Source organism: Arvicanthis niloticus, chromosome 4, assembly GCF_011762505.2.
Source record: "Arvicanthis niloticus isolate mArvNil1 chromosome 4, mArvNil1.pat.X, whole genome shotgun sequence".
NCBI lineage: Eukaryota > Metazoa > Chordata > Mammalia > Rodentia > Muridae > Arvicanthis > Arvicanthis niloticus.
In genome coordinates this window covers 113,808,389-113,952,567 of record NC_047661.1, presented here as the reverse complement: position 1 = coordinate 113,952,567, position 144,179 = coordinate 113,808,389, and the positions used below count along the sequence as shown (strand labels likewise).

Below are 144,179 nucleotides of genomic sequence, written 5' to 3'. Positions count from 1 at the left end.
CGTAGGAGCTCAGTCGTGTGATACCTAATCCACTCCTGTGATAACTCATAAGGATTGTGCCCTCATGACCCAACCTCCTTTTCAAAAGTCTAATGCTCAGTGTTTTTTGCATTGGAGATTCATTTTCCACCTGATGAATTCTGGGAGCATATTCAAACTGCAGCAGCCCAAGGCTTTCAGAGGTGGCATGGGTGACACAGGAGCACTGACATGTACATGCTAATGTACTTTTGAAGGGGATTCTGTGGCCTTACTATTCACTGTGTGTTTCATGGGCACCGCATAGATAAGTTTCAAGTAGCACATAGTCTCAGGCCTCATCATTTTTTTTTTTTAAATCTTGATCATTGTCTCTTTATTAAAATAAATAATTCATTTCCAATGTAAAGACTAGAACAAGTGTTAACATGCATTTAGTGGTATTTGATCAACATAAAGCATTAAAAATAAAATGCCAGTTTATATAACCTTACTTATTCACATGTGTATGTTGTAGTTTGTGTTGAATTTTTTTTTTTTTTTTACTATATCTGAGATAGAGGCTATTGTGAAAGGAAAATCATTTTTTAAAAATTTTATTTTATTTACATTATATTTACATTTCAGATTTTATTCCCTTACCCCATTCCCCCTTCCACCCAGGAACCCCTTATCCCATCCCTCCTCCTCTTGCTTCTATGAGGGTGTGCCCCCACCTGCCCCCCACTCCCACCTCCCCACCCTCAAATTCCTCCCCGATTGGTGTTCAGCCTTCATGGGACCAAGGATCTCCTCTCCCACCTATGCCCGACAAGGCTCAGGCCTCATCATACGTGCACTGAAACAGAATCTGTTTTGAAACAAGATCCCAGATGATAGCCAAAGTTTAGGAAGTAGGTGGTTTTAGTTGAAAAGAATAATGAAACCGTTAAAGCTAGACTCACAAGACAATTTTTGGGCCAATTAATAAAAACATTATAAAGCATGTATCATATGAAAATGCAGCCCAGAGGGAAGGGAGATCAACGTTTGCCCAGTCATATGTTTGCCGAGTCTCTGTAATTTCAAGTCAGATGTAATGGCTCTAATGGATTTAATCTATCTTGTGTGGTTCCTAGCAATTGTGTTTGGCTCATAAAACTGCACGCAGCTCTGTGAGGTAGTCTGCTTGTCAGAAAGGACCATATTATATAAAAATTAAGCCCTATTTTTAATAAACCTGAGGCACTATAAAATCCTGAGTTATGTTCCAACTCAATGAATTAGAAAGCTACAAGGCAGTACCTGAAGAGACTTACATTGGAAAAATGTATTTAAAGGGTCCGTGGCAAGTTGTAATGTAAATAGCCAATTAGGAAGAAACGAATTAATACAGAAAGATATACACATCTTATTACTTCTGAATTTACTAGAGCGGGTAAATACCATTACACATGCTCATATTTCTTCTGCCGTAATTATATTTTATGAAATATCTTCTAGAGTGTTTGGGAGTTGAAATATGCTTGTGTCTGGGACTGTTTTATGGGTGATAGAGACTGTAGTGGTGGAGATAAATCACACAGGCTGAAGCTGCCTGGTAGATGCTAATGGGGCTCTAAGCGTACCGAAGACATTGGGTTATATAACATTATTGATCTATCTGAGCTGACCACTAATTGGTACTGAGGAAATTAACTCGTGGGATTGCATAAGTGCTGTTCAGTTGGCTCAGGCATCTGTATGCTAAAATTTTATGGGGCAGAGCTCATTTGAGTGAGTATAAGCAGTGCATCCTTTAGACTAACTCAGTCAGGTCTTTGGACTCCAGCTCTGCTGTAAGTGACATTAGCTTAAGTTCTTTGCACTGCAGTTTCTTCATTGGTCCTGGGAAAGACGAAGTGGCACAAGGTGCCATGAAGCTGGTACTGGCCAATGCAGTCAGAGGTGCTTGTTCTAAGTATGCCCAGCAGTGTGTTAGCTCACATGAATGCATAGAGTTCTACTGAAATAAAGGATCCACCAAAGCCTAGGGAGACCTTAGGAATGCAGCAGATTGCTTATCTTTGGAATGAATTCTTGTTATTTCTGAGGATCCCGTGGAACAACAAGAATTCTCAGGTGTGATGGGATGTTGAGGGCAAGGGTGGTGATCAGTTCATCTGCAGCCTTTGGGTGGCTAATGAGTAGAGCACAGTCTCCATCCCTGCCTGACTCCTGAGACCTAAGTATTGGTAGAATCTGGTTAAGCACTGGCTTCATCTGGTGCAGTAAGGCTGTTAACAGGGAAGGAGGGATGACATCTAATTTACATATTCCTCAGCCTGAACAAAAACCATGCATCAGAAAGTAAATAGCAAATAAAAAAGCAGCAGTATTGCTTCATTGCTCAACCATCTGTGAACTAAGATTGATAGTATTTACATCTATTCACAATCATAATACTTATGAAAAACAGACAGCAAATATCTTACTTCAAACCAGTTCCTAGTCTTAAAGCTGCTTCCTTAAAAGTTCTACTTTAAGGAAACCTAGAGTCAATTTAAAGTTTGCTTATAAATTGCGTTTTTTATTTTGTCTTTTGTTGAAAAAATCTGTTGTCTATGAAGAATAGTATATGAAATATTTTTCTAAAAGTGTTTTTAATGGTCACTGTGAAAAATTCATAAATCAGAAATACTTTTTGTATTTTCTGTATCAGGAAAATATTTTACATAGACACTAAAAAGGCACACACCTACACATACTTATAAGTGTGGAAACTAAGAAGTATAACAGTAAAATGCTTTAAGTGATGATTTTTATATTTTATATGCAAGCTGTTCAGAGGAGTCCAGAAAACTCAAAATGTAATAACAGAATTAGTAAATACATTGCTAAAACTGACCTCACCTGCATCTTCATAAGCCTATTAAAATCATGGCTAGTACAAAGTGAAATAGTTCACAGATGGTTTGCTGTTTGGCTCACATTAAGAAATATAGGACTATAGCAGCCCAGATCCTCCCTACTTGAGCCAAAAAGAATTATAGCTACTTTGTACACATATGAGGACTGGAAAATTCTCTTTTTTCTCTTGAGACAAAATCTTGTTGTGCATCTCAGCCCAGGGAGTGACACTATTAGAAGATGTGGCCCTGTTGGAGTAAGTGTGGCCTTGTTGCAGTAGGTGTGTCACTGTGGGCATGGGCTTTGAGACCCTCATCCTAGCTGTCTGGAAGCCAGGATTCTGCTAGCAGCCTTCAGATGAAGATGTAGAACTCTCAGCTCCTCCTGAACCATGCCTGTCTGGAGGCTAATATATTTTTGTCTTGATGATATTGGACTGAACCTCTGAATCTGTAAGCCAGCTCCAATTAAATGTCCTTGTAAGAGTTGCCTTGGTCATGGTGTTTGTTCATAGCAGTAAAACCCTAACTAAGACACTGTCTGTCTGTCTGTCTGTCTGTCTGTCTGTCTGTCTGTCTATCTGTCTATCCATTTATCTATCTGCCTATCTTCTACCATCTAGCTAGCTATCTGCATATGGAGACGTATAAGAGAGAATTAGCTCACTAGATTACAGAAGCTGAAAAGTCTCACAAAACACCATCTGGATCTTGGAGTACCAGAAAATCTGGTAGTGTATTTCACTGTGAACCTACTGTCCCAAGAATCACAGGGATTGATGTTGTAAGACTCAGATTGGGGCTAAAGGTGTAAGAATCTGGAATGGTGATGGGCAACAGCATTCAACTGCCCCAGCTCCATGAGTGAGAGGATTCATCTATCTTCTACCTTTTTATTCAGTTTTTATCCTATACATACTGTGTTACCACCGCTCCCATTAATGAGACTGGGTCTTTTTTTCTATCAATTCAAATGCTAATAGCCTCTGGATATAGATCCCACAATCATGTTTTACTAGCTATGTGAGAATTCCTTAGCTCATTCTAGTTAATATACTGTTGACATCATAGTGGCTTAATGCAACTCCACTGGAAAAATGATACCATAGAAAAACAGCAGCTCACGTCTTCAGTGATACACCCACTGTGACTTCTTTGGTAATACTAAAAAGTTATGTCAGTATAGAAGTATTAAGAGAGTCTAGCACAGTACCAGCCAGAGCAGGGAAGATTGACAAATAAATCATCACTTCATTGAGAAGCTGTTAGCATTTGAAGCTGTTAGTTGCCTGGAGAGGAGAGTCAGTATTCTTTCAGGATGGGATCCTTGGTAGTGTAGAGTGAAAAATTATAAGACCATTTTATGAAATATATGTAGACTTTTTCTTTGTCCTTAGACCTGAGCAGAAAAAGTGCAGGTTCCAGAACGCAAAACTGAATGTAAGATTTCAGGCCTTCACTGCCCCGGACACATTCCGGGTGGAGGACATTATCCCTGAATCAGAGGACACTTGCTGGATTAACATTCCTCAAGCCTCAGGGTGGGGAAAGCCCAAAGCAAGAAGACACATTCCTGACCACAGAGAAAGATTCAAGTCATCTAGGTGGGGCTATAGCCAGAACAAGTGAAAAATAGTTAACCTGAAATAGTTGGTAATGACAGGGTATGGCACAGTGACATGGTAAAACTACATTTTTGAAAAGAATGAGTGTGCAGAGTGATTTTCACATGACTCTAAATCATTTGGGGGTGGGTTCCTCTGAAATGTTCCACTATTTTTATGTTATGTATCCTTGACAACCCCTCACCCCCTTCCCACTCCCCTGGTTTGTGGTTTACTCCTTTAAAAACCCTCCTCAGACTGGCTGGCTTTGCCAAACTCTACTCCTGTGTGAGTGTGCACTTTGGCTGCTGGCTGCCAGCTCTCTTCCCTAATAAACCTCTGCTGATTGCATCCAGGTATGGTGTCTTGGAGTTTGTGGGTGGTTGCAACTTCCTGAGACTTAAGTAAGGGTCTCCCGAGTTTGGGGGTCTTCATTAGCAAACCCCATGCACAGGGAGACCCCAACCCTGACACGAACATAGCAATATACCCTGTAACAGAGGTCACCTTAGAGTTGGGTGGGTGGTTAAAGGGGTGGTAATTGGAACTGTTGAGCGGTGAATATGGCTAAAATATATTGTATAAAATTCTCAGAGAATTAATACAAATATCTTTTTTCAAAAGAGAGGTTCTTGCACAGAATTGGCCTATACTTTCAAGTATTTTGACAACAAATTGAACTTCACAGCTGAATACTTTCTGAGTGGAGTTAGGGACCTTAATTGATTAGCATTCTGGTTTACAGTGTCTCAAGGGTTTCTGTCTGGTGAAGAACTTCCAGAACAGATTTCTACCTATAAGTCAAGCAGAGTGAAGCCTGTATTTGTCCAATAGTAACACAAACCTGTTTTTGTTGGAAATTCTGTTCACATTATTGGAAATACAATTTATATAGATCAGGCACAAATGGCAGGAGCTGCTCAGGGTGGTGCAGCCAGTTGAGGCTCTGAGAAATGGCGTAAACTCTAATTCTATTTTGCTTTGGTGGCAACGTTTCTAAGATTGAATGACCTGATGTAGTTTGGAATTGCTTGGTTTTACTTCCTCTGGAAAAGAACATTTTAGGTGATGTTATTTATTAAATGGATACATTAGAAGATAAATTTTAATTTGTATATCTACCCTTTAAAAATAAGCATATTCAGGAAGTTTTGACTGGATGAGAGTTGCTTTGGGTTAGGTCAAAGAATTAACATAAGAGAAGCTTTTGGGAGGAAGATGTTTTGCCTTTGTGTTGGCTCACAGACATTCTCTGAATCCCTGACCTTTGGACTAGGAATGCAAAACCTTTGACATTTTGGTTTCTTGACTCATGTTTAAGGGGTATCTGCTATAGCTTCATTTTACTGTCAGCCTCCATGACCTAGAAAAAATGTTCAACTAACTTTCTGGAATTCTAGGTTATGGGTAAGGTTAAGCATAGGTAACGAGCAAAACAAATGGGGCCTTTCAGAATTCATCAAATCCCAGGGCGTGAGATAGGGCCAAGAGAGCGAGGCCAAGTTTGTGCCACCCGGGCTACCATGCTCATCCAGTTATACACTGGCGTTGACATTTAAAAACATTGAAAGGAATTATGAGGACAGTTAATGATCGACTACCTAATACAACTAATTGACGCAGTGATTAAGTAACCAATGGGAGTCATTTATGGAAGAAATCTAGCATTAGATAATTTTCCAAAGGTTTTTCTAAAACTTGACTTTGTAAAATTAGAACACCTCCCCTTATCTCACGGACTATGTCTCCTTTCTTAGAAGGAGAATTCTGGTCTACGTAGCACAGTTGGTCTTCTTACAGGCACAACGACCCCTTACGATGTCACAGACTCCCTTATTTTGTGGTCTGACTATGCAGCATCCTCACAAGCTCATGAGCTAGAGCCTTGGAGGAGCTGCTATTGGAGGAACTGGAAGCCTTAGGAGGTAGAGCCTCCCTAGAAAGAACAGGATACTGGAGCATGGCTTTAAAGGAATACCCTGTTCTGGGCTCCTTCTCCTCTCTGCATCTTGTCACCATAAGGTAGGCAATCTTGTCCTCTGCACTCTCTCATGATGTTCTTACCTGGGCACAGAGACACACAGCCATCTGACCATGGACTGACACTTTCAAACTATGAGCCCAGATAAATATTTCCTACTTTTTTTCTCAGATATTGCGGCAGAGCAACAATCAGCCTGATTTACAAACATTTCCTGATGCTGTTGTTGATGTGGGTTTACATCAGAATCCACTCTTGTGTGTTGACTCTCTTGCTTGCTCCATGGCAACCTGTTAAATGTGTTGTGTCTATACAAGGTAAAACCATAAAGGAAAAGGAATTTTAAACTTGTGATCTTCTATTTTTTTTTTAATGTAAACTTGGCACCGGCTCCTTCCTGGGCTGGCTTTCTAGGGCACTCAACCTGAAAGTCCCAGCTTCTCCTTGAGGAATGGCTGTCTCTCCAAGGGTTGTAGGCCTTGGTCCTTTTCCACACACTTCCATCCCTTTAAACAATGGCCGGCTTGATTTCAGACGTCAGTGCTCTTAAGTGTAGGTCAAAATGGGTGCTTACCATGCACCGTAGGTGTACTGTAACTCCTAACACATTAGATTGCTTTATTTATTTATTTTTTAAATCTAATTTGAAAGACCAATGGGTTAAATAAGAAGTTAGACCACCAACAAAAGAATCTCAGTGAACAAGGGCCTCCGAGCCCTTGATTTCACACGCCAATGCACACTCTGCAAACATCGCAACTCCACCGACTTTGCCTTTTTGTTTCTTTGTTTTGCCCTGAGACAGAGACTCATGGAGTCCAGACTGGCCACAAAATCTCTATGTAGACAGTCAAACTGACTTGGTCCTCTTGCAGCTATCTCCCAGGCTCTGAGATTCCAGGCGTGTGCCACCCTGCCTGGTTAATATGAACATGAACATTTCTGTTTCCTTCCCCTTAAGACATTTTGACAAGTTATTGTTTAAACACTATGGAGTTTACAAAATAAAGAATAGTGAAAAAGCAACACAGTAGTCCCTATTTTTTCTTGGGGAACACTTTCTAAGCTGTCTCTTGGTTGCCTGAAACCTTGGAAAGTCCCCATCCTGCATATACTATATTTTTCCTATACACAGACATATGTGATAGAATTTATCCATGAATTTAGAATAGGAACTCATCAACAATAGTAATAGCCAAATAGAATAAGTGAGAAACACACTAAAATAAATTTAATAAGGTTATCTCTCTCACATACATAGAGTTAAGACAAACATTAATGTTTTTTTTTCTTGACTTTGACAGAGAAAGAGTGGCCACTCGTTATTTGTGTCGCAGAGCTGTCTTCAGGGCTAGCTGTGTCCTAGGGGATTCTGCATGATTTGCCCATTAATATCAGTTGATTTTAAGATAAAAGAAAATCTAATTAGTTGAAAAGTCAGGACATAGAGGTCCCAGGGAAAGATATCTTTCCTAACGTTAGAAAGCTGGTGGTGAGAAGCATAGGAACCAGAGCCCAGTTTTCTATAGTTGGTAGGGTGCGTTTGATGTTTAATAAGTTCAACACCTTTAACTCTTTACTATAAACATGGGACCTAATTCCCACAGCTCCTCCATTTCCCCGTACCGCCTACTGCTCTAAATTGCTTCTACGGCTAAGTGAAAATTCACTTTCTTGCAGGAAAATGCACCACTGGTTTATTCAAAGTTTCTTCAGGCTCACATCTCAACAACCTGTGGGAAAATATTTCAGAACCCTTATCTTTAACACTGGCTGCTTACTAAAAGAGAAAAGGGTCATGTCTATATGGTTTGTCATATTTTCCTTCTTAAATATATAATGATCAGTTTGCATTCCCTGGCACCAGCAGATGCTCTGAGAGCACAGGTTACCAAATACTTTGGATTTCTCTCTTCCTCACATATTTTTTCTCTACCTGCTTTTTCGTGTACCCATTTAGACGGAACTAAAACTGTAGTGAAGTTTGTATTGTCTTTGGTGCCTATTGTAAGAGAGACAGCATCTTCTGGTCTCTGGTGGGTTTAAAAGACACCAGTAGTTTCTTTTACTTCTACTATATTCATGGCCAAAAATATGGAAGTGAAAGAGTTTTGGAAAACTGATTGTAAAGGTAGAAAAATCCCAGGGAGGTACAGAGTCTTTAAAAGGCATGTGGGAAACAGTATCCAATTTAGATCAACCTCCTGTCTCTGCTTTTTATATCCCTTCTGTGAATTCAGGAAAATGAGCTCCGAATTTAATTGTAGTGTGGGTGTGTGCCTGTTTAGATGAGAGATCTCCTAAAATTTGCATCAATATTTCTTACAGTATCTCAAAGGACTCAGCACTTCCTGGAACATCCCAACCTGCTTCTTGGAAGCTCACTTCTCCCTAGGGACACATGATTTGCCCTGATACTTACAGAGAATGGTGTGATCCCCTACTGGTGGTGCTTTAGGCACACAGTATGTTTATCTTGGTGGTAGTGTCATGACACATGATGACTGAAAGAGTTTAGAAGGTTGGGAAGCGTTTTAAAACATGCTTTGCTTTGGTAAACTCAAAATTGAAGGCTGCTCTGTCTTAATAACCTTGCTACCTCTTTGCTCTTCTGCTCGACCCTGATAAGGTATTCTGGTGCTTAAAGACAAGTCAACACAAATAATGTCCAGCATCTCTGTTGCCTTATACAGGCTGAGGGCTCTGAAAATGAAAGCCACATGGATTCCTGTTTCTGGATGAGGGGCTGTTTCTCCAGTTCTGAGATAAACAGACTGAGGGAGAAGATGCTCAGTCAAGAGCTCCTGGATCCTTTGCTTTCTTCCTCCTGTCAGGAAGGGTGGAAACGTCATAGAGTGTGCTCAGAATTAGGAAAAGGTGATCAAGATCAGTTAGACAAACCTGCTCCCCCCATTTATGGTTCAAAGAATGTGACTGATATAAATTCCCTCCTGATATAGCCAGTGAAGACACTGTGCTGACTGTTGGCCATCTCAGGAATAAGTTTATATCAGGGTACTGCAATGCTTGGCTTTATGTGGGTTCTGGAGATTCAAACCTAGACCCTCATGCTAGTACGGCAAGGGTTTTACACACCAAGGAATCTCTTCAGCCCATGAGGGTTTCATTGCTGTGGTTTGCTTCTTCCATTTCCTTAACTGAGATTCTGTGTAAGCACAAGTGCACACTTTTCGTTGTTAGGGAACATGCTTCACCCCTTTAATCTTCGTAGGTTATCAAGGTAAGACTTTCCACTAATCTTGCCAGCACAGAATTACTCCCAAAGGGAACATTTTAAATCACTCATTTACATTTTGAAAAGTATTTGAGGGCCTTCTGTTGTAGGGAACTGTTGTAGACTCCATGTGCATCCGTACATTATGAGCAAAACACAGACTTGCTGCAAAGTTTTTATACTAGCCAGGATTACAGCACACAGTAGATCTAATATATAAGTACATGATAGACTATGTTAAAAAAATGTTCAGCAATTTGAAAAGGATAGAAAGACAGAGAGAGCTGCAAAGGAGAAAACACAGACTTGCTGCAAAGTTTTTATACTAGCCAGGATTACAGCACACAGTAGATCTAATATATAAGTACATGATAGACTATGTTAAAAAAAAATGTTCAGCAATTTGAAAAGGATAGAAAGACAGAGAGAGCTGCAAAGGAGAAGCAGACATTGGAGGCGGCAGGCTGTGTGCACTGTGAGCCAGTTTCAAGGAAAGACCTCATGGACAGAGCTACACAGAGATGAATAGGCAGAGCCTCTGAGGATTCGAGTCCCTTTGCTTTCTTCCAAAATGTCTCTTCAATTTTTTGGTAAGAGGAGTCTCTGATGAAGCTGTGAGACTAATAATCCCATACACACTACGAAAATTTTCTTCCCAAGGAGGCTTGCCTTCTGGGTCAGTTTTAATACTGTTTTGCCAATCCAGTTTGTGAGCTGGTTCACTGGTCTTAAGGTTTAAAATGTAGGTCACCTGGAAGTTTAGCAGTTGGGTCATGGTTCAATAACTTTCTTAAGCCTCTGTTGTGGAACTGTAAATGAATGAAGGCTGCATTTCAAAAAATATAAAAAGAGTCTGTGTCCTTTATCATTCTGGCTATGCACACAGAGCACAGATAAAATGTCTTATGGTTTTAATCTATGTATTTCAAATTACTCATGGTAATAACATTTTTGAACACCTATATTGAGTAGAGACATACATGTACAAAGATTTGGAAGTCATAGACCTTAGAGAGAGTTCTTGTGTAGAACAGGTAGACACTGGTTATGTTTATACCTGGTGTGCAATTAAGTATGACCTGTAATTGAGACAGAAATTAAATGTCATTAAAGTAGGAGGGGCCAATGAAAATAAATGGACAGAATAAAGGTCCAGCAGAGACACCAGGAAGAAAACACAATGTTTAAAGGCAGCAGGTATATCTGCAGAAAGGACAGCTAGGAGCACATTCTCGGACTCCAAAAGAGGAGCAGAGGAGCAGGCATGAGAAGCTGCTGAGAAACACTGAGGTGACACTGAGATCAAGTGCTGTCGGAGAAGCATGTGCTGTTGTTCCCGAGGAGAGTTTCTGTAGCTCTTGGGAGCCAGAAATGCTTGTAGCACTTCTTTTGCACTCTACTGTCAATTCTGATAGGTAGGGTAGCCTAGAGAAAGGCTACCTTGTTATGTGGGAGAACTATTTATCAGCACAATATTCTTTTGAACTATATTTAAGCTCTTCACTTGAAGATTCTTGTTCTGTTCTTTACTGGCACGTGATCCCCTTCCCACTGTGCATTTCTGACCCATATTAAGATGAGAAAGTTTGTCAAGATGCATTGCCATCTACCCTCCCCAGCAGGAGGGCTTCCCTTCCCAGGCCTCCTTGATAATGGTACTGACATTATTGTCAATTTATTCTAGAATTGTGGTTGACTTTATTTTCTTTTTAATAAGTACTTCTAAAGCATTTTATACATTTTTAATTAAAATAGAATTATATCACCTTGTCCCTTCCCTTTCCTTTCTCTAGCCCTTTCCAGGTACTCTCTATCCAAACCTTCCTATAGCCTCTCTCAAATTGATAGCATATTTATGATTATTATTATTATCACACACACACACACACACAGAGAAACTTGTGAGTCTGTTTTTGTTGTTTGTGTGTACATGGTTTCAGAGCTCATCACTTTGTATTGGATAACCGAGTAGGAGGCTGGCTCCTGCCCAGAGAGTCTAATTGTTCAGCAGTAATCAGTTGCTTGTAGTCTCTCGCCAAGGGGTGCGACCCCATGAGACTTTCCTCTTACAGTGTTAACATGTCTATGATATTGCCATCACATAAGTCTTGTTTATGCAGCCATTTCTGCGAGAGACTGTTCCACAGCAGACTTCCTGGAATTTGCTTTCTATAATCCTTCTGTCACTTCTTTTATGTTGTTCTCTGAGCCATAGTTGTGGGAGCTGTGATGGAGATGTATTAATTGGGCTTGGCTCCCATGATCCATTGATGTCTGTGTCCTGTTCAGTTGTGGCTTTCTGTGATGGTCTGGGTTTGCTTCCTTGATGAGGGGTGGTAGCTTCACTTACCTGTGGGCCTAAGGACAAGATTTAAAATGCAGTAAACAATTATTCTGGTCTAACAAAGTGGTGGCAATAGATTTATTTCTCAAGGTCCATGGTGACCTACTTTCTTAGTGTTTAGCTTTATAGAAACTATTTTATAATTGTGGATGAATTGAAAAGATTCACAAGTATGGATCAATAGGCAATTAGCTAAAACTCAACTTTTTTTTATATCAAATTTAGAATCTAGCAATGTAGCCTTGAATATGTTTTCACTCAACAAATAATATTCTCAGTGTCCAATGAAATCCAATACATTTATTGCCTGTTCTATAAATGGCAATAAATCATTTGGGAAACCATGCATATCACATGGCTACAATCTGCGGGTACTCGATGATTTAATCATGGTAAGTATTTACTAGGTATTTCCTAAAGTCCCCTGGCACTTAAATGTACTAAGCTTAACTGTGTTATTTAATTTAGACAACAATAATGCAAGGCAGAGATTATTTAGAATTTGTGCATGTGTGTATGGTGTATGTATATTTCAGTTAGCGTGGGCTCACAGTATATAGGTACATGTTGAGGTTCAAAGTTGACCTCAGGCTTAACTCTCAATTGCTCTTCATTTTGCTGATTTTATTGAGTGAGGTAGTATCAATTGCCGAACCCAAGGCTCACCAGTTCTGACTAGGCTAGCTAGTCACCTGGCCCTGGGGATCGCCTGTCTCTCTGTCTCCAAAATGGTGAGATTGCAGGTGGCTCCCTTGTGGGTCCAGAAGAGCTAACCATGGTCTTTATGCTCGCATGGCAAATACTTTACCTACTGGGCCATCTTCTTAGCCTTATCACTCTTATTTTATTCTTATTTGTGTTAGAGAGCAAACCTAGGGCTTCCCACAGCTAGGCAAGCACCCAAACAGTTAACTACAACCCTGGGCTTTATTTTCCTATTTTCCTTTCTTTCTTATTTTTCTACTCTTGTCCCTTCTTCCCTTGTCTTCCCCTCCCCTGGCAATGCATATATATATGTAGGCATGTACACACATGTGTGTGTCTGTGTCTATGTGTCTGTGTATCCCTGTGTGGGTCCCCATGGGTGACAGAAGAGGATGTTATATCTCCTGGGGCTGGAGTGGGTGCTGGGAACTGGACTTAGGTCCTTTGGTAGGGAATCAAGGTCTCTCAGTCACTGAGTCATCCCTCCAGCCCTTGACTGCTATTATAGAAAGTAAGATAGACACATTTTATCAGAGTAAAATGTTTGATAAAGGTGATGAGCATCTGTTTCATCTTTCCCCTCATTTCCGTTATTGTTTTTTTCTAATCAAGTAAGTACTTGTGATACTGTAGGAAGAAAACAGCCTTATTTACTTTTCTGTTACTGTTGTAAGATACACTGACAAAGGCAACTTAAGGGAGAGAGGCCTTACTTTGGCTCACAGTTCAAGGTACAGTCCCTTATGGTGGGGGAGTCAAGCAGCTGGCGCTTGAGGCATCTGTCACCAGGTAGAGAACAATGGGTACTCACTGTCAGCTGGCTTTCTCCTTTGTGTGCAGTCCAGGAATTAAGCCCAGCCCATGATACTTTTAGTGGATCTTCCCATTTCAATTAACCCAATCAAGAAAATCCCTCAGAGGCTAAACTATTCCTCACACATATACCTGGAGACTTGTCTTTTAGGTGATCCCAGATTCTGTGATGTTGACAGTAGTAACCATCACAGTGTTTCCACTGTGCATTGTTGTGGATGCTTCTTTCTACACAGTCATTTTGATCACACTAACTAAAAAAAGAAGAAGATGCCAATACTGTATGAAGCCACATAAAACAATTTGAGGAAAGTGCAGTGTCTGGCTGCTATGGTGGCCCTGTCTCTTGATCCTGTTTCTTATTTCGCTGCACTATGGAATTACTCAGTTAACTTGTTTCGGGTAAGTGGTCCCAATTGTTAGTACCTTCCATTAAGGCTCTTTAGCTGATGATGCATTGATGATGAGTCTAGATCTGTGATGTTGGAATCTTGCTGTGAGCTAAGGGGCATGGACACTAGCTTGTCACAGAATCATGAGCTTACAACAGTGCTGCATAACGTTCAGTGGACAGCTCTGCATGCCAACATCTCTAGGGGAGTCACATTGTCCAGGTAATGAAACAGAAGAGTGGCAGCTTTGAAGTCAGCATAGACTAAAACTACCTTTTTTTTTTTTTCTTTCCTAATGGAAAAGTTTCTTTCTCTTAAACATCAATCCAAACCTATTCTGCATGAAAATGCACACAGATTCATGTATTTCTTGTAATCATTCCTTTAGGATTCTTATGGAACAATTTATGCCTGTTCTAGATAATGGGTAGTTTGGATGGAACTCATGAACAAGTGGTTCTTTACTGACACTGCAGAATTACACCTGATATAGACAGGGATCTTACAAAAATATGACTTTGTTAACTGTCTTCCAATACGGTTTTTTCTTTTCTCCAGCCAATTTGAATTTCAGGGAGAATAAATTTTGTTTGATCTTATTTACCCTTTTGCTTCTAACAAGGCACAAATTCTTAAATCAGGCAACTCGAGCTAATATACAGCAAAAGGCCATGTTCACAACAGTCAGCACGTCCTGTTCAAGGGCACACGCTCTTCAGCAGATCGCTTTATTGTTTGTTCAACAAATCTGTCTTCCTCAGTTGTGCAGTTTGTGAAAACAGTTCCAATTTCCTGACAGCTTTTTGATTATCCAGAGTGAAGCTGGGATGGAAGGCTCCGCCTTTCCTCCCTCTACCCTCATGAACTCTTCTGTGTATCAGCATAGACCAACCACTGCCACCCTGTTCCTGGTTCTGGCTTTTGGCGATATTAATGCTATGCACTTATGCACAGACTTAGAGGCTTTCTCTTTCCACACTAAAATGTCACCATCCATATGGGACAGCCACACCTTCACATTTACTAAGAGAAATATGCATTCTTCAAGGTTCAATCCAATGTACACCACTATAATGTAACCCTTTCCCATTTTCGTTTCCTTGGAATTTCTCAAGCGTCAAGGCTGATAGTGTTTCTAATGTAGCCAGGAGAGTCAAAAGTGCCAGAGTCACCACTGGAACGAATACGCTCACGCTCAGGGGGTCACAAAGGGAGGATGCTCATGCACAATTTACTGAATAATAGGAACTGGGAAGGATGTTTATTTAACTACAACCTTGCACCAAGGTGAGCACTGACATCTGTCCAGCCACTGCCTGGTCACCTGGGACTCTTAATCTTTGTAACCAAGGATTATTGTCTCAAAACAACTTATATAAGCATCCTCATTTTGCCTTTTCCTTTGCCTGTTTGGCTCCACCAGTGCTCTGTCACAATTCGTGGTGGCCCCTGTACTTAGATTTACACATCTTTTGCTTATTCTTACGCAAACTCATTTTTTATTTAGAGTCTCTCCTCATTTTTTATTCAGGTTGGCACAGCTATTTTCTTATTATTATTAGTAGAAGACTTGGTATACATTTTATTTTTTCCCATCAGTTTGTGGGATCCTGGAGGAAAAGCATGGTTTTGTACAGTCTAGAGAATATACTTCAACACCTGCTGAATATAGAAACCTAGTTATTTCTCATCTAATGCACAAATACTGAACTGGGGACTACATACTCATATTAGTTAATTGCATTCCCGTTGATTGACCTTAGAGTCTCTGTTTCTGACCTTTCCTTTCTGAGTTCAAGTTATACTTTGTCAACAAAGGCTGCAGTAAAAGAAAGCCATTTCATTTCATTAGCTATGACAACCTGAGACAACAAGCTTTGGTTTTCACAACGTGCTGTTTTTTGGTTTTAGGCCAACTCATAGAAATCAAATTCTTTCCTGTGCTTTATCTTTTTAAGATGTGTTTATATAAGAACTGAAGAGAATAAACCCTGCTTCTTTTATGTTTATGAAGATTTTTTACTGCATTATTGAGAAATTATCACTAGGTTTCATAAAGGAATAAAAATCTAAATTATTAGAGTATGAAATGTCCCTAAGCAACACTTTCCTACAATCTCATTAAATATAACTTCCTTAACTTCTAAACTCTAATTTGATTCACTGAAGGCAATGTACTCTTGTAACTACAAAAGTTTAAGACATTCAAAAGGATAATAATAATAATAAATGTTCAAGACTCAAGCCATTCATCCAAAGCAGCAAGTAATAAATGCAAAAGTTACTGCTGTCAAAAATGTACACAGAGGAATAAATCCAGGGAAATGGTGTGGGAAGACTGCTGTGTTGGAGATATTAGCCGGTTTAGTGGTAAACCTATAAAGTATGGGGTGTAGGGTATTTAATCACATTGCACTGGATCTCAGAGCAACTTCCTCCTGAGTGTTGGGGAGAGCAGCCTTCATTCTCCATCCTTTCATATACAGTATAGGACAGAAAACATTCTAGCTACAAAGAGAAATGTTATAGGCAAATGTTGCAAGGCCAGGCCAAGATAATAAAGCAGGCAGGCAGAGAGTGAAGGTGCATATTTGAGGCAGTAGTTTCCATGCAGTTTCATTAGACAGAGTGTGCCTAAGGAGACTTGGAGTAAATTTGAGAACAGATATGGTAAGGAAGGGCCCTGATAAAAGGCAGAAACATTACGGCCATGGGATAAAAAAAAAAAAAATTAGAGTATGTAGAGGAACAGGTGATATGCAAATAACGACTAGCCAGCCTGCAAGTAAGCCAAGGGTTACAATTCCAGGTCTGCCCTGATGCTTTTGAAGGTAAAACAGAAACAGAAGAGACCCAGTTTGTGTCCTTTGCATTATCTTCTGAGTTTAGATGTTTGTATAGATGTGTAACCAAGGCAACTGCATCATAAACTACATTTGGCTCTTGTTGTGTATGGATTCACTCTCCCCCCAACCCCCTTGGTAAATTTTGCTTCATACCGACAGTCTCAGCATAGGGAACCATTATGGGGGTGGAGCTGTTAAGCAATTTGCATCAAGAATTTTGTGAGTAAGCAAAACCAAGGATAGCGGCTTGCAACTACAATCTACTCACGATTAGAATGTACAGTAAAAACCCAGCTTCTTTATTACATCTAAACTAATTGGCTACCCTCTAGGATCCCTCTTTACTAATTAACAAGGAAAAAAGAATTCAATGTCCTATTAGGTTCATCAAGTCTAAGAATTTCAGTCTTCTATTTAGAAAATATTCTACCCTGTCATCAGGCTTCTTCCTTCTCCCCTGCTTTTCTTCCCAGCACATAGATAGGCAGCCTTGCAGGAACCTTTTAGCATCCTCAAGACCTTACTGACTCAGCATCATAATACACAGACCAAGTATGTACCCAATGTGACCCCATTTTGCTTGGGCTCTTACAGCCTTGGGGGATGAAGACGACTTGGTGTAATCTGTATCCTTTCTGGTTCTACAGTATGCTCTTTGATCTGGGAGAAAATTGTATTGGCATCTTCCCTTGAGGACCTGCAATTTTCTCTAGAACCCTTTGGGATGGATACTCACCTTGTAGTCAGGGATTGGAGTAATTCATCTCTTATGCCAGTCTAAACTGAGAGAGAGGACAACAGCCCCTTTCAGACCCTCAATGCCTCAGGACAAAGCTCATGAAACATGAATGATACATGTTATGCTATAAATGATACATGGTATGCCATGAATGATACATGTTATGCCACTTCAACTTCTCTGTGTTTCTCTCTTTTGGTAGTTTAAACTATTGCAATGACTGTAAAGGGGAGTATTTTTCTATTACTTTCCCTGTATCTTAGTGTTCCCTCTCGAATCTAGACAAAGGCTTGGTGGAGGTTATTGTCCTTGTGTCTGCAAAGACTGTGTCAACTGACTCTTCTTGGCTTGGTGACTGATTTATTCATGGAGTTTAGTATTTAGAAAAATCATCTCTGAAAGCTAGAGTGTGGATCTTGTTGCCTAATCCTCTCTAAATATCAAAACCTTTATATTTCTAATCACCAGTTACCTAACAACTACAAGGAAGTAGTTTATGTAATGCATCTAAAAAGAAAGTAGACCCTGGAGAGTGCCATTGGGGCTGGAGATATGGCTCAGTGGGTAAAAGTTCTTGCTGTGAAGGCAAAAGTTCCTGAGTTAAAATTCCTAGTACTCACATGTAAGCTAGGTGTATGCCTATAACTCCAGAATAGAGGTGGTAGAGACAGATGCTAGGCACTTGCTGGACAAGTGGCCTCAGTCTAGACACACCGTGAGCTTCCGGTTCAGTAAAGACTGTGTCTCAAAAATCAGGTGGAGATACATATAAGAAGACAGATGACATCAAGCTCAGACCTTCACACTCACACCACGCATATACAACACACACACACACACACACACACACACACACACACACACACACACACACACACAGAGAGAGAGAGAGAGAGAGAGAGAGAGAGAGAGAGAGAGAGAGAGAGAGAGAGAGACATTGATGCACACACTCTCAGGAAATGAATGAAACATATAAGGCATAGGAAGTAAACAAAACAAAACAAAACAAAACAAAAAATTCAGAAGTCTCAAGAAGCTCCTGAAACTTAGAAGATCCACATGGCATCTCCTCAAGATTATAATGGAAAATAAAAGTTACTGGGGATTTCTGGAGACAGGAGAGATTCTTATCAGCCCAGCTGTCTACTAGTGACATAGGCATCTCCAGGGATTCAGCTTTTATGATTCATCACCAGGGTTAGGACAGACTTTTTAATAGTATAGCTACTCTTGAATAGTCCACGCTCCTGTAAGTAATCCCAATTAACTGACCAGTTCACCAAGGTAGGCCCGAGTGTAATCATTTCTGTGGTCTGTCATTGGTGTCTAATCTAAGGAGCCATTTGTTGATATATCCCCATGAAAAGTCATGTAAAACATACTAATTTAAAAATACTACTTTATTTACAGAGCCTTATTTCCCCCTTTCATAATCCCCATAAAGTTATGTGTCTAAATCAGTTCAGCTGAAGGGAATCCTAGACTACAGAAGCCTGGACATTAACCACACTGCATAGTTGCTAGAGCCAAATGAATATTTTTTTGTTAAGAATGTGTAGCTTTGAGAAAATCTTTTCCAAAACACAAAGTAAATACACACACAAACACACACACACACACACACACACACACACACACACACCTAATTTTGTGTATACCCATGTGTGCATGTATGTCAGCACACATGTATATTTATATTTAATCTTGAACTGCACTTATTTTATAAGCGTAGTTGCTCTTGTTGCAAGGTAATTTCACCAGAGAACACAGATACTCCTGTCTGCATTGCCGGCCAGTGACTGCACAAGAAATGTATCCAAATTATGCAGCCCTGAACCTTATAGTTCTTTGCCCTTTATGCCTAAAAACTACATCCTGGTTGATACATTTTGGTTAGAAAGAGCAGTTAGGGAGAAGTGAAGCTACAGAAGCCAACGGGCAGAGTTAGAATATTTAGGGACTTTCCTAGATCCTAGAACTGTGGACTAGGTCCATGATGGATTAGTCTTCCCATTTTGCCAGGTATTGGGGCCTAACTGCTGGGTTCTAAGGCCCAAATGGTACCTCCAATGTGGCGTCAGTTTGCTAAAGTCTCAGGACCTGTAATACTTATAGACAGAAATGTAGTTGCTTTGATAGATGTAAAAGAAATGTGAGCTCTGAGAACTGTGTAAAAAGTAATCAATCTAAAAGGAATTTCACAATTCCAGGAATCCGACACAATATATTTTAAAATGCACATTGCTTTTCGAAAACTTGAGTTAAATTGTTTTGATACTTATCCTAGTATCTTCTACAAGTTGAATGCTTGCTTGTGATGATTAGTTTTGGTTGGCAACTTGACTAGATTTGGATCAACTAAAAGATACAGCATCAGGAGAAGTCTGTAAAGTGTTTTCTGAATGGTTAACTGGGAGGGTAAGTTCTTCCCTTGGAGTGGTACCTTCTTGTTCAGGCCCACATATTAGGGGACTGAGGGAGAAGATTTGCTTCTTTTCTCTTGTCCTCCCTGCCTTTATTGCTTGCAGGTCACTGCATCTACCCTTTTTTTCTGGACACTGGAGCCCACCTTCTTTGGCCTCCCGCCATGAACTGAAGACCCATGGCTCTTCAGGAATACTTCAGGTTTTCATCACTATATTAGAGCTGCTGGGGCATTCAGCTGTGTGCATCAGACAGCTAGTGGTTTCTCAGTATCTCCAGGGTGCAGACAGCCAACTGGAAACATCCTAGGCAATCTAATACATCCCTTTTATAATACATACTCAACTCTAGATTCTATCCTCCAGAGCAGCGGTTCTCAGCTTCCTAATGCTGCCACCCTTTAATACAGTTCCACATGTTGTGGTGACCCCAACCATACAATTATTCTTGTTGCTAACTCCTAGCTGTGATTTTGCTACTGTTATGAATCATAATGTAAATATCCGTGCTTTCCCATAGTCTTAGATGACCCCCGTAAAAGGGTCATTCAATTTCCTCAAAGGAGTCATGACCCACAGGTTGAGAACCACTGTTCTAGAGCCCCCTGACTAAGTGGCCGTTTAGTTCTAAGCACACAGAAGTAATAATAAGTCACGGAATACTATAAGAACCACTTTTTTTTGAGTGAAAAAAATCTAATTTTTAAAAATCTTAAGCACAATGTTTTGAACGATGAAACAAGCAGTATGTTTTAAAGCATATCTGTGTTCTCTGAAAAGTTGCCTCTGATGAAACTTGTACGAAGTTTTTTTTGGAGTTGAAATGCTACATCTGGTGATATTTACCCCAAATTCCAGCAATCTGCTGAAGAGTAAAATGTCCCTGGAATCCCTGCTGTTCAGTTTGGAAGGGATGGTGTAGCTGTGTGCTTTTCCAGAGGGAAGGCTCCACCCTGTTCTCATTCAAGTATATGTTAGTGTAATGGCAGCGTTTACTTAGGGGACTTGCCTTCCTCATTCTATCCGAGTTAGCTTGAACAGAAACGTTCCTTCTTACCACATCTAGCTTCTGACTTTAGCATTTAGCTTTTCCTGCTACCATTTCAATTTTTAATTGTGTTTTTATTAGGTGTAACTCTCTTCGTAATTTTGGCATGCCTTATCATTCTGAATTGTGGAGCTGGGGACATCTCAGGGGCTGAGAGCACTTGGTATACAAGTGCCAGGTCTTCTGTTTAAAGCCCGATATCTTTCTTTCTTTTTTTAAATTTTTTTTTTTTTTACTTATTCACTTTACATCCTACTCACTGACCCCTCCCAGGCATTCCCTCCCACAATCCTTTTCCCCTCCCCCTGTCCCTCACCTTCTCCTCTGTGCAGGTGGGGGAGGGTGTCAAAGCCTGTAATCTTAATATTGGAAGGAAGAGGATTGGAGGATCATAAAGGCTTGCTGGCCAGCCCACTAGTGACCCCAGATTCAATGCAAGACCCTGCCTCAAAAGAATAAAGGGGACAATAAACAATGATACCCAAGATATTCCCCAGGCTTTCATGTGTGAACCTTTGAACACATGGATTTGCATACATGTCTACCCTCCAACACTCCTCACAAATAAAAAAAAATCCTTCTGTTTAAGTGTGTGTGCGTGTGTGTAGATACCTCTACTGCCCACTTTCTCCAAAACTTACCACGATCCCGTGGGAAGACCAGCAATCTCAACTAGCCTGGACTCCCAAGATCTCTCAGACACTGAGCCACCAACCAGGCAGCCTACACCAGCTGGTTGGAGGACTGCCTGGTCTGGCCTCAGTGAGAGAAGATGGACCTAACTCTCAGAGACTTGAGGCCCCAGGGAGTGAGGAGGGTTGCTGGGGTGGGGGTGGGGTAGGAACATCCTCTTGAAGGGGGGTGGGGAGAGGAAGGAATGGGATGAGGAACTGTCTGAAGGGTGGACCAGGAGGGGGATAACAACTGGACTATAAAAAAAGATTAAAGATAATTTAAAATAAAATGAAAGAAAAAATAATTTAAATTTTATACTTGGATTCACATTATGACTCTGTTGACAAAGGATAGGCTAAAGTGGTTTGCCCAATTTCAACAGTTATATCAGTTGCATCTAGAAAACTGTATCACTCTTGTTTGCTCTCTTTCCCTCCAGACTCTTTCTCCTTCTTTCTTCTTGAGCATCGTCATAGTGCCTTTTGCTTTTCTTTTATGTCTTGCTCCTGTACAGACCTGGATAGTCGCAGAACATTGTGAAACTATGGTTTTAGCAGAAGTCTCCTTTGCACTCAGGAGAGGTATATGAAGAAGCGCGATGAATCACAAAATCTCTGCAGGCTGGTCTAAGCTTACAATGTTACTCAGTGGAAGTCAGAACATGCATGGAAGAGTCAGCTGAGACTGGGGCTAGGTCCTTCAGTGCACAGGTGGATTGCAGCACACTTAAACTTGGCTACTGCAGCAGTGACACAGCAGGACTTTTATCCTATCTGTTTCCCTGTAGGTACCAGCACCTACAGGTATTCCTAATTCTTTATGGGTTAGGAATATTAGAGATTATTAGAGACTTATTTGCCCCAAGTCATAGTCAGTTAGTGTAGATACAACCTGGTTTTTTTCTGATAGAAAGGTCTCACTCAAAACAAAAGTGGCCAGGGTGACTGGGGAAGTCACAGAAACTCCCGTTGGAGGATGAGAGGACTGGCAGCAGAGAAACTAAACTGAGTAAAAATAATTAAGGATTACAGGAAATGAGGTTGCATTTTTTTTATGGCTCCAAAGGAAATAAAAAAGATTACAAGATACAAGTCTCTCCGAACCACAGAGAGAAGGCCTTTCTAAGTCCCTCTGGTCTCGAGGATTGGGTTGGTTTTGGAGGAAGTCTGAGCCTGTCTCTTGGCATTAGATAAGCAGTTATCTTTAAAAATCCTTTCAAATACACAATACACGATTCCGCTTATTTTATAAGCTAGGAAACATGATCTGGAAGTCTGTGTCTTTTCATCTGATCTGTGCATAATGCTGTTTCCCTAGTAACCATGAGAACAAGCAGTGAACTCTGTTTTTCTGTTTCTTAAGTGTTCAGTGAGGTGGATTTATGAGACGACTGCTGTGGTGGTTGACATCTGTGATAGGAAAAAAGCTAACGCTTTCGTTTTTAGTTTTATTTTAAATTATGTGTGTATGTGTGTGTATGTGTGTATGTGTGTATGTGTGTGTATGTGTGTGTGTGTGTGTGTATGTGTGTATGTGTGTGTGTGTGTATGTGTGTGTATAACTCTATGCAGGTAACATAGGAGTGCAGCATGCCAGAGGAGGCCAGAAGAGGGTGTTGATTCCCCTGGAGGTGGAGTTACAGAGGATGATAAGCTACCTGACCTGGAACTGAACTTAAGTCCTCTGTAAAAGCAGTAGGTATGCTCTAAGCTGATGAGCCATTTCCAAGTCCCACGACTAATGCTTTCTGCTGAGTAAAAGCTGGCGCTTCAGTTTTAGGGCTACATGTCTACATGTAGTATCTACTGTGGCTGCTGTCAGAACAGAAACTGTGCTCATGCTCAGAGACAGTATAGTTACTGTTCATTATCTTTTCTTAAGTGAAACAGTCCCATGTCCAAAGACAGAAGAATGTGTCTACCCATCTATAGAACAACAAAAGCCTGATGTAACAGCAACAACTGCTGATGCTTCCTTTCTTTACCCAAATACTCTGGGGAAGCTGCACATCTTTTACATATCTTCAGTTGGGGATTCCCAACTGGTATGCATGCCATTTCACTTATGGATGACTGTATAAACCCAGAAACTATGGGACTTGCTTACCAGGCAACAGAGAATGATGACTTTTAATCTGTGGAACACATGGAGCTCGAGAAGACAGATGCAGAATTTCTCACCACCCAATCTTTTTTTCTTTTTCTCTTAAGGGTTGGGAAGGGAATTTTTTTTTGATATTTTATTTACATTTTAGATGCCATCCCCATTCCCCATTTCCCTTCCCTAGAAAATCCCTATCCCATGCTCCCTTCTCCTTTTTGCTTTTATACAATTTTTAAAATATTAATTTATTAAAATATTAATCAAAGGCTTTATAAGTTTGGTAATGCTCAATATCAATCAGAATTGTAACCCAATATCCAACCTAGATATATCAACTATCTTTGACTTGAGGAGGCACGTGAACATCTGACTCCATCTCTCTCTCTCTCTCTCTCTCTCTCTCTCTCTCTCATCACCTAGCTCCTCCTCTCCTTCTCTTCTCCTTACTCTTCTTCTCCGTACTCCTCCCATCTTAGATCCTCCTACATATCACCCTTCCTGTTAAAATAAAACTTTTCTCTCAAAATACAATTAGAGCATAACTATACCAATTTGTGTCAGTAAGGTACAAGATAGACCTAATACCCAGTCTGTCATTTTGTTGACTAACCGGAACCTCTGTCATCTCTCCTAACTAAAACACTTAGCTCTGAACCTGGCTTTCTTCTTGGCTTTAGAATGAATGTCAGCTGAAAACCATCCTCTCAAGTCTTTTCTCTCAAGGTAAATAGCCAGGATTGGCTATAAGACTATAAGTTTTCAATCCCGTCAGAATTCCAGAATGACTGAGTTAACTAAAATTATGGGAAGCACAAAGCATAGCTTCTAAAACTTAGCCAATTTATAGATACTGCTGAACACCTGGACACTCCCTCTACTACAAAACATTGGAGCATCCAATCTTCAGCCTTCTGGCCCAGGATCATCTGACAAACCTAGTGATGCAGAATTATTAAGGGCTTATTACTACTCTGTCTTGGCAGATATAGTCAGTCGACTGTTTTGCAAGTGTGTCCTTTTCTGGACAGTAATTTGTCTGTAGATGAAAAGAGGCAATTCCTGCCTAGTGGCTGTCTCACCAGAGTTGGAGTAACTCCAAAGATGCTCAATTTCTTTTTAGAATCCAATACAGGAAGCTGTCAGGAGCAGACAGGTCTCTAATCAAAATGAACATTAATACAGAAATGTTTGTCACGTCAATTCTGTGGACTTGTGATGTTTTGAAATCCAACTATCCATGTAAGGTAATCTGGACTGTTGTCTGTTAACTCCTCTCAGCTATTTCTAAATAAAATACAGAAAACACCTTAACAATAAACTCAAAGCCATGAATTTGCTATAAACCCTTAACTCATAGGCTAACCATCTCAAATCAGTTAAAAAAGTTAAAGAAGGACTGGGTCTAAGCCTTGTATTCCTAAATGTGTTATACAGGTACAATGCCTATGAAAGTAACAATATTCATCTCACTTTTATATCAATAAGAAGCTCATACCAATGAAAACCTTAAATTTGAAATTAAAGTAAATTTTGTATCATTTAAGAAATTATAACTTCATCTTAATAATAATTATACATATTTCTACCAATAGGTTATGGCTATGCAATAAATCCTAGTTAATCCTCCTGGTTCCAACAAAACCAGTACTTTTCCCGAGAAAGACAGTCCAATATTAACCACCTCAGTCCCCAAGCCCAGGGAATAGGGGTGCCGACTCTTCATTAACTTCTTCAAGCTGATTACAGGCATTGAGATATTAGAAGAGGGGCACGGGGAAGAGTAAATTAATAAGCCTATGATGTCTGTGTTTTCACTGTATCCAGCTGGAATTCCAGGACATCAGAGTCCGAGCAGGTCTGCTTAGCTTGCTTCATGAGTAGATACACCAAGGCTGTGTATTCTGCAACATACAATTCTCAAGACAAATTTTAGTATTAAGATACTTTTTTGTTTAATTTCTGGAATTTAGTCTTCTGGCAGCCTGCCTCTGTCATGTCTAATCCATATAATTATGGGAGTTGCTATGAGGGTGTGCTCCCACCATCCTTCCATTTCTGCCTCCCTGCTCTCAAATTCCCCAACACCAGGGAATTCAAACTTTCAGGCACCAAGGTCCTCCACTTCCACTGATGCCTGGCAAGGCCACCCTCAACTACCTATACAGGTAGAGCCATGAGTCCCTCCCTTTATGTTCTTGGGCTGGAGATTTTAGAATGGCTACTCCAGCTTGTTTCTTAGGACCATTTGCTTGAAAAATTGTTTTCCATCCTTTTACTCTAAGATAAAGTCTGTCTTTGTCACTGAGGTGGGTTTCCTGTATGCAGCAAAATGCTGGGTCCTGTTTATGTATCCAGTCCATTATCCTATGTCTTTTAATTGGGGAACTGAGTCCATTGATGTTAAGAGATATTAAGGAACAGTGATTGTTGTCTCCTGTTATTTTTGTTATTAGAGGTGAAGTTATCTTTGTGTGGCTATCTTCTTTTGGATTTGTTGGAAGAGGGTTACTTTCTTGCTCTTTCTAGGGTATAATTTCACTCCTTGTATTGGAGCTTTCCTGCTATTATCCTTTGTAATGCTGGGTTAGTGGAAAGATATTGTGTAAATTTGGTTTTGTTGTGGAATATCTTGGTTTCTCCATCTATGGTAATTGAGAGTTTTGCTGGGTATAGTAGCCTGGGCTGGCATTTTTGTTCTCTTAGGGTCTGTATGACTTCTGTCCAGCATCTTTTGGCTTTTATAATATCTGGTGAGAAGTCTGATGTAATTCTGATAGGTTTGCCTTTATATGTTACTTGGTCTTTTTCCTTTACTGCATTTAATATTCTTTTTTTGTTTTGTGCACTTGGTGTTCTGATTATTATGTGAAGGGAGGTATTTCTTTTCTGCTCTAGTCTATTTGGCATTCTATAGGCTTCTTGTATGTCTATGGGCATCTCGTTCTTTAGATTAGGGAAGTTTTCTTCTATAATTTTGTTGAAGATATTTATTTGCCCTTTAATTTGGGAATCTTCACTCTCATCTATACCTATTATCCTTAGGTTTGGTCTTATCATTGTGTCCTATATTTCCTGGATGTTTTGTGTTAAGAGCTTTTTGCATTTCACATTTTCTTTGACAGTTGTCTCAATATTTTCTATGGCATTTTCTGCACCTGAGATTCTCTCTTCTATCTCTTGTATTCTGTTGGTGATGATTGTGTCTATGACTCCTGATTTCTTTCCTAAGTTTTCTATCTCCAGGGTAGTCTCCTTTTGTGATTTCTTTATTGTTTCTACTTCCATTTTTATGTCCTGGATGGTTTTGTTCCTTCACCTGTTTGGTTGTGTTCTCTTGTAATTCTTTAAGGGATCTTTGTGCTTCCTCTTTAAGGGCTTTTACTTGTTTACCTGTGTTCTCCTCAAATTCTTTGAGAGTGTTGTTTATGTCCTTCTTAAAGTCCTCTATCAGCATCATCAGAAGTGATTTTAAATCTGAATCCTGCTGTCTTGGTGATATGGGGAATTGAGGACTTTCTTGTGTAGAAGAACTAGGTTGTAATGATGTCAAGTACCCTGGGTTGTTGATGCTTATGTTCTTGTACTTGCCTTTCACCATCTGGATCTCCTTAGTTCTACCTGCCATGTCTCTGACTGGAGCCTGTCTTTCCTATAATCTTGGTTGTATCAGAACTGTGTGGGATGGGTGTTACTACTGGGGTTAGAGCTGGGGCCCAAAATCTGCTTAGTGCTCAGGCACAGACAGGAAAGAACCAGTGCTCCAGGCCAGGAGTGACTTCCTGGGTCCTAGTGGGTCCCAGTTCCTCCCTGATTGGAGTAGGTGTTGCTGTCTGCTTACCTAAGATTCACCACCCAATCTTGTAACACTGCACAGTCATTTAATCAAAATACTCATGTAAAGTACAATAAAGTCACAGAAACCTACATGCTGCTTCTCAGTCACAATAGAAGAAAACCAAGAAGTTGCAGTACTTCCAGGTCAGGTCTAGTATTCTGGAACCTTCTGTGGATCAAGGTAAGGGTTTTGTAAAGATGATTTAGGGTAAGTGCCCAGCCTGCTTTAGACTCAGAAGGAAGAATGATAGCCTTATATAGTTGCTCCTTAAAGTGAGGCAAATGTCACTATTTTGTCCTTTTTCATTAACTTATTGTTACGTGTATGAGTGTTTTGACTGCATGCATTTATGTATACTATCTATGGCCTTGGTGTCCATGGAGATCAGAATAGCAGGGCACATACCCTTTAATTAGACTTATGAATGCTTTTAGGTCAGCATGTGGATGCTGGGAACCAAACCTAGGTCTTCTACAGGAGCAAAAACTTTTTCATGACTGTGGATCTGTCTCTCTAGCTTCTTTATTGTCTTCTTAAGGTTTAGTTATCAAAGGTTTTAAAAAAATTATTTGTTTACTTATCTATCTATCTATCTATCTATCTATTTATTTATTTTTGCAGGTATATGTGTCTATGTTGACATGCTTGTGCCATTGTGTGTGTATGCGTGTGTGTGTGTGTGTGTGTGTGTGTGTGTAGGTCAGAGGGCAGTTTGCAAGAGTTGGTTCTTTCCTCCTATCATGTGGATTTTGGGTATTAATCTCAGGTCATCAGGCTTGGCAGCAAAAGTCTATATCCACTGTCTTAGTCACTTGTCTATTGCTGTGACACCCCACCCAAAGCAACACTTATAAAAGAAACCACTTAAATGGCCCTGGCTTAAGTTTCCATACAGTCCTTTGTCATCGTGGCAGGGAGCGTGGGAACAGGCATGTTAGGTGCTGGAGCACTAACTTTGAGCTTTACATTCTGATCCATAGGGAGCAGGCAGAGGGATCTACTAAAGCCTGGCCTAGGCTTTTGAAGCCTTAAAGCCCAGTGACACACTTCCTATAATAAGGCCACATCTCCTAATCCCTTCAAACAGTTTATCAACTGAGGGCTGAGTGCACACAGATATAAGCTTATGTTAGGTATTCTTGTTCAAACCACCATAGCACTGTGCCATCCTGAGGGCTGAGCATACATAGATATAAACCTATGGGGGGCAATCTTGTTCAAAACTACCACACCCACTGAGCCATCTCACTGGCTCCTTTATGAGAGCTTTGAGTACACATTGTATTGTAAGTCAAGTAACATTGCCCAGTTTGCTTGACTCAACATCCTGATTTTTACCTCTCAGATGTAGTCACTTTTGACTTCTAAGTTATTGCTTCAACGTACACATTCCAAATGACATTCCTATGACACTGTATTACCATGTTTCTAAACTTCTTTGTTTTGGTGAGGTGCGATTGCCAGGGATCTTCTAAAGGGGGAGGAAAGAAATCAATTCTTTTGGGATTTGGACATCACAAAATATGCTTATTCATTTATAATATTTGGTTGATATTAATTTGGACTTGCCAAAGGTCTTCCTTTAGGGAAATATTCAAAGTGGCAGAGTTCACAGTTTGTTGACAAAACTGTACTTATATTTAGGAAGAGTGGTTGGGGGAAGACTCAGAGCTTGCAAACAGCAGCTCCTCTAAATGTTTTAGGGATGAAATGAATTTATTTTGACTGCTTGGAAACAACATTCAAAGCTTTGTGGTGTGGTGTCTCCTTGTCTGGTAGTGATGTATATTTATCTTTAGGTTATTTTTATTGTTACAAGGAAGGGGCCACACCATGCTATCATTCTGTGCGTGACCTAAATGGGAATAGGTACTGTCTCTCTATTGTAAAAAACACATACACTGGTAGAAAGATCGCATGTTCTCTATATATGAAATTATTGTTGTAAGTATTCTGTGTTGAGGCCTGCCCACCCCTAGTACAACTATAGCCATTTTGTTCCATGCCTGCCAGGTATTTCATATTGTTGCTGTAATATGAATGCCAGTCATTGACACAGAAAATAATTGACTGATTTCTTTTGAAAACTCACTTAATATAATTCCATGGGGTTAGGCTTATTAACTAACATATTGTGATCATGAAATATGTAATTAAAAATAATACTATATGTTTGGTATATGTATACATGTGATGTCATATGCCACAGTATAAGAGTAGAGGTCAGAGGACAACTTGCAGGATTCTACTTTTTCCTTTTTCCATGTGGCTCTCAGGGACTGACCTTGGGTAATCTGGCTTGGCATCGGTTTTCTTTATCCTTTAAGCCATCTTGTTAGCCCACCACCTTGTTAGCCCATAGTCTTATATTTTAATGACTAGTTACTTCTCATTTATTGCATGTGAATATTGTTCATTGTTTACAAAATAGTTTTACATATGACTTTATTTAGCCTCAAAGCAACCCAGAAAATCAACTTGTTTTTGTCTTTGTTTATAAATGAGAACCCAGGAAAATTCATAGCTCTAAGTGCTTACAAGAAGAAACTGGAGAGAGCATATACTAGGAGCTTGACAGCACACCTGAAAGCTCTAAAACAAAAGAAGCAAATGCACCCAAGAGGAGTAGATGGCAGGAAATAATCAAACTTAGAGCTGAAATCAACCAAGTAGAAACAAAAAGAACTCTACAAAGAATCAACAAAACCAGAAGGTGGTTCTTTGAGAAAATCAACAAGATAAACCCTTAGCCAAACTAAGCAGAAGGCACAGAGACAGTATCCAAATTAATAAAATAAGAACTGAGAAGGGAGACATAACAAAGAAACTGAGGAAATTTAAAATAAAAAATCATCAGATCCTACTACAAAAGCCTATAATCAACAAAACTGGAAAATCTGGACGAAATGGACAATTTCTTAGACAGATACCAGGTACCAAAGTTAAATCAGGATCACGTAAACCATCTAAATAGTCTTATAACTCCTAAAGAAATAGCAGCAGTCATTAAAAGTCTCCCTACCAAAAAGAGCCAGGGACCAAATGGTTTTAGTGCAGAATTCTATCAGACCTTCCAAGAAGACCCAATACCAATTCTCTATAAATTATTCCACAGAATAGAAACAGAAGGAACACTACCCAATTTTTTCTATGAAGTCACAATTATGCTCATACCTAAACCACACAAAGACCCAACAAAAAAAGAGAACTTGAGACCAATCTCCCGTATGAATATCGATGCAAAAATACTCAATAAAAATTTTCAAGCCAAATCCAAGAACACATCAAAACAATCGTCTACCATGATCAAGTAGGCTTTATCTCAGGAATGCAGGGATGGTTCAATGTACAGAAATCCATCAACGTAATCCACTATACAAACAAACTCAAAGAAAAAAACCACATGACCATCTCACTAGATGCTGAGAAAGCATTTGACAAAATTTAACATCCCTTCATGGTAAAAGTCTTGGAACGAACAGGAATCTAAACGTAGTAAAAGTAATATACAGCAAACCAGTATTCAAAGTAAATGGAGAGAAACCTGAAGCAATCCCATTAAAATCAGGGACTAGACAAGGCTATCCACTCTTTCCGTACCTATTCAATATAGTACTTGAAGTCCTAGCCAGAGCAATTAGAAAACAAAAGGAGATCAAACAAATACAAATGGGAAAGGAAGAAGTCAAAATATCACTATTTGCAGATGATATGATAGTATACTTAAGTGACCCTAAAACTTCTACCAGGGAACTCTTAAACCTGATAAACATTTTTAGCAAAGTGGTTGGATATAAAATAAGCTCAAACAAATGAGTAGCCTTCCTCTACTTAAAGGATAAGCAGACTGAGAAAGAAATTAGGGAAACAACACCCTTCACAGTAGTCACAAATAATATAAAATACCTCAGTGTGAATCTAACCAAGCAAGTGACAGATCTGTATGGCAAGAACTTCAAGATCCCGAAGAAAGAAATAGAAAAAGATCTCAGAAGATGGAAAGATTTCCCATGTTCATGGATTATCAGGATTAATATAGTAAAAATGGCCATCTTGCCAAAAGCAATCTACAGATTCAATGCAATCCCCATCAAAATTCCAAATCAATTCTTCACAGGGATAGAAAGAGCAATTCTGAAATTCATTTGAAATAACAAAAGATGCAGGATAGCGAAAACTATTCTCAACAAAAGAACTTCTGGGGGAATCACCATCCCTTGACCCGACCTGCGGGCCCTAGGTTATTCGTGAGGGACGAGGAGGATTGCAACCTGGAAGAACGGGCGAGAGAGAGAATGGACTCAAGGAAGCAAATGCTTGTCAAGAGTCATGTATTTGGGCACCAAGTGCTTATTTATAATACATTTTTCAAAGGGAGGGGTAAGAGGGATCCAGGTGATGGGAAAGTACAGAATCTTCTTGGCCTGTGCCCTGAAACAATGGCGGTCCAGGTGACGGGACAGTACAGAGTCTTCTCGGCCTGTGCCCTGAAACAATGGTGGTCCAACTGCCTACATCAAAAGATACGGTACACTGCTTTACATCTAAAAATCTATTTGTAACTATCAAGCAGAACCTTGTGGTTGCTAGGGAGATGAAGCTGCAGGAGACATTGTGCAGGTGGGGAGAAGTAGGGGGTGAGGGTAAGAGGCAAGGGTCCTGCCTTCTGACAATCCCTGATCTCAAGCTGTACTGCAGAGCAATAGTGATAAAAAACTGCATGGTATTGGTACAGAGCTAGGCAGGAAGATCAATGGAATAGAATTGAAGACCCAGAAATGAACCCACACACCTATGGTCACTTGATCTTTGACAAAGGAGCTAAAATCATCCAGTGGAAAAAGGACAGCATTTTCAAAAATGGTGCTGGTTGAACTGGTGGTCAGCATGTAGAAGAATGCAAATCAATCCATTCTTATCTCCTTGTGCAAAGCTCAAGTCCCAGTGGATAAAGGACCTTTATATAAAATTGGACACACTGAGACCAATAAAAGAGAAAGTGTGGAAAAGCCTCAAACACACGGGCCCAGGAGAAAAGTTCCTGAACAGGACACCAATGGCTTATGCTCTAAGATCAAGAATTGACAAATGAGGCCTCATAAAATTACAAAGCTTCTATAAGGCAAAGGAAACTGTCAATAAGACAAAAAGACAGATTGGGAAAAGATCTTTACCAATCCTATATCTGATAGAGGGCTAATATCCAAAATATACAAAGAACTCAGGAAATTAAGACTCCAGACAATCAAATAACCCTATTAAAATGGGGTACCAAGCTCAACAAAGAATTTTCAACTGAGGAATATTGAATGGCCAAGAAGCACCTAAAGAAATGTTCAACATCAGGAAAATGGAAATCAAAACAACCCTGAGATTCCACCTCACACCAGTCAGAATGGCTAAGATAAAAAACTCAGGTGATAGTAGATGCTGGTGAGGATGTGGAGAAAGAGGAACACTCCTCCATTGTTGGTGGGATTGTAAGCTCATACAACCACTCTGGAAATCAGTCTGGAGGTTCCTCAGAAAATTGAATATAGGATTACCTCAGGATCCAGTGATACCCCTCCTGGGCATATACCCAAAAAATGCTCAAACATATAATAAGAATATTTGCTCTACTATGTTCACAGCTGTCTTATTTATAATAACCAGAAGATGGAAAAAACCCAGATGTCCCTCAACAGAAAAATGGACACAGAAAATGTGGTACATTTACACAATGGAGTACTACTCAACTTTTAAAAAATAAATTCATGAAATTCTTAGGGAAATGGGTGGAAGTAGAAAATATTATCCTGAGTGAGGTAACCCAATTACAAAAGAACACACATGGTATACACTCATTGATAAATGGATATTAGCCCCAAATCTCACAATACCCAAGACATAACTCACAGACCCCATGAAGCCCAAGAAAAAGAAAGACCAAAGTGTGGGCACTTCGGTCCTTCTTAGAAGGAGTAACAAAATATTCACAGGAGCAAATATGAGACAATGTGTGGGGCAGAAACTGGAGGAGGGACTGTCAAGAGACTGGCCCACCTAGGGATCCATCCCAGGTGCAATCACTATATGCAAACTCTGTTGTTGATGTCCAGAAGTGCATGCTGGCAGGAGCCTGATATATCCTGTATCCTGAGAGGCACTGCCAGAGCCTGACATATACAGAGGCTGATGCTTGTAGCTAACCATCAAACTGATCACAGGGTCTCCAATGGAGGAGGAGTTAGAGAGAGAATACTGAAGGAGTTGAAGGGGCTTGCAGCCCCATGGGGAGAGCTACAATATCAACCAACCAGAGCTCCCAGGGTCTAAACAGCTAGCCTGGGAACACACATGGAGGAATCCATGTCTCCAGCTTTATCTGTAGAGGAGGATGGACTTGTTGGGCATCAGTTGGAGAGGAGGGCTTTGGCCCCTTGAAGGCTGGATGTACCAGTGAGGAGGAATTCGAAGGTGGCAAGAAGGAAGTGGGTGGATGGGTGGGGGCACACCCTCATAGAAATGGGAGGAGGGAGGATGGGATAAAGGGTTTCTGGGGGGATTGGGAAAGGGGATAACATCTGAAATGTAGATAAATAAAGTATCCAATAACACTAATAAAAAACAAAAACAAACAAAGAAACAAACAAAACCAGATAATGCAACTGGCTGTCACAGTCGAACATTTGAGACTTTTTGGCAGCAATTTAACATTACCCATATTACTGGGATTCATTATAATTGTCAAGGACAAGAGACTGTGGAAGGGGCCCATCGAACTTTAAAACAATATCACCATAAAATAAAAAAAGGGGGGAGAGATATTTCCCTTTACACCACAATTAATTTAAATCATGTTCTTTTCATTTGAAATTATTATTTTTTTTAAATTTGGATGCCAAGGGACTTTCTGCTAAGTGTCTATGGCACTCTACATCTAGGCATACTTATGCATAGATGAAAGGGAAGGATTCACTTACTGGCATAAGGCATGGCCCATATCAGGTATTTAATGTGGGAAAGAGGGCGTGTTTGTGTTTTTTCTGCAGGATGCTGAAGGAGCATGGTGGCTGCCAGAGCGATGGGTGAGACATGCTGATGCCAGGACAAAGAATGATGCTGACCTGTGAGCTTGCTGAGTGCCCTGACAATGGTGACTGGGAAGCTGTATTGGACATATATTCCCGACCACCATTATTTACCTATACCCCTGATGGGACAAGATGCCTTGCCTCAAGGTTTTAGACCTTGTAGAACAGAGAATCAAAAAGAGAAGTTATAATGATTCTTGCATTGTTCTTAAATGTGACCAGTTATTTGGACTCAATCATGGACTGGTCTAGAAATCAATCTAATATTAGAAATAACAGTCTTCATTTGGAAGTCTGGTGGTTCTGGACATTTTCTGAGACATATTTGGAAGTTAGCTGCAGTTCTCTATGATGTTATGTTAGCAAGAGATAAAGTTGGGACAGGATCTGGATAGGTGTTAGCACATGTGTTAAGGCTCCTTTAATTGTCAAGTTAAAATTACTTTTGTTCCTTCTACAGTATTTAATGTAAGTTGCATTGATTATACACCTAATTGTGTTAGTGTTTTGAAATCCAGCATGTCAGTTACGGAGATCTATCTACCAGCTTTTGTTTTATTGCCCTGAGTATCACAGAACTTTGGTATTCTAAAAATAGCTTTGTTTATAAATGAGAACCCAACACCAGGGATCTAAGAAGACTCACTGAGAAGTGCACACTCATAAACACAAGAAATGGAATGGGTGCCTTTGAATTCTGTCACAAACTCAGTTACTTTTCCATCATCCTGCAAGATCTGATGATCTCCACTGATCTTGATGTCTCTTAAGGTGAAAGTGAAACCTGAGTTTCTGAGGTGATGGTGAAACCTGAGCCAATGGTGCTGTCTTTAGTAGTTTGTAGCCTCATTCCACTCCCCTACTCCCTTGCCAGGCAGGGACAGGCTGTGAACATGTGGCTTCAGGACTGATGAGATGTGAGATCCTTGGGAATATAGATAGGCCCAGTTAGGCCTTTTGCATCAACTTTCCTCATTCTGGTTTAGATAGTTGTTGGAAGGAAAGACTTTACAGAGACTGTGAAGCAGGTGTGCCAGCAAAGATCCCCCTCGGAGGACTCAGTGTACGTTCTTCTTGTCAGTTATGTTGATTAACAAGGTTTTTGTTAAAATCATGACTCATCTAGATTTTATCCCAAGTGAAGTTAGCCTATGTAGATAATGGTTTTCATTTCCCTTATCTTTTTGGTGCCTGACTACATCCTAACAGGTGCAGGGTTTAAACTCCAGTCCTGTTTAGTCTGGGTCAGGATCAGGACATCTCAACACTACCGTGGATGTGTTGACAACCTTGATTTCAGCAGACTCTAAATAGGAGACCCTTATCAAAGAGATTTTGATATTTTCTGTGAAAACTGGAAACTATCCTTCTTGGATCCCATTCTGTTTGGTCTCAGGATAAGTCCCTACCTTGCCATTGGTGCCAATCTGCTTGTTTAGGGCATAACACATACCTAGACTGAGGAACTATTCTAGTGAGATCTCTCAGAGCCCACTCAAAAGAACCCCACTCAACTTTACATACAGGGTCCACAGCTTTGAATACTTGGGATACCAGTTTTCCTCAACTGAAATTTTCCTCACTCTGACCTCACAATTTTTTTCAGTACCGTCTTAGTTATAGTTTCTGTTGTGATGAAACAACATGACCAGTTGTGGAGGAAAGGGTTTATTTATTACGCTTACACTTCCACATTGTACTTCATTTACTGAACACCATTAATGGAAGTCAGGGCAGGAACTCAAGTAGGGCAGAAACCTGGAGGCAGGAGCTGCTGCAGAGGTCATAGAGGATTGCTACTAACTGGCTTGCTCTCCATGGCTTGCTCAGCCTGGTTTCTTATAGAGCATAGGACTACCAGCCAAGGATTAGCACTGCCCATGATGGAATGGACCACCCCTTATCAATTACTAATTAAGAAAATGCTCTATAGGCCTATATGCGTCCTAATCCTATGGTGACATTTTCTCAGTTAAAGTTCTATTAACTTCCACAACCTTCACTATTTCCTGTTTTGTATTGTCCTAAGGAGAGTGCTACTGGCTGTTTCTTGCTTTTTGTGTGGCTTTGATCATTTTGAAGCAAACCCCTTGAAGGATATCACCAAGCTCTGGGCAGCCTCTTCTTAGATTACCCTGCAAACTTGTACATGGAAGGGAACCACCTAAGGGAGTGTGCATAAAGAGTTAGAAAATTACTGGCCCTGATTCACTGGAAAAGAGAAAAGCAACTTTGTTCAAACACTACCACCTCTATCTTTGTGATTTCAGATGTTTGCATTTGTGGAGTGCAGGCACATTTCTTCAGTGTTCTACTTTCTGGAGAGATGGGGAGAGCAGCAGGCAGTGTGTGGAAGTAGCTTAGCAAGTGTTGAGGTATGTTGATTGACATGCTATCAACATGCTTTGCTATTATCCTTTAGCTCCTATTGTGGTTGTGAATTCTTTGAAGGCTAAAGAGAAATACTTGTACTTGACAACTGAAGAAACAGCTTGACCAGAGGAAAACAATGTTGAAGCCTGTCAGTGAGTGTAGCTAACATATGTTGTATTTATAGACAGGGAGAAAACAGAACTTAGCAGGTCTGGAAAATATGCAAGCTGTCTGACAGGTGCGACATTTCTGTGCAACAAGTAAGTGCTCTGCTGAGCAGGGACCGTGTCTGGTGAGACTTGATTGGTCACAGATGATGATTCCAGCTCACTGAAATGTTTCTTCCGTGTCTGCTGCAAGTAATATCAGAAGTCAGGTTAAGTCTGACTACCAACAATAAAGTCGGGCATACACTCAGCTAAATCAGCAAAAGATGGGTTGGTGAGAGGACTCAGTTTGTAAAGTGTTTGATGTACAAATATGAGGGCCCGTGTTTCATCCCTTAGAAATCTTGTAGAGGGAAAAGCCATGCATTGTAGCATGTGCCTGCAAGCTCAGAGCAGGAGAGTCAGAGACAAGACAATCTTGGTAGCTTGCTGGCATGCCAGCACAGCTGAATTGGTAAGTCCAGGTTGGGTGAGAGACTGGATCTCAAAAAATATGATTAAGAGCAATTGAGAAAGACATCTAGTATCTGGCCTTTATGCACGTGTGTGCACATGTGAACAGATGTGTGTGGGCGTGCACACACTCACACACATTCACCTTCAGACACAGCATGTATAAATGTACACACATGCACACAAACACATGTGCTCACACATACACATACACACACACATACACACACACACACACAGAGAGAGAGAGAGAGAGAGAGAGAGAGAGAGAGAGAGAGAGAGAGAGAGAACTCAACTTAAGCTGTTAGGTTCCAATGACAGAATTGAGCCCTCTAAGACATTTCTCAGGTATGCCTACTTCCTTGGAACACATTGAAATTAGTGTAAGAGGTGCGGCCACTGGTAGGTCAGCCATACTCCACTGTGTGACTTCACACCTCCTATGGTCATTTGAAGCACAAATGGGACTTCTTGGTGTGTTATTAAAGAAAAAACATGACATTGGGAAGGGTAGGGGAGGTGAGCATGGATCCAGGAGGAATTAGGAAGAGGAGAAGGGGTTGAATATGTTTAAATATACTATATGGAATTCTCTAAGAATTAATAACATATACTAAAGCCAAAGAGATATTCTTTGATTTTTTTTTTTTTTTTAGTGATGGCTGTATACATGTTGCTTACAAGTATGTAAGCATACACATACACAGGTATACGTGTACATCTTCTTGGGTTTGGTGACGGCAATAGCCAGAAATACATTATAACCACCAGAAATAAGAAAATATGTCTTGTGCTTGTTTTCTAAGGATGCTTTCTCAGGAGACTACTATGAAGATACTATTGAAGCCTTAGTTTGGTTTCTACCTTTCTTCTCCAGATATGGGTTCTTTAATGTTCCAAGCTGTCAGCTTACTATTGTTTCAATTCCTCAGAATTTTTTTTTGTGAATTTGGCACCTGATGATAAAATTAATTTTATCATTTTATTTCTAGCACTTTGAATCTGAGCTTTTTTTTTTAACAAAACAAGAAATGTTTGAATTGAATATTCATTTTTTTTGTTGTCTCCCAAACCCAGTTTGTGAGTTTCATCTATGTATATTTGTCATTATTAATTCCACAAAGACTTGAAATTACTTAGTAGAATGATATGAATAATAAAATAATACTGAAAAGTAAAGTTAAGGTTAAGTGACTAAGCCCACTCTGTTCCACCACTTACGCTACTCATCTTCTCATCTTCCTGTTGCTATGTCACTAGGTGCCAACATCTCCCCATCTTATAGATTGCCATGCTCCTCTAAGATCTTGCTTCTCAAGAATACCCACATTGCTAAGGCCCCTGATATCATACCAGCCTCACTTTTTTCTATCCCACAGACTGACCAGCTCTTGGATCTCACCTCCAGATAGGCCTATTTATCAAGTTGGGTCTGTGCTCCAGGTAGGCTTCATTCTGTCCCACTGAATAGGTCTCCTGCCTCCTCTAATCTCAAGTTCCTGTTCTGTTTAGACTCTTAACTTCACTCATAGCTCTTTCAGAATCTCACTTTCTCTGCACTTTCTGTGTTCCTCCAGTATCTCACATCCCTAGGACGAACACTATACTAATACTTTCCACTCCACAAACCTCCCAACTTCACACTTTGCTTCCTTGGGATCTCCTGAATTTCAACCTGTTGGTGACCATAGCTGACTCAAGGTAGGGCATCCAGGCATTGAGAGCCACAACAAAAAGTTGAGGACAAGTCCAGGAAGGGGTATGGGATATGCTGACTGTGGTGGTTTGAATGAGATCTCTCCCATAAGTCTTATTTTGAATACTTGATCCCCAGTGTCTAGCTGTTTGAAAGATTAGAAGGTATGGTCTTCATGGAAGAAATATGCGACTAGAGTAGAAGTTTCAACTCTTATGTCAATTTTAGTTCTTTTTTTCTGCTTCCTGTTTGGGGTTCAAGATGTGAGCTTTCAGTTGCTACTTCAGCTGTCTAGTGTTTCCTACTTCAACTCTGCCATCATGAACTCTTATCCCTCTGGAACCAGAAGCTCCAAAAAGCTCTTTTGTAAGTTACCTTGATCATAATAGTATGTCACAGCAATAGCAAAGCAGCTAATAGGCCCTTGGATACTAACTTAGTGCAGAAGTGGTAAACTCTTTAAAGAAGACCAAGCACAGAACCTGCAGCATGCAATACTGTTCCCACAGAGGAAAACAATGTCTTAACCCTCTTACAACTTAGTTTTCTCTTAAACACTTTACACAGATCCATTGAAAGAGAAAAAGTGATTTGAGTAAAAAGAAAGGCTCAACTAAGATGTACTAGTTTCCACGAAGAAACAAAAGTAACATGGGAACAAAACCAAGATAGCATTCACACACAGTTACTAACGCAATAAAATCTACCCCTCATTAGAATGACCTGGAAGAACTGGATGAAAAGTTTAGAAGGATGCTTATAAATATGCTTGAGCATCTCAATGAGGATATGGATATACTCCAGGAGCACAAACACAGTGATCTGAGTGAAATGAGAAAGTCAATTCAGGATATAAAAAGAAAATGCAACAGAGAAAAAAAATTGCTGAAGAAAACCTCAAATGAAATAATGCTCAAAATGAAAAACTCAATAATCCAGACAAAATCTGAGTATAAAGCCTCAATTACAGGAAGAATCATGTGGGGAAATGAGTTTTAGTTCTGGAAGACAAAGTAGAGAATTGGAGCCCTCAGGAAAAGGTCAATAATAAATTAAAAATAAAATGAATTGAACAAAAGAGAGACCTATAGAAAGTTCTCTTTTCTACACTATGAAAAGGTCCAAACTTCAAATTCTGGACAAAGCAGAAAGCAATAATACAATACCAAAGTCATGGAGAATATTTTCAATTAAATCATAGAGTAAAAATCATCAAACCTAAAAAAAGAGATACCAATTCAGGAACAAGAGGTCTACAGAAAACCAAATAGATTGGACCAGAAAAAAAAAAAAAAAAAAAAAAAAAAAACAACCACACCCCAGTGACATACTGAAGGTCGATCACTAGAAACTTGGAGTGAAGACTAAGTTCTGAAATCTACAAGAGAGGGTAGTCAAGTCAATTGTAGAGATAATCCATGAGAGCAACCTTATTATTTAGTAGAAACACTTAAGGCCAGAAATGTCTAAAAAGATGAATTCTAAGTTCTGAAAGATTATTTCTGTCAATTAAAGCTATTAAGCCCAATAAACTATAATTATTGAAGGAAAAATAAAAATATTTGATGATAAAATCACATTAACAGAGTTTATGATCACAAAGCCAGCTCTAAAGAAAATACTGGAAGTAATTCTCTGAAGAGAAGAATAAACACATTCATTTAAGGGGTCAAAAGAGATAAAAACCATGAGATCAGTTAACTAAAGACATCTAAGGAAACACTCCCAAATCAACAAAATGTCAGGATCAAGACATAACTTTTAATAATAACTCTGAATATAAATTGTCTCAATTTCATAATGAAAGCACACAGTCTAGCAGAAGAGATAGAAAACAGAATCCATCTTCCTGTTGATTCCAGGAAACATGTCTCAGTATCAAAGATAGACCTCACCTTAAGGAACAAGAATGAAAAACATATTCCAAGCAAATAGAACTAGGAAGCATGCATGTAGCTCACATAACATCTGACAAAACAAACTTATAACCAGTACTAGTCAAAAGACATAGGCAAGGGCACTACTTACTTATTTAAGAAAAAAAAAAAAAAAAACACTAAGAGGAGATTGCAATTCTCAACACAGAGTCTCCAAACACAGGAGGACTGAGTTTTGTAAAACACATGCTACAAGATGTAAAACCACAGATTAACCTCAACAGTGATGGTGACTTTAATACTCTGCTTTCATCAATGGGAAGATAAAAAGAGAATTGGAGTTCAATGCTATCAGAAATGAAATGGACTTAATAGACATTTACATAACATTCCACTCAAGCAATAAAGAAAATGCTAATGTTCTCATGAGCCCTTAGAAGTCTCTCCAAAAATCTGCTACATGTTAGGACACATGTAACTATTAGCAAATACAGAAAGGTTGAAGTAACTTATTGTATTCTGTCTGACCACAATGGAATATACCTGGATTATGAACAGCAATAGCAATCACAGAATGTATGCAAATTTGTTCTACTGACTAATTTTATATATTTAAAAAATTATTACCTTAAAAATTTGAGGTTAAACTCTAACTACAACATTTTTCACATTCTCTCTCCTCCTTCTAAACCATTCCACTTACCCCTCCCTACTCTTTCAAATTCATGATTTCTTTTTTAATTATTGTGTTTTATATATATATATATATATATATATATATATATATATATATATATATATATAATATGCAAAGGGTATATCTATATCTTTCTATATTCTATCTATCTATCTATCTATCTATCTATCTATCTATCTATCTATCATCTATCTATTCCTAAACACAACCTGATATCAGTCTATATATGTTACTTGTATGTATGTTTTCAGGGCATTTGGTGTGTTCCCCTTTAGGGAAAGCTAATTTCTCATTCTGAGCATTCCTTAGTTGCCTATAGTTCTTTGTGTAGGCTTGGGGCCTCCTGAACTTTCTCCTTTCTACTTTGGCATGTCTATTGGTGTTATTTTTGTTCAGGCCATGTTTAGGCAATCAGGTCAATTAGACTTTATGTATATAGCTTCTAACATTAGTACAAGACACAGTCTCATAGCAAACTCGCAGATTCTCTGGCTGTTATAATTCTTCTACCCCTTCTTCTGCAATGTTCTCTGAACCTTGGGTGTAGGAATTGTTTTGTAGATGTATCCATTGGGAATGGATTCTCTATCACTCTGCATTTTGATTGGTTGTGGTTTTCTGTAATGTTCTCCATTTGTTGCATAGGGAAGTTCTCGTGATGAAGAGTAAGGAGTACACTTAATTATAGGAATAAGGACAAATATTTAGAATGCAGTTAGGGATTATGTTGATTTTGTATTGGCTAGTTTTTATGCCAGCTTGATACAGGATAGATTCACATGGGAAGACAGATCCTTAGTTGGTCTATAGGATATTTTCTTTATTAGTGATTGATGTGGGAGAAGGAACAGTCCATTGTAGGTGGGTTCAGCCTTGAGCTGGTGGTTCCAGGATTTATAAGAAAGCAAGCTGGGTAAGTAAGCAAAGTCAGTAAAGCAGCACCCCTCCAAGGCCTCTGCTTCAGTTTCTATCTCTAGGTTCTTGCCTTGAGTTCCTGCCCTGACTCTCTTCAACGATGGCACATGACCTGAAAGTTGAAATAAACCTTTCCACGTTAAAATGCTTATAGTCATGGTGTTGATCATAGAAACCTTAATTAAGACACTCATGTAGACCAAACAGCATGGGCATGACTCTAAGTGATAATTGGGTTACCAAAGAAATTAAGAAAGAAAGAAATTGCTCCTAGAATATGCTAAATATTTGTTGTGTTATCTCATTTACTCTTTACAGAATTTGGTATGACAGTGTGTGGGGAGTCATCCATTCAGGCACGAGGCACTTGAGTGCCTACTAGTTGTGGGGTAATTTTTCTAGGCAGTAGATGAATAGTGAAGAAAGACAATTTTTTTTCTCTCCCATAAGATTCCTTTTTTTCTTTTTGAAAAGTCCCATGAGATTTCAAGTGGTTTGGGGGAGATATAAATTATAAAAATGTCTAAATCATGTAACTTACCAATAGGGATAAAGCTTACTCTAGCAATATTACTGGGAGCTATTCTCGACTAGGAAGTCATGGGATGCTGAGGTGGAATAAGTAAGCTTTTGTTCTGCCACTTTGGTTAACGAAGTCCGAAGTCGCCTCCTTTATAATGTAATTAGAGCATGAACAATTCTCTTTCCAAATATAAAAGGACATGCATAGGATCGTGTCACTGAGGGTCCCTCCGGAAAATCACCGAAAACTGCTTAAGCATACAACCTGACCTAGTTGTGTAAATCCAGACGGTTAAGAAAGGGGTAAATAAGAGAGATAATTCCTATGAAGAATGTTTAACATTGAATCTTTTGTATAAAGCTACCTACTTTTTTTTTTTGGAACAAAGGAAGCTTCTGTGTAAACATGTTTTTATTTGCCCCTGTGAAACATTTTTATAACACCGTGGTAGCATTATATTTATAAATACAATGTTAGAATTTGATAAGAAAAGGACTTGGGACTTGAGAGAAATAACATAGAATTGATCTTTTAAATTTAGTTATCTAAATTCTAATTAGTACAGAATAAGTCCACAAACAGATGGTGCTCCAGCAGGAAGCAGTACCTGTACTCTAGTAGGGCAGTTGCACGTCTATTAGACAAGTCACTCTTTGGTCTAACTTACAGCATATAAATAAAGTGTCCATTCCATAAGCATGGGCTGGCTTTATATTTTGACTGACTAACTTTACTTTCATCTTTCCAACTCATTGTACATATTTTATGCGGTAAGGATTTTTTGTTTGTTTGTTTTGGGACTTGATAGAATTTGTAAGCTTTCCTGATGGTAACTGGCCACATACAGTCAGGAAGATGGGATCAAGTATGTGTTTTAAGAACAATGATTATATTTTAAACCACAGAATACACAGTTTTCATATTTTCAGAGATTCGTAGTCTACTGTCAGTCACTTTTCAAATATTAAGGCATGATGTACACATCGCTTTGAATCAGATCTAAATTTGTAAAATGTGGGATCTTTTAAGTTTGTAGGACTTCGCCACAATCTGCCATGTTTCTAAGATGAGACCAGAATCTCTGTCATTGATTTTCAAATCTTTTGACCTTTTCACAGAAAACTTGCCAGACTCCACTGGGAAGAAATATGCTTAATCAGGGTTAGGGTTAGGGTTCAGAATAGCCTGAGCTTAGGTTTTTGTGGCTTTTGATTGCCTCTTAATTCATTCAAAATTTGAGAAATACAACCAGTATCATTTGCAATTTAGGCTGAGTATCAAGAACAAAAGCCTCTTACATCCATATGGATATGGTTTTTCTATATGGTTGAGGATAATGAAACAGTAGCTATGCTTTTCTTTGCCACATTATAAAAATTTAATGATTTGCTTAGGAAATTCTTATAGATGCCATTTTAATTAATAGAATAAGTTGGCTATCATGCTGAGTTTCAGGGTAGTCTTGGCTACAGTGTGAGATTCTGTCTCAAGACAAATATGCAAACAACAACAACAAAAGCACAAAACACAAACTAAAGAAACCAAATCATATTGTAATTTATAGGTATTATATATGTATATATAGGTAATTTATATGTATATATAGGAACATTTTGTAAGGTTAGCTCATATCTTCTGAACTTACAGTAAGAGTCAGTCTAGCCAATACAGAAAGGTATTATTTCACTGGGACATAATGATTTTGCTTCCCCATGGGTCAGTGGGGATGCTGTTTCCAAGACCATTCAAAATGGTCTGTTGCATATGGCAAAACTGTTTGTATATAGTTGGTAGAAGAAATGCCCTGAGCTATTAGTTTGAGAGAGTGGGGTGAGGAGGGCAGAACTATGTTCAAGCATTATTTGGTAATGAACAGGATATTGGGTAGCTTGGGGTGCCTAAAAAGAATGACCCATTGTCTTAGAGGTTGATGTGTAGGGGAGAAGGGGACATTGATTTGAGTTGGTGTCAAAGTCTAGGTCACTGAGCAGAAGTTTGAAACAGCATATCTGGGGGTGGCAAAAACAGTCAGACTTTTGGTCATCAGTTGGTCAGGCTGTGGAAGGGTAAGCAGATTGAAAAACTGTTTATCAAAAAAATAGCTACGAGAAATTACATGAAAATGAAAGCAGACACTTGAGGTCATTCTGCTGTAGAATGAAGTTGGAGCATGAACTCTCGGGGACACGATACTGACAGCCAAGGGACCTTAATTAAGCCTGGGTTGTTTGTGTGCACATGAGTCCTTGATGTTTTCACCCTGAGGAATTTTTCATCAAAGGCATCGCTGTCTATCTGAGTTATTTACTTTTTTATTGGATTTTGTGTAATTTGTCCAACTCACTTCTAGAATGACATTGTTGATGCAGTGGCTTCTAAGTATCCTTTCTGGCTTATGCTGTTATCTCATTGGTATTTAATTCAAACAAAAACTAGAAAAGAAAAAAAAAAAACAATGTTTGTAGACCAAATGTCTGAAACATCTAAGGTACTAAGTGTTAATACAATGGGAAATTCTTTGAGTTTTGTTAAATAAAATGGGAAATTCTTTGAGTTTTGTGGTCCAGGAATATCAAGAATATGAAATGCTTTTGGTGGAAGTATGCACTGTGGAAGAGGGGTGTATCTCAGCTGTTGGAGTGCTTGCCTACCACACATGTGCCCCCGGATTCAATGCCCGGCTTTGCATTATCTGGTTGTGGTAGGGCAAACCTGTAATCTCATCATTTCATAAATTCAAGGTCATCATGACATGTTCAAGACCATCCTGAGCCACATGAGATCCTATGTCAAAACCCAACTGAACAACCATACAAACAAACAAACAAACAAACAAAGCAAAAGCAAAAAGGAAGGAAGGAAGGAAGATAAAAAGAATTTAAAGCTTCATATTTGGGTATGCTCAATTGCAAGCATTTAACAAATGCCCAAGTAGATTCAAGGCAAGGTAGGTGTACAGTGAAAGATCTAAAAGGGTTCAGAAAAGACCCTTCTGAAGGTCCTAGGGCATGGGAGAGATTGACAAGAGAGAGAAAACCAGGAGCTGCAACCTGAAAGAGAAGCAAAGGTTCTGTTTTGAAACCATCCTTAGAAATGGCATAGGAGAACAGTCAGAGTAAGAAAGCAGACAAGGGACCTGAAAAGGGAAAGTCAACACACTAACCAGTGCCAATTCACGCCTTTTCAAAGCCCCAGGAGTCTTTCTCTGCACTTGAGGAGATGACAAGAATCCATGCTTGTTCTGCTTATTTTATTCTTCCTGCCCCAACTCAAAGCCTTTTCAACTTTTACATGGCTTTTGGTGACCATCTTGACTTCCTGCTTCCAGAAGCCTGTCTAATGGGGGATTCTGCTTGCTGTTAGACAGGAATCTAAGGTCCTTCTCTAACTGAAAGTCTCACATTGTCATAACTAGAGCCTGCTATACCCCATCTTCTGTTTTTTTCTCCCCTCTGCCTTTTTTTTAAGAGACATATTTTGTTCACATCTCACTTTTACTGACAGGATTCTTAGCCAGATTAAGCCCCAGCAAATAATCTGACCCTTAAGTATGGGGTTACTGTTATCTCTCTGTCTATCATTCATCTCTTCTTTATTGTGTAGATTCTTTTACACATTTTATCCTTTGCCTTTTCCATATTGCTGGGCATGATTGCTGAAACATATTGTTTGGGGGTGGATATCATTTAATTACAATTTCACAGACAATGGGAATTCACATGGAATCTGGGTCATTGATGACCTTAGTTAGGTTAACCTTTGTGGTCTTTTTAATGAGAATGATCCCTATGAGATCATATGTTTAAATAATTGGATCCTAATTGTTAGAACTGTTGGGGAAGAATTAGTAGGTGTGGCCTTGTTGCAGGGAAGTGTGTTACCATGGTTGGGCTTTAGGGATTAAAAAGCTTACACCATTTCCAGTCACATCTTACCCTTGCCCCCAACCTTATGTCTATGGATCAGGATGTAAGGTCTCAGTGAATGTTCCAGAGCCATGCCTGCTTGCCTGCTGTCATGTTCCCTACCACAATGAAAATGAACTTTAACCCTCTGGAACCATGAATCCCAATAAATATTTTCTTCTATAAGTTGCCTTGGTCATGGTGTTTTATCACGGCAATAGAAAAATAAGTAAGATAATCTTGAACTTCAAGCTCTGAAGTATCTACATTTGGACATCATTTATGTGTGAGAACAACAGATAATATGTTTAAGCTGTGCTCTGTCTTCTATTATTTGCATCTGAATTCAATCCCTGATATTTCATGCCTTATTTTACTTTGACTCTAGGTTCGTTTATTATGCAGTAATTTAGATAGGCCTCTTTCTTCACTCAGAAAGGAATCTTACAACAATGTCACTATAAGACCATAAGTCTTATGAGGTCAGGGATAAGACTATTCTGTTTAACAGTGTTTCCTTACCAATCACCTGGTACCCAGTAGCTCAGTAGCCCAATCACCTGGTACTCAGTAAATATTTGATATATGAATGAAAAGTTCTCTTTGGCCAAAGAAGCAACCAGTTGGGGGAGGAAGAACTCCAAAGAATAGGAAAGAATCTTTGTCAATTATATATCTGACAGAGAATTAAATATATATATAAATATAAATATAAATATAAATATAAATATAAATATATATCCCTTTCATATATATATCACATATACATATACATATACATATACATATACATATACATATACATATACATATATATATATATATATATATATATATATATATATATATATATAATTGATATGGAAGGGAGAAATACAGGGAACTGAAGAGCAGGGAAAGAGAGGTGGCAACAATGGTGAGAGAGTGGGTGGAACCGGGGGAATTAACCAATGTGAGATACCTGTGAAATTCTCATATGGGAACAGATTACTGTTTAAGCTAATAAAAAAGTAAAAACAAAACATTAAGATAAATGTGAGAATGACAAATCAACACGATTAAGGAAGAGGGCAGGGAAGGGAGAAGACAAATCATAGCTAAGGCTTAATAAACAAAAAGAAACAATAATTAATATAAAAAATAAATAAAACTAAAAACAAGGTGTTTCTAATACTGAGAAAATTCACAACAAAAATTAGATACCTTTAAGATCAGGAATGGATGTAAGCATAGAAACATTTTAGGGAAAATGTGTGTGAGCAAACACAACAAAATCACAGAACTAGACCACTCCATAGGTAGAAAAACAGTTTATTAGGGAGCAAACTGCAGGGCTGCCTCTCTTTCTCTCTCCCTCCCCCCAACACACACACACACACACACACACACACACACATACACACACACACACACACACAGAGAGAGAGAGAGAGAGAGAGAGAGAGAGAGAGAGAGAGAGAGAGAGAGAGAATTGAAGGGGAAGAAAAGTACTTGAAAAATACAACAAAGGAAAATGCTACTATGAGTCTACCAAGAAAGGAAATAGAATGAAACGATATGGAGGAATTAATGTTTTAATAGCTCCTTTTTGGGACTTTGAAGACTGAAGTCAGCCTCTATGTATGTAGGGAGGGGTCAGTTGAACTGCAGACTTTGATTTTTCCCATGATTTCCATAGGTGTGGAGCCTGTATTGGGCAAATGTCTGTTGTTGCAGTCTTCACTTTAATACTTCCTTTCTTTGTGTACCCGCAGCCTGTGGGAACTGCAGTGTTCTCCAGTTTTACAGTCCAGAGAGTTATGTCAGGGAGATGGTTGCAAAGGGTGACACACCCATTAACCTCAAGTTCAGAGCTAGTAATCTCCAGAGTTATTCTCAGTTGGGAGTCTGTACCCAGACACCAATGGGTGGAGTGATGTTTCCCTGTAAACCCTGGGGATGTGGCAGATTGTATTCAGTCTCCCTGACTCATGGTTGCTCATTGCTGTTGGGTCTTCTGAGTAGCTCAGGTTTATACAATGCTTTCTCTCTCAAGGTGGCACCCAGTCACAAATCTCGAAGACAGTCACTTTTCTTTCTGGCTAACACATTTTACCAGAACAGCTATTGTTTAAGAAGGCCTGAAGCTGGATTTGAAGCTTGTGAGAACTCAAGCCTTGGCCAGTGGTTTAGGCTACAGCTTTTGTCTTAGTTAGGGTTTCCATTGCTGTGAAGAGACACCATAATCACCACAACTTTTTATAAAGGAAAACATTTAATTGGGCCTGGCTTTTAGTTTCAGAAGGTTAGTCAATTATCGTCATGGCAAGAAGCATGGAGGTATGCAGGCAGACAGGATGCTAGAGAAGTAGCATCCTGAGAGTTCTACATCTTGATCCACAGCCATCAGGAGAGACCACAATGCCTGCTTCCACAGGGACACACCTACTAATAGTGCCACTCCCTATGGCCAATTGTTCAAACACTTGAATCAATGGGGCCATCTCTATTCAAACCAACATAGTCCTTTTTTCACAAGGGCTACCTGCCTTACCTTTTGGATGAGCCTTCTGCCTCCCTTCTCTTCTCCAGGGGCTTGAGTTGTGTTTGACTTGAATCAGAGTGTTATTGGATCCTGGACTGTGCAGTAAGGACAAAATACAGTAACTGAAATAGTTCACAGAGTAGGAGACACCTCCCATTCTATTTAGAAGTAGTTCAGAGTACAGAACACTTATTTTTTTGTCACAAGATGTAGGACATACGAAGTCTCTTAAAAATTCAAATGGAACAAGAAACAGTGAATTATACAATTCTTTGCATCGTTTCAATTTCCGTTTTTTTTCTCTTATTTATTTATTTTTTATGTAAAAGTCTTGCCTCCATTTCATCTGTTATTTGCTCCTCCTCTTTTCCTGTTAGCACCTTTTTGTAAACTATGAGGAGACTACATTTGAGGCATCTTTCTTCCTAAGAAATTTGTTTGTTTCCTTAGGATTGTTCTCGGTTTTCTTTGGATATCACAGCTCTGTTCTTCCCACTCTCAGTCCTTCATTTCTTTTCTTTATTCTCTTTCTTTTTTCTTGCCTTAAGATAACCACAGGATCTGCAGGAACTGTGGATGCAATTACATTCAACGCCATCTAAGGTGAAGGTCAAAGAGTCTCTTCATATCCTTTCTTGGGCTTCACAATGTCAGGGTTAGAGGCTTTGCCCTACATGACCCACTTTAGGCCAAGTGAAAAATCAGTACTTGGATATTTTAGAAAACTGCACATCCATTTCTAAAGGAGGACATAGTAGATCTGCATGGAGTCTGACCAGAGAGCACCAGGCAAATACTCCTAAATTTATACCCCTAGGCTGGTGGGGAAGGGCTGACGGGAGCCGCCATTCTACAACTGTGTTCTGCTGGTTTTCCGTCTTCTCATCTTTAATATCTTTGCCTCTCAGAAGATTCAGTGCTGCTCTACCAAGGCTGAACTCTAATCCTAACCTTCTGATTAGCTCCAGGCCCTCACTGTAACTGTCAAAGCTCTGCTTCCTATTTATTGATGGACTTACAAAATTCTATATTGAATCTCTAGAGATTTAATATAACATATTCTCCTGTGAATTTTCGGAAGGCCACAAAACTGAATGTGCAAGAAATTCTATTTTCCTGCTATTTGTTTACCAAAATCAGTAGCTGAAGTCCCCAATTCATCTTTAATTGCTTCCCCTTGTACAATCTCTCTACCTAATTGTTTTTTTTTGGGGGGGGGAGGCTGTTCAACCTTCACACTGACACCAAAATCACAGTAAATCTGCTCTGTTTCAAGGAGGTCTGAATATATTATTCTGTTACTAAAAATCCTTTGGTGATAGTCCTTGGGTTGCAGAACTGGGGAAATTTTAAAGTATGCCCGTCCTTTATGCCTTTGTGCTTTGTACATACTGAGCCTAGTAATGATCACTTCATATGTGTTAGCAGACTTAATAGAAGTGAGGGGCAAGGATGCTGCTATTTTCATCTTAGTAAGGAGAATACTGAAGAATTAAGTATATTCTTGGACCTGAAGTTAACAACCTGTATGATATTTTGACAGCAGAGGTGGTGCATGTAATCGCCTGTTAATCTATTAATCAAATCAATATTTTCATTAATCTATTGAATAGCTACCCTAAGCCAGACAGTGCAAAGCTCTGGGGGAGGGGAACAGCTCAGATCTCACATTAAAGAAGAGGCAATGGGAGGCAGCATGATAAACGCTCGATCGCTCAGTAAGTGCTCTTCCCGGTGACGTTAGGGAGGGGGAGGTGGTGGTGGCGCATGCTAGAGATGTTCAGGAGAAAATGACACAACACGCAACCACAGGAGTTGGCCACGTAGTAGTTGGGAGGATGATTTCCACACTGAGGGAGGAACATGTGAAAGATCCTGGCGATGAGGAAGCACTGCTGGGTCAGAAAACTGGAGACAACTGATGGGCCAGGGGCATAGCTCAGAGTAGACATAATAGACAGGCACGTGACTCTTGAGTACAGTAACTGTGACCAGGTAACTAAAGGGCTTTCTCTCTAATCCTAGGCCCCTCAAATGGTGTTCTGCAGATACTAAGGAGATAAAAAAGAGGGGACATAGTTATCTCTCTGTTTCAGTAAGAGAGTTCTGTTTATGGTCCAGAGAATAGCATAGAGTAGTATTTAAGACTTAGACAAAAGTGAGTAAATTAGTATCTTTCTGGACAGTATTAAATTTGTATTAATACAAATTAAAGTATTAGTACAAATTAATTCAAATAAAGCTGAGGAAGTATCCATTGTGAAACTCTAGACAGCTAGCCTCCTTTAGTTTCGAAAGTTGTACATATTCATGGTTTATATTTATTTAACCCAATATTTTATGGTCCAATATTTCAGATAGGATTAAATCTCTATTTTTCACTTGAGTAAAAAGGCACAGAAATGTAGCAATATGAGTTGTTAATATTGGCAAGATTAATTCAAAAGTAATGCCTGCAGATTGCACATATGTTCTGGTAATTTCAAAATTTAGGAACTTTGGATATGTTAAAATTTATTCCAAAACAAAAGGTGAAACTATGGGGGGATGCTGGGAGATGAAGAATTCCAACTATAGCTTTCATCTGTGGGACCAGAGTAGCACTTGGGTTACTATTTATTTTTATCTTTATGTATAAGGTCCAAAAGCAAGAGAAAACTAAGGCTGATTTGGTAGCAAAACCTGACTGAGCCGGAAACCTGTGGCCACAAAACTTGCCCCAGGTTGGCAGGAGGTAAGTTTTCAGTCTGAATGTCCACGCGGTGTGAATAGTTACACGATTTTCTGGAGAAACATGAGTGTGTTGGCACTGTTTAATGTTAAACGACATACCTCAAGTGCGCTTCCATGTTTCCGTATATTCATAGAGAACTGTAGACTCGCAAGGAGTTGTCAGAAGTGATAGAGATACAGCTTGTGGCTTCCGTCCAGTTTCCCCCTTGTTAACGTTTGCATGACTGTAGCACTGTTATCCTAAGCAGGAAATTGACACACTTCATTTACCTCGTCTGGATTTCACTAGTTTTATTCCCCGTCTCTATTGTGTTTCCCTGTATCTGTATATGTTTGGTCCTGCGCAGATTTGCCACTAATTCTAATGAAAGCGCCTCATGTTCTTAGTGACAGTCCTAACTAGTTCCCCGTGGCCCCCGCCTGCTTTCTAGCCCATGACAAACAGTAATTGGCTTTCCATCCATAATATCAGGTAAGTGGATTCATACATTATGTCACGTTTGCTGAATGGCATTGTTGTCTCAGCATAATTCCTTTAGAGAGCCATATAAGTTGCACATGCATGGATAGCTGAAACCTCTACTCCCAGCCCTACGCGCTCCAGAAGTTTTAGACAAGGGGCTCTAGAGCTGCTTGTTGCCAAGGAGCTGGGATGGCAAGAGCGGCTGCCCACGTGACATTTGCCCCGTTCTGCAGCCTCCGTCTTCAGCATTTGCAGCCATCTGCCTCGCTTGCTGTGCCTGGCTTATGCTTCGCCATGTTTTCCTTCTGGGCTTTCTAAATCTTAGCTCTAATTTGCAGTCTGATTTCCCCAGCGTTGGCAGTTTATTTCCCTGCGACTGCACCTGGCTCCCTGTATCACGTAACACTGACGCAGGTCAGCGTTCAGATATGAGACTCGGGGGTTCAGATTTCAGGCTGTGAGCACAGGAGTCCAGCAGACTTCTAGAACTGGATACAAGGTCTTCTTGGAAGAGCTTTTTGGTACGGATGCTCATTATCATTAGAGTAAATTTTGGTGTGAATAAAATAGAGCTGTAAATATAGTTCCTGTTAACACATTCTAAAGTAAGATCTGCCTTACTTGACATGAGCAGACATGCAGCTCAAAAGTAGTTGAGTAAATTGTATGGTGGGAAGTTTTCACTGAATTTAATAACAGCATATGCTTTTCTTGACATTTGGCAAAAGTACATCTCTAGAAATGTGTGTGTGTGTGTGTGTGTGTGTGTGTGTGTGCGTGTGTGTGTACATACATGCAAGATAGAGTTAGAGAGAGAGAGCCAAATGGTCAATGGGAAAGGAATAGAGAAACGTGATAACCATGGTTCGAGGGGTGACCTTTGTCTCATTTGTGCTTGCACCCCAATTCTGTTTTTATTCCAGATGCAAGACAGCAGAACAGCTGAAGTGATGCTACTGTCTCTCTTCATGACTAATTTACATCTCTCTCCTGGATGAAGCTAAACCCAAGTTGCTGTTTCTCATGAAGATTCGGCCTGCAGCTGCGCTACCAGGATTATAAAAACACTCTCAGATGGAACACAGAAACCATGTTTCTAATCATTCAAATACTTTATTCAGTTGAAATAATCGTCTAGGACAATTCCAGATGTTCAGATGTTTCACTTTCCCGTCTGGAGCTCCCATCCCATAGGGTGGCTTGTCATCGATCTGCATTGCTATACCGGCAATGACCAGCAGGGGTCTGCTCAGCGACCAGCAAGAGCCTCCACCGACACCCTGGAGAAGTCAAGGAGGAATCAAGAAAGATGAGAAGAAGGGCAGTTTCTAAGCCTAGTTTACTCTCTTGTCCTCTTCTCCAAGAGAACCAGTCAAGGAGGAGGGAAAATAAAGACAAAGTAAGCATATAGGGCAGGAGCTGGAGAGACTGCCTAGCAGTCAAGAGTGCTTGTTGTTGCTTTTGCAGAGGAAGGACCTGGATTCAGTTCCATCAGGTACACTACAACCTATAACACCAGTTCCAGGGGACCCGGTGCCCTTTTCTGAACTTCAAAGGCACCAATGGCACACATTGTGTACATGCACACATGTTGGTTTAAAAAAGACCTCACAGGTCAAATAGAATACATTCAATAAGATTTTAAAATATATAGGGTGACTTAAGCAATGTTTTAAACATTTGTATAAATTAAGTGGGAACCTGCTCTCTGGGTTTTATGGTGTAGTGTGTAAAGGATGAATGTCTCCTTTTAAACACTGTCTTGAAGTCCTTATGCCCTAGTGTTTTAAGAAATGTTATAGGTGAGTAAACACTGACTTGTTTTCTCTAATGGTCTTCTTCAACAATGCATTGACTTCCATCACTTTTTTACCCTTAATCAAAATCCCTCTTTCTTTTGAAAAGTGACTCAACTCTGAGGATTCAGCAAACTACTGCATAAAGAAGAATTCTACATGACAACCCTTACAGATGAATGAATAAGAAAGTACACAAAACATGAAAAAAAAAAATCAAGACAGTGCATGTGTCTGGTTGGTGACCTCCTGAAGTTGTGAGTCAGGGGAAAAAAACTAGGAAAAAGAAAGGTTGACAATCTGCTAGATTTTGACCTAAATTATAGATATACATATGTGTTGTTATAATCCTTTATCATATTACATATTCAAATCACAACTCCCAGGAGACCTTACAAACTTACTGTTGTTGGTGGCCCAGAACAGTGGCTGGCACCAAGGGTATTGAATACATATTTACTGACTAAACGCATGCATGAATGGGTATCTTTGTATTTACACTTTCAGTCATTAAAACTACCAAAGGACTGATCCAGAACCTTGACCAGAGCAGGTGCTAATTTTTATGTTTGGTACTAAATTTTAATTTATTTTATTAAATGTTGGAGGAATGCTTTGCTTGTGAATTTTAGTTGGACATAATACGATAGCAATCTTTTTTGTATTTGTGAAATTAAAACTTTTTTCCTATCTGGTTAATTATCTCATTAGAATTTAGTAAGCCAGGCAGAGGCTGACCCTTGGGGCTCATTAAGCCAAATTTCCACTTCAGGATTAAAACTGAGGCAAGAGAAGAAGATACATTTAGAGTCTGAGTTGGGAGCCTGCTTTACTGACTCCTTCAGTTGCTATGACACTATGAGACAGCTGCTTTTGGGCCAGGGGCAAGCAGGTATCTGGAGGATTCCTGAGTGCTTGGCACTAGCTATGTGGTATAGAAGAGAGCCACCTAGGATGCCTAGGAGCTAGGCCTCAGGGCATTGGAATTCTGAGGGCTAAAGAGCAGAGTCAGAAAGCTTAATGTTCTGAGCAGGCTGTCCTCAGCTTGTCTGGGGAAAGGGGCTCAGTTACAATTCCCTCTGGGTTGAAATCGGAGTTTTGATGGAACGCAAACTCTGTACTGCTGTGTTAGTGCTGGGAAATGTTTTAGTCTCTAGGGTATTGGGATCTAAATCTTTCTACCAACTTGAAAGTCTCCCAAGAGTTTATGGACTTGGAGAAGGAGTAAGAGGAGGAGGAAGAAGAGGAGGAGGAAGAGGAGGAGGAAGAAGAGGAGGAGGAAGAAGAGGAGGAAGAAGAGGAGGAGGAAGAAGAGGAGGAGGAAGAGGAGGAGGAAGAGGAGGGGGGAGGAAAAACAGCATAAAAAACCAGGAGGTTATTTTATTTGGATTCAACAATGACTTGTGCTAGTTTGAAAATAGAATTTATATTTAATAGAATTTATATTTATGCCTTATAAAGGGAACCTTAATCTGTGTATTTTTCATGGTTACTATTCTGTGAACTTTTTCTCAAGCAAACAGAAATACATTGCACCTAGATACAAAATGCCCCATGTCTTGATGGCATGGCAACATGCCACTCTCTCATGAAAGGCCAGCTCACCCACAGGGAGGTACATTTCCTAATCACAAAACCACTGACTTGTCATCATTTCTTGGCTCCAAAGACTGGATTTAAAAAATGCCTCAGTGACTTGTCATTTTGAAGTTTTTGACTGTATGGTGTGCAGCCATATGAGGAGTCATTTCATCCTTTAAAACTGTTCTGTTTACTCGGGCTCTCACTAAAAGTGCATCTCCATGGGAATTTACAGAGGCTTCCAGCCCCAGCCTGCTGCCCGGCTCTCAGCTTTGGCTTCTCTGCAAGTTCCTTTTATTGGTTTTTGGCAGGCTGCTGAGGGCATATGTTTTACACTTTGCTGCTCTGATTTGTGAGAATCTGCTGACATCCAAGAAAGTGCTACAAAAACCTGTTACTCCTATCCAGGGGTATGTGTTTTATGGCGAATCCACAGAGCTCAAGTTTCTTGACAGCACATCTTATTTATGGAGGAAAAAATGCAGGCAGTATTGTACGGGACCATGGTGCCATCCTCCTGAGAAGGACTTTTGGTTTTGTGTGTGTGTGTGTGTGTGTGTGTGTGTGTGTGTGTGTGTGTGTGTGTGAGCAGGGGTTTTGTTTGTCTGTATGTTGAATTTTGGATGAACGTCTTCTCTTTTATGTATGCTGGAGAAAGTGCTCTCATTGCTACAGCTGTCATTTACTGGCATACACCATATGCCAAAAACCATGCGTTGACTTTTTACTGGAAGATTGCAAGAGAAATGCTACTGCCTCCTGCTGAAGAGGAGAAAACTTAAGGTTTACTGCAGTTAAGCAACATTCGCAGCATTTTATGGACCAACAAAACCAAGGTGCAAAACTTGATGTGTTTTCCCTCTGAAGTTAATAATTTTATTCCCCATAAAAGGCAGAAGACTTTTCTTTCCTGTAATTTTCATACTATTTAAAAATAAATGATTAAACTTGCACAATGTCACAGAGATCCTATCATGATTAGACATCATTTATTTCCTCTATAAACATCAGAGTAGTCTATTTTCAATGAAGGGTGCCTTTGCTCCTTCAGGGAAGGCTTTTCCAAGGTCTGGAGCCATTTTTATTGACATGTTGAGTGAATGTAGAGCATGTGGCACCTATCAGGTAAGGATAGAGAAGGGAAGGACAGAGCTTCTGCTTAGCATTCTATAACATACAATGTAGAATTATACCTTGGCTGACAGTTTCTTTTCTTTGATTAATAAAGTATAAGAGTAGCTTAGGAAGCCATTGTGTAGTGTTAGCATCTTTCTTGTTCTTCTGTGTGCAGATCATGAGGCAGATAGAGTTGCCTTCACTTCATGTAAAGGCAACATGGAGGACAGAGCCAACCTACCCAGAAAGCATAGGTGTTATAACAAAGGCTGCACTTCTGTTAAAAGTCCCTGGGGTACTCGGATGGTTAAACACTGCAGCATAGTTTACAATATCTTTTGTTATTTCCAAAGACGAGGTTAAGTTTCAATTGTAGTGCAAGAGAAACCTGGAAGAAAAGATTGGAGTCAGTGTACACTAGAAGATAATACTGGGTTTAAATTTTTATGAATAGGAAGTTTGGTGAGGGTGAGAGAAAAGAGTGGTCAAGGATCAGAGGGGATAGCTACCTAGACATGGATAAATGTGGGATCCAGGGATCCCAGTCAGGCTTCGATAATAGTTTTAACAAGAGGGACAGGAGACTTTACATCATCAGGTCTATGTAAATAAAACCGTGTGAGCGTATGTGAGAAATGCACACAAACACACATATGAAGCCCATTGAAAGATAAGATCAAGAGTTTGAGAGGGGCTATCTTGGAAGATACTGCCGCATAAGAATATATTTTGGAATGAACAAGACCTGTTTCTCTAGGGTTGTTAAATGTGAGAACAGTTGGCCTATTGAGTGAGGGATACTCAGTGTGGCTGACCCTAAGGATCTGGAGAATGGGAATTGTGGTATGAATTTGAGCATTCTCTGTGTCAAGTGCCATGTGAATGTTATCCACAAAGGGTGACTAGAATGGAAAGAGAGAAATCAAAGACCAGGAAGTGGGAGTTTTAGTGAAGAGCAGAGAGGAAAAGCAGGTATTTCAGTGGAGAATGTTGACTTGGCTGGCTGGAAAAAAGGTATGCTTGGCACTTTGAGAGGTGCCTGTGAGGATGAGAAAGCCGGTGAATGTCCACTCGTTGGTTTACTGTAGGTAAGTGCGTGAATACCTTTGATGCTACTCCAAAACAGATAAGCCTTTGGTTTGGAAGTTTACATAGTTCACGGTTGTAAAGTCAGGGGTTTTAAAAACTCATGAACAGATGTGAGTTCTAAATTTTCCTCAGCATGAAAGGGAAAACCATTAGTTGGAAAAAAAAATCCTCTTGTATCTGTAAGTTCATAGTTTTAAACATTGTCGTGCTTTTGCTATTGCTACTAATTTGAAGTGAGCTTACTTCATTCTTCATTAGTTATAGTTTTAGTGTGAGTGCGAGTGTGCATGTGCATGCGTGTGCATGTGTGTGTGGTTATCTGTGTATGTACATTTGCGTGTGGGCAAACTCATTCATGTGGGTACCTGTGGAAGCCGACAGTTGACATTGGGATGTCTCCTACCTTTCTCCACCTTTGAGACAAGGTCTCTCACTGAACTTGAGTGGGAAGTTTTGGTTAGAGCAGCTAGTCTGCAGACCCTCATAATCCTCCTGTCCATAGTCCCTAGCTTTGGGGTTATAGAGAGGCATAGCCATAGCCACCTTTTTATGAGGATGGTAAGGATCTGACATCAGGCCCTCATGTTTGTGCTGTGCTTTACCCACTGAGGTGCCCTGAAGTTCCCCAAATGCTTTCAATGGATTTTTTTCCTATTAATTTTTCTTCCCACTTTCATATCTTAGGGACAACTCAACAGCAGATATTTACAATTTTAAGTGAAGAATTGTTTGTTCCTGTTTGTTCTCTTCTGCATCCCCTCAAAGTTCCATGTTTAATGAACTTGTTATGTAGCAGTTTTGCCAAGGGCTTCTTCTTGGATAAAACAGATTGGAGATACAAAACCTTCCCTATGAAGAACCCAGGAGCTGTCTCCTTTCTTTCTCTGGCCTCACTTCAGTAGAGAAGTCTCTTGGCATTCTGGCAGAGAAATGTGCATCTACTGACCCCTGCCAGCTTGCTGTTGACTGAGGAACTGCGTACACAGCACTGGGAGAAGTCACAGGAATACATGAGATTTCCTGGGGGGAGAGAGAGAGTATGAAACATGCTGGTGTAAAATACCACTAGTCTGAATGAAGACTAGCCTACCCCTCTTCAGAAGGTAGCCTTGATCTGAGCGAGTCCATCTGCAGATTTTCTTTCACTTCTCAACCAAAATGACTCATCCAGTTTGTGTAAGATCACAGGACTTCTCTGAAGCTTGGAGAGTTTAGAATATCACAGATTTTAAAGAATTTATGAACTTGTTAAGTAAACCTGCTTGCTAAGAAAAAAAAAAAAAAAAAAAACCAAAATCCAGAGAAGGTGGTTTGCTCTCTACTCTTTTCTTTTACAAAGCATTTTTTTTTTTTTTTTTTTTTTTTGGTAATTGGTAAAATACTTTTTCTAATCACACAGTCAGTTGCAATTATGGAATTCAATAATGAAGCTTTGTGTTTGTTTTTGGGTCTTAGATTAAAAGGTCTTCCAGGTTTCCTCTTCTCCTTTCTCTCCCATTCTCTTTCTCCTCTTCCCTCTTCAACCTTAATGAGATGAGGTCTTGTCCTGTCATCATGCTGCCTTTAAAGTCTTAGAAATCCTCCTGCTTCAACCTCCTTAGTGCTTCGTCTGCTAGCATGAAACCCCTACTGCTCGCAAGATTCTACCTTACCTTCTTTGACTGCCCTCCCCCAAATTTTGTGGGCATCAGATCTCACAATCCAGCAGCATCCTATATTTTCCTTCTTGTTCCCAATGTCTTCTTGCCATCCCTCAATGTAACATCCCAAGGATGTTAATGATCACATCCTCACATGGAGACTCACTGAGGGCTCACTGTCTAATCACCAAGCTTTATTTCTGTGTATGTCTCTCTCAAAAGAATTGGTTGGGTTGCAGGCCCTTGGAGGCATAAAACTCTCACCTAAAAATTTGCATCATTACTAGTGTAATGTTAGGCAAGTACAGATGCTTCTCAGAAACCTCTAAGTCTTTTAATTACCTCACACTAGTGATCAGCTCTCTTGCCTCTCCTGTGTGCATGTATGCAGATTGATAACTGAATGCCATTTTGATGGGACTAGACAGAGATTAAGCCATGGAACATTATTAATATTGTTTCATTCTTAATTGATGATGATGGCTACTTATATGAGTTAGCTTTAGGTAATTTCCAAGATTTACTCTTCCAAAAAATTCACATTACAAACACCCTGTTGAAAACACTGAGTTGTTCACAAGACTCAATTAAGACAGACCGCATAGCCCCACAGTATATCCTAATGAGGAATGCAGGGTCTTCAATCTTGCGATTGGCACCATCTCTCTCTCTCTCCACTGGCTGTGTAGAAAGAACATTATGCAAATTATCCTCTGAGTGGTGAGGTTGTGATAGGCTTAAGGTGCTTAGAATGCAACATGGGAAAGCAGAGGCAAGGGCATGAAGAACAGAGATGCAAATGGGATACACTTTCACATAAGTGTAATGTTTGAGAAGGAAACAGCAGTCAACAAGGACTAGAGAAGGGGCTGCTGAAAAGACAAACAGTCAAGACCAGAAGTGGGCTCAGACCAGAGCAGTGCTCCCTCAGTCTGTATTCCTGGCTGCTCCTATACAGGGGTGAAGCCCCACTCTTTGCCTTATGTTTCCCCCCATGTGCATGCATCCTTGCATTATCCAGGCCTTAGCAGCTTTGGGCCTCTAAGAGTTAGGGAACAAGCTCACATTTCCTTTCTTTCAGAGGCCAGAAATGTATGTGTGTGTGTGTCATGTATTATATGTATTATATGTGATATATATAATACATGACACACACACACACATACATACATATATATAATACATGATACCAGATATATATCAGATAGGGTTAGAGAGGCTCATTTAACTTGTTCACATTGATGAGATAATAGTTTAGCAATTTAGCTCCTACCTTTCAGTTGGTTTTTCTGTGCTACCTCTACTTCAAAATTTCACAAAATACCAATGCCAAGAATACTAAAATATAACTAGTGGTGTTCTTATGTATTGTCTCTTTTCCAAAGTCTACATGTGTCTTGGGTGTTTTTTTGTTTTTTTGTTTTTTTCTTGTCTACAGCTGGTAAGAATGCTAAGCCTAGAATTCCGCATAGAGGAAACGAAGCATTTTTCTGGGAGGCTGACAGAATTAACATTGGGAGAATTTGTATCTTGGGTTGGTAAATGAATCCATTGGTTGTTACACCCAAGAAAAAAACAAATGAGTACTCTCTGTACCACACTACCTAATCACTGGTGCATCTCAGTATCCCTTCTATCCAATTCTCGATTCTATAGGTGAGCATCTGCACCTTTAATTGTACCCAGTCTTTCCACTTGCTCACTAGACTACATGAGTCAAGGACATTACTTCAGCATTTCACATTCATGTTCAACACACAAGCATGACCGGCAAACTGTAATTGCTCTTATCTAACAAGCCTTCCTTTGGTTTCATTTCTTAACAGTTATTTCTCCTCCAATTTGACTTTGTCTCTGCCCATACTCCAGAGACCATGGTTGGTAAGGTAACAGATGACTTCTCTGGCACTAAGCATTGTGGTCAGCCCTCACTGCTTATTGTAGTGACCCTCTCAGAAGAGTGAAAGTTGATCACTCTTCCATCCTCGCACTTTCTTTACGTGGCTTCTGTGGCGTTACATAAGTGGTTTTCTGACACGTCGGGATCCCCTTTCTGTCTTGTAGACTCTCTTCTAGCAGAGTGTCACATGGCATCGCCTTGCTCTCTTCATGTCTGTCTGCATTCATTGCCTTGATGCTTTAACTCACTTGCATGCCTTGAAATGCCACCTACATTCCAGAGACTCCTGAATTTGTATCTAGAGCTCCATTTTGTTTCCTCTACTTGACCCTACCATTTGAAGGTCTAACAGAGACCTCCAGTTTGATCTGCCCCAATCTCAACTCTCCATGTCTCTCTCTCTCTCTGAAGCTGAGATCTTTGTACTCTTATTTCAACTAATGGCTGTGGCTTCAGCCTTCCCTGGCTCAGGCTGGGAACCTTAATTACCCTCAATGCTCCTTTGTTCCCAGCTCACATCCAGATGTCCAGGAAGTCTTGTTTGCTCTAACTTCCCACCTTCTCCACTCAGGTCTCAACTGTGGTGAGCTGTGTTATTGATCATGTGGATTGCTGCCATGGTCCTTTCTCACTCATAGGGTGACCTCCACCTAACTCTTCTGGAACCCAACTTTCCCACAGAAGCTACAGCGATCTTTCTACAGTGCAAGTTAGATCATGTTCCTCCTCCATTCAAACCTCCAGGTGATGCCCATCATAATTAGAGTAGAAGCTGAAGCCCTTCTGTGCTCAATTATTTTTCTGAGCTCATTCCCTACCATCCACTTTTCTTCCCTCTCTGGCACACAATACACTGGCTTTTGCCTGTAATGTTTTTCTCTCATTACTCATGCGAGCAGCTCTTTCAATTGTGCTCTAGTCTGACTCTGGAGCATCTTCTGAAGGCCAGTGTGGTAAAATCTTGGTCCTCCGGTTGGTGTTCTTGGGTGATGGGAGCATCTTTAAATGACGGAACCTATAGGAGGTCATTTGGACCATGTCTTCAAAGTGAGTAATGGAACTGCAGCCTCTTCTGCTTATTTGGACTCTAGTTTTATTTTTGGATTTATTTATTTATTTATTTATTTATTTAATATGCATACACTGTCACTGTCTTCAGACACACCAGAAGAAGGCATTGGATCCCATTACAGATGGTTGTGAGCCATCATGTGGTTGCTGGGAATTGAACTCAGAACCTCTGGAAGAGCAGTCAGTGCTTTTAACCACTGAGCTATCTTATTTGGACTCCTGAGGTAAGAAGTATGGCTTTTCCATATGTTCCCATTTCACATGGTGTGATGCCTCAGCACAGGCCCAGAAGCAATGGGAATATTCACCTGTAGCTGCTGGAAGATCTAAACCTGTCTTATTTAAAGTAAACTTACTTTTCTGGATAAGCTGACCATCTCAGGTATTTGTGATCACATGGGGGAGGGGTTATTGACTCATGTCTCCTTTAAGACTTTATTTGAATGCTTTCTTTCTTGAGATTTGCATTGATAATAACACTTACAATTGCCAATCCCTCCCCCGACCCAGTATCTCGAAGTCCCTTTTTACTGTTCTCTTTCTCCCCCTTCCCCATCACACGTGTCAACTTTTAATATGCCATAAAATTGGCTCATTTATACTGTCTGTTGTTTGTTTTCTCTTTTCTAGAACATCGACTACATAATGGTTCTTGTGTTTGCTGTTGCTCAAAATGCTTAGAAAACGTGTCAGAGTTTAGGTGATCAATAAAATGTTTGGTAAATGAATCAATAACATCTTTTACCAGAGAGAGAGAGAGCAATCATGGGGTAGAAACCTGAAAAGATCAAAGTATAAGTGATGTGGAATGAAGACCATAGGCAAGTATCAACACAGAATTGTGAGCAATTTTTAAATAGGAATTTTAGTTTTGGGGGAGGGGATAAAGTCTTGCCATATCATGCAGGCTGTCCTCAAATTCAGCCTTGATCCCCCTCCTGAACTTTCAGCTTGCTGGGATGATAGTACTGTGTCAACTGTCCAGGTCTAGGGCTTTCTATGTGAAGTGTGGTGGGCCTAACTAATGGAGCTACCTGTGTGGCACCATGTGGCTTTATAGCATCTCTCTGACCTTGCTTTTTCCTCTTGGTCAAATTCAAGCTCAAGATTCAGGCACACTCAGACTTACCCATTGCATTAGTATGGAGGAGCATCACTTGTCTTTGTCTCATCTACACGCTCAGCAGTGCAGTAAAAAAGACTGTTAACTTCCCAGGGTTCAAAGATGCGTGACTCATATGGAGCCTGCTGACAGCCAAACCACAGGCCCATTTTGCTCATTTTTTTTTTCCACACAAACCACGCTTAAATGAAATCTGCCCAGTACTGTTACTTTAACCTGAATGTATGGATTTTATATTTTCCCTATTAAAATGTATTTTATTTAGGTCCAGTATTCATGTCACTATCCCAGTTCGGTATTTTAGTAAAGCCTTATGATTTTTTTTTTTTTTATTGTCTGGAAACTGACAACTAAAAACAAAAATCATTAAGGTATTGATAAAATGTCATCCTGGTCAAGGCCCAAGACTAGACTAAACCTGTGCCAGAATATTACAAACCTTCTTTCCCACAAGAACAGGATCTACTTAAGCCAGCTATTTCTTAATCTTGCCCACAAAATTGTTACTGAATAACTTCCAAATGCATTGCTGAAGCTGAAGTGAGCTACAACGCCAGGATGTCACTCATTTCCCAGCCTATCATTTGACCCATAAAAAAAAAAAGCCAGTCTGGTCTCATTCTGTTAGATCAAGCACTGCTGCCTCCCAGGAGTCATTTCTATGAGTTCACAAACCATCTTTTATGAAGCCTGCTTTAAGGTCAGGTTTACTACCTGCAGTTTGAAGCTTTGGTTTTCTTTAGACTAGTGACATCATATCTATATTATTTTATGACTTAAACTTGGAAGGAATTGTTTATATACTACTGGGTGGGTGGTCTCTGTCATTTAGGGATATAAAATATATTATTTTATGTGAGTATAGTTATGAAATCTTATCATGCAATTTTTGTGTCATTTTTTTGTTTCCTTTTTAAAGTTGGTTTTCTTCTTTTGCTTCTATGTACTTTAGCTATCCCCTCTTTCACAGGTATTTCTGTCTTAGTATCTAATCAGGGTGTAAGCAATGAACATTCTGTGCAACATTCCAGTCTCCCTCTAGACTCTGGTAGCAGGCCAGAACTGGATCTGTCATATAAGGAAAAATAAGATGAGTGTAGCAAAAGTTCAAAACCAGTTTTTTTTTTTTTGGTTTGTCTCTCTCTCTCTCTCTCTCTCTCTCTCTCTCTCTCTCTCTCTCTCTCTTTCTCTCTCTCTTTGAATACATGACAGGGAGAGTTCCTCCCTGGCAAGGGCCTCATTTCAGTCTATTTCAGTTAGATTAGTCTTTACAAAACACCAAAGTAGAACAGTATGAAGCTTTTCCTAAAACCCTCAATTTCGAACAGATATTTGAACCACCTATGATATGCTTTCTGTTGTAGTTTTGGTGTCTGTTGCTGTGATAAAACACCATAACCAAGAGCAATTGGAAAAAGAAAGGGTTTATTTGGGCTTTCAGTTCAACATCACAGCCCATCACCAAGAGGAATCAGGGCAGGAAGTACGAACCTGGAGCAGGACATGATGCAGAGGACATAGAGGAGTATTGATTATTGGCTTGGTCCTCATCATTGTTACATCCTGCTTCCTTATAGCAGCCAGAAGCACCAGGCCGCTATAGCACCCCCTGCAATGATTTGAGCCATCTCACATTGGTCACCAATCATGAAAATGCACCACAGGCTTCCCCAGAGGCCAGTGTGGTGACAGCGCTTTCTCAGTTGTCGTTCCTTCTTCTCAAATGACCTTGGCTCATGTCAAATTGATACAAAACTAGCCAGCACACCTTCCACATGTATTTTGTGGTTGTCCTACACTTTGTGTGCTTTTCTTGTCCTACAAGATGTTCTTTGTATTTTCCAACTTCTTTGTCAGACCCCATGTCCATCCTGACCTGTCTTCTACAGCACTTAGTCATCATCACGTGTTCACTATGTGTGCTCTTTATTTGCCTTCCGGACAGTTAGTCATCATCATGTGTGTTCTGACAGTCGTCACTGTGGTGCTCTGACAATCATTGGATGTGCTCTGACAGCTAGTCTTCATTGTGTGTGCTCTGGCAGGAAGTCATCCTTGTATAAGATGACGTACTTGGGGATGGATGGCGGGGATGGATGGCGGGGAGGGATGGCGGGGATGGATGGCAGGGATTGCAGCCCCTGTTTGAATCTATTTCTATGGCATCTCCAGTGCTTGACATTGCATATGCTCCAAAGCACCTGCTAAGTACTATAGATTTCAATAGAATATATAAGAAGTTTTCCATTGTCTATTTCTAGAAATCTGTCAGGAATGGAGTGGAAAGAATCGAGAAGAGGTGAGTATTGAAGAACAGCCACTGGGCTTCTAAATGCCACCTGGTCTGTCCTCCAGTCATCCCTTGGCATTTACATTAGTGATTCCCTTCTTCTGGTTCTGAGACTGGGGGCAGGGTAGGGGGAGCAGGCAGAGCCTGCTGGCTGAGAATCACAGAACCCCCACCATCGAATGGATTTTGCTTCTGATCTCTGTAACACAAGTTTTATAGTTAAGTATTCATGTGCTATTTGAGCTTGTTGTACATACACGGGGGGGGGGGAGGGGGGGGCGGGGCGCGGAGAGGGGAGGTGAGGAGGCAGCCCCTTAACCCAGAGCCAGCATAGTTATTTCAGTTGAGAGAAGAACAAATAGCTAAGGGTATTACTGACATCATGCCCTTGAGAATGGTTGGAAGGCAAATTCTTTCCAACAGAAGTTACTGCTCTTGATCTTACAATGTAAATACTATTATGCATTGGGGATGAGAAGCTGAAGCTCATCCATGGAAACAGCTCTACTCTCCTGGAGACTCGGTCTGGAATTTTAGCTCGACAGTTTCAACAGGGCTTACTGTCCAGTTATTTCTGTTGGGTGTTGTGTCTGATTTCATTAAATGTCACTATCTATTGGCTGCTGATAAGTGTTCTTTTACTTCTGCTTGATATGAAAAAAAATATATATACATATATTTGTGAAATATATATGTGAATATATATACATACATATATAGATACATATACATACATATATACATATATATACATACATATATATGTATATATATGTGTGTATGAATTGAATATATATATATATTCACTCATCCAAAGCCCAAAGTACAGCTATGCTAGTTCATTATTCACTTGGATCAATCCCCCTTAACTTTACTTGTCTTGTTTCCAGAATCAACCATGAACAGTGGATGGCTTAACATATGAACTGAGTTCAGGGATCTATGTATAGAGAACAAGAGTGTTGCTTATGAGAAAGTCTTTTAAGTAATAGGGTTTTGTTGCTGTTGTTATTATTAATTTTGTTTTATTTTGGTCAAAAGTAAGAACAAAGATAGGTGGAATAAATTCAAAATTGTGACAAGCCATTTTTTTTCTCTCTCTCCCCTCCCTCCTCTCTCTCTCTCTCTCTTTTTCTTTTTATTTGTGATGGGGTCTCTCTTTGAAAATGGAGTTCACCAATTAGCCAGTGATGGGTTTACCTGTCTCTGATTCTCAAGAACTGAGATCACAGACTTGTTTTTGTTTCTGGATTTTTTTTTTTTTTTTTAACATGGGTGCTGGGGATCCAAACCCAGCTCCTTCTGCTTGTGCAGGAAGCATTTTTGTCACTCAGCTGCCCCCCTCAACCACAGTGAGTTATTTTTAAAAGCATACAGAGTGCAATGCTCCAATACTAAAATTGAAGTATTTTTTTTTCTTTTTTTCCCCTAAACTAATGGATAACCTTGTCTAGGACATTGACTGAAAGCATCCATGGAGATTACCATTCTATTTGCCTGAATTTTCCTTCAGCATTCTGCCTGGACATTTTCTGTATCCTTTACATAAGGACAAACTCAGAAGGCAAAGAGGTTAGGTGGAATAAGTCTTAGCCTTTAAACTCATGTTTAGTCTTCAAGGCCAAGAGTCTCAGGGCCACATGCAGAAAGCCCAAGCCAGGACCTGGGATCAGGCTGTGGAGAAAAAGCCAAGGAACAAGAAAGGAAATGACCAGAGTAAGGCAGCGTAGTCCCCAGAGAGCCAGCCTCCTTGGCCTTCTTAGAGGAGTTCCCAAACATTTTCCCCCAGAAATCTTCCACTCTGTTCTCTGTTTTTTTTTTCTTCCACAGAAGCCTTTGCCTCCCAGCTGGGACTCATTTGGTTTGGGTTTTCATCTATAAATTGCTGTCAGCAAGGATCCTTGGGAGCTAATTGGTGAAAGTGACCTGAAAAGGGTCCTCCAGAGGGACTGCAGTGCTCAGCATCTTCCCCGACTCTCTCTTCCCCAAGAAGTTGCCTTCCCAGTTGCTGAGAAAAATATCATCTTTGAAGCCTGAGTAAGTTTTTCTTTAAAACCCGAAACACTCCTTAGATGAGACACCATCGAGCAAGAGTGTGCCTTGGTCCGGAGAGTGTGTGGGGCAACTTTCGCTTGTGCCTTACAGTCTCATTTGGACACACTTCAAAGAAGTACTGCAGGCAGAACTACCAAAAGCAGAACAGCAGGACACAGGATTCCCAGTGGCTGGGGCCTCTGTTCAGTGTCTGCATCACAGGAGAATCGCCTTTGCCTTCCTTCTCATCTTCTTTGCAGTCTTTCAAAGGGAGGCCAGCGCACAGCGGGACACACAGACTCACAAGAATAGCAGGACATTTGTAACGATTTGACTTTCCTTTTGTAAAAAGAGATCTTTGCAGTGATGCTGGCACGGAACAGGAGGACAGAAATTTAAGCCTGGAATGAAGCCATTCAGCTCTGGCAGTGAAAAGGCAAACGTGGCATCGAAGAACCAGTAGTGGAGTGGGCTCAGCGGCCGTGAATCTCAGGGCACAAACTAAGCCTCATACAACGTTCCATGTTTATACAACAGCCAAAGTTTTAGACGCGTATTTTTAATAAGTCTGACAGTTTCACAGAATTCTGATAATATTCACTCCAACTCCCAGATCCACCTCAATTTGCTGGTCTCTCATTGTTTTTCATTTAATACATTATTAAATTAATTAAGCATGTAATTAATAACTAATTTGTGTTGTCTGTCTATTCATTGGTGTGGGACCATTCACTGGAGCATGATGGACCTACCAGGGGCCACACCCTTAAAGGAAATGGATCCCTACCAATGATCTGCAATGTGCAGGGGTTGTTTTGTAGAGTATCCGTTAGGACTGAACTCCAGACTGCCTTTTGATTGGTTGTGGTTTTCTATACTCGTCTCTGTGTGTTGCAATGGCTCGTGATACAGAGTAGAGCTGGGGAGGTAGGATTAAAAAAGAATTTTTGAAATAGGCCGAAAGTAATAATAATAACAGGGCCCTTTCCCTAACCTAAATAGTTAAAAGTGCCTGCCAGCAGGTTTGGCCCCATCTAATTAGTTACAGAGGAGGGGGAGTTACAAGACAAAGGCCTGTTAAGAACATCCCAGAAACTGACTGGCCAAGGGAGGGACTACACCCTGCCCCCATGGTACGGCCTGCTAGTGTTCAAAAAAGTAAAACAACCAATCCTGTGCGCCCGCGTGAAAGTTCACTTTTTCCCCACCCCGCCCATATATAAGCGCTAGACCCCTGAGCCACACCCCGCCCATATATAAGAGCTAGACCCCTGAGCCACAGGGTCAGTCCCTCTATCCCCTATGTGAGATATGGGGATATGGGCTGGCCCAGAGCTCTGATTTAATAAACCACCTCATGTGCTCTACAGCAAGACGGTCTCTCGTGTGTCCTTTGGGTGCGTGCTATCCTGTGACTCAAGTGGGCCCACCTTCTGGGGAGTCCTGGACCTTTCAGGATGAATGGATAAAGTGCTGACTGCAAGAATGAGAGCCTTTGGTCTTTATCACACATGTAAACAGACGGATATAGTGGTGCAGTGCTGCAGTGCTGCAGAGGCAGAGACAAGAGAATCTCTGGGCTCAGTGGACAGTCTTAGCACCGAGTTTGAGCTTCAGACACGGTAAAAACCCTGTCTCATAATAGGAAAAAAGAGAAAAGGTGGAGAGAAATTGAAGAGGACATCAGATGTTGACCTCCGAGTGCATATACACACAAGTACACACACACTCACACACACACACTCACTCACACACACACACTCACTCATACACACACTCACACAGTCTAAATACATAAATTAATGGCTAAGCAGTTTTAAGTATTTGCTGATTCAGCACACAGTACCATCCCATCCCATTGATAGTATTTACAACTCTTTCAAAAACATCCACAGAAAGGGTTGAGCGAGTTCATCATTACTCACTCTTGATGGCCAGTGGTTCTCCTTCCGCCATGTACCACAACAATGACTACCAGCTGCACTCAGAGTGACATACATTTATTTATTTGTTAGGTGTGCTGGCTAATTTTATATCAACTTGACACATCGGAGAGGAGGAAGCTCCAACGGAGAAAATGCCTCCATAAGGTTGGGCTGCAGGCAAGCCTGTATGTCATTTTCTTAAATAGTGACTGATGTGGGAAGGCCCAGAACATTATGGGGGAGGCCATTCCCAAGTTGGAGGTCCTGGATTCTATAAGAAAGCAGGCCGATTGAGCATTGCGGAACAAGCCAATAAGCAGTACTCCGTCACCGCCTTTGCATCAGCTTCTGCCTCCAGGTTCCTGCCTTGACTGGGTCCCTGTTCTAATTTCAGGGACGGGGCTACCATGTGGAAGTGTAAACAAAATAAATCCTTTCCTCCCAACTTGCTTTTGATTACTGTGTTTCACCATAGCAAAAGGATAAGACATTAGGTAATGCGTTAATGAGCTATAACTCAGCAGTGTATGATGGGGAGGGGAATGAAGATCCAGATCTAAGTTCCTGATACTCTAGGCATTTTCATACACAGCTGCTTTGTACCTTCCCTTCCAACAGGGTCACTTCCAACAGTAAACGTTCTTAGGGGTAAGAGTTGAGGGACTTTGTTTCTAAGGTTTCTCAGGTGAAAATATGCAAATGTTTCTTCAATTCCCTACACAATTTGTGTCTCGTTAACATTTGACTTGTCTTCAAAGATAACTTTATGTCTTTGGTGATCGATGGACATTCAATGGATACTTGCTTTCTCAAAAAAGAATAATGCTTAATCTGACCTTGGCCCCCAGTCTGGTAAGTGCTCTGTGAGAAGAATTAGAGGCAGATGTTAGGGGCAGGATTGATGGAGTAGTATTCCTGTGATGGCTTCTATCAATGACCAGCTGGACAGGACCTACAGACACCAAGGAAAGGAGGTTCTGGGCATGCCTGTGACATGTCATTTAGATCAAGTTCAGATATGGGGAGACCCATTCCCAATGTGGGCAGCACCATTTAATTGGTCTAGATCTTGGATTGAATAAAAAGGAAGAAGGGAGGTGAACAGCAGACTTCCCCTATCTGCATATTAACCATGAAAGTGTGCGACTATCCTCAAGGTCCTGCTGCCATGGCTTCTAGGCCATGATCACTGTCACTTCAAAACTGTGAGCCTAAATGATCCCCTTTACAGTTAGCTGCTTTTGTCAGAGCTTTTCCCCATAGCACCAGGAAAAGTGATTAAGAGACTTTCCCACAGATATCCTTGTGATCTGCACACTTTTTCCCTCCCCCCCCATACAGGGTGTGCTTCTTTGCAAATAATATATTCATTCTCAGTTTAGGGGCTTGTTTCTAGAGTATGAACCTGCAATGGGAGCCAGAACATCCCCTGTAAGCAGCGTATTAAATATAAACCACAATAAACCCCTAACCAACCAAGACACAAATATACTGGATTTTGTGACTTAAAAAAAAATGCAGGAGGCCAGGGTGTGGCAAGACAGGAAGATGGGCTCAGACGGGCAATTCAAAGGTAGTTCAGTGGGGAAGAGATTTCAACTGACCCTTCAACAAAGAATAACATTTCTGCAGGAAGATAAGAGGTTATTGCGGGGCTAATGGACATTCCAAGAAAACCCAGTGGTTTATCCTGGCTCCAAATCTCCAATTTAGAAGGCTTCCCAGAAGCCCAGCTGGGCCTAGGGTCAGCTTACAAATGGGAATACAACATGTGTGGTTTGGGTTTCTCTGAGGTTTGAATGTCTCAGGGCCAGCTTAGGTGTACCTCAAACAGCGCCAGAGCTCCAGATTAATTTCCGTGAACTTCTGATGTGCTGGAGCCACTCCTGACCACAAGGTCAGTCTCCAAGCAAGTGTGGAGGAGGCATTCAGAAAGCCCTCACAGACATCTCACCTCCTGGCTCCAGAGACCCCTGGAATGGCTCCTTGCCATCTGGAGTGTCATCACACTGCCTACTTAGTATACAGAGCAACTGCTCCTGCTCTGGGCCTTTTGGGAAGGGTATTTCTTTTATTCCATGTGCCCAGGTATCTCTAGAGCCAATACACCCCTAGCCTCTCTCTAGAAAACCATCCAATGAATTGAATGCAAATGAACATTTGTTATTCCCAGACCCAGTAGAACTCATGTAGGGAAACTACCTTTCATAAATGTTATGTGGAACTCACATAACTCTCCAATGTAAATTCTCTTTTATTACAATTTTATTCTTGTTTTGTTTCCCTTTTTCTATTGAGGTAAGAAAATGAAGACAGATTAAATCATTACAATTACAAGTGAATGCTATGTTCTGCCTTGTAGAATTAGTTTTAACTCACTGATTAGACAGGGAAACAATTCCTGAGTAGAGCTGGTGAAATCCACTCACCAAGTCCGTTACACGTGGGTCACATAACAATCGATATTAATTCAGATATGGCTTTATTTAGAATTTCACTCAGTTCAATACCATCTTTAGAAGTGCCCATATGAATACTATTTGTTTCCTGATGCCAGTGTGGTGCCCTTATTTTTTTATTTTAATGAGAGTAATAAACACTGTTTTCCAATGCTTTTACATGCTATTTTAGTTAACCTCCACAATAGCTTGATGAAAAGTCATGCATTTGTTGTCCTCATTTTTTCAGAATGAGGAAATCAATGATAGAGAGATAGATAGGTAGGTAGATAGATAGATAGGTAGATAGATAGAGGGTCAGTAAATGGATGGATAAATAGATGTATGGATAGATGAATGGATGGATGGATGGATAGATAGATGGATGGATAGATAGATGGATAGGATATGTAATTTCAAAGGAGCGACATGCTAAGAGGCAGCAGAACCAGTGTGCTGTCAGTCACTCACAATCTTATCAAGTGTGTCTTAGTCTCTTCTGTGCCTGATATGGCAATGCATGGACAGAAGGTGTGGGGATTTCTATTCTAGAAATAAACAACAGACCTGAGCCACAATAAAAACAATATAAATGAAACACTAAGAAAAATCAGGTCGAGGACTAGCTTAGACAACATCATCAAGGCAGGCCAGGTCACTTCAGATCACACAACTGTGAGGATGATGACAGTTGAACTGAGACCTGAAGAATAGACTGCCAGGATGGATCCAGGCACAGTTAGAAAAGAAATCATCTTCTCAGTCATATCTGACTGTGCTTTCATACTCTTAGAGGTGAGGAACTAGAAATCCAGGTAAGGGCCTCATTGTATATCCTTTGTAATTTGTTGAATATACTTATGCCTGTCTATATAGTAAAGCACACACACACACACACACACACACACACACACACACTCACAAGTTTATAAATGTGTATATATATTGCAATACATATTATTACATATATTATATATTAATATATACTTCACAAATGCACATATATACATTTATATACACACATAGTTACATTAAATTTAATATTTACATGCAATATATAATATTCAATATGGAATATATGTTATGTAATATATGATATATAATATAGAGTATGTAATATATGACATGTGGCATATGACATTGCATGCTATATGTTATATATTATATTACATATAATCATATATTATATATTATCATATATTATATACTATAAATTATGTATCATATAATATATTACATATATTATATACTATGAATTATATATCATATAATATATTACATATATTATATCATATATCATATCCCATACAATATGTATTACATATTAACTATATGTTATATATTATAATATATTATATATATTATATATTACATATTATAATATAGTATGTGTTAATTTGCTTTTGTCATATAATATCTTGTTTTTTCATCTCTCTCTATAAATATATATAAAATGTATATAATTATATATTATATATTAAATATATAAAACTATATTATATATTTATATACATATATTTAATATATTCTAGCTTAGTTCAATCTTTTAAAACTATTCTTACTAATTCCAATATAAAGCACATCTCCAGATATTTTTAGAGCCTTCCTGACTATTTTAGCTAAAGTTTTCTTCTTAGTTGGGTGGGAAGAACTAGTTAGTTGGCTCTCTCACAGGAATACTTTCTTAAGCAGGTTAATTCCCTCCTAGATATATTTCAAGTTTCATAAGAATCTAGAAAAATGAACTCTCATGAGCTGATACTAATTTGCAAAATGGAGAATGCTTCTAACCAAGCTTGAGGTACTAAGGTAGACGTTGCCTTGTCAAGAGGGATAAAAACCAATACATAGAACAACCAGCAATTCTGGAAAAAAGCCTTGTCGTCTGAGTGGGTTGTCTCAGATCCATCTGAGAGATGGCCAGAAACACAAACATACTGTTCACTGGGGGTCAGGGTGGGAGGGAGTTAAGGACAGTGTGGAGAATTCCTGTCTTCAGAGTCCCAGTCTTACTTGAGACTTATCCTTGATTTGGGTCAGATCTGTATCTCTTCGTGGTGGAACTGTTCTTATCCCCAGATTTGTGGAAAAGCATTAAACAATCCTATAGGCCCAAGTCACTAAAATGCTGAAGAACTCCAAAGAACTCCTCATCTGTGTGTGAGTTAATGTTTGCATATCATTTCCTGCATGTCATCTTACTGACTAGACACCTTGGTGTGAGCCACAAGCTGGAAGATTCATAGAGCAAGACTAGGGATTTGACAAATCTGCTACCTGCCCCACTGTGTAAGTGCAGGCCTTCTCCAGAGCATTAACAACAGCTCCGATAATGACAGTGTTGGAAAACTTATTTTCCATAGAAGATTCTATGTGGTTCGTGTTACATCACACCATTTATGTTGTCTTTACATGGTATTTATTTGTTTGACTATCTATGTGTCTCTAAGCTAGGACGAGAGCAATATAATTCATACTCTGTTAAATGAAGAAAAGTGAGACCCATGTCAGAGCCCATCAAGCATACTTATAAAACCACATGAACATTTAGATAGCATGCTCCTGCCAGTGTTAATGGGAAATGTGTCTCTGTAACCATGATCAAGAGGCATGGGTTAGTGGAGTGTGAGGCCTAAAGAGACACTAGCAGAGCTATGTTCATGTGTTTCTTGCCTTTTGATTCCTATTTGAGTTTAGAACACTCTCTTTAAGCAAAGCTTTTGAAGCTGCCCAGACACATGCAAAGGGTGTATAAAGGTTCCCAGCTGTCTGGACCTCCTCCGTGGAACCTCCTGTACAAAGCTGATATAAATTCATCAGGGTCATCCGCAGGGCTAACTGCCTTGTATTATCTCTAAGGAACCGATCAAACTCACCTAAGGACACATAAAGAGCTTCAAACTTGCTTCTACCTAGACATACCACACCACTAAGAAGGAATTGGGTTTTTTTTCTCATTGAAAGTTATGTGAAGGAAGGACTCTACATGGTTAGTGTTAATGTCGATTTGCTTGCTTAGATCCTTTTCACTTTCAAAAACGAAACTGCTTAGTACCAGTGAGCACAGATATTCCTCTCTCTGTCTTTCATCTTGCATTTGAGGGATCCATTTTGTTTAGAGGAAGGCATGAATTCTCACAGTTCTAACCCTAGTTGTCTTTGGGCATTGCTGACAACACTGTGACCTACGCAATGATGCGCCAATGTCTCAGCATGCTGCATAACCTCTTCTTTCCCACAGAATTCATGTGTCTTGGCTCCTTCTCCTCAATCTCCTCCTTCAGATGCTTCTCTCTTGCAGGTTTGCAACTAATATTCTGACACAGAGGTTCTTGACCTGTGGGTTGCCGGCCACCTAGGACCATCGGAAAACAGATATTTACACTGTGATTTATAAAAGTAGCAAAGTTACGGTTATGGAGTAGCAACAAAAATAATTTTTATGGTGGGGGGAGTCATCACAACATGAGAAAATGTATTAAAGGGTTGCAGCGTTAGGCATGTTGAGAACAACTGTTCTAACAGTTCACAACTCAGTCCCTTCTTAAGGCAGTTCAAAAGTCTTTCTTGGCTCTTCCCAGCCTTCCAACTTTTCTGTAGATGAGCTGGTACCGGAGATGGTACCAGCCAGTGTTTATCAGTATCTCTTTGATTCTCAGTTTTTGAACTTTGTGGAAAGCAGAAATAGTTTTACTTCCAAGTTTTGATTACCTGCGATGACAAATGCATGAAACAGGTGGCAGGTATTAAAAGTAATTAAAAATAAGTCACCTGAAATGTTGAGGATTCGAGGGTTATTGAGTTGTTCACCTGGCTTCTGCTCTCTATAAAATTCTTACGCTGTTTAAGATTCGTTTTGAAATACTGAATCTCAGTTGATGTGTTCATTATTAAAAAACTCTTTTAAAGATCCACTTTGAAAATAGATTGGTTTTCATTAACAGTATGAAGGATATCAAAAGTTAATTTATTTTATGCGTATGCACAGATACACAGCAAACGATTCATCACCTGTAACGCACTAGGCGGGTCAGTATTGGAAAGCTTTTCATTTGCTTCTTGCCCCATGAGAGACTTCCGTAGGATAGTTACTCATATTTTTGGTTCTTCTAGAACAATCTTTCAGAAGCTTCCCGTTTTCACAAGAGACCATGGGATACCACCCTTAGAAACATGGCTCTGTTTGAGTCAGTTTTACTATCACGTGCGTGAAACGGGGTGAATTCTTTTAACCCGGCTTCACGTTTCCGGCTTAGATATGAATAAAGACAATACTTCCTCAGGAAGAGTTGCAATGGCAGAGTGAGGTAATATTTAAAGTGTTTAGACCAGGACCTGGGGTATAATAAATACTATGCTTAGAATTCGTGGCTACCCTTGGGTCCCTTGCAGGTTTTTGTTTTATTTTGTTTCCATGTTATTAAGCATTAGTAATGCAACCCAGTTAAATAGGATAGACGGGAGTGTCCCGAGGCAGTTACTTCTGCAGAGGAGTGGCAATGGCTATCACTGACAGTGGAAAGGTTCTTGGGGCACTGCTATTAGTAAAAAGTTGTTAAAGGGCTGTGCTGCTGGTGGTGTGGGGGTGGGCGTGGCTGCTGCCGCTGCTGGTGTGGCTGCAGCAGGTGGTGCAGCAGCTGTGGTGGCTGATGGGAAGGAAGCCTGGGGCGGAGCCTGGTGCTGCTGCTGCCGCTCATAAAGGAGAGCAGAATGTGAGAAGTAACCAGTCATTTGGTTTTGAGTTTTCTCGGGCAATACTACACAGGTTTCTGCTGTGAGTCTTTTTCATCTTTATTGGAGCGTGACCAGAATTGCATGTCTTAAAAAAAAAAAAATCATTTGAGAGTGAGAGACTTGCTGGTGGAAAAAAAAAAAAGGCCAAGTATAGGCTCAGGATAAATGGCTCATCTGGGAAAGTGCCTGCCACCACAAGCCTGAGGACCTGAGTTTGGATCCCTAGTTCCCATGTAAGAAGCTGAGTTTGGCGCCGTGTGCATACAGCCAGGGGGAGAGCAGATGGAGACGGGGAGATCTCGGGTACTCAGCTGGTCTAGTCAATAGGTGAGTTCCAGGTTCAGGGATATGTCCAGTCTCAAAAGATAGGGTATCTTTGGCTTCCACACAAATGCAAGAGCATGCGCACACATGTCTAAATATATACGGTCAATCGCTGAATGGTGGGAAGAACTGTCTGATTTAGAATGCCCGTCAAACTGGCCATTGTTTATGGCCCTTAGGAAAAATACAAGGTCTCCGGAACACTCCGGCTGATTTTAATGATCTATTGCTTGCCTCCAGTCTGCATAATGAGATTAGCCTCTATGACCATTTTTCCTGCGTTCCGAAATTCTGCAGGTTTTTTTCATTACCATTCTGAAGCATGTAAGTCTAGCAGAGAAAGGCTCTGTATTGTGCTTGATTGTATACATAGATTTTTTTCCCACCTTGGTTTTAAACACTTTGTAGATTCATATGTCTGCAGAGGAAATGCTGCCTCTTGCCTTTCTGAATGCACTTTCACTGTAACTAGTTAATTCAGCACCCACTCAAAGATTTCTGGTCACCTTTTCCATGCTTGCTTATAAAGGCAAATCCCATGCCATAGGACTACATTCATATTTAATATATTAGCTCAGAAACAAAATTATTATTTTTTAAAAGCTAAAGCAGCAAGAAGGTAATAAGAAAAGAGACAGTAAATTTATGTATTATTTTGGACCATGAAACTCAGGATCAAGCTATGATCCTGGCCAGTAGTTGTGTGCAAGGGTTAGCTTAATACGAATATCTACATAAAAGAAGGCGTTTAGACAGCCTGACTACATTCCACTAGAGAGTTCAATATATGAAAATACCTGTATAAAATACAGAGGTTACTTTTATTTTAGGTTATGATCTGAATGTGATGTTGTTAAGAGGTATACCTGACTAGGTGTTTAAGTCAGTTATTGGAAATCTCTGACACTGTCTTCTTTTCTTTTTGTTTGTTTTTAACTAAATATTTTAGTTTTTTAGAATTTCACTCAATACTTTTTAATCACATTCACCCCCAAGCCTCCTCTTACCTCTTTTCAGATCCATCCCCACCTTCATACCCCTTCAATTTTATGACCTCCTTAAAAAAAATGTGATCACTCATGGACTTCAGTTTATACTGTCTATATACTTGTGGATGTGGGGCCATCGACTTGAGTAGAGGCAGCTCACCAGGAGCCATGTCCTTACATTAGTAGTTTCCAACCTTCCCTAAAGCTGCAACCCTTTAGTACAGTTCCTCATACTGCAGTGACCCCCAACCATAAAATTATTTCATTGCTACTTCATAACTACAATTTTGCTACTGTTATGAATCATAATGTAAATATCTGATGTGCAAGATATGTGATATGCAACCTGTAGAGGTCACGACCCCCAGCTTGAGAACCACTGCCTTAAAGAATTCTGACTTTCCCTCCAACTGTCCATGGCTCCTCAGTTAGGAGATAGAACTCCTTTCTATGCCAGAATGTTGGCTGATTTGTTCTTGTGCAGGCAATCAGAGCTGCTGTGAGCTTATGAGAGCAAGATCCTTGTCCTCTCTAGAAGACACTGCTTTGTTCTAGTCCTTCCTAATGTGTGACTCAAAAAAAAAAAAGAACAAAAACAAAAACAAACAAACAAACAAACAAAAAACAACCAAAACTTCCTCCCTCCATTCTCTCTTATCCCTAAACCTCAGTTATAGGGTATGACATTGAGGTCCCATTTAGCATTCTCACACCTTATTCTCTGTGCTTTGACCACTTGCAAATTTCTGCATTAACCATCATCCACCGTACAAAGAAACTTTCTTGATGAGGTTTGAGAGCTGCACAAATTTATCGTGTCTATTAGCAAAATAAAAGTAGTAGGTTTTTCTCTGGGGCATGTGAGCTTCTAACCATGGCTTCTTGGCCATATTAGTAGTACCAAGCATGTGTTTTCTCCTGTAGACTGGGCCTCACCAAACAGCTGGTTACCGTCATAACGTTTGTGTCACTATTGCACCTATGGGTGTATCTTCCCATGCTCGTTGTTATTGTAGTTCATAGTGTTTACAACTGGATAAGACTGTCTATGACTTCCCCTACTCCCTGCCCTGTAATACCCAGTACTGTGAGAGCTAGCCAGCAAGGACGAAGCTACCTGGTCAATATCAACTTCATTTCTCCATGTCCTATGAACAAAGTATGTGGTGTCTTCAGCAATAGGGTTTTAGCATCAAGTTCTGGTGGGTAACTGAGAGCAATGGCAATAGGTTATGTTGTTTCGGGGGCTGTTTCCTAGAGACTTCTGACCAATAAATCAAATAAAGGATTCCCACACTTGTAACCGTGCTTTTTGCTCCGCCACTAATGGCTTCCATAATAAGAATAATTCATCCTATATATTTAATTAATTAATATATTACATTATACATATTTGATTGGGTAATCCAATTAAAATTTTATATGCATACATAATATAAATATTTATATACACACATATTTAAGAAGTTTATACAATAGTAGGCTTTTTCAAGTATCTTTAGACTTACCTCTTCACAAGCTCCTTATTCTTTCCTATGTTCTCATACCTCTCCCACTTAGATATCCATCCTCATTCTTCCCCTTTTCCTTTCACATTGCCTGTGTTCTACTATCCCCTGCTCCCATAAGACATTTAGTCACACTCCTCACCAATGGTCCCTTCTTAGTTTCAAGGATTCTACTGATACCCCTGGTTAAACACACAAATCTAAAGATTCTACACTAATATTTTGATTTGCATATGAATGAGAGCATGTGATGTTTGTTTTTCTGAATCTGGGTTACCTCACTCTTTGTTTTCCAGGGTCATCCATTTATGAATTTCATAACTTTATTTTTCTTAACAGTTTAATATGCCATTGTGTAAAGGTACCACATTTCCATGGTCCATTCCTCAGTTGATAAATATCTTTGCTAGTTTCCTGTCTTAGCTATTGTGAAAGGAGCATCTATGAACACAAATGAGCATGTGACTCAGAGTCATTTGGGTATACACACACACACACACACACACACACACACACACATACACACATATATATCCACAATGATTGTACCAATTTGTACTTCCACTAACAGTGCATGAGGGTCTATTGAGTTATTTTAACACAATATTTAATATAAATAATTGTTCCATTGGTTCTAGACATGATACAAAAACAACTTGGGGAATCTAATTTTTTTTCCTAGAGAAAAGAAATCAAGGCAAATATTCTGTGGTATTATCTAGAGCAGTGGTCCTCAGCATATCAGCTCTCCTGCATACCAGATATTTATTCCGACTCATAACAGTAACAAAAATGTAGTTATGAAGTAGCAACAAAAGAATCTTATGGTTGGTGGTTTCACCACGACACGAGGACTGTATTAAAAGGTTGTAGCACTAGGAAGGCTACAACCACTGTCTAAAGTTACTACTAAGTCTGTCTCCGTGAATATTTCCTAGCTAAGTTGAACCTTGGTTCTTGTATAAATGATGCACATATAACCCCACCTGAGTTGCTATGAGAGTAAATATGGAAATCTGTGACTGTTCTAAGACCTGGTGAATGCAAGTGTTCAGCAGTGGTAGCTGTATGGTGGGATTCCTTATTGGGCTTTTGGGAAAAAATGTGAGGCGCTGTGGAGTAGCTGTATTTAATCATGTAATAGATGTGTCAATCACCTGATGCTTTTCTATCTCATTATTGAGTGAAGTTGGTTTTATTTTTTATTAACTAAATCCGAAGAGGCAATCTTTAAGAGTGCTTGACTAAAGGGGTTTCTCTGATGGGAAGTTCAAGTTAACAACTGACAGCCTTCTGTTAGTCTCTGCTGCCTGAAACAGTCCCTTTCTTGCTCCCCCATTCTCTGAAGGGAGGCAAAGTGCTTATAGGACAGGATAAAAAATGGTCATGAAAACAGCACTTACTACTGCATAATTTGCTTTCCAACTGGCCCAGGATTTTGAGGAATTTACAAAATTTCAATATTTCTTTTACTGCTAACTAACATTTAGGAGAAAAAAAAAAAAAACCCCGGCATTTCCAGATAAGTTACTGTGACATTAGAGATGAAGGCATAAAGAAAGGGGGTGGGATTATTAAGCACAATCTCTGAGATAAGGTGATGAAATGGTCCTGGTCTACAAATTGTGATGGGACCTAGAGGGCTGGTCTGGAAAAGCTGGAGCAGTAACTTCATTAGAATGGGCACAGGGTTATTTTAAGGGGAATAACAAGACAGGTTCTAAAATCTCTGAGGTGATGCCTGGATGCTGGTTCTCTCACAAGTTGAACCCTGAGCTTCTGCTAGTAGACGAAATGGTCACTGCTGGGTGAAGGGCATATTGGATTTGAATAAGATATGAACATATGGCGATGATGCATAATTTCAGCTTCGACGAGTATAAGTTCTGTGTGTACACATGCTAGAAAAGGAAAAGGAATGAGTTGCTCTGCAGAATATTTACCCCGTTCTTCCTGTAGACTAGGCTGGCCTCGAACTCAGAAATCCGCCTAGCCTCTGCCTCCCGAGTGCTGGGATCAAAGGCGTGCGCCACCACCGCCTGGCGAAAAAATAAACACTTCTGATCTTTCCTTTCTGTCTTTTCTCGGGCTTGGATTTGTGCTCATGCGCATTTGGGTGATTTGTTGTTAGTTCTTTGGTTTGGTTCATTTTTTTTTTTTTTTTCTGTGTGTGTGTTCATTGTACTGCACTAAAGGATTACTGTTTCTCTGTGAAGAAAACCTTGCATTTAATAATCAGCATTTCTGAGGAGAAAGGACAGAGGAGAAGTGTGTATTTGATCACCCTGACCCCATTTCATCAAGCTGCTTCATGGACTACCATTGACTTTAAGCAGCCAAACATCTAGCCATGGTGATGTCAGCTACCCGTGTATGACTTCATCTTCTAATTCGTTCTAAGACATTAAAAAAAGAGAAAGAGTTGTGTGTCTTACACAGTCACTCCTGCTGTAGCTGCTTTTAAAAGAGACTCTTCTTCTTATAAAGAATGAACACCACATCTTTACACATACATGTATGCTACTGGAAAACATTTTTCTCAGAATAATGGTGTCAAGTACAGCGTGTGAATTTAGATTTCAGCCTGCCTTGTTCAGGTTAGTATTTCTACCTGTAGGGCTGCGGCCTTCTGACTAACGTCTTGAAAAAAATAATCACGTGGTTCTATCATTAAAGGGGCAGAGGTGAGTGAACTGGATAGATACAAGAGGAGGAACCAGGAAGAGGATTATATTAGAGAGTCTATATACTTACCACTCATGGCTGATCACCATCTGTCCTCAAAGAAGGGTGTACAGCGCCTTGCAACAGAATGTCAAACCTCTATGCTAAGGAATTCAACCAGGCCAGGCTGACACGCACAGCTTACAGCTGCTGTTGAGGGGAGATGCAGGCGGCCTGATAGGTTAACTTGATACCCTTGATTTCAACATCATTGTTGGATAAAAGACAGGCTCAGCAAGGGTTCGGAATTCAGAGCTGCTATTGCTTAAAGAGCACTAGAGATGGGCACTAGAAAAGACTGTCAAAAAGAAACCCATCTGTGCAATGCATTGAGTTCACTAAATGCAAAGTTTAGCACAAAGACCATAAACATAAGGCTGCCTTCCTGCTGCTCTGTTTGTCTCTCTTTCATTGAACAGTAAGTCTCCCCAAATGATATAAACATGGAGAAGCTTGAGCCACTTTTGGAGAAGGGTAGAAAGAGACCTGGCTGAACCAGCTTCCTAAATGAGTGCATTATTTTACCCTGATGGTTTCAATTAGAGAAAAATAGCTGCATCAAGACCATCTGCATATTCATAATGCAGAGCATATGGCTGGCTCTCTGGATTTTGAGAAGGAAAATGCATTAATAACCATGCTTCTCTCCAGGCATTTTTCACATTCCAGGTTATTTCTTCGAGGAAGAATATATTTGAAAAATCTGTTTACTTTTTACAAGAGCCAAACGTCCTTATTTCTTTGGACTTTTCTGTGTTGTGTCTACCACTATTGTGTGTTTTAACAGCAAATGCTGAAAAGACAGTATGATTGTTTATTATGGGGAATGTCTCACAAGTAAATTTATGACAGTTTTGTAGGTGCATATTTATGCCAACACATTGTCTCTTATTAAGCATAAGTTCCTGGAGTGAAAATTTTTAGAGTGCATGATAAGAACTCAAAACTAAAGTGTGTGTGTGTATGTGTGTGTGTATGTGCACGTGTGCTTGTGCCTGGGCATGTACACATACATATCTGTGCATGTCTGTGTGCCTTCGGGTCCATGCATCACATAGACAGAACAATGCATCTTTAAGGTTTACTATACATAATAATTAGTAAATTAAAATGGTGAAATTATTGAGTACAGAGAAAATAGGTCAGGTATCCTGTTATTCTGGTCAAAGAGTAAGTAAGAGAATGAATTTTTTCAATTTTAAATTCTTAATGGAAGAAAAAGTAATCTCCAGTTATATTAGAAGAAAATAGAAAACTAATGGAACTTTTGCTTTTATGTCTGGCTTTTCAGGTACTCAGTGGATCAATAAATCCAATTCCCAATGTACAATAACAAACAAGAAACAGCCAGAGAAGAAGAATTGGTACCTCTGCCTTAATAATATAGCAGAAAAGTATGTGACATTGGGGCGAGGGAGATTAGGAAAGAAATGAAATTTTATTCCTCTGGGAACGAGGCACCATGTTTGTTGAGGAAGAGTAAAGGGGAACAAGGAAACAATGTTGATGGGGGATGTATGTGCTGTGCAGAACCAGCTCCCATGAGAGCTTTGGGAGCACTGGAGTCCAGCAGCCTCCACACATCTCAGTTGAGATGCTGTCAGAGCCCCATGAGCTCAGAGGGGGCCTTTCTTCTAGATATGCCAGAGGAGATTAGGAGCTTCAATGAAGTGGCTTCTATTTGTTGCTCAGTTTGCAGATTTAAAGATGGAAGGCTTTCAGCAAGCATTGTACATTAAAAGGAGAAGGGCTTAGATAAGAATTACACTTTGCATCAATAGTATCTATTTTGCAGAAGGGAACAATGTGGTACTACCATTTATTTAAGAAATATTATTTGGAGACTCACAGTATTTAATACAATTTACTGGGGTGACAGATTGAGAATGAGTCTGCTTTTAGGGACTTAGTTACTGAATGACGCTTATTCAAAGAATCCACTCAATCTGAATTAGTTCTCTTTGTTTTTGCCAACGCTTTCTTCAGTTGGTACACCACACCAGGAATTTTGTCAGATCTGGTTGCATCCTCTTTGTAATGCATGGTATTAGCTCAGTTCAATAATCTTAGCTCTTTTGAGTAGCAGAAAGGTTGATTCTCATATTTTACCTTTTAATATTTATCTACTAGAAATGACAGTACAAGGTTAATAGTTTTCTGAATGTGTGTTTTAAACTATGTTTCATATCTATAAATCCTTAAAATTCCCTTTAGTTTTTTTTATTTACTCAGAATAACAAATCATTTCATAATAGTTTTTCTTTTTCATATACTTATTTTGGATGTAAAATGTGTAGTCTAAATATTATTTTGGTTTTGCTCTCAAATTGTTTTATTCATTTTACTAATTACGCTCCCCCCCCCCCTTGTGAGTTTTATGGAGTTTGGAACTCAGTGCATCTGAAGACATTGTATCTTGTTCATTCAAGTGGTAGCATTGTGCTTAGATGCAACTGAGAGCTACATTTCATTATATCAGGAACAATTGATAGATCAATGTGAATTTTTTTATACATAAAGATTGGTATTTCCATAAATACTATGCATACTAAATATTTTGCAATTCAGTACTATGCATGCTAAGTACTATATGTCTAACAATTATTTTTGCTTGTGAGCCTAGCCTTTCATGGCTGAGCCATCTCTCCAGCCCCTAACAATTATTTTTAAAAGAGCCTCAATAAAATCAGCTATTCAATATGAACCGGTTAAGCATTCTAAAGTAAAATTTCCCTTTACACTAATTGGGATAAAATTTATTTCAAATAACAAAACTTACCATTTTCATCGTTTTAAGCATGGGACTACATCACCACTGTTGTATTTACTGTTGAGCAACTATTACCTCCTAAACTCCTGTCATCCCAATAAACTCTGTCTCCACTAAACAGCAACTCTGTACTGTATTATGCTTCCTGTTTCTATGCATTTATTTATGCTAGATACCTCTAGAGATGGTGGTATTTGATTCTTCATTTTATAGGAATTTTCTGTCTTTAGATGGCTACTGAAGCACTAGGACTTAGGCCTTGGGAGTTGTTCCTCTATCTCTGCTTCACTTTTTGACCAGCCCTTGAAATATGGTGGAGAGACTCATAATGGGGTTCTTGTCAGTCCCAGTGAGTATACACCATAATGACTGTCATCAAAAAGAGTTCATTTTACATCTATTCAGACTTGTAGAATGTAGCATATTAATTTGAGATTATTTTCAGTTAAACTAGATAGAGAAATACAAGTGCATAAGTATTGATGAGACCGAAAGGATTCTGTCTGTATGTTGTATGTGCACGGGAGTGGTATGCTAACAATGGAGAATTTCACAAATGACTTTCTCATAGGTATTTTTCCATCATGTAGTAGCTTCTGAATAGTAAGCTGTAGCCCGGTGTTTATGTTCTATGGCTCACTGAAGTCATCACACTTTCCCAAGACAAGTGAGTGGAGATGCTGGGCCTCAGGGCCATCTCAGTGTCTGGCTGTGCTTTGTTCCACTCTGGTGACCTGATGGGCAGATGTGTTGCCGTTCCTTTAATTTGACCTTCCAAGTACCCTTCTACTCTTTTCAACACTGGGCTCCCCTGCTAGGGACCAGACATTTGACCCATTCTTTGTGAGTTTCCACAAGGGTCATCAACTTCCCACGTCTGGCAAACAGCTTCCCGAAGCAGCTGCAGTTAAGAATCATGATCTCCCTTCTCATCAAAACTAGGTCATGTTGTGGATAGCGGAGAAGTAGTGCGGAACTAGCTCAGGGTGGCGGTTCACCAAGTTCTAATACTGGCAGTAAAAATGGAAAATGGCCTTGTGTCAAACTTCAACATGAAATTGCACATGATTGAAATAATAAAAAATGATGGCAATGATTACAAAACAGACTTTCCAAATGTAAGGAACGTGGTGTAGGACATATCCGTTTACTCTGTGATCCTTCTCCTACTTCTCTGTGAACAGGCTGTGGGGGAGATGCAGCCAAGGCACAGGGGACCAAGTGGAAACCTCAGCTCTGTGCTTTCTTGACTCTTGCAACCTCACATCCCAAGAGTATTGTCAGAGTGGTTTGATTTTTTTTTTCTCCTTAAATGTAGCTTGGCAGCACTGCAGAAGTGTTTTATTTTTTAAGCCCTTTCTGGACACGGCCATTGACAGACGAGTTCTTCTGGTGAGGAAGAGCGGCCAGGACAGGAAAATGAGTTATTCTGCGTGGATTCATCTCTCAGCTCCTTCTCGTTTGCTCCCATTTTCCAAGGCTCTTTGATCCTTTCTCATTTTCAACTCCAAATTGGTCCCTGTGTATTCTGTGCCAGTTGGCACAGTTCTATAAAGAAGTATTTTGCTAATAATATCCTTGCTCTTCTGAATCCTCCTCTATTGTCTCCTTTGCCCTATCTGGGTAGCAAGTAGATTCCCTCCAGATTCTACTACTGGGGATTGTGAGTGCAAGCTGGGCTGTTTAGATTTAATTTGAACTTTTATTTATAGATTCACCAAACATCTTTGTTCTCCCGGGTTCAAGTTTCTTCAGAAACAACTTCTCGTCAGACAACATTTCACGTTAGTGCTTTGACAAAAATAAGGGGTTGTAGAACCTAAAGTGTCTAGCATGTTAATAGTGCCTACTAGGCTTATGTATTTGAAATATAGTTTTCACTTTTTAAAAGTAAACCTTAAAAAGAGACAGGCTCTGTGCCTGTCTTCCTAACTGGCTCTGCTACACTGGACACACTGTTTTTTTGCCTTTCCTGATGGTTAAGTCTGTGGAAAAAAAAGAAAACGAATTGCATGAACATTCCACCTGCTTCTGAACATTAAAGCACCATAGTCTATGTATTTTTAAAATAAGGAGACAACTTGACATGCTGTCTGAGAACTGCTGGGTGTTGCCTTTCTGATACTGTGGCCTGTACTTCTGCAAATCAATTTCTTTTAAAATTTTTTGAAAATCTCCACTTCCCCAACTTTCCCTTTTCCCCACCCTTGTGAATGTGCATGTGTGTGTGTGTGTAAAGGTGCACATGCGCACATGTGTGCATATTTGTGTGCATGGGTCTACGTGTGCATGTATGGAAACCAGAGATCAACACTAAGCATCTTCCTCTATCGCTTTCTATCTTACTTTTTGAGACAGGTTTTCTCACTGCACATGGAGCTAGGTGTTTGCTCTAGGCTGGCTAGGCAGGCAACCAGCTCTCAGGATCTGTGTGTCTCTGTCACTTGAGTACTAGGGTTATAAATGCACACTGCTTGCACCCATTTTTTTATATATGTGCTGGAGATTTGGACTCAGACCCTGATAATTGTACACCAAGAACCTTATCCACAAAGCCATCTCCCCAGGCTTTAGATTATAATTTTGTCTCTGGATTTTTCTCTCTTTCTGCTCACTGCAGCTAAACGTATTTCTTTCTTGAAGCTAGCAGCTTCTTAGCAGTTTGCAACACAGCTGTATCAGATAGTGGAGTGTCCCCATGAAATCCCGAGTAAAGGGATTTTACAGAAGAGGACCTCTAAAGCAATGGCATCTTGTTTTTTGCTTTCTCATAAATATGACTTCTGTGCTGTTTGAATGGTGTGGCTTGGTGTGCATGAATATTTTATCACTGTGCATTAACTTCATCTGGGGCATGATTTTTTAAAGAGTTCTGTTTGAGTAGGAATGTTTCTATTATGCCCTGGGCCCCGTTTTTCTATGGAAATGTACTTTGAATGTTGTAACAGAACTCTACTAGAAACAGCATTAAAATGAGAGCACAACATTTGAAGAGCAACTTTCCTACAATGCTATGTGCAGTGCCCCAGTAAAGGTCTTTTATGGTTTTTAGGCTCTTAATATTTGATATAGTGATGGGACAACAATTTTATGTTTCATGGTGGTAGTGTATCTATATACTTAATAAAGGAAGATGTCTAGACTGTTAACAACCCTAGACTTATATAGCATCTATTTTCTGCTACCCTGCTTTAAGCTCTAGGCTGAGTGCACTACCAGCCCCAGCCCTGAGAATATTAGATCCTCAGATGAAACACACACACACACACACACACACACACACACACACACACACACACACACACACACACACACTGTTCAATTTCAACCTGTCTTCTTGGCTCAATTGCTGAACACTTCTAATCTACTGGGGCTAGCATGCTTTTCTGAAAACTCTTAGCTCAGCACCCTAAATCTGCCCTCAACTTAGCCTCCCACCTGGAGAAACAGCCTATGGTTGTTCCACCTGCGATCTCATATGGCTGGTTACATTTTCTCCCTCTGAAGCATGATAAAAAAACAAAACAAAACAAAACAAAAAAACCAAACCTCTCCTTTCCCTGAATCTCCTCTCCTCCCATCCCAGGACCCAGAAGTCCCACGTCTTTCCTTCTGCCCAGCAATCAACCCCTGGCATCTTTACTGATAGATCAAGAACCAATTGGGGAACAGGACCCTAGCATCAGAACTACTCCTACAGGCTTTAAACCTCAGCCTGCCTTCACTTACACAACCATAGATAAGTCATTTTCCCTCTTTGGGCCTCAAGTTTGCATGTATAAGGTGGAACAATGACCATTACTTTCTAGAGTGTGAGTGAAATACCACCTATCCTTCACCAGGCATTAAGCAAACAACCTAGCAAACAACTTTCTACAGAGAGAAAAGACTTCTGCTTTCCAGCCAGAAGGGGCCATTTATATTTTTTATTCTCAAGCGAAGTAAGACTACTCAGAAATGTGCAATTTAAGTTTAACTTAATAAATCTGCTTTTGAATGGTATCTACTGATTCCTCCTCTGATACATAAAAACAGCCTCTTAGCACATCCCACTCCTTCTTAAACATTTAAACTCCCAGCATCTCCAGTCAGTGATTCACTAGCCAATAGTAGAGCCCGTAAGAATATGAGCCCTTTTATACACATCAGTTTGCTGCTGCTAATCACAGTGATGTTTTTTTTTTCGATTTCCCCTCCTCTGTCTTTCTTCTAATCAACACATGTTTACTGTATCATTTTCTGGCAGATATAAATGAATGTGGAAAATGTTTTAGCAGTATGATTTTGTTAACATGAAAGAGAAAGAAGATATAAAAAGAAACAATAAAGCAAAGAGAATAGACGGGATTCTTTCTTTGAAAAATAGCCTTTATAGTTCCAGATGTATCATCAACCAATATGTCTGGCCTTCGAGTAACAGCGCTCTTGACTCCATTTTTGCCACTGTGATGAGAATATGACTCATGTTTGGGCAAACCTGGTACCTTATACTCTGAGGCACACAGAGCATTTCAGTGGAAGAGCTCTGACTCAAGACAAACTGAAATTTTTTTTTTTCAAAGACTGACAGGTAGATAGTAGAAGAAGACATCCTTTGGGCTGCAATTATAATACTAAAAGTCTCTTTGCAGTATAAAACCAAGAAAGGAACTTCCTTTTCCAGAGGGGGCAAGTAGAGCAAGAGATGAAGAGAGGTAGAGAGAAAGAGAGATAGATAGATAGATAGATAGATAGATAGATAGATAGATGATAGATAGATGATAGATGATAGATAGATGATAGATAGATAGATAGATAGATATATAGATAGATAGATGATAGATAGATAGATAGATAGATAGATAGATAATAGTGGTAGGTTCTGCAGTCTGTGTCCCCGTGGCTTTAAATCTGTGAGCAATCAAATAATGATTATCTAGCTGATTGGGTTAAAATTTTCATGTTTCTGTCTTAAAAATCTGGTTAGCTCAAAAGTTATGGGAGTAACCAATCACTTTTGGATGGATTTGAGGCCTTCTCCCTGAGATAGAATCCATACCTGACACTGCTAAATTGGCAAAGAGTCCAAGACTAGATAGATCATGGCCTTAGGGGAAAAACCCAATGTTATTCTGCTGTTCTAAAGGAATATAGCAATGGCTCATAACGATATGTTGCTCTACCCATAGACCGATGCCTCACTCAGCCTTATCAGAAAACCTTCTTCGGACAGTAGATGGGAAGTAACACATAGAACCACAACTGGAAAATGTGCAGAAAGTGGGAGACTTTGGAATACTCAGTCCTAAATGGAATGTCTCCATCAACCCTCCTGCCCCCAACACACACACACACACACACACACACACACACACACACACACACACACACACACAGAGTTTAGGGAACTGTGCATAAGGCCTGCATTGGTTCAAGCCACATGGGTCATCTCTGAGGTAGGGAAGTAAGTACAATAACATCTCACCTCAGCCAAGGATCTCTCAGCAACTGATACCCATTGGCAAAAGAAAGCCAGTTTTCTCTAATGGAGTGTCATTGGTATACCATCCACACTCCTGGCAGGCACCATGCCTAGAAGTATGGCCAGCATAAAATGAACTCTAATTATCTCCCGCTCTGTGGAATTTTTGTTTCATTTTGTGTTGTTTTGGCATTTTTTTTTTTTTTTTGTGTGTGTGTATCTTGGTTTCTTCATTTTCATTTTTGTGTTGTGAGGCTTTTTTGAAGGAGAGAGAGAGAGAGAGAGAGAGAGAGAGAGAGAGAGAGAGAATATAGGGTTGAATGAGTAGGGAAATGGGGAGAATTTTGGAGGAGGGGTTGAAAGAGGAGAAATGTAATCAAAACATATTATATGAAAAATTAAAAAGAAAGGCAGATATTTTAAAAATCTGTTTAATATATTAGGAGCATTTTAAGGAATCTTAAAGAACAATTGTCTCTGTTCTCTGGGGACACAAGATGAAACTAGTGTCCTTTGGTCGGTATGTCTGAATAACTTGTGTAGTTATTTCTTTCCACCTTGTGTTTATATCTATTTTTCTTCTTTAATCAGAAATTTTAAAACTTGCTGTTAAAATAATCATCCTTCCTAATGGATGAATCAATCCTTTTCTCTTCCCAGACCAGCTGCTATGCTGCAGAGAGGTAAAGTTATTAAAATTTAGGGATTCCACATCCATGCAATATGTTTTGAGGGAATTTTTTTTTCTAAATTGCTTTTAATTTTAAATATCCCTGAAACTGAAGGCTGAAATGATTGTTTTCTTGCCTACTAAGTGGCAAGACATGGACCACTTTCACGATACAGTTATCGACAGTAAGTGGTATCATTGGATGCTTGTAAATTGGGTAGAAGACAGAAACTGAAGGAGGGGCTGTCCAGAGACTGCTCCACCTGGGTGTCTATCCCTTGTGCAGTCACCAAAGGTAGACGTTGATGTGGATGCCAGGAAGTGCATGCTGACAGGAGCCTGATATAGCTGTCTCCTTAGAGGTCTGCCAGAACCTGAAATATACAGAGGCTCACAGCTAACCATTGAGCTGATCCCAGTGGAGGAGTGAGAGAGAAGACTGAAGAAGCTGAAAGGGTTTGCCGCCCCATCGGGAGAGCAACAATACCAACCAACCAGAGCTCCCGAGGTCTAAACCACCAGCCTGGGAGCACATAGGAAGGGACCCATGGCCCCAGCTGTATACATAGGGGACGGTGACATTGTCAGGCATAGGTGGGTGAAGAAGTCCTTGGTCCAGTGATGGCTGGATGCCCCAGTGTGGGGGAAATCGTGGGTGGGGGCATATCCTCATAGAAGCAGGAGGAGGGGGGATAGGATAGGGGGTTCCTGGTTAGGGGGGAAATGGGGTAAAGGGATTACATCTGAAACTTAAATAAAATATTCAATAAAAAAATTTTAAAAAGAAAAACAACACACAAAAAGAAAAAAACAACAACAACAAAAGAAGATGGAGTAATGCGTCTCAGAAGGTGAAGAAATCTTTCAATGACATTGATTATAATAACACCTTAAATTGAATTCTTACTAATAATTCAGTGTTTTTATATGCTCTATCTGGGAAAATAAAATGTGCCTACAACTAAAACATTTCCTGGGCTAGAATTATTAAATATATCAGATAAGAGCTCTCTCTATAGGCTTTGCTGAAATCTTAGTGGCCATTCCGTTAACCCATGGGGATGGGAACTAAACTTGAAAGCCTCTTCTAGATGTTTTTAATTATAATCTTGAGATTACTACCACATTCTTTTTCATGTGCTTTCTGCTTTAGCCACTGAAATATATTCACTGTGAGCTCCTGCATGCGCTGGTACAGCCAATTGGCAGGCAGTGCTAAATGCTCCAGGCTCAGTCCCACCCTTGTCCTGGCAGGTATCTAAGGAGCTTTGTTCTCCTGGGACAGGAATTACTCACCTTCTGTAAGCCTTGAAGCCTGGGTGGGCTCTTGGGTGCCAACATATTCATAGACACCTGTTTCCTCATACACTGTTGGGAAGCTGCCCTGTAATTTCCTACTGGACTCAGGCTAAGCCAAACTAAACCCTTTCTCTGCAGGCTCTGTCTCTGGTCTCTTGCTCTTGCTTCTTTTAACATAACATGCAAAGCTGCCTCATGAGTTGTCTGTACCATCTTCCTTGATTTCTTGAACAAAATCCATCTTCTGGCAAATGATAAATTTTTATTTATAAAAACATTTTTTGACCTCTATAGGTAATTTTACCCATTACAGTTTGATTTCTACTTCCTTCCTCCTTGTGAACTTTCTCTAACCACCTAAACCTAGATAAGTCTTTCTTACTTTGTATTTATAGTTTCCACCCTCCATGATGGCCTTTATTTTTTAATTGTCTTATCAGGCCTGTCTACAACTTTCTGTTTTCCCATTGAACTATAAGCTTCTCAAGCATAGATGGTTTTAGCTTGGGGAAGCTTGAGCTTACTCAGCATGAAGACAGTTCTGAGAGGCAGTGGGGAGGCAGTTAATATGTTCAGGTTAGGCAGACATCTGGGTTGAAAAATGTCTACAAGAGTTTAGCTACCTACAAAAGGCCTACACATTGCTTTATATCTTAGACACATGGAGGAGAAGTAGTTGGTGACAATGTTCAGATCAAACTGTGTGGAATGGAACAATGTAGACACAGTACAGACAGCAGGCTGGGTATTATCGCTCCTCTTAAAAGATAGACAGGTAGGTTGTGGAACAAGGGGTACTTGCTGGGTATGTAGCTTGTGCCTGCTGTAATTTCTGCACACAGTAAGGAGGAAGATTGTAAGTTCAATGATAGTTCAAAGTGAGTTCCAAGCTGGCCATGTTAGACAGAGACTCCATCTCAAAATGAAAAACAAACAAGGGAGGCTCTGGCAATATCTGGATGGACTGAGAGAGAATTTCCTCTAAGAAAATGGAGTCATAAATGTTTATCAACTTAAAGATTGTTAAGAGGTTGAAGGGAGAATGATGATAGGAGAAAGGAGAAAGAGAGGCAGAGATGGGGCAGACAGATGATGTGGAAGATAGAGAGGCCTGCAGCAAGAGGAGAAAAACCTCAAGAGGAGAAAGAGGAGAGGCGAGGAGAGAAGAGAAGAGGAGAGAAAAAAAGAGGAGAGGAGAGAAACTGGAATGAAGGAGAGGAGAGATGATATCAGACAAAACGTGAAAATATGGAGAAAGTAAAGACAGGAGTAGGAATTGGAGCCTCACGACAGTTTATACCTGCTGAAAATCTAAACCCTTTACCCTCAGAATGAACACAGAGCAGGTATATGGAGTCACCGTTACCCTCCTACTTCTTGTCAGCTCTTATCTCCCAAATTCACACCATGACATGGACAGTGGCATTTAATTTCAACTTTTCAAAGTATGACAAAAAGTAAAAGAAAATGATCATAAACAATTTGACATATATTATACATTCATGTATTTATTCTGTTATACAATTATACATCCATGTTTCATTAAACAGTGCAATATAATTGTTATACAATCACTGCTTCAAAACCAGATTCTGGACCTCCTACCTCAAACACGCCCCTACTCTTCATTCTAAATCTCTGCATGGAACTCTAGGACTTTCCGAGTTCTAGTTACCTAAGAAGTCGAGGCTACAACCTGGCCTCAGTTCCACTGAGCCATCCTGGCCTCTGTAGAATTGGGTCATCACTTAGGAAGGTTGGAGTAGTAAGTGGCTGAGAAGGTGGTTTGTGATCTAGCTACACAGGGTCATGCATCCCTGACACTTGAACTTACTAGCTATTTGTAGACTAATGTAAATAGACTGATGCCTTCATTTACCATGAGGCTGCTATGAAGATTTAGGCAAGTACTTAGAACAGTACCCAGCTGAAGGTCGTATTTAGTATCAGGTATTCTTTCCTGTGTTTTTCTTTATTCCTATTGGTTTTGTGCTTATATTTTAAATTGCAACAAGTTACTTAATTGTCCCAACAGGTCATCAGGTAGAACAAATGGCATAGCCCAACTTTGCTTGGTACTAAGCAAACCAAGCCTCTCCGTAGGCTATGCACAGATTTTTAGAGAGGAGCACAAGCCAGCATGTCTGGTTCAGTATAGTCTGCTCTCCTATGAGATACGATCAAGTCAGTGAGATGAACATGGTTACTTCTACACAGCTCAAAATAATATCTGATATATCCTGACAGCTCTCCAGTAAAACGATTTCACAGCTGTGTATTGCTCGATCCACTTAAAATTCTTTCTCACTTGCAGCTGAGACTTTTTCCTGTCCTCTTTCTCCATTATCTTTCAAAATGTGAAAGTAATACTCAAAATTTGAAGGCTAACAGGCCACTGGGAACAAGAGTTCAAAATAATACTGGCTTTCAAACTGCTCCTAGTTTTATTAGTGTGCATAAAGCTGACATTTGGTGGGGACTGTGTGTGGTGCTAAGGCGATCTTTTGTTGAAAGGAAAAAAACAAGGCAGTAAATCCAGGGCTGGAATTAGGACAGCCAATTTCTGACTTGCTCTGTGACTCTTGACAAGCCATTTAATATCCACAGCTTATTATCTTCCAATGCAAAGGGGACAAACACCAGGGCAGGACTGACAGGAAGCATTGTGATCAGCAACAGAGGGGAACAGAATACTTTCCCTTAGCTAATTTAACACAGTGTCAAACTGCCTTCTACTTATTTATGTTTATACCCATAGACAGAGGCCACTCAGCTTTCATACTGGAAAGCCTCTCTTTCCAGTATACAGTGGCAAATGCAGCATCTCGTGGCTACATAAGGTGCTGAGAATAACTGTTGGGTTGATGTCCAACCCTAAAGAAGAAATTTTTGCCATCCCTTCTAAAGTCCAGAGAACATTGTAGATGGACAGAAAGAATCTAAGAGCAGGAAAATAGGGAAAGGGACTATGAAATGCTATCTTCTTGGCAGGATACAATTGCCATCAAGCACTCATGTTGAAGATGCTTAAATTGGTATCTGCACAAAGATGGACCTGTCAGTCAGACATGTGTTGAAAAAGTCTCAGGGGGCTCTACCCTAACTGCTAAGCTATTTGCTACTGATAGATTCTTGAAAAGGGAAAGTGATTGCCTTCATGTGTGTTCTCACTGGTGACCTCAAGTTCTAGTTAGCATTAACTATCAAGTTGGCACAGCCTGGGATCACCTAAAAACAGTGTGTCATTTGAATAGTTATTGCCATCAAATTGGTCTGTGAATCTGTGAGGAGCTGCCTTGATTATTTACAAATGAAGAGGGCTCAGTCCACTATGGGTGATACCACCACTAGGCATGTTAGGCTGTCTTGGGTTGGATAAAAAAGTTAAAGAAGGAGAAGACAGAAAGCAAGCCTGAGAGAGATCTAGCAAGCAGTATTCCTCCAAGGTCTCTGCTTCTGGTTTCTGCTTTCAGTTCCTGTCCAATCCCCTCTGTGGGTGCCTTTGGCTTGGATATGTAAGCCAAATGAACAATTGTCTCCCTTAAGTTGATTTTGTTCAGAGTATTTTATCACAGCAATAGAAATGAAACTAGATTACTCCACCAAGCACCAATGGATAGAGCCAATCAAATACTGAAACAGATAGCCTTGGTTAAATTACATCTTAGGTCTTTACACGTGTACTTCTGAATATACTTCCAACATATACACACATATACCACACATTTATGCACATAGACACTCCTCCACAAACACATAAAATATGTAATAAATCAAAAGAGATTGTAGCTTTTATTATGTCCATGTTCTTGGTCAGTTATCTGTGAAACTTAGTAATCATAACCAATTACTTCATCTAGTCCACTGGTTCTCAACCTCCCTAAGGCTGTGACCCTTAAAATAGTTCATTATGTGGTAACCCCTAACAATAAAATTGTTTTTGTTGCTACTTCATTACTGTAATTTTGCTACTGTTATGAATTGTTATGTAAATATCTGATATGTAATGCCCAAAGGTATATTGACCCACAGGTTGAGAACAGCTGATTTAGCCAGTCCCACTGAGAACCAACCTAGTCTCTGGACATTCACCATTTTAAAGATACTCAGAATAATGAGAATATCATGAAATTTGCTCAGGGGCTACATTATATTTTTATTTACCACCCAGGTGACCATACCTACACCTGACTTTTAATACCAAATTCGTGCTGGATTTGACCTGGACATTGTTCTCCTGGACTCCAGACTATGCACCCACCTGCCATTTTGACAACTCACTTGGCTTTCCAGCTTTAAACCCAACAGGCTCAAAACTAGAACCATTTGTTTCTACCATTTGTTTCTTCTCCAACTCTGTCAATGGCAAAAACATTATGTTTTTTAACCTTTTTTTTTAAAAAAAATGTGTGTATGGGTGTACTGCCTCAATGTTTTTGTACCAGGTAGTGCCTTGGAGGCCAGAGGAGAGTACCACGTCCCCCAGGACAGATGGTATGTGTCATCAAGTGGGTGGTACGAATTGCCTGGGTTTTCTGGAAGAGTAGCCAGTACATTTAAATCCAGACCCATTGTTCCAAGCCCTAAAATGCTTAAGGCACTCAGTCTCCAAACGTTATTCTTCCTTGCTTCCTATCTCATAAACCAGACTCAGTTCCTTATCAGTCCCTAAAGGGTTTGGTTTTCCAAATGTGTCCACAACCTGACCACTTTGTAACCCTGCACCATCATCATGTACATTCAAGCCACCACTGTCTTTTCTTTGAACTGATTGCCAACTAGTTTAAAGAGAATTTTCAGTGACTCTTTTAGAATATAAAATAAAATATATCTTCTAGGATCTTCTAACCACATGACCTATAAGAATAAATATCTACAAGTCCTGTGGTACCTTCAACCATCCTTTTCTCACATTGCCCCCCCCCCACACCCCCACAACACTATTACTATTTTTTTTTATTTACCAGTTCTAGGTATTGGCTCACTTTTCTTTGTTGCCCAAGAGTCTGCACTCAGTGTTCCCTTCTCCTGGAACACTCTTACACTCGACGCCATAAAAATCACTGTCCGTACTTGTCTCTCAGCTTCTAGATTATGAAAATTGCTTGCTTTCTCTCATTGCCATCTTTGAAATATGGGTGATAGCAGCCTGAGATAATGTGCTGTCAGTTTGGATTTCCTCTGGATGCCATCTAATCCTTTTGTTTAGCTTCCCCTGAATCATTGTAATTTGAATGTATCCCAGTATCATTTCTTCTCTGCAGTAACCATGAATAATGCTGTCATTAGTATTGTATTAAAGATGTACTGGTACCAGAAGAGGCTGTGGAAAGCAGAACAACCAAATGAGATTCTGGAATAGTCTTTACCAAATTTGTGGAGTACAAAGACAGGCAGGATCTTGCATGAAAGTATGATCCTGATGGGCCTAGATTGTTTCGTTTCTTTGTTGATGACTCTGCTTTCTGCTACACGATGATGATGATGATGATGTGCTCTCTGGGACTGCTAAGGAAGAGGTAGCAAGGACTCCAGATGACGACTAAGATAGACATACTCTAGAGGGCTGGATAAAAAAGGTCTTGAAATATGAGTGGGCCAGAGAGTATAAACTGATACCCTGTCTGAGCTGCTACAACTTTCGTAATACTCAGGACTTAGAAAAAGGACATACTTAACATTAGCATTTTGAAGATCATGGGCATATTTCTATATGTACTCTTGTTTATTCATTCTTGATAATTCATAAAGTTAAAGATTTTATTCCATACCTCTGGGGATAATCAGCTCTATAGCTGGTCTTGGCTTGTAATGCAGGGAGATCTGCTTTCATAACATCTAGTACACCTATTAATAAAATAAGTATATGTGGCAGACGTAGAAGTTCTGCGAGTCCCTGGCAAACTGTGTTGGAAAATCAACAGTTCAGAGAGCCGTGGTTCTGGAGTAACTCCATGCCCTTCTTTACTGACAACCTACTTTCTATTTGCAAAGCAGACTCTGGCTTACACCAAGCTCTGGCAGATACTAAACACTCCATCCCAAGTTATAGAACAATTACATGACTTCAACTTTCCATTATCTTGAACTATTACCCAATCCACAGAATTTAAAGGGGGATATAAGCAGTAATATTTTACTAGAATATTGAAGTACTGTACATAAGTCTAGTTCTGAGCATGTCACCTACAGAAGCAGATGGGTCATGAGCACTGTGCCTCCTTCTCCTGCTCTGCTGTCTTTCTCTTATCCACAACTGTGACATCACAGGGTGTTCACAGTGGTTGCCATTGTGGAGACAAAAGCATAGGTCTGATTACAGGTAAATTCCTGTGCTCTGCTGAGACTGACTCAAGAACTATAGACACTGCACAACAGTGACATCCAGTAGTGACCTTGGAAGTTGGTACGAGGGAACTTATGCCACTCCATGATAATGCTAAAGCCAAGGATTCCATATGTCTCTCGGGATGAGAACATGTAGCCTTTTCCTGGAGCAGGGATGAGGGACAAGGGTGAAGAGAAAGACCACACTGAGTAACCTTCTCTTGAACTATCAGACAATTTTCACCCTATCACTCTGGATCTCTGCCCAAGGAAACAGACTTGTGTGAGTCACAAAAGAAGTATCTTTAAGCTTCATTTGTGTGGCCAGTGGACATCTAAGCAGGGGATTACTAGATTGAGGCAGGAAAGGTAGTTCTCCACTTCTCCTATGTGTTCACCTTAAGCTAGCTATCACCTTGGCTAGATAAAACATGGTTTTTGTTTTGTTTTATTTTGTTTTCCTCCAAGGTTACTTTTTCTTCATGAATCTTTTGTTCTATGTTCAGGTAACATTCCCCTGCCCTTGAGTGTTATTGGTAGTTATAGCCCTTTTCCAACCAACCCGATGGTTCCAGTTCATTCTGCCCACACCTTCATAAACAGAACCTAATTTAAACTATGTTTCCGAATTATCCAATTTGAGAGAACCATCTGTTTTCTATTCTGAAAAAATGCCTCACAAAGCCATCTTGACTCTGAAACTACACATTGTTTATTATTTAGAGTTCAGGGAACTGCAAGTGATATAAATATTCCAACCACCCTCGCTTAAGCTACAAAAGCATATGGATTTATTGGGCCACATCACTAGAAAGTCCAAGCAATAATTTTGTCCACAGGCATGGCTGAATCCAACAGCTCACGTGATGTTGGCAGGGCTCCCTCCTCCTGTTGGCTCTCATGTATGCTGCCTTCCTTTTCAGGCAAGCACTTTCTACTGAGTGACAAATAAGAGACACTGGCAGTTCTTGCCTTACAGCTGATACACAAATTACAGCCCAGAAAAAGATCCTGAGAGATGTCGTGTCCTAACACACATTGTGATATTATCCTTTGTGAACTGTAGAGTGTCATTAAGGTTGCTTCCCTGGATGTTCAGATATGTAGCCCAAGTTAACAAGTCCTCTGCAGGCTGGTTAAGGAATGGCTAAAAATAGAAAAGAGGGTTTCTCAGCGAGAGCACACTATCTTCTAGTTCTTTCTTTTTGAAGTACAGACTTGAAAACATGGAAGAAAATTGTTGAATGAATTGAACACCAGCTTCTTCTACTGTACATGGGATGCTCTTCTTCCTAGAGTACAGACTCACTTTTCCACCTGGATAAAAGCTAGTGTAGCAAATCCATTAGGCATGGTCTCTCAGCTTCATTCTAATTGGTAAATGCAATAATCGGCTGGAAGGGGGGGTTTGCTAGGGTCAACAGACAGGTAGATCTGCCCAGAAGACTGTGCCAATCTTGCATTTCTTCCTTGGCAATCAGTTTTGCAAATATGACTTGGAATAGACTGTATTGAGATCAGAAGGAACATTAAGGAGCCAGCTTGTCTGGGTTAGAGGGTGTAGAACAGCCTCTGTAATATGTAATAAGTAAAACAGCTGGCTATAGTAGGAGAGAGAACAGACAGGTAGGGCAGGCTGGGCTCCTCATGAGAAGTACCCATAGTTAGGCAATTAGTAGCGCCATGGGAAACCACAGGGAGCTCACATTAAGGTATACCATGAAAGTGGCAGGCGTGGAAAACAGCTTTGCCAATGGTATTAGGAGACTGCCAGGAAAGGAAGTTATAGTTCTTCAAGAAAAGAGAGCCTGGGGTCTAGACAAGGGAATTAACAGCTTACTATGGAGAAAGTAAGATAAAAAAGTAAGCGAATTCTTCAGGCTAAGAAAAATACATGTTAAGAAATGGTACATGGAAATTAATTGCTGACAAATTCTTGGTCTCATGCATCAAGTCAGAACTCAAAGTATATAGAATTTTATGTAGAATCTTTCAAGAATATATAGATTTTTTGACATACTTTTCACGTGATTCTCCTCAATGGATTTTCATTAAATTGTTTATTTCTTTGTGTTTAGGACCTACTATGAAGGGTAGTGCCATCAACGGGGTAAGGAGCATGGGTTCTGTGTCAGGTAAGATGGCTTTTGCACATCCACTCTGCCATTTAGTACATAAATATTTTGGAGTCGAATGACTGGACTTTATTTATAACAGTTGAACACAATCTCTACTCCATGGGATTTGCTGTAGATAATAATGTAGATGGTGTACCCTAAGTGACTGTCACAGTAACCACTGGGGAATGGTAGCAGATATTACTGACAATTCCCTAGCCAGAATGGATTCTCCAGAAGTGTCATTATCATGGGAAATTGATAATGATATTAACAGTTACTGTCTCTTCTTACCTCACTTTAGCTGAATTACCAGACTACACTAACTCTCAACACTTTTTTACGATTTGGTTCTGTTGGGCGAAAAAATTGTGACTCTCTTGTGGTTTGGCTTTGTTCCTGAGAGCAGAGATCAACAAGGCTGTATTCATTTACTCTGCTAGCCTGACTCATCCTGCGTCATGGGATCATGGATTATTTTTGATGAGATGTGGGGATCTAGCTGGGCTTTAACGTTTATAGTTAAACACTTGGACTCAACACTTTCTTTGTGATTTTTGATGCTGGTATATGGTATATAGCTAGACTGTTGAGCTCTTCAGCTGAGGTCTCTTCTGAAACAATTATGGTTTCCATATTGTCAGATAAGGGAGGCATAGTGAGCTCTGAAGACTGTAGCTCACCAACCAGGTATAATGTGCAAATTGAGGAACACTGTCTCTGAGTTTTTTGCACATTAACTGAAGACGATTAAAGAGTGATGTATCTACCTTGCTCTCATGAGCTTCGTGGTTGTTCTTGTTCATTAGAGGCATAGCTGGTGGAAGAGTGGATGTCAGTGGGTAGGACTGAATATGAAGAGATGCTTCTCTCATTGTTCTTACTGAGGGAAACTACAAAGTGTTATGCATGGATGTGTTCATTTAAAATCATAGATTTGCTTTCTGCTGATTCTAATATGAAACCTGCTATCCTGTATTTTGGTTCTTTAACCAGATTATACTGATGCATTCTTTCTTAGTTTCCTGGTAATAAAAGAGAATTTACCCTATAGGTATTAAAATGGGCACTTGTCTGTGTGAAGCAGAAGAATTTTGCCAAAGTTATCTTTTTTAAAAAAGTCAAGGGTGGGGCCATAGAGATGGCTCAGTGATGAAAACCTATGGCAACTCTCACAGAGGACCTGGGTTTAGCTCTCAGTCTCCACATTAGACTTGGCAAGCATCCATAACTTCCATTCCAGAGGATCTAACACTGTCTGGCCTCTAAGGACACCAGGTAAAAAATACTCATACATATAAAAATAAATACATCTTTAAAAAAACCTCCAAGATGATTGTGTAAAATTCAAATCTTTTAGTTTTAGTAAGCGTGTGTCTTTATTTTAAAACATCCCTGAGAAACATTTCCAGGTTGCAGTGACTATCCTCTCCATAATAAGGATGAACAAAGAGCTTAGAAATCTGTGAGTTAAATCTTTAGAAGGAGGTCGTCCACATGACAGAGCTCTTGGGTCTGAAACTGAAGAGAGGGCATTTGCTTAGCTTTGGTATATTTGTTTTGCCTCAAAGTCCATTGTTTGACTCTTAGTCACAGCTCTGTGTCCTAAGAACCATTTTTTGTGGCTAAAGATGTGGGTAGGAGTCTCTGCAAGGGAGCAGCTCCAGGTTGCAGTTATCCTGGAGGAAGAAACGGCAGTTGCTAGTTTTTGCACACACTGGTCAAGGTCAATCATTTCTAAACACTTGTACTTGGACCAGAAGAAGGCTTGGCCAATTTCCCTGTGTCTGGGGCATTCGACCATGTTAACAGTATACACTCATGCAGGACTTCATCCCCTCCTTATGCATCCACCCTCTTCAGCTCCCCTCATATCATTACCTCTCTCTTGCTATGAATTAAATTTGTGTTTCGTCTGGACAATTTTAAACACGTGTACAATATGTTCTCCTTACTCCCACTGTACCCTCTATTGGTAGGGAATGATCATGCCAAAGTGTAGTTTGTAATTTGAAATAAGAGAAGTCCAAAACTCTCAACAACTTAAAACCAACACCCCCTATCTCCCAAGCATAAGGCAGACATAGAAAATAAGTGTTGGGATGGATGCTGAGAAACAGTCCCTTTGCATTATTGGTGGGGATGTGGATAGCAGTGCAGTTGTTGCAGAGAACACTGTGGTGATTCCTCCAAGAACAGAACAGTGGGTCTGTGTGATGCAGGGCTTCTGGTGTACCTGAGTCCCAGTCATAGAAAATGAGGTCTCATTTACATGCACATTTATAGCTTAACTATTCACAACTGTCAGAATGGTAGAAGCCATTCTGATACCAGAATACACACCGATGCATGAGATGGCAAAATACTGTTTTTATTAATAAAATAGAATATTAATTATTCAGCATTTAAAGAGAAGGAAATTATGTCACATGCAATAATCAAAACGAACATTGAGATTATTGTGAGAGAGAAATGAGACAGCCACAAGAAGAAATATCATTTAACTGTGGTTCAGATGATAAATTCTAAGAATTTGTTATTGTTTTAAATCTTACATCTTTATAAACTTATTACACACACACACACACACACACACACACAGGCACATCTTTCATGATGTTTACACAGTATAGTGTTTCAGTGTGTTTTCTGTATCCAAGTTACTGAACCCCAAATTCTGCCTTTCCTTGTGACTCCTGAATGACCTTAGGCAACATGACTTTTCTGAGCTCCAGCCATTTAATTTATAAGTGAAGATATGAAAACTGTGTCATTAGGTTGTGGTAGGGATTAAAGAAATTCAACCAACCCTTGCAACAGTGCTCACCGGTTTCTGTGTGCTAGAGATACAGGAGCCCTGCCTGCCGTTTGTGAGTACATGAAGCTTCCTTAATGACCTCACCATTTCGGGGGCTAGTAATATAATAACTGCATATTCTTTCAGAATCAAACATAGTTTCTAATAGAACTTCTTGATAGATATTAGGTAAATGTAGAATAATAAAAACCCTTTGCTTTGTGGATATTATAGATTATTTTTTTCTTTTTGGTCAGAGTTAGTCACATCTAAACCCATACAGTTTCTTGCCAGGAAATCAGCATTATTCTGTGTTCCAGTTATTTTTGGTTCCATCACTCATTTAAAGAAAATATGTTCCTGCCTTTGAATATCTTTCTTTCTTGGCCTTAGCTTGTAGAGGCTTTTTGTTGCTTTGCTTGTTTGTTTTGCTTCTTTCGTTTATCAGTTACATTCAATTTGCATTTGCTGTTGAGTGATTTAGTGAGCTGTAAAACATGTTCATGTCCAATCTTGAAAGCCAGACTAGGATAGACAACAAGACATCATATTTACATAATGGTAAACAGAACAACCCAACTTGGACATTTTCCTGTGCGTAACAATGACATCCAGATTATTATGCTGGTTAGAATAGGGCAGCAAACTAACCCTGTCAGGTGTCTTGTTGTCAAATAACAACATGCTCCACTCTTTTTTTTTTCTAAGCAAATTTTATGAGGCTCCTACCTATTCATTTTTCATGCTTTAGCCATTTAGAGTATCTGACATAACTGTGGATATGTAGGTAGCACACTTATATCTTCTTACTGTTTTTCATGTTTTTGTTTTAACTTTATTTTAAATTTTATTTATATTTTCTTTTATTTTTAATATTATAATGACAACATTTCCCTTTCATTTTGCCCCTCCAAACCATTTTATATACCCTTACCTTTCCTTTTTAAAATTTATGACCTTGTTTTTTTATTAATTATTATTGTACACACATGTGTCTATACATTTATATTTCTCACATAACTTGCTAAGTCTGTGTAATGTTATTTATATGTATGCTTTCAAGGTTGACCATGGGCTAACCAACTGGTGTGCTCTTCACGGAGGAAGATTATTTCTTCTGCTCTCAGCATTCCTTAGTTGCCTGTAGTTCTTTGTGTAGAGTTGGGGCCTTGTGAACATTCTGCTTTCTACTTTAGCATGTCTACAGATGTCATCTTTGTTCAGGTCATGTTTAGGCAGCCATGTGGGTGAGTCTTTACAAGTGTAGCTTCTGACATTAGTAGAATGCGCAATATTACAGCAAACTTCTTGATCCTCTGGCTTTTACTATCTTTTCAACCCCTCTTCAGCAACATTTCCTAAACCTTAGGCGTGGGAGTTGTTTTATAGATGTATCCACTGAAACTGGGCTCTACAACTCTGCATTTGATTATTTTTATAATGGTCTTCATCTGTTCCAAGGGGTGATTTTCTTGGTGCTAAGTGAGAACTACACTTATCTGTGGATATAAGAACAAATATTTAAAAGGTAGTTGCATCCCTGTGGCTTGATGTAGATTCTCCTCTGAGAGTGATGACTTCACTAGCGCTGAATAGTTAGCCAGATTTTCAATGCCACATAGGACTTCCACCTTTTGGAGTGGATCTTAAGTCCAATTAGCTCTTGATTACTGCCAAGGCATGAGTGCCACTACATCACCCGTTGTGCTATTGTGTTGTTGTGCTATTCTGGTCATTGCATGGTTCATGAGCATCAGAGCTGGGTAGGACTGTTGGTTATTTCCTTCCTTTTCATAATGATTTCTAGTGCTATGAGAGCTAGTCCTCAAGGAGGAGGCGTTTGGGTTAGCTCCAGCTCAGGGGACTTTCATCCTTGTTTCTGAAGTACATGCTTTCTTCAGCATTAGGGACTTACTTACCGTCCAACTTGGAGGGTGGGGCAAGAGACAAATCCAGGGTAATAACAATAGCTTATAATGTTTGGAGAGTCTCTTGAACAACCCTGACCAACAACCCAAAAGGGGACTTTTCCTGCCTGGTGTTGGGGTTTTTGTTAAATTGTCTTTGGCCCTGGGAACAAGCATGGTCAGCTCATATGGAAAATTTTTTACTTAAACTATATATATATGCGTATGTACAGTTTCACATGCACTATAGATAGTTTTAGGTGGATAATTAGTAGTATGATTCCTCATGACTTTTTCCAGACATCCTTACTGTTTTTATAACATCCTTCCCTCTTTATTCTGTATTTGTCTCCCTTCTAATCATAGTGCCTGATGTTTCACATTTACCCCTTCAGACCACTTTCACCCTGTGTTCTCTTCTCTGTTGCCCCCAAATACTTCCAAATGGTCCCTGTTCACTTTCTTGTTTCTTCAGTACTCTCGTTATGTACTCACACATGAAAATTTGGAATTAGGAATGTTAAGAGAGAGAACATGAGACATTTGTTTTTCCAGTGTGTTTATGTTTTTATGTTTTTTATACAATCTCAGGTACTCTGAAATGTATGTTCTTTATACAATCTCAGGTACTCTGCTATAGCAGACAGAGCTGACGAAGACGGTATATTGTTCTATGTTAATAGAACTTTCCCTGCTGGACTATTGTCTTGATAAATTTGATCTTATTTTTATGTCTCTTTTTCTATATGGGATGCATGTGGTTTTTCTTCCTTTTGATGGGTTTAACTGCAATCTTTTGGCATTAAAAAACAGGAATCATCTAAAAAATGACTTAGGGCAGTAGATGTCTGGGCTCTAAATCAAATAAATTGTATTTAACTCGTGGTAGCTTTGGGCAGTGGCAGTGTTGTAAGCAGTGAGGTTTATTATCCAAGGCATGGTTACTGCAAATTGATAACTTTCTCAAGCACATGGGCCTCAGGAATCTATATTTCTGAGTCCCTTTCCAGGTAATGTTTTACCCATTGAAGTTTGAAAACCATCTTCCCATCTTATGACATTAGTAAATAAATTATATATATATATGTATATATATTCTTTTTACTTATAAAATGGTTGCAGAATTTATAATTATATTTTACTTTCACATTTAATCTATAGTTTGCTGCAAAAATGTTGAAATTTAAAACAAAAGCATAAGTCCTAATATTTTTTTTACCTGTACCCCAAGAGATTGTCTTTATGCCTTTATAATTTGTAGACCCCTCTTCTACACTTGGAGGAAATTGATAAGAGGGGTTTACTTTTTATTATTTTATTTCTTAAATGGAGCCAAATTAAATGTTCCAAATGGATTTGGTGTATTAATTCACAACCACGGTGATGGCTGTCCTCATATCAATCAAATGTGAATCACTTATTTGGGATTCAAGATTTCAAAAGTTCTTCATATGATCCCAATGTGCAAAAAAAGTTGCAAACCTTCCTATTAGGATAGCATTTCTTCACCTTGGCATGCATGAGAATTACCTGGAGAACTTGTTAAAGCAGGGATTCTTGGGGGCTTCTTACTGTTACACCACGGTTTTATTTTAACAAGCTCCCAGGTGAAGCTGGTATTACTGGTCCATGCTGTACTCAGCAGCTCTATTTCATGGATGAGACCTGTATCTATCTCTGAGAACAGAATATAAAGTTTGAGTGAAAAAAACTAGTCTGGGACCAAATTCTTCTTTAAAATGGTTTAAACTTATATATTTAAGAAAGCCCAATTATCATCCATTGTATACTGTGAATGATGTCTATCATAGACATTATGAAATCAATTTACAAGCTGGTCACATGATCTTGACCACATGATGACCAACAAGTTCTGTGGTTAATATTATATGTTCTTGATACAAGATGGGCTAGATTTTTACAGATGAAATTTCTTCCTGTTCCCAGATGTAGGTCTTCCTACATCTGGGACTAGGACATCTGTGGGACCACTTCTCAAATCTTGCTATGCATAAACCAAGCAGGAATAATGAGAGTTCCAGCCTGACACTATCTTTTGTTGTCTGTATATGTTCAAGAAAGGCATAACTAATTTTCTGGCCCTTGTTTTTCTCATTTCTAAAATAAGTTAGATAAAATGAATATTTTTAAGTCCCCTTCCACTTCTAAAATTGTTATCTTTTTCATTTTACAGAATCCCAGACTCTAAGCAAACAAGTTGTTTATTATGTAAAAGGGCTTGTGATGCTTCACTAACTCAGTACATTAAAAAAGATTGGCTCAAATGTCTGACTTTTGGGGGCTTTAGTATTTTAGCTTTCAGGAAAGAGCAAATCTGATTAAAATGGGTGTATTTCCATGGTGACTTTGCTTCATCCATCTGTGGCTGGGAAGCCTAGCCACAGATATCTTTGCAACTATTAAAACCACCCGTTTAAATCCTCTTCTGGCAAAAATAATAAAGGGATTCTATTTCCCTGGTAGAAAAATATATCTTTTTGTATTAAAAGTGTATGTGCCAAGATACAGAATTGAGAACATTATAGCCAGGTTCAGAAAAAAAAAATAGTAAAATTTTGTAAAGTTCCAATTGGTTCTTCTAATCTATTCTCCACACGCAGAGCTGTTAGGTAATTGCCAGTGACCCACTGTGAGGCAGAACTGAAAGGGCGGGATGGAGCTTATTACAGATTTTAAAGACTAACAACCTAGCAATACATATGTTTATAAACAACTCTAGAAGCTCTGAGATGTTTTTAAGGAAAAAAGTAGATTGTAAGGTCACTATCAACATCCTGGATACACTTTCTAAGGATTGATTATACATCGTAAAAGTTGTGCTCACGGTGACGTTGGGATGAATTCATATACACGTGCAATAAGAAAAGAGTGAAAACAGCCTACGTATATAATTAAACAATAATCATATAATTAATGGTAATTAATAAAATGTCTAATGAAAGTTACATCGATTATTCTAGTTGTAAAATTTTATAGAATGTAGCCACTAACATTATTACAAGAATGCTGACACACATGTGAAAGTAGTTACCAGTTGTGAAGTTATAGAATCTAGTGTGGAATCAGTGCTTTCACTGTCAACATTAGTAAGAGACCACACTATATTCAACAGAGTGAGAAGGTGATTTTTTTTTCCTTTGCTTTCCTAACGTTGCATAGCGTGTCTTTTCTAGCTTAGCACCATGTACTATGAACTACATGGTTTATCTGGAACAAACAATTGAGGGATAAACTTTTCAACCATCCTGCCAGTATGCAAAAATGATATACTTTGTATGACTTAGATAACTTGGGTAACTTCATACCCTCCCTTCTTAGCTTCAGTTTATGTAATGGAAATAATTTCTAGCAACTACTTTATAAGTTGTACTTGAATGAGTTGATGTATATATAAAACACAGCAGAGAATATGAGATAAAATAAGCAATGTCTATTTTCTATGTAGTGTTGTCTAAAATAATGGTATCAAATTTCTGTTAGTGTACCAAGTTAGAAGGAAAAAACATCTACTTTAGCTTACTACCTTGGAGGTCTCAGGCCTTGACTAGATAGTCCTGTTGCTTTAAGTTTGTGGCTGGATATCACATCATGGTGGAAGCACATGGAGAGAGATCTGTTCTCATGGCAAAGATCAAGAAGAGGCTGTGGTCCCATAATTCCCTTCAAGGGCACACCTTTATGACCTACAACTTCCCAACAGGCCCACCTCTTTTTCTTTTTCTTTTTCTTTTTCTCTTTCTTTTTATAAGGATCATAATATAAGCCATATGGTCTCAGGTTCAAGCTCTGATTAATTTTGTAAATATGTATTTATTTCTCTTTTCTTATAAATTAGAATTTATGTCTGTTGATTATTTGATGTAACAAGCTGACATTGATTGATGTTTAAATGTTAACTCAAATTTATCATAAACACAAGCCTGACTTGGCCAGAAAGTAGTTCTTTTCACGTATTACTGCCTTTTTAAATTGGATATTTTATTTATTTACATTTCAGAAGTCATCCCCTTTCCCCATTTCTCCTCCCTAGAACCCCCCTATCCCATTTCCCCTCCTCCTTTTTTGTTTTATACCATTTTACTTACATGCAAGTATTAAGGTCAGTTCTAGGTTTCGAGACTAGCAATACAATAGATGCAAACAGTCAAGGAACAAGTATGACAATAAACAAAATTTTGTGAACACTCCCATGATCACTGTTTCTAAAGGCTTATCGGGATGACCAAAATATCTGAGCCAACTTCCCTGTCCTAGCCCAAAGTCATTTTCATGTCTGAAGCCTACTTTCTTGTTCTAGCCTAAAAGTTAGATTCTTGTCTGAAATGACCTCTTTGTTCTAGCCTAATATTTAAGTTCCTGCCTGAAATTACTTTTTTGTTCTTGCCTAAGATTTGATTCCTGCCTGAAATTACTTCTTTGTTCTAGCCTAATGTCAGATTCCTGCCTGAAGCCTACTTCCTTGTCCTTGGCCAATGTCATATTTCTGCCAAGCAGCCCATTTCCTTGTCCTTGGCCCATGTCAGATGCATGCCAAGCAGCCCCGAAAGCTCTCTGCCTTTTCCCTCTTTTAATTTCATCAACAAGACTGAGTCTGTCTTAGGTCATTCTGACAAGAATGCCTTCCTAACTCATCATGGAATATGCATTATCAAAAGCAATGTACTTCTGTCGTAGGTTGGTAAGGCTCTGTGCCAAATCTTACCCGTCCTTGGTGTGCTAGACTGTTAATTTAATAACTCTGTCTGGGGCTCCATTTTCAGGTTCAAGCCATGTACTTTGACTACCAACATGTTGATGTTAAAGCTTTAACATGATGGGCAGGAATAAAAGTATTCCCAGGACAAAAAGGGATAACATGATCAAGCTACATATGCCATTCTTGAAGTTTGACCAAAATAGAAATACTGACCTCAGGCCATGGGTAATTTTATCAGCAGTATCTGCTGCATCAATGCTCAGCAGATCAGCACTCTTGAAATTCATAAGCTCACTATGTAAAGTTAAAACATCCAGAGCGGTGTTAGAATTGTGCCAAATACATTGCAAGTGTCTAAACTTTTTTCTTTTTCTTTTTCTTCTTCTTTTTTTTTTTTTTTTGTTTGTTTTTTGAGACAGGGTTTCTCTGTGTAGCCCTGGCTGTCCTGGAACTCACTCTGTAGACCAGGCTGGCCTCGAACTCAGAAATCCGCCTGCCTCTGCCTCCCAAGTGCTGGGATTAAAGGCGTGCGCCACCACCACCCGGCTACTTTTTTCTAATTATAATGACTACCACTGTAAATTTTAGAACTAACACAAATCCAATGATATTTGGTAAGACACTTGAGATAGCTCCTTACTCTTAAATTCTGAACCTCTTTCCAATAATTTGAATAGGATAAAGAGCTGCTTTTAAGATACTGATATTTTGCTTAAGGTGTTTAAGAATGTCTAAATTTATGACTATAATTATCTAGAATTTTTTTTTAAACTTCAAAAATGCCTGTAGTTTAATTTTTTACCTTTCAGTAATGCACTGAGCTCAATCAAGGTTGCTTGTGTGAGTAGGCATTGGGGCCTATTTCCTGGATTGTGGACAAAGTACCAGTAGAGCTAGCCCACTGAAGAAAATGATACTTTCTCTCCTGAAATCTGCTACCTGACAAAGTTCCTTTAGATAGAGCTGAGATGTCATGAATGCTTTTTCCCATTTGTGCAGTCATCTTGATGGTCTCAGTCTCATGTAGGTTTTTTGACAGTAACTAGAGCTGCCTTGAGTTCTTGTGTGCAAGGTCCTGCCATATCCAGATGGTACTGTGTCACTGCACTCCACCCATCTTCCAGTTCTTAAGATTCTTTATGCCCTTTCCTCTTTATGTTCTCTGAGCCTTGGAGGGACTGATCTGATGTACTCTTTAGGACCAAGCATTCAATAATCACACATTCTCATCATTTTGATCAGGCATGAATATGTATATTAACTATTTCCCACTATGAACAGTTTTCCTGGCCAAGGCTGAGAACAGTCTTGGCTATAATTTAAATACTTAGAAAGTAGTCTGAACCATGTTCATCGGGCAAAAGAATGCTAGCAGGTTCCTCCAGGTCTCACAACCTCGCATGTCACAGGCTTTTAATAAGGTTTTCTGGATCAGATATGGATTCAGTATTGTAGAGGAAAATAAACCAGGAAGTAGTTGGTTACTATCATACCAGTCATGCCATTCTTGCTGCAGTGAGCACATCTTGCTGTATACACTGGTATTATAGTTCACATGGTTCACAGTTTAGAAAGATCGCTGGAGACTTCTCTCCTCCAGCAGCCTACAGAGCATCTTCCATTACAGTGAAAGCTGAGATGAAAGGATCTCGGGGAAAAGCTTCTAACTCAGTTCCAGCTTGAATTTTCTACTTACAACCAAAGTGCACAGTGTTTTAAATCAATGTGTGTAGGGTCAACATACTGTTCTGGTGGGCAACCAAGACCAGCAATAATGGAAACTACAGAAGGTAGGCATCCCAAATCTTGGCCTGGGACTTACTTTGGGTTTGATGAAATTTCCTATCTAGACTACGATAATTCTCAAAACCAGTTTAACCAGTTGAGAACAAAGACAGCTTTGCTATAACATCTGGAAGAGTTTCTGTGCACTTAGATTTAGTTTTACTTAAATGCTTAGTTGAGCTCGATAGTGAGACAATCTAGACTTGTTTTCTTTGCAGAACATTTTGAATTGTTGACTTGATATTAAAATATATCCAGGTTGCTATTACTTATTTACATTTTCTGTGTCTGTTCTGATAAGATGATTGGAAAATTTATGTTTACAAATATTAAAATGTGTTCAAAGGACTTATACTAATACCCATTTTCATGACCTAATACTGCACCCATATCCACACTGAACCTACTATACATTTGCTTTCTATTTTGTTAGCATCTTTATTCCAGCCTCTTCCCTATGATCTGGATGATTATCATCTGTTCCAACTATTATACTTTGCCAGAAGTGTTAGAAGCCTGTTTATTTTCTTTTCAATATTTCAAACATTATTTATTTATTCAATGACCTCTGCATAACAAGGTTTCCATTTTGAGAAAGTTCTGAATTAAGTGAGATGAATAGAAATCCCTTGATCCTCTCTTCAGAGAACCCTTTAGGCAAATCCAAACATGTAAACAGGGTGTGTTCTGCTGTTGCTGGCAACTGGGGCCAATATTGGAAGTAAAGGCTTTCTAGAAAACTGAAGTAGACTGAGTCAAAACACCAGAGACCTCTCCTTCTGTGTACACACTGCCTTTGATTGGCTGGTCATTCCTGTATGTACTGAAAACTAAACTTTGGTTTTCTAGAGTTCTGTCAATGTGATTCTGACATTTTACCTGTTTTTTTTTCAGTCCTTCTTCCTTTGGAATTACTTTTTTTTTTTTTTTTAAAAATCTACTGGTGATGGATTTCTGAATCTTTCAACAAAGAACATTTGTTTTTCCTCTATGTAGTATTTTATTTGCATCTCATAAAGTTTTGATGTGCTTTCAGCTTATACAAAGATATGAATCTGAGCAGAATGAAGTGTGGCTGTAGCAGTGCCGTGGTGTGTTTGACAGATGCTCCTGGACCAAAGGCTTTACATTCTACATTGGCACTAAGTCCCAGATACTGGTCCCTTCAGTTCTGTCTTAGATGGTAAGGTTGCTTCACTGCAGGTTTTAACACCATGGAAGCAGCATCTAACTGACTTGGAACATGAATCTACCCCTCTTTTCCCAACTGGAATAGTGTTTAAGGTCATCTTCAAATCTTAGCAGTGGGTCACCTGAGAATCCGATAGAGATGTTACCACAGACTGACATATAGATTAGCTTTCTTTCCTTTCTTTCCATATATATTAATGTCACCAGGACACTGAAAATTCCAGCAGAGTAATTTCCATGTTAGCCTTTTCTCTGTGAATTAAAGCTACGAGAAAGCATTCTGAAAGCACTCATATTCAGCCCTCAAACTGAAGAAAGCATATACTAAAATATATGCAGTAAGTGATAGCAACTCATAAGGCTTAGGAGTAGAGGTGTGAGGATGGAGCAGTGTGCCCCATGAGTGTTGATGAGGAGGGAGGGAATATGTAGAAGAACACATTTTAGCTAGACCACAGAAAAATCTTATATCTATCTACCTTGGGAAGTTTTGGATCTTAGATACCAATAAAAATGTTTATCTGTAGATCCTAGGAATATTGGGAAACAGTGAAATCTCTTTACCAGATAGAAATTGAAATGCAAAGGTTGGCAGGCTAGAGAGGTGCATATCTGTCATCCCAGCACTTGGAGAATGGAGGCAGGAGGATCAGGAGTATGAGCCAGCCTGCACTACATGGGGTCTTGTTTCCATCTCTTTTAACAAGAACAGAGGTAGGGTGTGTTTCATTGAAATAGTGAAGACGATGCTATCATTACTTGATGTTCTACAACATGTGCCATCGTTGCCCACAAAGACAGTCACTGAGATGAGAGAGTTGCTATTCCCTCAGTTCTTCAGAAGACCATTTTTTCTGTGGACTCGCCCAGTAGAATTCTGGATGCTGTTTTTACTCTGGGGGGGAGGGGGACCACACAGCCTTCTCCTCTATGACTTGCAGGCAAATGGCACCCAAAGGGAGAGCTCTGTATATTGTCAATCCTCACATATGCAGCCAGATTGCTGCTGTGCCTTTATTAAAGGCATAAATCTGAACTTGTGCTGAATAGGTACAAGGGAGATTTGATTTGTGCAATGTATATCCAAGGAGTCACTCTAGTGTCCAAAGCAGACTTCTTGCTGTCTCATTAAGTAATCAGCACAGCAGTGACATTTTCCAGTAGATGACATTGGTGGCTGCTCTGTCCCTTATATTTTAAACCAGGTAAAGACTCATAACCAAATCCAAGCCAATACTCACTCTGTAAGATGTGAATAATTCATTAGAAATGAAAAATTCTGAATTGATTATTATAAAAGCTGCAACTAAAAATTAAGCTCTCTAGCTATAAAATCATTCCCTACAAATATTAAGACTATTAAAGTAGACATGGATGGCAGGAGAATTAAAGAGAGAAAGAGAGGAAAGTGAACCTATGTATATGTGTTTCTGTGAGGAGAAAGGCTTTCCCAGAGATCTGTGTGAGCGCTTCAGAAGTCACATTATCAGAGATACCAGGCAGAAACATCATTGTGATCATATCTGTGTTCAAAACATCCAAATCATGTGGCAGAAGACAACTTTTCAAAAGCAACATTGGCACTCCTATGTGACAAACTTGATTTCACCCACCACAGAGCACTCAGTAACAAGGGAGTTTGCATATGGAATAGAATGGACAGGGCGAAGAGAGAAAGTGCTGTTGTGTGGTGCAAATCTGACTCAATGGCTTCTGCCAATGTGAAAACTCTATATAATAGCTCAACGCAAGAGATACCATGTCTTACAGGTACAATAACCCTGTGCAATAAGGATCAGGATATGAACCGATTGACGTTTGAGGAAGGTAGGAGAATGGATTCTGTCTGTGAAGATTCTTCCTGGAGTCTTCTGTACACCTCAGCAACTTTGGTTGGTAATTAGCGTTCTCTAATATATGAGCTATCATGGTCATCAGGAATTAGCAACAGACACCCCACCTTCTAATCCTGCATACACTTTGATTACTTTTCTAATAATTTCTCCATTGTTTTCTCCATTAGTCATACAGATCTGTATTCAATCTTCTGAATCAATTTCTTCTGTCATTCTCACTATACAATGTAACATTCATAGCTAGGCACTTATTAATCACTCGGTACATCTTTATTTTTGTTGAACTTCACTATGCATAACCATTAAACTTTTGTTTTAACTAGTTCTAGTTTGCATTTGTCTTGCACTTGGGAGGTTGTCATGTTAAAGAACAATCACAGTAGTGAGTGTGTAACCAGCAACCATCTTGCTGATCTCAATACTATCTCTGTGCTTAGGACTCTCCACCACTCTCCTCACTGCAAGCTTTTTGATACAGTATTAAAGGTATTTTGGACCCTAACTGGCCTGCCTTTGTATAACCTGAAATATTCAGCCAACTAGTTACAGGTGCTATTATTATCACACTAACCATAGTCTCTCAAACACCTATTTTCTGTTTAGTCAGTTCTTATTCTAATGCTGTATGGTTTATATTGTTGCTGTAGTTTGGATCCCAACTGCCCAAGTTTAAGAGGATTGGTTGCCCAAGTGTGAGAGGATTGGACTGGTACTACTGGGTGGTGGTGGAGCCTGTAGGAGGACGTGGGGTTCCAGTGCAAGCAAGCTACTTCACTGGGGGGTACCACTGGGATCCAGGCTCTTTGTCCTCTTTCTTTTCTGTCCAGCTGCCATGAAACAAACATATTTCATCTGCAACATGTTCCCCATCATGATGTGCTAACAATCTTGCCACACTCACAAATGTAACTTGGGCCAACTGATCATAGACTAAAACTTCTAAACTCATTAGCCCAAAGAAGCCTTTCTTCCTTTAAATTGATTTATCTCAAGATATTTTGTCACAAAGATGAAAAAGAGACTAATAAAATTATCTATGCCGGACAAAATAAGTTTTCCTGGACACAGGCTGTTTCAAGATAGTCCATTTGTTGTTTAGATGGACACCAAAATACATTTAGAGGTACCTTAACTTTTTGGAGTTCAGTTTTGTTTATGAGCTGTTCTATTTGCTTTTTTAGCCTTTGCTGTATTTATCTTATTTCTTAGTCCCTAAAGTATAAATTATCAACTACCTGGATCTTATTCCATGAGCTGCATAGTTAAAAATTTGCACAGTTCTCGTGTTTGGCAAACTTCTGCTGTGAAAGATAATAATGCATTCAGAATAAACAGGATTGGCTTTGGGAATGAATCCAAGTTTGGATCGTTGGCAGGGTTAGACTTCTACTGGAAATACAATTAGCCAAAACTCTGGCTCAAAATCTTCTGAAAGATAAAGCTTCAGGGATTATCCTAATGTATTCAAGGTGGCCATGTACTTTGAGTACAGCTAATAATAAGCTCCCTGGAAACAATGAGGAGAGCTTTGGAAGATTATCAAAGCTCAACAAAATCAACTTCAGATATGCCCAAGACAACCATGTCCAAAATAGACTGGTGCTTTCACGTTTACCATTTCATTTGGAATGCTATCTTTGGGAGTGTGGGAAGCATTTTTTCATTATCATGAAGAAGGGGCAATAAGTTTAGCCTCCCACATTCAGTGTGTTTCCTCGTGTTTTATCATAATGTCTGAATTCATAGTTCCTTCCTGCAAAGAAAGAGGCCACCCAGGAGCAGAGATGACAGTCATCTTCGGAGGAATTTGTGGCATAGCTTAGCTGCAGTCCCTGAAAGCTCTCTTTCCTATATCATTGTCTGTTTGCCTCTCTCTCTCTCTCTCTCTCTCTCTCTCTCTCTCTCTCTCTCTCTCTCTCTTTCTCTCTCTCCTTTTGAGATGGGGGTCCCTGGCTTAGCCTCCCAGAGTCCTGCACACTAGATGAGAGGTTTGAGACACTGCTAGTATTTCTGTAGTTTGGGGGACTGTTTAAGGAGGATATGCAGCTCATCAATGGCACGAAGGCTCCACCTGTCAAACTCAGCCTTTACAGATTTGAGAGCAGAATTTGTAGCGTAGTCCGGGCTCCAAAGTGACTGAAGACCCTACTTGGATTTTCCAAAATATAGAAAATAAATGGAAATCACCCACATCCTAAAAATTTCTTCTACCCACAGGCAAAGTTCATTTAAGACACTTAATTTTTGCAATTGAATGAATAAAACCCCCTTCTTTTCAGGAATTAGGCAACTCCCACCCTGGTCAGTTTTCAAGGAGGTCATTTTAGAATCACTTGTGGTACATCTTCAAGAGATACCTTCTTTCTTTGCTCAAAGGCTGGGTTTTCTTCCCCAAGAATCTATCTCATTCTTGCCTGGGGAAGGCAGCATGGACAGAACTTACCACTGATCAGCACTTCCTTGTGAGAGTGGATTGTGTCTCCCAGATATTGAAGGGAAAAAAAGGTCGAGGAACACAGCTCCATGTTTTTGAGGAATATTTCTTAGCTGTGTCTTGAAATCTTTGAGGTGTTAGTAACGGAGACCTGTAGGCAATGTTCATTATGTTTTATAGAAACCTTATGAAAACCATATATTTAATTCTGACAAGGAAGCTGCTGCAGTTTCTGGCTGAGGCCTCAACTCCTGTCTTCCTGTGAAAATTATATCAACTCATAACAGTACTCTAATGTTCGAAAGCTTTTTGGCAGAAGTGATGAAGAGCTATGTACATGTTCACTGTTGAATGGAAACAAACAAATATCTAGTTAACTAAATTTGGCCATTTGATAGGTGAAATACTTCAAAACATGAGATCTAAGAAAGAAAAATAGTTAAAAGGTTGTTATCATATAAAGGTTTGGAAGCCACTCTGGGCTGTAAAAGAGATGACCGAGCCGGGGAAGAAATATCTGAATTTTTTTTCAGTGTTTTTTTTTTCTTAATGGTAATGGGTGTATAACTGCACATACATGCTGCTTTCAGATAGAATGAAGAAAGAACAACAAATACACCAGGAAGATGTTTCTAAATCTCTAAATGCTGCTTGTTATCACTTACTAATAGTGATCCTTTAAAATTATGTGTCTTATTTACCCTGAGTATATTTGAAGCCTACACTCTGCTCTCCCTGGGATGGCTGATGTAGGTGGAGGGATTGTGGGAGGCTCAACCATAGCAAGTCACTCCATAATTTTAGTATCATAAACCAGTTCTTGCTCTTACATAAGACATGAGTATTTACCCTAAAAAGTGTATCTGAAAATCCAAATTTCATTAATATACCTTGCATATTTTTTTTTGTATAAAACCTTATATATTAAAATTTGAATGCCATCTTCTCTTTTTCTTTGACAGAATTTGCAAGAATTTCCTCCAGAAAAATCATCACTAGGAAAGCTGTTTTTAAGGTATGAAAATCATTGAGGAGTTAGAAGCTACTATCATGTTGTCCTTGTCTTTGGGAAGGGGAAGAAAAGGAGAACTTGTCTTTTTTCTCTTTCTCCTAGTTCCATTTAAAAATGGATGAGGAGTGTGAATAGCTGTAATCCCAGCATATGGGTGATAGAGGAAAGAGGATCAGGAACTCAAGATCATACCCGACTGCGTAACAAGTTTGAGGCCAGCCTGGGCTACATGAGACCCTGTTTCAAAACTTGAAACAAAACTAGATGATGAAACAGAGAAAGACAGAGCTTTCTGAAGTGACAACGAGGCCACAGCCATACAAGGGTGACATGAGTGCCAGATGGACAATTTCCTGTGTCTGTCATGATGTCCACAATCTCTGACTGGAGGCAATGGAAGTTGACCTGCTGATGGAAAAGAAAATACCGTCTAATTCAGAAACTACTAAGTGTTCTAGAATAATTCTGTTTTTAAAAATAAGAGTGAGTATGGTTTTATGATTCCTGGTCATCCTTTTAAAAGTAGACCTGACTGGTGTGGGTTAATATTTAGTTAGACTACTATAATAAACAAGGAAAAGGGTTTCCTCCCTACATAGCAAATGAGCTTTATATTAGAATTAATTTTGTGCATGGGAGGATATTATAATTTTCAACAAACAATAAATATATTTGGGAGACAAAATATATAGTTCATTGCATGTGATTCTGTTGCATATTAACCATTTTTGTTCTGCCTTGTATAGTAAAATATTATTTTGTACTGTAGAACACTCAACTAAACAGGACAAACAAGTGACAGGGTATAGCTGACCAACATGCCATAGTTACTGACCCCTGGTTTCTCAAGGCCACACATTTTTTTTGGTTGACCAAGTCACTTATGGGGCGTCTGCAAACTCAAATTATTTAAGCTAAAAGGGACAGAAGCGTCTGTGCTCTACAGTGGCATCTGCAGCTTTAGGAATGGTTCTCCCTGCAGTCAGCATTCAAGGCTCTCTTTTCTGTGGATCCGGGTCCCACCACGCCTGCTGTCCAGTACTGTGTCATTGTACTTACAGACTACTGAGTTCCCCACCTCCTGATCTAACAAGTGAGGCTTTGTTTTTTCTATTGTTATAGTTCTAGAAACTGAAATATAACAAGAGAATGAGAATGGCTGCCTCTTACAAAAGCTTCTAGCAACTACAGAGTCACCATGGCAACACATTTTGGGGATTAAAGCATTTTGAAGTAGGAACTGATGAGGAGAGAGTGATGCATGCAGTCAATTGGGATTTTGACTAGAGCCAGAAAAATACCCCAATGTTTCCCCGGAGATTTGAGGGTTGAGAAATAAAACATAGCTCATAAAGACTCCCTGGCACAAAGCAAATCCATGTAGGAGATGAATCCATGTCGTTCCTCAGCTCTCTTCAACCAAGAGTGAAATGGAAAGGTCTGTGTGTCCCTGGTTCACGTCCTTGTCCAGGAACACATTTACTTTGTAATCCGTGGTCCTATTTGCTTTCCTTTATTGTTGCTTAGATATTATTTTAGACTACATTCTTCTCCAAGGCACAATGTAGGAAAGGGCACAGAGTGTATTTGGACTGGGTATTTGGACTGCGTTTGGCATTTGTTCTAAACACAAGATAAAACAAACTTAATTCTTGGGCTGTAGTTGCATATCCAATGGTCATGCCTTTGGCAAGGGACTGGAGCCTTGGAGTGTTTTGTTTTGTTTTTTTGATTTTGTTTTGTTGTTGTTTGTTCATTTAATTCTGATGTCTTTCTCCTTCATCTACTGTCTTCTTGAAGCAGAGCTAGCAAGTGGTAAAGTCAAAGTTCAGAGAGTCCTTCAGACTAGGAACAGTATGTAATAGTATGTAATAGATGAAGTTAGAATAGTGAAGATAATAGTTATAACGAGGGGGAATAAGAATGATCTCACTGATTATTAAAATAATCACAAGGTATATACCATTCTATTTTGGATTTCAGAGTACCCTATGGCCAACTTAGATGTAGAACTTAATTGTTACTAAATGATTCTACAGGACCATAAAGCCAATAATTCACAAAGATGGACCTTCTGGAGCTTCTATTGGCCTCTGAGAAGGTTAGAAGCCAGAGATCTAGAGACAGTGATTGAGATTCCAATCCTGATTCTTCCTCTCATTTGATGAGCAATTGATGGTCTTGTCTGCTCCCAGAGAACCACTAGAAAGTTTAATGAGTAATGTTTGGATGGAGTATGAGTCTGTCCGACATAAAGCCTTTATTAGCATTTGTAAACAATAACAACATTAAAACCCACAAATAGAATAAGCAACATTTTCTATTTATCTGCAAAACATAGATGATAACAAGATTTCCTACTTGAGTCAATCAGAGCCAGGATCTTACCTGAAATTTATTAAGGGCACAATTTTTGTTGGTGATTATGTTTTAAAAATATCTACTTTATTTTTAATTATAATATATGTGTATGTTTATGAACATGGGTATGTGAATAAGAGTCTAGTTACTATGAAGACCAGACTAGGGCATCAGATTTCCTAGAGCTGGGATTGCAAGCAGTGGTAACTCATTTTTGGTAGGTGCTAGGAACACAACTCCGGTCCTCTGGAAGAATACTACATGCTCTTAACCACTGAGTCATCTCTCCATAGTCCATGGTTATGATTTTATTGCTGTCGTATTATCTTTAAATGTGCAGGGAAAATACAATCAAATTGATTAATGAACATTAAAATACACACATGTAAAAATAGATAGTATGGAAAATGTATGAAATACTTCAAGGATTTTAGGACAAGTTTTTAAAGCTTACGTATTACTACCATTGATTAAATAATAATTTCAACTAAATTAACCAACATTTCTTGTCACAGAGACCTATCTTGTTCACCTGTTGTACGATCTGAGGAGTCTGAAGGTAGGCTAAAAAAATATTAGACCCAACACTGACCAAAGTAGAAAGTGTAAGAATTTTTCTTAAGCTCAGGACACCAGGCTTCTAAGACTGCCAAATTCCAGCAGTGCTCCTGCAGTACACAGTTCACAACCCCTGTGCACGGAAGAGGGCCTGGCAAATATTCTGCGTGGCTTACTGAAAAAATATCCAGAGGAAATTCCTACAGCCTACAGATAACTTTGCAAGTAACACAGCTACACTCAAACTGCTGCTGTGAACACACCAGCCAACAACCACCGTGGTTAGGGAAGGCAAGTCTCACGGCCTTCCTTTGCTGCTTCTAGGCTTCGGTGTGTTTGGTTTGTGACGCAGGGTCTTACAGTGTAGCTCAAGGTGGCCTGAAATTCATAATGCTTCTAATTTGGTTCTGAGTGTAGGGAAGAAGGGATGCATCAGTGCCTGGACTTTTCTGTTTCTCCAGTTAGTCATAGTTCTCCCTCCCTTTAGCTGTTTGCACAGGGTTCTTTTCTGTGGATACTGCTGTTTTTTAACCTCTTGGTTAGTTTCTCTTCCTTTTGTCTTAGAGTAGATAATTATTGTTTTTTCAAGGAGGGCTTGGGAATGCCCCAGATGGTATTAGATTTTTTTTTCCTGAGATTTGCTTGGGGTATGCCATATTTTTCTACTATATAGTAACATCTTGTACAGTTTTTTTTTTTTTTTTACTTTATTTTTATTGACAATGTATATGAAGATTGTGAAATCTATAAGGGATGGATGTTTCTTCCAGAGTCTCAGTACTTACCACATGCCTAATGTGTGTTAGAGTGTGTTAAGTATCATACGTATTAATACTTGGGAAGACAAACTTATTTCTCATACCCACTAGAGGAAGAAAAGCTGCTGATGAAATTAAGACATCCTACTGCCTCCAAACACACAATAGCCTTATTTTATTAAAAAAAAAGTCTCAGTCTTATTTAGATAAAGATATTTTGAACATATGCCATGTTTGCATACTTATAAAGAAGATAGTTTTTTCCTAAGATTTCTTTATGTTCAGTTTGACTCTTAGATTAGTTTTTAACGTAGAGCTTAGGGATTTTTTTCCTGTCATAAAATATCAGATATACAATCACAATCAATGGTAATACCATAGTTTTCTTTTTCCTTTTCTTTTCCATTCATCCACCCACCCACCCATCCTTCCTTTCTTCATCATTTTTCTTTTCTTCTTACCTCCTTCTTCTTTCTTTCTTTCTTTCTTTCTTTCTTTCTTTCTTTCTTTCTTTCCTTCTTTTATTTTAAAGACAGGAAAAATTTTCTAGCCTGGAGTTATAAATAATGCCCCATACCCAGATCACGTTTGGTTGCTGCTGGAAGAAAAGTCAGTTTTCTTTAAAAGTGAGATAGATATCTGGTATGTCAAGCAAACTTTGTGTCCAGGTGTCCAGGTGTCCAGGTGTCCAGGTGTCCAGGTGTCCAGGAGTAGTTAGCCAAAAAATATAAACTGTATGTATGTGTGTGTGTGTCAGAGAGAGAGAGAGAGAGAGAGAGAGAGAGAGAGAGAGAGAACAAAAGAACAGAACGTTGGTTGGGTAGGGAAGTAGATGAAGATCTGGGAAGAGTTGGGGGAGGGAGAAGAATTCAAAATTCACTATATACAATCCTCAAATGATTAATAAAACGACCAGAATAACTAATATAAAGATGAATGAAATGAGTAAAATGGCGGCTAGGGATACAGCTCAGTGGTAAGAGTACTTGCATAGCACATGGGATGCAATTGTGTTTAATCCTATATGTGTGTATCAGGGATAAAGAGACAGATAGAAAGACAAAGAAGCAGAGAGACAGTTATAGCGAGCAATACAGGGATGCACACACACAGAGAGAAAAGACTATGAAGAACCAGATGCATACCTACAAGTCAAGGGAAGAGGTCTCAGGTCTTAGAAGTTCAGCCTATCAGCTTATAAGAAATTAACCTTCTGTTGGTTAAGCCATTGGTCTGTATTTTGTGGTGGTTTGACACAATCTGATGTTGTAGCAGAACGAAAAAATTTAGAGAATTCCAAGTGAAGGAGAGGGATCTCAAACATTTTAAGCAATTTATAACTGGGTTGGCCATTAGATAATATTGTTCACAAAGTTTTAGGAAAAGGAACTTCTCAAACCAAACCATCCCTTCCTGAAGGTGTTTAAGGAAGGTGTGTGTGAAGGGCAGACTGCAAGTCTTTGCTCTCGATGTTCTGAATCCACTCCCCTAGACGACCCTGGCTTGTAAGATTGAGGGCAATGTGCACACCTTTTCAGCCCTGGATCACACCTACCTTAGGCCTCAATGCTTCTGGCGGCAGACAGCACACTGGGAAAAAGATAGCATCAATCTTTGCACACTTAGGTTTTTAAAATTTCTTCATTAATAAATGTGGGCTTCAAATGCTTCCCACAATGTCAAGTTTTTATCAAAATATTTACATTTACTAGTCCACAGTTGAGAACCTTTTCTTTCCTAATTATAAGTGAGAAACATGTATACACCACAGATTTTTTTTTTATTTCTGATTTCGTTTGTCTTCTCCCTCTTATTTTATGCTTAAGCTTTGCTTTCTCAAAAGAGAATTTAGCTCCTCTGCTGTATGTGGGTCCTTGGGAGTCTGAGTTCTGCCTCTCATTTACTGCCACTGCTTCTTAAATCTCCTGTGCTTTTTAAAAGGCCATGGGCTTTTGTAGATCAATACCCTGATTTCTGTGATAAATCACACTTGTATGTGTGCTCTTCTCTTGAGACTTTATTATCATGCTCAATACTTGCACCGTGGCTTTGCTTCCTAGGATCTACCAACTCATCCTGCTGTTTACTATTTAGTGAAGTTGACGATATGGTTGTCTTTGATCACACTGTCCATCCATTTGAGTGACTTGTTTGTTCAATATTCTCCTACACATGTTGAAAGAGCAAATTAAAGTCCATGATATTGACTTTTCGCCTGGACTTTAACAGATTTAATCTAACTCTGTTCCACTGGGGTTCAATCTAAGACACCCATAACTTCCCTAACAACATAGATCAGTGCAGTAGAAGAAAAAAGTGGTCCCTGGGATATTCTAGTCCAGGGACTTTTTAACAAGTCATGTACTGAAGACCCATTTCTATATTCTGGCTGGTAGTTACCTGAGGATTCTAGACTCTGGGTGACTTCAGAAAGAGGTATGATGACTAGAAGGCTGTGGGAATAGCGTGTTGCTGGCCTCACAGTAAACTTCGTGCAGCCACAGTGACTGCTGAGTTGGTTTATATCCTCCTGAATGGGGCAAGCCGCGGAAAGAAAAAGCTGTTTTGCTTCCCGTTGCCCCTGTGTCATGCACAGGCAGAGACATTGTCTGTTTCCATTTCATCGTTTTTAGTCTAGTTTCAGTCAATTTTACACATTTGTACTCTTTTCCTGACTTCCGTTCAGGTAATAACGTCTGGCTGTTTTTCTATCTTATATATGAAGTACCCACAGTGTCTAGAATGTTTTAGGTGCTCAGTTAATAATTTACTTATCAAATACATAGCTATTACAATTGTTTATTAGTCAAGCATTAGGAATGTGGAATTGGGAGAGCTTTCTGGAAAAAAATAAGACATCCTTATTTTGATTAGCTTCCTTGGTTATGTTTCTGTGACATGACAAAACCTTAATGACTATGTCTGAAAACTGTGCTGTTAATAAAATCATCACAAGTTCACTTATTTGTCTCATAAGCATTAAGATGCTGTTGCAGGTGCTGTGTGATGATAGGATTCTTGCCTGTCCCGTGGATATAGAGGTTTGGCAATGATGAAACATTAGAAAATGTTTACAGGGCATTGTGAGGTATTGCCAGTTATGTAAAAAGTATGAAATGAGTTATTAAGAAATAACAAAGAAGACATAGTGAGAATTTTTAAAGAAAACCATCAAGATTAAGAGTCACAGAGAACTGAGCTGGTGAAAAGAGGGTTTTGGGCAAAATATCAATATTCAGAGTCTGGGGTAGTGAAGGGAATTGTGGGTAGTTAATTCTCTTCTGGGGATGGGGGGGGGCAGGGCTGGAGATATGGCTCAGTTGATAAAGTGCTTGCTTTGCAAGTGTGAGGTCCTCAGTTTGCATCTTTAGTATTCAAATAAAAACCTTGTCACAGTGGTGCTGTAATCCCATTGCTGGGAAGAAACAGTAGTAGGCTACCTGGGGCTGGCCAGCCATGCTAGCTGAATTAATAAGCTTCAGGTTCAGTGTAACTTCTGGTTTCTACACACATGTGTACACATATGTGCACCTGCATACATATGGACACCTACATGTGAATACACATATACCCCCACATACACTCACAGCAATTGAAAAATAGGGCAGATGATAGCTAGCAGGGATTTGGAAATGCAGTTACCTATATATTGCTAAGAATAACCCTGCCTTAGAATGTGTGGACTGTGCTAGATTCAGAAGGATGGCTGCTTATAAGATAGAGTGATAATGAGCCAGAAAGTTATGATTATGAGGTGGTGAGAAGAGTATGTGGAAAAGGTTATGTAAGTGGAGAATGCTTTCCTCAAGAAAATAGATTTTTAAAGGAGAACATGGTAAATTTCTAGTAGGATGAGTCAGTCTCTCTCTCTCTCTCTCTCTCTCTCTCTCTCTCTCTCTCTCTCTCTCCATCTCTAATGCATTTATGCTACATAAGCTAGAGTTGCAGCTGTATTTCTGCCTTATTCAGTCAGTATTTGTTTGGTGTCTACTGAAGTCATAGCTTCGAATGCTGGTTCAAATCCAAGGGAAGAAAAGTGAAAAATTTATAAAAAAAAAAATGAATTAGAATAACTAAGGTATGGACTACGATTTCTTAAGAATTCAGCACAATACTTAGTCAGCATGTTAGGAAACATTAATATGGCTTTTCAAGGTCCCTGACTTGACATCAGAGCAGTGATGTGCTGAAGAAGTGAACAGACTTAATGATGAGTGTGAAGTTGCGAACCACAGAGCATCTTTAGCTTACAGCTCCAAACTCTTCCACATTCCCTCCTACAAATCAGTTCCCAAGACCTAACAGGTTTATCAGGGCAAGAGTCCTTCTCCTCCGTACAAACGTTCTATATTCATTCATCTTTTCATTGTCATAACTAAATACCTGGCAGAAGCAATTCAAGGTAGAAAGGATTTGTTTGGGTTCATAGTTGGATGAGATACTGTGCCTCAAGAAAGACATGGTGGTAGGAACAGGAGGTGGTGGTCATATTGCATCAGTGATCAATAACAAAGAGTGATGAGCGTTGGCACTCAGCTGACTTCTTTCTTTTTGTATTCAGTCTGGGTCTCAGTTCAAGGTGTGATAGTTTGTATATCCTCGACTCAGGGAATGGCACTATTAGGAGGTGTGGCTTTGTTAGAGTAGGTGTGGCCCTGTTGGGGTGGGTGTGTCACTGTGGATGTGGGCTTTAAGACCCTCATCCTAGCTGCCTGGGAGCGAGTATTCTGCTAGCAGCCTTCAGATGAAGATGTAGACCTCTCAGATCTTCCTGCACCATGCCCGCCTGGATGCTGCCATGTTTCTGCCTTGATGATAATAGACTGAACCTCTGAACCTGTAAACCAGTCCCAATTAAATGTTGTCCTTATAAGAGTTGCCTTGGTCATGGAGTCTATTCACAGCAGTAAAACCTTAACTAAGACACATGGTATAGTGTCTCCTACATTCAGGGACCATCTTCCTCCTCAGTTAGATCTCTGTGGACACATCTTCATAGGCACATCTAGAGATGAGCTCCTAAGGTGAACCCAAAATCCAGTGTAGCTACCAGTGCAGCCTGCCCATTATGAGTCCAGCGGTGCTTTCCTTGTGTTACTTTGTAGTTAGTCAGGTGTCTTTAGTTCCACATTATGTTGTTGTGGTGTCTTCTAGTTATCCAAACCACTGTTCAGCCTGAAGTGATAAATGAGTCTCATGAGGTTGAGAGGAGTCATTATTATAGGTGGTACATACTGACCTCTGAATACAGTGAAAATGGCTAAGGACATGCATGATTAAGGATTCAAAGCTGTTGTGATGCAACAATGTATTACCATCTCTAGACTATAGGCAAAGACTCCCACTGACATTGTGATAAATTCTGGGAGGCCACCACTACAAGGGGCTCTCTTATGTAAGAGATGGAGGTGGCTTTTTAATGACTTATTTGTTTTAAAATTAAACCTGAGGTGAATGCAAGTTATAACATTAATGAGGCAGATACCATATTACATGTTTTCATTACTAGGCATATTAAGCGACTGGATTAATACATTGATCGTGGGTGTTCTGGTAATTGGAGAAGTAGGAACATGTCGGCTTCATGCTCTCCAGAAACAGAGATTGTACAGTTTTATCTTCAAGACAAACTTAAGTGGCACAAATTGAAGGAGACAGTTGTTGTGTAAATCTTTATGTAAGGGATATGCGCTAAAATATCCAGCTATGCTTTCAGTTAGGATCCTTCAGAGAACACATTCATAGTGTGTAAAATTGATCTTTATGACACTCAAGGAAGACATCCTGCAGGTCCATGAAAGAAGACCTCAAGAGTGTCACTCAAGGAAGATCATCATGGAGGTATACTTCCCGAGACTCGAGCTCCTCTCAAGTATTATCTTATAAAACCTATGAGGATTAAAGGGCCCATCATATCATCTTTATGATGAACCATTTACTTAAAGTATTAACTTTTTCTATGTATCTGATGAGAACTTGTATTCAAAAGACATGAGTTTTGCTGGATAATTACTTTATACTGGAGAAGATGAACATGTACTCAGTGGCATTTCGTTTAATTTACAAAGCAGTCAAGCTGGATATCCACATGAATATTTACAAGTATCCTCATTCATCTGAGATCACCATCTCACAGGTTTTTGTCTTGTTCACATCTATTTCTTCTAGAACAACATATATTCATTGGCTACAGATCACTATGGCGTATAAGCACTGTTCAATAATTTTTACACTTTCAATGAATCAAAAATACAGATGATAATGCATAGTACAAGCTTAAGTCTTATATGTTTAAAGTTCAATATACAGTAGCTATGGATTGATGAGTGTGAATTATTGAGTAGAATGGAACTCACTTATTTGACCATCAGGAAAAAAGTATTCTTTTCAGAATCTCAGAAACTTTCTTGTTGGGAGCCAGTCTGATAAAAGGCTTTCTCAGGGGCCCCGATTAAAGCACAAAGGGAAGACTGGCTCTGTGTCCTTAGCCAAAGAAAATCTTGGGCAAGGTTAGTCTGGGGCTGGAGCCAGGGCCTTCAAGGAATTAGGATTTCCATTCCTGGGAGCCTTGCTTCCATTAAGGGTTATAGTTCTCAGTCCTATGTATCTGAAATATCTTGGTTCTATTTGCCAACATTATTTGATTTAGTTTTTTGATGACTTTGGCCCCCTTTCTCAGGCAAATAGTATATAATATACTGTACTTCTTAATAAACTGGCTTGGCACAAGCCATCAGTTTATTCAAGACCTCCTGGTCTCAAGGGTGGTCCTTCACCTGGACACCTCTCTGTTCAGGATGCATATTCTTAGAGGTCTGGGTTACTGAATTGATTCACTCCAGGAGTTTATTCCACCTCGGTTTTCATCCAGCTTCACCTTCCCTTTAGACCTTGGTGTGTTTCAGAGTTTCAGGTTTATGGTATGAGCTGTTCCCTTGTCAATATATTCACTTTTATGAACCACCATACATATCCCAATGATCTAAATTTTTATTTCTAGTTCTTTCCTGAGACCCAGAGTCCTAACTCCCACCCCATCTCTACTAGACACACTCATAACACATGCTTGTGATAAACAGGCATGGCAAGCACAACTTCAAAACCAAACAGCAAGTCAGTTCTTGGTTGTCCTGTTTCTTAACTGGGCTCAAACAGCCACACAAATGAGCCATCTGGAAATCATATAAGATACATTCTTTTTGTTCATTTTTAAAAATAGATTGGCTTATTGAATTCTATCACTTTCTTCTGTCATTTTCTTTTATGGTAACAACCATAGTCAAGGTTCTCGTAAAGTTTTAATGGAAGTATAAGATACGGTGAACAATCCCTGATAGCGCACCGGGTACTTGTCTCATGCTGGCTTCCAGAACACTTGTTTCTACATTCTAAATGTTTACCAAATGGATGTGTAAAAGACAGAAAAGTTACAGAACCAACTCACCCCTCCACTTTTAAAAGAAGATAATAATTTTGTCCTCTGATTGATTTCCTCCTCTTCAGTTTCCCTGGAGTAGGGCTCGGACTTTGTTAGCTTGGTTGTTTCTCCTCTGTGTTTTTTGTAATAAAAATCTAACTGGAAGGGGAAAATAAGAGGAGTTGGGGGCGAGGAGAGAAAAGAGAAAGAGAGGAGAAGAAGGGGAGGAAGAGGGGAGGATCCAGAAGGTGAGGAGGAGGAGGAGGAAGAGGAGGAAGAGGAAGAAGAGGAGTAGAAGAGGGAAGAAGGGAAAAGTTTAGTTAGGGTTTGAGGAGGAAGTCCTCAGAGAAACCGCGGAGGAAGATTGAAAAAAAAAAAGAGAGAGAGAGAGAGCTTAATGTCTGAAAAAAGCAGATGAGACAGAAAGGGAGATTTCAGAACATTTAAAACATGCTGCCGTGACCAGTAAATCCCCTCGTGTGTTACGAAATTCAGTTGAAACAACAGAGATGAAAGATTTAATTTGAAATGGCCTTTCACTTGCTTAACTGTGCAGCCAACCTGTGCACCTGCCACACACTTCTGCTTGCTATGATGGGAGCCATTCTGACAAGGCTCCCAGAGTCATTGGAAATGCAGATGACTGAATACAGAGTGCAGGAGGCAATCGAAGCACAAATGATTGAATGCAGACCATGTAACTGGGTGAATGAAAAGATGAACAAGAGGCCAAGCAGCACTGCACCAGAGGGAGGTTTTTCATATCTCCATAGATTTTATTGCAGCTTGCTGATAGGTAATGGAGAGTAAACAGAGAATTCCATGGCTCTCAAATTGGAAGAGACAATTTAGATTTAAAAATGTCAATATAGATTCACAATTATTTTATAATACTAAAGGTACTTCTATAGAATATTCCAATGAGACAACCAAGACACAGGCATAGACAAATAAACAGACAGACAGGCACACACACACACACACACACACACACACACACACACACACACTCACACTCACACACACAGTGGATAAATGCATCTGTTTATTGGTATTATTTAATGTTTCCCCATTAAACTGTATTAAGAAAGATAATTATTCTACATTTAATGAAGTCTATTCAGAGATTTGAGAGTTGTGTGTGCTGATTTTTGTGTGTGGGAATGGCATTCCGCTAATTGTTCAGCTGCCTCTAATTCACCTTCTAGTTATGATAGTAAAACTGTTATTAACTCAGCAATGGATAATAGTTTTTTTTCCTTTGCTCTTGTAGATAGATGTATGTAATTACATACAACAGTTTAAATTTATATTGTAGACTGGAGACTTAAAGCAGTTTTGGGCTTCTTTTCTTTCATAAGAGTATTTATGCTTTCTATGGTATGTACAATTTCATGAGAAAAGAGCCCGAAGGTAGCATTAGCAGACAAAGAGAGTGATGAGGTCACTTGGGTTGGGTCACGGCATGTTTTCTTTCTATCTTTCTTTTATGTTTTTCCCCCGAAAATAACACTAAGGTGGTATCCACACTTTTCTAGCATATGATTTCCACTCATTTTTTAATGTTTTATACATAATTACTCATCTATATTAGCCTTCTGACACATGCTTTCATTTCAGAGTTGTAGTGTTTTGAATGAGAACTTTCTCCATGGACTCAGATGTTTGAACATTTGGTGCTCAGTTGGTGGCACTGTTTGGGAAGATGGTACAGCCTTGTCTGTGGATACATGCCAATGAAGGTAGGCTTCGAGAGGTTGTAACCTTGACTCACTTCCAGTTCCTCATCTCAGTTTCTGGTTTTTAGTTGAAAATGTGATCTTTGGTCTTTTTATCCCTGCTGCCATGCCTGCTCCTTACTGCTGTGTTTCCCATGATGGTGGACTCTTGTTTTTTCTGGAATCATAATCCAAACTAAATATTTTCTTTGAAGAGTAATTTTGTCCATGGTGTTGTATTATAGCAATATAGAATTAACTGATGCAGAAGTTATTGGTTTTCATGCGTTGCTATATACTAGGCATTATACTAAATTATTTGCATTTATTATTATTTTGCTTAACCTTCCTGACCTTCACTTCCCAATTTGGAAGAAGAAGAGGAAGTGGAAGAGGAAGAGGAAGAAGAAGAGGAAGGAGGAGGAGAAGGAAGAGGAGAAGAAGGAGAAGGAGGAGGAGGAGGAGGAGGAGGAGGAGGAGGAGGAGGAGGAGGAGAAGGAGAAGGAGAAGGAGAAGGAGAAGGAGAAGGAGAAGGAGAAGGAGAAGAAGAAGAAGAAGAAGAAGAAGAAGAAGAAGAAGAAGAAGAAGAAGAAGAAGAAGAAGAAGAAGAAGAAGAAGAAGAAGAAGAAGAAGAAAAGAAAGAGTGATGTTGGTGATGGTGATGATGATGACGGTGATGTTGATGTGGTGGTGGTAATTATGCGGCTGCTGTTGCTGGTGGTGGTGGTAGTAATAATTATGGTGGTGATAGTGATGGTGGTAATGAAAGTGGTGGTAGTGGTGGTGATATAATATAAGATGTGATGTAACTGTTAGCATTTGTGTAGATATTATTTCTATAATTCTTCCCATCCCACACACAGTTCTTAAAACTTTGAGCTCTGAAAGCCGCCCACGCTTCTCTTCAATTCGACTGCAGTTCTATGCTCCCTTCACCCTCTGAACCTACAGAGTGGGAAGCTTAGCTATCAAAACCTCAGTCACTGTTCTTTTGAAGTAAAAAGTCCTATTGATACTCAAGATTGGATCATATCTCATAACAAGATGGAACTGAGGCTAAGTATGCCCTCCTAACAGGCCAAAGTAGACTTCACTGTATTTCTCGAGCCACATTTCCCAGATAATGGTGATGTTTATTACATGTAACACACGCAGACGATAGTGGTAGTGAGCACAGCAGATCGGCGGACTTCACTGCAGAGCCTCACTGATGGCTCCTTCACATCCATCTCGTTACCTAAGACTTCAGAAGTGATTAAAGATACTGCAGTGGGAAGAGCATGGAAAAGACTTGTAGTTCTTGGTTTAAATCTCTGATTCATTTTAGCTTTGGTTCAAAGTTAAATGCAGCAGCCCTGCATGGTGCTGGTGTTTATAGTATAAATGCACAGGGCATTAGCCTGCTGTACTGTGGCATGGATCAGCAAGAAAAGTTAGATAATATACTGCTAGCACAATAGGACAGCCCCATGTATGTACACATGTACACACACATGTGCACTCATCATATGTAGAAAAACATAAACACCCCACCCTCCCACATGTATGTGCACATAAGCACATTCACATAGGCATGCACACATACTCAAACATAGCTATACATACCCAACCCCCACCCATACGCACGCATACAAACACCCCTTACCTCTCCCTGATAGATGCACACATTCATACATTTTAGCTATTTTGTAAATGAAGAAATGAGTGTATAGCCACAACTACATGACATTAGAGAAGGCAAATCAGACCTAACCTTAAATGTGGGTAAAATTTTGAGTCCTGAAGACATTGCAAATATTGTGTTGCAAAAAGATGCTCAAATTGGAGAAATTTAGGCTGAACTTTTGTCAATGAAATGAATAAAATTAAATAAAGGAAATTAATGTCTTCCTGATTTGCTAATCTTTATGCCTTCTTCATGACTGAAGCATACATCTAAGCATTAGTGGAATTGAGACTATCTGGTCGCAGTCATGATTTAAGCTTTGACATCTTTGTCAGACACAGATTCTTTAGTTTCTTTATGCTTAAGTCTTGAGAAGTTTGAGGGGAGTGGCCAAAAGGACATTTGAGGAATGCAGGGAATGTTGGCACCAACAGTGGGCTGTGTCTTTCAATAGATCAAGACAATCTTCTACAAACATACTCATGGACGAAACTGTTCTAGACAATCCTTTATTAAGATTCTCCTCTTAGGTAATTCTAGATTATGTCAAATTGATAGTTAAAACTAATAATAACTGGAAGAGAATATGCTTATTTGCTGATATCTATTGATACATTTTTTTGCATTGTTCTCGACTTGAGCATTTGATCAGCTTATCTGAATGATGTCAACACTGCAGAAAGTTCATTTATATTAAAAAATGGTAATAGAAACAAATTCTTTCCAAGGTTAGACAGATCTGTTTTAGTGGTGGAATAGAGGGGGGTAAGACCAGGAATAACATCAGAATAAACCTAATTGGGGACTATTATGCAATATTCATAGATAATCAATAAATATATGTTAAAGTCAATTTTCAAAAATAAAAATGCATTTATTTTGAGTGTGCATATTACCTTTTTTCAAAGGTATATAATAAATATGTATATTCATATAGCCAACACCATCACCAAATTGTAAAGTATTATTACTCCCACAGTTCCCCTATGCCTTTCCTATTACTAACACTTCCCTCAATCCTGGCTCCAGGCAGCCATCAAATTGTTTCTTTTTTGAATTTCATGTAATGGAGTCATGAAGTCTTCATGCTATTGTTTCTGACTTCTTTTCTGCAGCTGGCTGCATACTACCTTGAAACATACTTTGGGGGAATTATATCAATGGTCTGTTCCATTTTTCTCCCTAACAGTATTCTATTGTGTGACTACACCCCACTCTTGGTTTATTGTTTATAGCGTTAGCCATGATGCATCAAAGATACTAATGAACTGTTGATTATAGTTGTCTGTATAGCCAGCAAATATTTTTAGTTATCTTAGGTAAATGCATAAACACAGAAATGCTGGATCATATGAGATAACCATGCTTATTTAAAAACAAAATAAAACAAGCCTGAGTTATCCAAGAGGCTTTTAAAACATTTCAAGCTATTGGCGTTGCCTTTAGAGTCCCTCCACAGAGGCAGAAGGTAAGTCTCTGTTGCTGAAGACACCATGCACTTCAGAAGCAGGGTGCAGAGCCCCCCCCCCCTTTGGGCCCCTGACTTAAAGATGTACTTCCTGAAGACTATCACTCATGGTATCAGAAGACACCATGCAAGCTTCCAAAGGAGTACAGCAAACAACAGTCCTATTCAGCTATTAAGCCTATGAAAGCACAACAATGGCCAGCATGGTACCATAGCCAACTCAAAAGGTTCAATGGTAGCACACATATCTTGTCAGTCACCAGTTGGATTTAAATTCACTCAACAAGAGGGAAACCACGCTCATTAGTCAGGACTAGCACTCAGGTCTACACACATATGTGACTAAAAAGTGTCCTTACTTATCCATTAGGCTTTACTCCCACCCCTCTGGCTCTTCTTCATCCCCCATATTCCTGTCTTATTAATTCTTGTCACATATATTTCACACCTTACCTTTTAAAAATGTTCTTCCTTTCTTAGATTTATTCTTTATCTCTCAGAAACTTCTATTTTCACGACCTATATACATATATCTATATACACACATATTTTATGTACATACATATGTATTTGCACACATATGCAGATTTAACTCTAGATTCTGTGTTTAAGAGAAAAGATGCAGTGATTACCTTTCTGAGTCTGGATTATTTGATTTAATATAATTCTCTAGTTTTATTAATTCCCCCTCCCAAATATCACAAGTTTTTCCTTATGATTAACAAAATTATGTTTGGTATAGATACCATATTTTGTTCATGCATTTATTCTTTGATAGATATCTTGGCTGGTTCTATTTCTTTTTTTAAAGATTTGTTTATTTATATGTATATGAATACACTATTTCTGTCTTCAGGCATACCAAAAGAGGGTATCAGATCCCATTACAGATGGTTGTGAGCCACCATGTGATTGCTAGGAATTGAACTCAGGACCTCTGGAAGATCAGTCAGTGCTCTTAACCTCTGAGCCATCTCTACAGTCCCCTGGTTCTATTTCTTAAGATTTAGCACAACAATGACAATAACAACTACCATTACCAAACCAAACTAAAGCAACCAGAATGAGTATATGTCTCTGGGGCATGTTGACTTACCCAGGAGTCATAAGCTGTTTCATATGATTCATTTAAGAAACCACCATGACCATACTGATTTCTATTCCCAGAAGTGGTGTATAAGGCTTCTCTCACATCCCTTCCCAATCAGCACTTGTCGCCACTTGTTTCCTTGGTGATAGACAGATTTCTGGGATGGAATACAATCTCAAACCAGTTTCAATTTACATTTTCTTGCTAGCTGTGGACAGTGAACACCCATTCAAATATTTGTGTTTGTGTTTCTTTGAGAACTGTTTATTCAACTAATCAATGCATTTATTGTTTTGGATGACTTGGTGTTTTGATGTTTAACTTTTGGAGTTCTTTATGTGTTCTAGATATTAATCCCTTGTCTGATGTATAGTTGTCAAGAGTTTTCTCTCAGTCTTCTCAGTCTGTAGGTTCTCTTTCATTCTTTAATGGTTTTTCTTGCTGCTGCAGAAGGTTTTTTTTTTTTTTTTTTTTTTTTTAATTTCACACCACACTTTCTCCATTCTTAGAATTATGGTCTATGGTCGGTACTATTGGAGACCTTTTTAGAAAGTCTTTGTTATATCTTGGAGAGTTTGCATATATTTTTCTTAGTACTTTCAGTGTTTCAAGTCTTACAGTAAACATTTAATTTAACTTCAAGTGGATTTTGTACAGGGTGAGTGATATGGATTTAGTTTTATTTTTCTACATGTAGGTATCACGTTTTCCTGGCACAATTTGTAGAAGTGCATCTCTTCTTTCCCAAAGTATAATTTTGACACCTTTATAAAAAAAAAAAAAACTAGATGGTTGCTTATGTATGCTTATTTTGGGGCCCTCTATATTTTTGGCCTGGCCTTCATGTCAGTTTTTGTTTCAGTACCACACTGCTTTGCTAATATGGCTTTGTAGTATAGTTTGAGATCAGGTATTGTGATGCTTCTAACATTGGTCTTCTAGCTCAACATGGTTGGATTATTGAAGCTTATCTGGGCTGTGCCATTGGAATTTTGATGAGAAGTGTTTTGACTCTGGAGAACACTTTCAAATATACAGGTATTTTCACAGTATTAATTCTGCCATTTTGTGAGCATTGGAGGTCTTTCTAACTTTTATTGTCTTCATTTTTCCTTCTTTAGTGTCTTAAATTTTTAATTGTGGAAGCCTTTAACTACTTTGCTTAAGATGTCACTAGATGTTTTATATACATGAAAATATTGTGAATGGATAATTTTTTTGTGACCTCATTCTCAGCAAGATTGTTACTGGCTGTTGATTTTCATATGCTGATTTTATAATGTTATTTTGCTGAAAGTGCTTGTAAGATCTAAGAGCACTTTCATGAAGCATTAGTTTTTTTAAAAAATATATATTATGTAATTTCTTATTTGTATACATTATAATTGGTTTATCTTGTCTTATTGCTCCAACTAAGATTTCAAGCATTATATCTGGGGAAATCAGGTCACAGTGGGCAACCTTGCTTCAATCTTCATCATAAAGAACTTTCTTTTATTAGCTATTCCCTATTTATTATAATAGTGATGATTACTTTTCTGTTATTAGTTTTCTGTTCAGGCATGTTCCTGCTATTCTTAGTTTCTGCAAGGATTTTATATGAAGTGATGTTGAACCTTGTCAAGGGGATGATCGTGAGATTTATGTTCCTGAGTCTATTTATGACTGACGTGTTTATATTGAACAGACTTTACTTCTGAGAGTTGAAGACAGTTGGTCATAGTGAATGATCTTATTAATGCATTCTTCAAATTGATTTGCAAGTATTTTGGTGTCGTTTTAATCCGTGAAATAGTCTGTAGTTTTGTGTGTATACCTGTGTGTGTGTGTGTGTGTGTGTGTGTGTGTGTGTGTGTGTGAGAGAGAGAGAGAGAGAGAGAGAGAGAGAGAGAGAGAGAGAGAGAGAGAGAGAGAGATTTTCTCTGGTTTTGGAATCAGATCAGAATGACACTGGCTTCACAGAATGAGTTTGATAGATCTCCTTCCTGTCCATTTTGCAGAAGAGTTGGAGGAGTATTGATGTTATCTCTTCTTTAAAAGTTTGGTAGACACAGAGAAAGTTTCACTCTCCATGTTCACTGCTGCTCTATTCAGCACAGCAGGGAAATGCAACTAGACTAGATGTTTATCAACAAAAGAAGGAATAGTGAAAATCTGGTACACATATAAAATGGAATATCACTGAGCTATAAAGAAAACTGAAATAAAGTTTGTAGGAGAGTATATAATACTGAAGTCACCCCATCTCAGAAAGAAAAATAAATCAGATTTCCTCCCTCAAATTAGATCCCACCTTACAATGTATACATGCATGTATGTAACAGATATAAGAGTGGGTATATTATAAAATGTAGTAAGAATAATAAGAGATTGCACTATTAGGTTATGAAGAAGAAGCAATGGAGATAAAAGCCACAGGACACATGAGGGAAGATGTAAAGGTAATTGTTTTCTAGTTTAAAGTCTGTCGTTGATTTGTTTTTCATTTTTGTGTTTGGTCATTGCATAATAATGTAATCGATAGTGCAGGCAAATTATCCAATGTGATGCTCCCTGGCTTCAGAATGGACGTTTTAACTGTATGAAAGTTCACTAAGCTGTACAAAATTTGGGTCTAGAAAAGTGCCTATCAGGATAGATTAACCTGACCACATAATGATTTTTTTTTAAAAAAAATTGCAAGTTATTTACAATAAAGTGATTTAAAAAATGATAGACTCCATCAGTGACTATGTATGGGCCTGAGGTTTGCTTTATTGCGAGGCTTTTTAAAATTGCTGCCTCAGTCTCATTCCTTTTCATGGAGCTGTTTAAGTTGCTTATATATTCTGGATTTAATTTTAGTAGATCATGCATATCAAATAATTTCTCTAGAATTATTCTGTAAGACGTTTTGATACCTTCACCTCCTAACAACGTTTGAAACAGAGATAAAAGTGAGCATCTTTTGATTTTTTGAATTTAAGGGGAAATTTTAGATTTTTAAGCACTTATGTTAGAGTAAGTGTCTCATAAGTCAGCTTTTTTCTTTTATGGTAATTCTTTTTTTTGTTATCACAAAGTTAATTTATTACTTTTTTTCTTTTCTTTTATTGGATGTTTTCTTTATTTACATTCCAAATGTTATCTCCTTTCCCATTTTCCCCTCTGGATATTCCCTTTCCCATTCCTCCTCCCCCAACTTATATGAGGGTGTTTCCCCTCCCACTCCCGTCTTCCCGCCCTGACATTCCGCTACACTGAGGCATGGAGCCTTCACAGGACCAAGGGCCTCTCCTCCCATTGATGCCCAGCAAGGCCATCCTCTGCTACATATGTGGCTGGAGCCATGGGTCCCTCCATGTATACTCTTTGGTTGTTGGTTTAGTCCCTGGGAACTCTGGGGTGGGGAGAAGTCTGGTCGGTTGACATTGTTGTTCCTCCTATGGAGTTGCAAACCCCTTCAGCTCCTTCAGTCCTTTCTCTAACTCCTCCACTGGGGTCCCCATGCTCAGTCCAATGGTTGGCTGCGAGCATCTGCCTCTGTATTTGCCAGGTTCTGGCAGAGCCTCTCAGGAGACAGCTATATCAGGCTCCTGTCAGCAAGCACTTCTTGGCATCCAAAATAGTGTCCAGGTTTAGTGACTGTATATGGGATGAATCCCTAGGTGGGGCAGTCTCTGGATGGCCTTTCCTTCAGTCTCTGCTCTACACTTTGTCTTGGTATTTTCTCCCCGGAGTATTTGTTCCCCCTTCTAAGAAGGACGGAAGCATCCACATTTTGGTCTTCCTTCTTCTTGAGCTTCATATGGTCTGTGAATTGTATCTTGGGTATTCCGAGCTTTTAAGCTAATATCCACTAATCAGTGAATGCATACCATGTGTGTTCTTTTGTGATTGGGTTACCTCACTCAGGATGATATTTTCTAGTTTTCTATGGTAATTCTTATTAACTTGATTTGATAAAATATCATGAATGAATACTGATTTTTTTCTGATGTCCCTTTCTGTCTAGTGAGATAAAAGCACAAGCATTTTCTTCTTTACTTTGCTGATTGCCTGAATTATAATGATTGATTTCCAAAGAGTAGGCACTTGGATCCTTGGGATTAATCTCACTGCCAGAAGTTTTTAAAATGTGCTGGATTTGATTTACTAATACTTAGTTAATAGCTTTTCCATTCCTATCCATGAGAATTATTTATTTATTCCTTTTTACTTTTCCCTTTTTCCAACATCTTTGCCTCGCCTGTTACTAAGTCAACATGATCTCATCAATTTAATTGTGAAATGCTCATCTTTTTAGTTAATTGTGAGTCTACTTTATCGACTAATTTTAATAATAATCATAGTTCATTTATTTCATTGCGAGCATATACATATGTATCTATCATCTGTGTATTTAAATTTAGGCATGATAATATCTGAAATTTATGTTGTTGGGTTTTTTTATGTTGTATTTTGTTGTCTTGATTTCAGGAAGTATGCTAAATACTCAGTGGATTGGCTTGAGTCTTACAAGCTGTGCTTGTAAACTATGTCAGGGCTCATCCAGAGACATCCTTACTCTGCGGTATTCCAACACCTCTACTAAGGTGTGAATATCTGGGGTGTTAATCAAGGTGACCCAGAAGGCTTTTCAGGCACCATTTGTCACCATGGTTTCTGGGCTGCATCTGAGCTACGAGCACACAGTCCGCAGCTCCCACCTCTCTGGTAGTACTCCTGGTTTCTCAATTGTACTCTGTTTTGAGAAGTTGTTATTACCATTATTAATGGATACAGTTTCTTGCGTGTAAGTCTAAGGCTTTTCTCTGTGTGAGTTCTTATCTGAGTCTGCGTTCCACCAATCCCAGCCACTTTAGCTCCCTTCCTCTCATATATTTCTCCTCAACTCCAAATGAGGAGAACACTTTGGTTAAGGAGTCTTCTGGATGCTATTGGTTCAGACTGAGCTACCGTGCGTGCTCCTTAAAGGTTTCTCCTGCACTTGCATGCGTTCTAGGTCAGCTCTACCTATAGTGTGCCGTCTGAGATGATTGTTTAGGTTTCTAAGTGTTAGTAGTGTATTCTACAATCACCCATGTGTTACAGGTTTGGTTTCCAGATGTGCGGCTTTGGGAGATGGTGGGTTCTTTAAGAGATAGGGCCGAATGGGTACTGGGGCCACTGGGGTTGTGTCCTAGAAGGTGACCAGGTTTGTGCTCTTTTATGCCCTGAGCATGAGAATGGTGATATCATTCCATCATGCTTTTCTATTGTGACATGGTATATTGCTACAGGCAAATGGTATCAAATGACCATAGGTTTGAGTCCCATGAACTGTCAACTTTTCTCTTTAGAGGTTGGTTCATCTTAGGTATTGGTTGTAGTGATGAAAAGATAACATTATCACTGACTTAGACCATAACAGACCCTTGAAATAATACAGATAATTGTTTTTACAATCTCCCATGGTATCCCGGGGGAAAAATATCTGTGGATACTCAGGTTTCTTGTATAAAATGATGACATATTTGCAAATAAACAATACATATTCCTCATGTACTTTAAAATTATTCTCAGATTATAAAGCTAAAATAACTTAATGTAATATAATTATACAAACAGATGCCACACTGTGTATTTACAGAACAAAGACAACACAAACTAGGCTGTAAATGTTCATTGTAGACAAAAGATTTTTCCTATTCTTTCTCATCTGAGATTGGTAGAGAACAGGAGCTGGTGACACAGAAAACTGTATGACCACTCAAAATGCAACTGTGCATGTGTATATACACATATGTCTTCAGCGTTTCTTCATAGCCTGGGACATCAATATCCCATGTCCTGGCCTTACTGGCATGCACAATGTCACAATGTTTAAAATATATATTTGTTTTTTATTTTATTGAACCATGATCTATCTATCTATCTATCTATCTATCTATCTATCTATCTATCTATCTATCTATCTATCCTATCATCAAACTGCAGAACTGCATTTACTTATTTTTGGTATCAGACTTAGGATTTCATGCATACTAGGCTGTTGAACCAGAGCTCATTACCTATAAAATCTCAGTGACAAGTAGAAAGGAGAGAGAAAAGTCAGAAGAGCATTAACAGGTTCATCACTGAAGTTTAGATCATGACATAAGCAGATCCTTATGGACTCAAATATAGATAGATGATAGTAGGGTCAGCCATATATGATATGTGTCAGCCATATCTAATGCAATATTTCAGCTCAACAAGAGAACATTTAGATGTTGTGCCTTATCAGCAGTAACAGTTAGTGTATCAGCCAGTGACACCCACTGGTTTTAGGGTGAACGCATGAAGTAATTAGCTCTTGCTGATTTGTGGGTTGTTGATAGACTTATAATCATATTGTCATGTAGCACAAACACATGGAAGGCCTTGATGTTTATCTAAATGACATCTGAACTATACATTATTGTTGTTATTATTGTTATTATTGTTATTATTATTAAAACCTCGTAACAATGTCAGGTATGGAAATAAATCATCTAATAAACCATCAGAAAACTTTCAGTAATGGCATTATTGGCTTGAAACAAAATACTTTATCTTTTCCAACATTTAAGTTGTTTTAATTACAAAGTTGAGATTTCTTTGAAGTTGATGCCACCAAATTACCTGAGCATGGCCAGAAATTCTCTGTTATCAGTTTGACCCTCAATACCGATCTGACACTATGGTTTAGAACAGTTCCCCTATTACCAGTTCTTACTCTGGAATGATCAAATCAGTACGAATGATGTTTATGAAAGTTAGAGAATAGTCATTTTACCTTAAGTAAGAGTTTGTTTCTTTACAATACAAAAACTATTTTAAAAGGTTTTTTGCTCAGGTGGTTATTGGAACAATCTAGAGTAATGACAAATATCCCCTGCTGGGGAAACTGCAACCGCTCTCTCACACTTCTAGAGACATTTAACCTAAGAAATAATCTCAAGGTGAACACGTATGTGGTGTAGATTCTTCTTTACTTCTTTTCCTCCTATTTTGCTCTCCCTCTCACAGAAAAATAAAGAGAAATCCATAAGAATTGTATATGTGCTTCCTTGATACCTTTGATAAGATGCAGCTCAAATATTAGGAAGGTGAAAATCAAAATGATTACATGACCCTTAAGCTGAAAGGTTTCATTACATCACAGTAAAGGAAACCAACATGACCCTATAACACGTCTTTCCTTCTTCGCCTTCCCTCAGAGCAGGAAGACAGCTTTCATTGAGTTCAGCTAAAGAAACCATAGATGTTACAAAGAGCTACCGTGCAAAGCTTGTTAACTCCTGAAATTTCTCCCAGAGCTCCAGCCATCTTGACATTTTGACCTCACGTGTCAAAAAAGTGGTCATGGTTAATCAAGGTTTCAACAGCGGAATCTGTTCTTGATGGGGGCAGTGCTGTAATTTTATGAATTTTCTAGGAAGGTGACTCATTGGAAAATAATATCTCAATTAAGTATTGATGAGCTGTTGATTTTCTAGAGACTGGAGTTTTAATAATGATTGCTTGTCCTATGTCTTATATTTT

The 144,179-nt window shown here is 39.3% G+C and overlaps 3 long non-coding RNA genes across 5 annotated transcripts; 2 read left to right on the top strand and 1 right to left on the bottom strand.

The window, feature by feature from the left end:
* The first annotated feature begins 53,285 nt into the window (after positions 1 to 53,285).
* Positions 53,286 to 54,822, top strand: LOC143442140 (uncharacterized). Its single transcript, XR_013110147.1, has 2 exons — positions 53,286 to 53,512; positions 53,915 to 54,822. It is a non-coding gene; the product is annotated as an uncharacterized LOC143442140 (long non-coding RNA).
* LOC143442141 (uncharacterized) lies at positions 54,139 to 83,400 on the bottom strand. The gene is made up of 3 exons (XR_013110148.1): positions 83,304 to 83,400; positions 82,493 to 82,588; positions 54,139 to 54,271 (listed from the first exon to the last, which is right to left on the bottom strand). It is a non-coding gene; the product is annotated as an uncharacterized LOC143442141 (long non-coding RNA).
* LOC143442139 (uncharacterized) lies at positions 77,512 to 132,873 on the top strand. 3 transcript variants are annotated; one of them, XR_013110146.1, is made up of 6 exons: positions 77,512 to 77,768; positions 101,879 to 101,935; positions 119,567 to 119,619; positions 119,719 to 120,099; positions 132,331 to 132,452; positions 132,807 to 132,873. It is a non-coding gene; the product is annotated as an uncharacterized LOC143442139 (long non-coding RNA). The 3 variants fall into 3 exon arrangements; XR_013110144.1 differs by having other exon boundaries at positions 77,512 to 78,055; XR_013110145.1 differs by having other exon boundaries at positions 77,512 to 78,055; positions 132,804 to 132,871.
* Positions 132,874 to 144,179: the final 11,306 nt, after the last annotated feature.